Here is a 144,179-nt window from a genome sequence, read left to right on the forward strand (position 1 = left end):
TTTTTCCTCTCTCGTCATTTTTTTGGTGATGTGCCCATTGTGGCCGAGTTGGGTCATTATGGGAGAATAGACAGTGTTTGATATGTTATGACATGAACACTCAATTAGATCACCGAGTTCAAATACTCCAGTCAGCCGTTCGATGCCAAGCAGCTCTCAGAGGGTCCAGCTCGGGGTCACAGCTAGTGACACATCACATCAAAATCACAGGAGAGAGTGAGGCGTTTTTCCTATCAAACCAGCTCACACTGCAAGAAATGGCTGCACGGACGAGCAAAACAAATTTACAATTACCCCAACAAAGTCTCTCTCTTTTTTTGTTTTTTTCTGTCTTAAAAAGAACACGAGCGTGAGAGAACCGCTTTTATTTTCATTGCGCATTCTTGGTTGCTTTCTATGAACTTGAAATACATCTATTTAAAAATCAATTTTCTTGACAAGCGAAGAAAAACATTTGATTATTAGTTAAATCATTTCAATTGCGCATCATTGGGGCTGATATGCTTCCACGGAACAGCTCAGGATGGACATTTTTTGCAGCGCGCAGTCTGCGTCCTGGAGCCGAGGCTCGGAGTGTTTCAGACAGGAGGGGACGCAAACAAAGATAGCTTTTATTTCTCCCTCAAAGATTAACTCGGCGTATGTCCCCTTGTGTGTGTTGGATGTGTTAGTGTTTATCAGATTGTGTTTGTTCTCGCGGGCCGGTCAAATCACTTGGTTACACACGTTAACTGAGCCAAACACCTGCTTCTCACACCGACCCGCTTCTTCCCCCGGCCCTCCCAGCCCCTCTTTGTCAGAACAAGTTGGTCAAACTGGGCACCATGAAGGCAACAGATTCCACGCTTTAATATATGTGGGACTGGGGTGCTTGCGTTTGAAACTCGGATAATTATTTAAGGATTCTTGGGTAAAAGAACCGAACACGAAACTCACAGCAAGTGTTTTAAGTTGGGGGGGGGGGAGTTCTCTGTGTTCACGTGGAGGTTGGGAGCGGGGATAGCTTTTGCTACAGCCTGCATTGACAGTGATTTACAGCTTTCATCTAGAGAGCGCCTCAATTAGTGTTTTACTGTCGTGTTGCCCAGAGGTTAATTTAAGTGTAATATAATACTCGAAAGAAAAGTTATATGTTTCAGTCAACCGTGGGGAAAACACATCCAAAAATAAATAAATAAATAACCACGAAAATCAGCGCAGTGTTCAGGAGCAATGAATAAACCTGCAACTTTCAAATCTTTGCTTTTGTTCAGCACATTTTTTAAGAATCTCACTGGATACTGTGTGCGTAAAAGTCCGCCTGCACGGTGCTTTAAAGTGTGCGTAAAAGCAGCTTGTTCTTCACTCGTTATGCGTTACTGTCATTTCTTAGCAACATTTTAACAACCTCTACAAGGAGAATATTAAACCCGTCTGAAGGTGGGTGGGGGAGTGGGGGGGGGGGGGGGGACTGTGCCACAAAATTATGCAAGACTGAGCTGATGGAGACAGCAGCTGAAAGAAACCAACCTGTTCCTCTGTCCACAAAACTTGTTATGGTGTTGGCAGATTTAGAAGAGCGGAAAAAGCTGGCGTTTAGTCCGAGTTTCTCTGCAGCAGAGTATGTCCTGTATATGGAGAGCATGTACTCATGCGGAACAATAGCGTCCTTTAGATCTTCTTTGTGGTGTCCCGCGACAGGATGAGAGGACGCGAAGATGTCTTTTAGGAATTTGGAAGAGCTTTGTCCATCCTGGTGTGGGATCCTGGCACCCCTGTTCCTCCTCGGCGCAGAGGGAGAGATGATAGCAGCAGACTGGAAACACGGTATATTCCCAAGGAAAACAAGGAGGAGGCCCAGATATATCGTAATGACTCGAAATGCGTCCATGGCTGGAACATTCACCGGGAGATGTTAATAAACTCAATTTTTTCCCTCCCCCGCGCAGTGAAGTTAAATTCGAGGAGCTGCGTGAGCCAGAGATGGTGTGCGCTTCAGGGTCTGAGAGCAGCTAACTTTTGCGCTCTCCGGCCGCACCAGAAGAAGTGCGTTTTTCGCTCTGGACTCCACACAAGAGCGGAGACTGTTGGGCCGAAAAGAAACACGCCCACATGGTGGCTCAGTGCAGGGCTTCCCAAACAATTTTATGTCACAGACGTACTATAAAGCGTGCATGCTAGAGGACAGAGTGAAAGGGGGAAATAACAGTGTGGGAAGGTTTGGAATGTTTTTTGATTTATCAGTGAGTAAAATGCGTGCACGTGATAAATCTGATTTACTGTGAATGGCAAAAACTCGAGTTGTAACATTTTTGACATTTCTGTCTGTAGCTTGGAGCTCTTTTAAGGTAGTGGATTCAAAATGTAACGCAAAGTATTTACACGTCTCTGCTATTAAATAGTGCAGCTATTTTCTCTGCAGCACAATTACTCATTGCATGGTATGGTCTCAAACACAGAGAGTGAAATGTTACAATTAACCCCATAGTCTGGGTTAGTTGTAACATATCCTGGGGGTGAAATGTAACGCAATGAAATAAGGGTACTGACAAAATCTTAAAATGTAATCTTTTTTATTCAACACCTGAATGCGCTTAGATCTAGTTATGTAGCTATGTGTGTGTGTGACAGAATGCAGAAATCTAGCGTTTGAACATATACCAACCCCTAAAAAAAAGACAAATTATGGAATTTTCAACAACTGAAAATTTGATTAATTGTGGTTGGTCTTTCTTGAGTTTGGCCTCATTGGCTCAGTGGGCATTGTAACCTACAACTCTTGCACCAACCTTTGAACATAACAATGAAGCTGAATTACCGTTTTCATGGCTTACCTTGGTGTGGTTTGCAAAGTGCTTCAGAGAGATGAAGAAGTCTGTTTCTTGGACCCATCCTGATTTATTTCCACTACCAGTACTTCCTACTGGCCCATCTCTGACAAAGTGTTCTGCATAACGTATGCGTGGGAACACAAACATCGGAGGAATTGTGTTGCCAATGGCATTAACCGCATATACAAAGGTGACCAGTGAACCTCTCTGCTGATGTCATTACCCCAACTTGTTTAATATAAGTTAAAGTAATAGTGTGGTAAGTTGTAAAATCTGCATTATTGTTACAACTAACCCAGACTGTTGCTGTTACAACTGACCCAGACTCCTATAGCCATGAACTAGCTAACATTACAGCCAACGGCTAAAACATTAGCACTAAAGACCTACACAGAATATATCCCCATAGACATACAAATAACACAATTTAAGTTTGATGAGTTTAACTGAAAAGCAGACAATGCTATTAGAAATTGAAATAAACTTGCTTTTTGGCATACAAATTACTTTTTTTCTTCTTAAATTGTCCGTGTTTGCCAAAATGTGCTAATTTTTCACATGTGATAGAAGAACTGAATTGGGCATGTACAGGATGAGTCACATCATTTGAAACTTAGCCCTGACTGGAGAAATTGAAAGTGTTACAACTGACCGACGTTACAACTATCCCCGGTCTCCCCTATCTAATTTTGTGGATGAAATTATATGAGACATTTCACTGTTTCCTCTTATTAGCCTGTGTTTTTTCACTGGCAAGTTTGAAAAATTAAGCGTAGGCCTTGTCAAATTTGAGAAACACTGGAAGGGACTAACAGCCCTCCTTATCGGTAAGTCTGACAGTGTGAAAGCTTCCAAGGACGATGACGTTAGATTAGAGTTTAAGCGCAGATACGCTGAAGACACAAACGAAGTGATCGTAAAGTTGCGACATTTTTTAAAGAAATCTTTAAAGATTATTCATATTTTACAAAAAATATACCAAATGTAGGGAAAACTAACTTTCAGGATAAATATCATTTGATGATTTCTTTCTTTTTCCGTTTTTACTTTAATGACTGAGTAGGCGTAGGTTTTCAGAGGCAGAAATGTCATTAAATAACCAGAGCCGAAAAGGTTCCTGGGTTTAAATGTAACTCAGTGGTGTGAACATTGTAAAGTTAAAACGCTCAGCCTCGGCGTAGAGCCCTTCAAATGATTTCGTCGAGACTCTGCTGACCTCCAATGGCCTCTAGCGTACATTACAAGAGGGAGGGAAGACGTTTCCCACGTCCGCGAACAGAACAGAGACCAACGTGGGAGCAGCTAAGGGTTAAAATGTAATTGGTGTTGAAACTTTTATTCGTGATTAGCTTTCACTCAAACCTAGCCACTTGTTTTAAAGCAGAGCAGACTGTGAGACAGAGTTTGGTGATGGAGGGGATTTTTTTTCCTACTCTGGTCAGTAAGAGTAGATATCCTTACTGTGGTCATCTCGGGTGCGCAGTTCTTGTCATGAGCAGCTGCTTTTCAAGATTTTTGTTGGCAAGAGGCAACTATCAGAAAAAAGCAGTTGTCCTCAAAGGAACTTTTAGCAGACAGTGAGAGGACTGCATCGTGGTCCAGTTAAAATAAACAAGGATTATTTTGAACTGTGAATCATGCAAAGCTACTCTAGTAGAGTCTGGGAACAAAAATATGTCAGTGGAGATGAGCACAATTGCCCCCCTTTAAAGAGATCATTCCAGATATTTGTGTAAATGTATTTACAACACATAAGGTCAGAAGCATCATAGTTTTGATTCAGATTTTGCATTGAGTTTCCCAGGCCTTATCTTGTCTGTCTCTTTGCATTAGTAGCAAACAGAAGAAAATTATCATAATGGCGAAAGACTCCAGTGTTATCCCAAACATCAGAATCAGACAGCTAATGATGATCAGAACAAATAAACTTATCAACAAAGGAAGGAGATGTGTGTTTGGTTAATGATTTCTCTGTTGTAACAATGCTTCTTAGCAAACAGTTCTACATGTTGTAAAACCTGTTTATTTCCTTAAATGGTGCCACATTTGTAAGTACAATGAATTTGTGGGTTTTGTCCGTTAAAAACTTGACAAATCTTCTCTGTCATTGCTAAACAGCTTATTCTGTTGTTGACGACAATCAGGTGATTAGCATCTGATTAGCAACACCTGTGAGTATGGATCCTGCCACAGTATCAGTTGGTGTTTGTTCTGATAAGTGTTGGTTCTGAGCATATTATGTTTGATATGGTCTACACCATGGGGCAACTTCAAGCCAGTGTTTCACAAAACCAAGTTTCAGCATTTTCTGGTACCATCTTGAGACTGAAGGCCACGTTCCATTTAACAGGAGATGTCAGAGACAGACGGACCAGACGATCTGGAACAGACTGCACACAGTCAATCTCCAGGCTCATAGGCCTGCCAGGAGACCTGCCATGACTGTCCTTCACTGTTAGGTCCATTTGTGGTGGACCTTGTGAAACTTGAGCTTGTGGAGGAATGTTATGTTCAGTGATGAGTCCTAATTCTGTTTACAGCGGTTGGATAATCAGGTAGTATGGAGAAGATCCGGAGAACGCTATGCTGATTGCTGCACTGATAGGGTAACAGCTTTTCGTTAGGCAGCGTGATGATGTGGAGCAGCATCTCCCTCACTAAAAAAAAAACAAGGCTTATCATCACTGGAGATGATCTCAATGCCGCGAGATGAGATTCTACAATCAGTGTCAGTCCCATATCTCCACAGTCTGTAAACAAACTCTGTCCTCCAGGATGACAATGCTTACCCCCACAGATTGGGGTTTATCAGAGACTACCTCCAGAATTTTGGAGTGCCCGCCTGCAGTCCTGACCTCAACCTTATTGAACACTTTTGACCAAACACAAATTCCTTTGTTTTGTGCTTAGTTTGTTTAGTCTCGGCTGTCTGGCTTCCATATACATTGATAAACTATGCTAATGGTAGTTACTGTTCTGAAAATACTGAATATTGCCCCCTTAGTCTTGTTGATTTAATGATTTATTGATAGTAACTATTGCAATGGCAGGTCTCTGTAAGGTCACAAGTGTTGTTCGCAGGATCCTATATGCTTCAGTTCAAAATAGATCCTAATAAAAACCTGCCCATATCTGTGCTCCCTTTAAATCATTAAAAAAAAAATTCTTTTTTTTAATTTAGAATTTACCACAAACAAAAATATACATTTTTTTTTGATAAGGAACATAAAGTAAGACACAACCTATAAAAACACAAGTAAACAAACAGGTGTACCATCTAGTTAACACACACACACACACATACATACATATATATCTATCTATCTAGCTATATAGCAGTTCAAAAATATGACATACAGGATTACAGAGGTTCAAACAAATTCGGGTCGCCTTGACAAAATGTAATGTTTCCATTTGTCCCAAATCTCAACAAACGTGTCATACTGAAATCTGTGAGAGAAGGTAATTTTTTTACATTTTAAACAACCCATAGACCGTCTCGTGCCAGTCATTTAGTGATGGAATTTTCACACTTAGCCATTTCTGAGTGATAGTCTTTCGGGCAGCCAGACTCAAAATGCCATATAACAGCTTGGTCACTTTATCCACATTTACTGAGTATAAAAATCCGTATTGCTTAACTGGTATTGATCTTTTACTGATTGGAAGTCCCTAAGAGTTCCCTTATCATAAAACATACAGTATGCCGTTAAGCCTTGTCCTACCCAGTTTTTATATCTCGCATCTATTTTATTGGGTAAAAAATCAAGATCATAAGAGCACCATCTTAAGATCCTGGTCTCTTCATTCCAATCATTCTTGTTAAGAAATTGTAACCAAAGCTTTAAAGGCAAGTTAATCCATTGGTTTCCTTGATTAATTTGTTTTTTAATAAGTGTCACATCCCCTAAGTTTGCCTGAATTGGAAAATCTCTTGAGGCAACTATTTCTATTTCTTTCCATCTTGCTTGGTAGTCTACATTGCACCAACACACTAGGGTCCTCAGTTGAGCTGAAACATAGTAATCTTTCAAACATGGGAACCCCAACCCCCCTTTATCTTTATAGCCAGCTAGTTTGGTACTTGATTCATGATCTTTTCCCCTGTCATATGAACCTGGAAATAATTTTGTCCCACTCCTGAAATTGTTAAGTTCCATCTTTTAGTAGCCTCATTTATTTTATAGCACAAAGGTTTCAAATTTGCATGATATATTTTTGAGAGATCTTTAGGGATACTTACTCCAAGATACTTAATTTGCTCCAAATCCCAATTCAAGTTAGCTTTGGACTTAATTTCCTGATTTGACTTATAATTAAAAGTTAAAATCTGAGTCTTCGATATATTAAGTTTATAACCTGATATTGAGCTAAAGGTCTCCAGAAGTGATAACAGCTTGGGGAAGGTAACATTTGACCCTTTAAATCATTTTAAATCACATTTATAGCAGGACGGTGAACAAAACGTTAGGACACTGAAACTGCTTCAGCTACATTAAAGTGCTACTATTACTTTCCCTCCTGTTTCATGTCGAGCTGCTCTTTGTGGAGTAGGCCTGTGAGGGCAAAAATGGTAGTTGATTTTAAACGCGCATACGCTCAGCTGTTCTGTTTACCATCTTTAAATAAAGCATCACTGCCCACCGAGCTTCAGTGTCTTCTTGTTCCAGCAGAGGTCCTCCGTGATACAAGACAAACTCCTGCTTAGAGGTGGCACGCTGGCATCTTAGTCACTGTGCTGTGTTTCCATTTAGAATCCACTTTAAAACGACTGGAATTAGCTGATGAAAATCCAAATAAATGAGGTAAGACAAAAACATTAACAGTCGAGTTATTTCACCGCGCTCAAAGTTTTATTTTTATGTCTGTCACTCTGATTTCAGCACATTTGCCAGTCAGCGGCGTGACAAAAACCACTGTTTTATGTATGTGTGTGTTTGCAGAATCTGTAAACGTTACGGCATGAATGGCATTTAAAGCGCCAGCGTCGTATTTCAATCGGCCTCAGTTTCAGCACCATGGAGAGCCAACAGGCCCCGACAGCAAGTCAGCAGACAGTGTTTACCTTCATGTACATATTCGAGAAAGAAAAAAAAACAACCTTCTGTATGTGTACAGCAGATGACATTTTTATATCTGGTATTTAAACGGTTCTAACTTGTATCCGTTGGGATGGTTTTAAGGAATGCCGCAAATCCGTGCAGGGAATGTAAAATCTTAGATGATATGGTTTCGATCAATGTTAAATCCTGTTAAATCTAGTTTTGCAGTGTCGGGGGGACGTGGTATTATAATATAGCATACTATTGCATCATGTGCATTTCTAAGAATAATGTATAGACTAAAGTGTATGTAAAATTGAAACGTGGACAGCACGCAGTGTACTGCTGTACAAAGTCCATATCGCTACACGGTGGGGGGGCTTCGGTGGTTAAGTAACGCCCCGCTCGTTATGTAACACACTTGGGATGGCGGGCACTTTATTGCGCGCGCACAGTCAGTGGTCTCACTTCTTGCCCAATCGCGTGCGTCGTCAGTCTGCACTCAGCTCTCATCCGCACAACATCCACACAGCAGCGCGCAGGCTGGCACCACCAGCAGAGGAACGACCCTTTGTGCTTCACCCAAACTGACGCGCATCCTTCTGAGAGACATCACCGTTTAACGTCACCGTCCACCATCCAGGCAGGTGTTGTTGTGTTTTGATCCTCTTATTGAAAACCATGTCGCATCAAATGCGTGTTAGCCTCTAAAAATCTTCCCTTAAAACTATTTTAGGAATGGCAGCAGGTGGGGAGGGGTGGAGCTGTTTACAAGTTCAGGAGCGAGTCTTCTTTAGATTTTTTTCTCCAATCATGATATTTTTGCCTATGCGCATAAATATGACATGTTGGATGAAATCTGTCCACCCCATGCTTGAAGTTGTTTACAGCCAGAGACGTCCTGTAGCTGACTCCGCACATCGTTATCATGGAGACATGTCAGCGCCTAAGGTAAACATTCCCAGAAACTGCGGGGGCGCCACATGAAACAAAACAAAAATCCCACGGCTGGATGCGATAGGATAAAAATGTAAATCGAGCAACTATTAAATGGTTATATGAAAAGAACCGCTTTATTTGTTGGTACGATATTATCTAAATAGGCTTTATAGTACTCGGTTTAAAAAAAGAAAAGGAAAAATGGATTTTGAAGGGAGCTGTGGTAAACAAAGGGAGGCATGTAAACACATGGTGCGCTGTCCGAGGGTTTATTAATGATGGTTTAAATGGCTGCTCAAATTCTCTTTTATTTTGGGTGTGTTGACAGCACTGGAAAGACATGCAAACGAAAATGATCGCCACTATATGGAGAATAATTCTGTTGACTGTGGTTTTCTTTTGCATAAACACATCTTCTGTACTGGCTGGAAGCTATTTTACCAAAAGTCACTTTTAGTTTCAGAATGCTTCATGCTGAAAGTGAAAGTCACTTCCAAGCACTGACATCATGCATTTATGATGCAGTCTGTTTAAGGGTTGGTGGGCTTAAAATAAAAGTGGCAGGTATGACATGTGACTCAGCAGAGAGATTGAAATCATTCAATTGAATCTTTCCTTTTTTTTATTTCAGCAAAGGGAGGGGGAACAAGAGTCAACACCAGCTGGTTTTCACAGAAATCAAGCAATTTTAATGCCTCAGTAATAAACACAGCAAATGTACCGACTGCATTATGACGTTAATGTCAAAGTGGAATGAGAAGCTTCGCATTAGTTCATGTGTGTCACCACCATTATGAAAAAACACATACTCTGGGATGGATTAAGGGAATTATTATTGACGCCCACTCCATGCTGTTTTAAAACAACACCATCTGGATGAGGGGAGTAGCTCCAGTGGAGGCTTAAAGACTTGTTTACTTGTATCCCACTGACAGTTCTTATAAAACATCCTTTCCCAGTTCATCTTCTTACTAAATCAGCAACCTCCCATGAAGTTTGTTTGGAATACAGTTTTTTAAATTATTATTTATTTATTTTTGGATTGATTATTGTTCATATATGCAGGCAATTTGGCTGTTTGTTGCTTAAAGGGAGTCTTTGCACCTTAGGCAGTTCTTAGCCTCTTACTCAGCAGGTAGCCAATCAACTTTGTCTAGAGACAAGCAAAGGATCGAATGTATGGGTGCGAGTGGAAAGACTTGGCCGCAGTCAAATCATCAAATATGGGTATACCACAGATGGATGGGCAGGAATCAGTGTCAACACAATGTAACACAATACTACAAAACCAAGGTGCGTACAGTTCAAATAAAAACAACCTCAAGCAAAGCTAAGTAGAAAAAAGGAACCAGCAAATCTCTTTAGTTCATTTAACCAGGTAGTTTCAGTGCATAGGCTTATTCTGACTGAGACGTTTGACAGGAGCTATATATTTACAATGAAAGTCCTTATAGCCAATCGTAAAGCTAAAACACCCAGCATCATCAGCAGACTGTCAGAATCCACTGAGACCACTCTTTTTCCAGCCAATTGTTATTAAGACACTACATTCAAAACTGAAAACCTCAGCCTCTGAGAGATACTAGAAAGGAAGTCAAAAGATCAATAAAGTCATGTCGAGTCAGGGAACCATGGATGCCTTTGCTTTGCATAACGTCAGTCCATTCGGTGGCATCACCTCCAAAATTTGTCATCCTGGTAGCGGTGCTTCCTAATAGTTGTTTAGACACCACATTTCAGTCAGCACCAAAACTGTCAGACAGGCTGACACCACCATCCACATTTCCTCTTGACCACACCCTTTTTGATTGAAAAATCACACATCTCATCTTCTCTGCTCAGCTCTTGTTTCAGTTTATCCACATCCAGGTTTGTCTTTTAGTTGTTTGTTTTACCTTTAAAACCCATTAATGAGAGCCACAGTTAAAAGAAAATCCATTAAAAATATAAAAATATAAATATTCATTGATCTCATCAAATCAGTGGCACGATGCTCCGTAAACACGCTGGCTAGAGTACACAATGTTCATTCAGTCTGAGGAAAGCATCGAGCAGCTGAATGGTACCTCCCCTTCAACACTTCCAGATATTTCATCAGCGAAGGGCTGAGTAGGATGAGCAGCAGAAGCCTTCACTCTGTGCACATTCATACATAACTGGTTCCTTCTAGCTCGACTCTTTCGCACAGCTTATCCCCTTCAGTTGCTATGACTGTTGCTAGGGCACGGCAGCAGTCGCCCGGCCCTGCTTGGTGCCTATAATCTGATTCTGCCATGCTATTGCACCGGGCTTTTGTGTATTACTACAGCGAAGGATGAAATTGTGGATGCCTGAAAACCAAAAGAATAAAAGTGTAAGATAAAGTGGTGCAGTACAATTCAGAACACGTCAGTCTATTTTTGAAGAAGATGAAAGTGGAGTTTGAGTCCTGAGACTCTGTGTTCTAATTTTGCAGTTCAGTTTGGTCCTTTGTGGGTTGGAAAGGAGGATTTTGCACACTTCTGGGCTACTCATTAATGGATAATAGGTCGTATTGGGTCCTTAGTTTTGCAAAGGCAGGTGATCGAAGTACTTTTCTTTTTAATGTAGGAGGGGGGAAGGTGAGATCAGAGCCAAAGGATGCGACAGCAGCACACAGGCCCTGGGGTCAATGACATAATTCCCAATGCCACCCCCAAAAAAGAATCTGTATGTACTTATGCAACTGACCCCCTTACTCGAGGGTGCTGAGAGGCAATCAACAGGCAAGAGGAACTAAAGTAATTTTGTAAAGTTTATTCAAGCGTGAGAGAAGATCTGCATTATTTAGCTATGGAGCATCAATAAAAAATGCTTCTCTCTTGTTTAAATGTGCATGTACAAAAAAAAGTTCAGCGTTAGACCAGAGTTCCCTCTGCTTTGGCTTCTATTTCAAACCCTTTTATAGAAAAAGAAGCTACAGCATCGCTACAGCATCCATTAGATTTCATTGATTGAAGCACTTTGTGGCATTTGGCAGGCAGCCCTTCACTTTTTGCACAGACAGCTGATAAGCAGAGTTAGCATGGCCTCATCTACTGTATTACTGTGCTTTATATCTATCATTTTAATCTGGGATAACTTTGATGAATAAGCTGAACATGAAGAGATTGCTCTTTGTATCTGCATCTGCACAAAGACCGAACTGTTCCAAAACCACAAGCAAACTGAGTTAAAGGTCCAGTGTGTAGAATTTAGAGGTATTATCACGTCCAACTACAGATGTAAGTACGTTTAGAACGAGCCCTTTATAGGCAGCACATCTTATAATAATTCTGCCATGCTGCTGAGCAGAACAAGCAAACCGAATATGGTTTCTAGAAAGGACATTTCACATTTAGACTGAATCAACACGCTTAAGAGCTCTCCATCATGCTTGGAAATGAAAGGATTAATTTTGTTCCATTTTACAATGTGATGCCATTAAATCTCACACAGTGTTCCTTTAATTGATTTAAAATTCATTTCTGCCATATGTTTTTTGTTTGTTTTTTTGTCCAGGGTTAGGGTTAAAACTTAGATTTTCTGAACTTTTGATTAGCATCATTATGTAATAGTTTTCCTGCAAAGGTAAAGACATTTCAGCCCATGCTCTTCATGTCTTTATTGCTCATTGGCAAACTTCAGCATGCTAAGACAGTAAAGAGAAATGCCAAACCTCTGTACGTTAACATCAGCATGCTTGTACAATGAAGCTCTGCAACTATTAAGAGTCTTACATAGATGTAGACTCATAATTATTTTTACATAATCTCCTTTCATTTGGATTTTCTCTGTAATTCCTTGGCTTCATTTGATTGTTTATAGGCCGACTGATCCTGATATGAAAAGGTAGCCCACTGTTTATTTTTAGCATTTTTTTTTATTTATTTCCTGTGTTGTGCCAAGTCCGCCTTCAGGCTTCTAGTGCCAGCTGTACCAGACGGCATTTGTCTGTGTGTGTGTGGGGGGGGGGGGGATTCAGTGGTGTAACAGGGTTCAGATAGAGGGCTTTTGTTTATTATGAGTTTGACTTCCACATCAAAATTCTTATCTATATATGGTCCACAGGAATGTGACTTACCTGTTTATCTTTTTTTCTTCTTTCACACTGATCAGAGGAGAAAGCGTGAGGCACGATGGGACCATTCCAAGAATATGAGGTGAGTCTTAACTGAATGCAAAATACTCTTTTTTACCCATAAAAACAAAGATAAAACAAAAATATCTGCAACCTTGCAGTTATTATCATAAGATAATTAATGATAAATATGACCTGAACTAAATCGTTTGGTAATTCAAGAGAAAAAAAAAAAGAAAATCATAGTTATCATACATGCACTACATCAGTGCCTCCTGCTCTGATAAACAGGAAAACAAATCACCACAGAAAGGGAGCCCCCGCAGCCGCATCCCACGTCTGGTCCTCCATCCTTTCCGACCAAAAGACAAGGGATCGCCTCTGTCTGATTCCCCTTTCTCAGAGGAGGAGGGCAGGGAGTGTGACATCAGCTCCGAGCACTCCAAGAGGACCATCAGCACCAACAGTTTTTGTTCTGGTAAGAAGCTCAGCTCCAGGGCAAGGGCAGGACATGCCTAATATGAAATGAACGTGACTGGTGGTCAGCTGAAAAATCTTATGACAATACTACAATGCAAACATTTTTAAAAATTTAAGCAAAGGTTATGCACGCTCAAAAAGAAAAAGCATCTTTATTTGGTTTTCTCCCAAACTAGCCTCTATTAAGAAACAGAGCAAAAAATGCAAAGAGTGAATGTGTGTGACCACAGAAACTACTTGACAGCTACTTTCTGGTGGTGATGAGCCATTGTAAAAGCTGTTGTGCTATCTGCCAGAGAGCAAACTTAGGTTGCGATTGACTGCCTGCCCTGCGCTGCCCATTCTTGGCTATTACTGTCTGTGTGCCTGTCTACAATAGATGACACCGGCTGCCCCACTAGTCAGTCTGTGTCCCCCTCCAAAACCCCGTCAGGCTCAGAGCAGAGTGCCCACGGATCGCCGATACTCCCAGAGCGCAAGACCAAAGTGAAGAGGGTGAGGGTGATGGCCGAGTGGAGCGGTGAAGCACGGAGCGCGCCGAGGCACAAGAGGGAGCTGAGGTCGGCCATGAAAGCCAGAGGTACAAAAAAAGAGTACTGAGAAAAATACAAAAACAAAATTTCAGATAAAGCAAGAAATCTCAAAATCTTCAGCTTAGCCCTGCTGTATTATCATCTGATCCTAAGGTTTGATTCTGTTACCACTCATGAGTTTTGTTTTGTTTCTACTCACAGACTTCTGTAGTGCAGCATGGTTATCACATAACAATTTCCCACTCTGGGATGCAGCTGCTTACTAAAAAGAAAATTGTGAATGGGAGAAGAGCCATTTGTGTATCTGTGCATTTTTTTTAATCAGAAAATTAATTTTTTTCTCTTATAATCTGAGGCAAAGGGGGGAAATGCTTGATTAATAATCAGACTGAACAAGGGGCACTGATTGGTGGGGAGAAATGTTTGGGAGCTTAACCAATTAGGCTGATTAGCAGGAGGTCAGCTCACTGAAGGTGCACAGACTCTTAGTTGACTCACAAAGTGGTGGAGGATCACTGAGATTTGAGCAGTTTTAATTGCTGTTGTCACTGGAAACAGTAATATGGTTTTGTTTAATGGAAAAAGACACTACTCAGGTATGACTCTGATTTCAGTTTTGAATCACTGAAACTCTAAAATGATGACCTGCTTTTGTTCTGCTTACATCTCTGTGCCCAGGCCTCAAGCCTTTGTCCTGCTGCAACAGGACAACAGCAGAGAGAGATTGCATAAGGCTGGATAGCATTGGCTAATTGTGATGTTCCAGTGATATTTATGATGATATGGTTCATTTTTGGCTAAGCATTAGTATAGATTGCTCATAAATCTTATTGGAAATCCTGTTTAGAGATATAAACACCATAATCCTGCAGTGGTTGCTGAATGAAGGATTGTTTGTGATTTTTTTTAAAAAAGAAAATGGTTTTCTAATGCACAACAAAACTCAATCTAAAGTGGTTTTGGTTTCTAATGTGGCACGTTGGGAAAATGAATTGCTCTCATGCATTAAACTCAAATTAACTTGGGCTGTGGTTTAAAGGCAGGAGCTATATGTCTAGCTGGTAACTTTTGGCTTCTTTTAGCAGGAATTTTAAGTAGGATTCTTTTTTTAATTTTTATATTGACCCTCATTAAATTATGTAGAACCCAGAGTGTTGCTGGAGAAGTATAGCGGTGATCAAAAGTTGCACTGCGTCTTTGTGGATCCAGAGGAAGTATATAATGGTGTACCAAGAGAGGAACTGTGTGACTGCATGAGGAAGTCAGGAGTGGCAGAAAAATATGTAAGAAGACAGAGAGACAGTGGTGAGTTGTGTCGTAGGAGTGACAGATGAGTTCAAGGCAAGGATGGGATTGAGTCAGGATTTGGCTCTGAGCCCCTTCTTGTTTGCACTGGTGAGGGATGGGTTGACAGATGAGGTCAGGCAGGAGTCTCCATGGACTCTGATGATTGGAGACAACACTGTGCCACGTAGTGAGAGTAGGGAGCAGGTTTGAAGAGAGTCTGGAGAAAAAAGGAATAAAAGTCAGTAGAAGAAAGACGGACTACATGCGTGTGAATGAGAGGGAGGTGGGTGAAACGGCCAAGATGCAAGGAGCAGAGGGAGTAAAGGTGGATGAAGTTAAATACCTGGGGTCAACGAGCCAAAGCAATGGATGGTGCACAGGAGAGGTGAAGAAGAGTGTGGGTGGAGATGAGTGTTTGGGATAATATGTGACAGAATCATGCAGCAACAGTGAAAGGGAAGGTTTACCAGATTGTAATGAGACTTACTATTATGTATGGATTGCAGAGCTGGACATGTTAAGATTTTCTCAGTGGGGGTGACCAGAATGGATAAGATTAGAAAGGAGTATGTCAGAGGGGCAGCTTGGGTCATGCAGTTTGGAGACAAAGAGAGACAAGGCTGAGATAGTTTGGACATACGTAGAGGGGGGATAGTGGATATATTGGACAGAGGGTGTCGAAGATGCAGCAGCCCGGTGGACATGGAGAGGGTTGGTGTGACAGGAAGATGCAAGGGATAAGCTGAGATGGAAGCGGATGATCTGCTGTGCTGACCTCTACAGGGAGCGGCCAAAAAAAGGAGACGTAATTTTGTAGAACCCACATTTTTACACTTGCAGGAATCAGTCAGTGTTTCTGCATCACTAAAGATGACTGTTCAACAGTTTGTTTTATCCTGTTGGGACATTGTGCTTTTTTTCCTTCCTTCAGGTAGTGAGGCAGACTTCAGCTCTTCCAGCAGCACAGGCAGCCTAAAGACCAGGGAGGTTCTCAGTTCCAATTCAGTTGGAAAGAAAGCTCCTTCACGCAGGTATGAGGTTTAATATGTGCATCATAAATCACTAACAGATTTGAACTTAAGTTTTCAAGACATGCATTATCCAGCAAGACTGCAGTGTGCATATACACACTTAAAAAAAAAAATTATTAATGAACACCCATATTTATTTGTTCTCATTAATTTTTATTTTTTTCTTTCATCTTAAGTCGCAGCACTCACATCAGGCCACTTCCGGTGTTCAAACCAGCCGGGAACCCAGCAGCCAACAGAGATGCAGAACTCTACGCTCCCTACCGAACTCCTCCAAGAGCTGCCTCCTCAACCAACAGCAGCAGCTGCACCTCCAGCCCCACTTCTAGGTAATAAATATAGATTTCATGCTTATTTGCCGTTTTCTCTTTATTTCCTGTTAAATGTGTTTGAAGTGTAACCTTTTTTGTAAGAGAAGCAGGTACATTTTGGAGACTGTAGAGGTTTAGGCTGTGGCTCGGGCCATGTGCAGTGACCACTAGTGAGTGGGTGGCTGGATTAGGCTCAGACAGTTATCATTTCCTCTCTTGCAGCTGGCTAGGATTATATTGGTCATGATGTGGCTGTAGCTGGGATTAATGGGGATTTAATATAGCAAATGTCTGAATATGGTACCCAGACAGTGACCTTTCTGACTGGGTCTCATCTGCAACTAGAGCGAAAGCAGTTTGCTTTGGCAAAGAGAACAGGGTCATAAAATTTTTCATACAACAGAATACAGTTGCCTGAGTCTTAAATATTGCTAAAACTGAATTTCTAACATGGTGCTTAAGGCAGCAGATTATTTGAAAGGCTCCGCTAGTTTGCATCTCAGCCCTGCATAAGCCTTCACTTTAAAAATCCACTCTCAGGAGCAGTCCAAACGATAGACACTCAACCCTTTTAGTTTCTGTGCAGACACAGAATCTGCCCTGTTTTCCATGCTCACAGCTTCCATAAGTGCATCATAATCCTCCAGTCCTGTCACTCCAAGACGTGCGGTTTGTCAGCATTCCTCTGCCTGGCTAAGTGTCATGTGACATTGCTTCCCCCTCACATGCTGCTTTCTCCAGGGCTGTATCTATTTCTGGCAGGGATGCAGCATATTTGCATCAAAGCCTAGAGTAACCCAGGTTGCTAGGATATCGTGCTGGTGAAAGAGAGCGTCTTAAATGCTGCTTTGCATATCATCCAAATCCGCTAGCTTTTTTTGGGGGGTGACAGGAATCCTTTTATTAGTTTTCTCTGAGCATGATGACACACCTATTTGAGGACATGTAGGGGACATTTGCCAAGGCTTTTTCCACTAAGGTGATTTCTTTGCTAGCTAACGCTGCTTGTATTCAGCATTTTAGGATTTTAAGTCTGTTGCCTGCATGTCAGTAATCCTGTGTCAGACAGTAATTCCAGGCTTCAGGGAGCATCTGCCCTGACAGCACTCTGAATCCGACTAATTACATTCTGTGGGGAGAATTTAGCTGAAGTTTTAAATTGGTTTGTTTTCTGCAGCTGTTTAAAAATGTCTGCTTGATGAATGACAGATAATCACTTTCCGAGGTGTAAACATCCACCGGCAACCTCATTTCCCTTTCTCCCTCTCTTTGTCTGCCCAACAGAAGGGCAGGTCTGGGCTGCTACCATTCATGTGGTGACAACCACGGAATCAGGCCTCCGAACCCTGAGCAGTACCTCACCCCTCTGCAGCAGAAGGAAGTGGCCATCAGACACCTGAAGACCAAACTGCTGGAGTCTGAGAACAGAGTCCATGACAGGTTGGCAGCCTCATGTCCAGCTGTTCAGTTTTAAGACAGGATGACAGCAAAAATGTACTGCTGTGCTGATGTAATGCTTGCATGCTGCAGTTCTGCTCCTCAGTAACATCTTGTGAAGTCTAAACCCCCTGGAAAAGGAGTGTTGCATGAGACTGCGCATAGCAAAGCATATTTTTAAAGTGTTTCTTTATTCGTATGCTGCGCTTAACAGTGATGGATTAAATAATGTCCTTGTCATTCATTAAATATGGGACTGTGGTTTAGCATGAAGACTCAAAAAGGAGCATCTGGGCAAATGGCAAAATATGCCATTTTTATTTTGGATGAAAATTTGAGTTATTTATTTTACTTTACTACAATTTCTTTGAATGTGTACTAAGACAAAAAGGAGGCATAGTGAGAAATCAATAGGAATGGCATTGCTGGGGCTAGATGGATTAATAGATGGGGCGACCGTGGCTCAGGGGGTTGGGAAGCTCATCTGTAACCGAAAGGTTGCCGGTTCGATCGTTGTGTCCTTGGGCAAGACACTTGTCTCCTCTGGCCTACTGGTGTTGGCCAGTGGGGCCGATGGCGCCTCGCTTCGATATGGCAGCCTCGCTTCTGTCAGTCTGCCCCAGGGCAGCTGTGGCTACAACTGTAGCTTGCCTCCACCAGTGTGTGAATGTGAGAGTGAATGAATAGTGGAATTGTAAAGCGCTTTGGGTGCCTTGAAAAGCGCTATATAAATGCAATCCATTATTAAAAGTGTGGTAGCTAGGTTACACCAGCCATTCGTAGGTGGCCCACTTAAAAACCCGGGAATCCCATGGTGCCCACTCAATTTTAAATTTTCACTCTAATCAAAATACAAGACAAAAGTTTCTTAAATTTTATTCAAAAACCATAAACAACACAGGTTGTTGGCTTTAAATTGATAATGCTACCCAGTCATATGTCAAGTGTTAAGGCCCATGTGTGGCCCACCTGCCACTTCGACACAAAATTCAAGACATGAGCAGTAATTTTAGGTCAGAGTAATATTGCAAACTAATGACCTCCTATTTGATTAAGTTTTTTTTACATAAATGTGTAACTGTACATACTTTCATACATTTCAAACTGAATAGTTATTCACTCCCCCCTTTGAATTCAGGCCATGAACCTTCACAGACATTTGTATTAAAGTGGCAGAAAACACAAAGTTACAAACTCAATAAGTGCAGTGTTTTTGTTTTGTTTAAAAAAAAAAAAAAACTCCCGGCATTTGTAAGTGGCCTAGGACTTCTGTCCATATGGTGTATTTCTCTCTTCTAACAGTAAATGTCTAGCCACCTAAACCCACACACAGTGGGTTGTCACAGCCATCCCCCAGAACATCCAGTCTTTAGCTAAACTATGTATAGCTTCAGACTTGGCATATAAGTGGCTTTTTTTTTTTTTCCAAACTTTACAAATTACATGGTAAAGTTCACAAGTGTGTATTCAAAAACTGTTCCTTTAAGTTACTTGGATGTTTTCCTCCCTCTTTATTAGAGAGACAGAGATTGAGGAGCTTAAAGCCCAGCTTAGCAGAATGAGGGAGGACTGGATTGAAGAGGAGTGCCACCGGGTGGAGGCTCAGCTGTCCCTCAAAGAAGCACGCAAAGAGATCAAGCAGCTGCGTCAGGTGGTGGAAACCATGAAGAGCAGTCTGATGGAAAAAGATAAAGGAATTCAGAAATACTTCATTGACATCAACATCCAAAACAGGAAGTTGGAGTCCCTGCTGCAAAGCATGGAGCTCGCCCAGAGTGGTGCCAACCTCCAAGATGAAAACACCCTGGACTTTATGTACGACAGCTCTGATGGCAGCGGGAAGAAGATGGTGGTGGATGAGGAAGGTGCAATGGAGCTGGGATACCAAGGAGCAGAGGCAATGGCAGACAGCGGGCTGCTGGCAAATGATGAGATGGCGAACAGAGCGGACATTTTGGAGAAGGTCTTCATGTCCACTGCAATGGACTTCAGTCAGGACTGTAGCAGCAAGCTGAGGGCCAGTGCAGAGTCTGGGCCCAGAGTGTCTGCGCTGTCAGGAGAGAGACAGTCAACCGATTCATCCACTGGAACCCAGCCCACTCTACCAGATATGGTTGCCACCTCAGGCACACTTCCACATGAGGACAAAGAAGTCCAGGCCGACATCATGCCCATGCCTCCAGACCTGCAGGCTCTGCTCTTTCAGCTTCTAAAGTTCCATGGGGTTGCAGCAGGAGATGCAGCTCTATCAGCCCCAGTTAGTCTTCTAGGGTTCCCAAACCTACCTGGCTCCATTTGCACCACCACCAAACAGCCTGACTCAACACCTTCCCAACCCAGCACATTTACAGAGAGCCCCGACACCTCCGCCGATTCCGGCACATGTTGCTCAGAGCCTTCCGAGAACAGACGATTCATGGAGGAGCTGGACTTTACTGTCGGCGAGGAGGATTCTCATCTGTCATCAGGACTGGATGTGGTCGGCAAGCGTTACTGGAGCAACAGCTTCCTCGTGGATCTGGTGGCAGTAGCGGCACCAGTATTGCCTACAGTGGCTTGGCTGTACTCACGGCATGGCTTGGACGGAAGCACTCCGGTGTACAACATTGCTGCCCTGATTAGGGGCTGCTGCATCATGGGATTGCACTCTCTTCGTCACATCACTCATAGGCCTGATGCGTAATGGCTTCCAATCCGCATGCAAAACCCCTGACCTTGAACTAAAGCACTTAAGCATCTTTCCAAGAGTATTTGTGACATCGTTGAACACTTGATATCAATGCAGTCATTTTGGTTTGAGCACTGTTATTTTTTTGCACTGTAGTTACCAAGAGGTGACATGGAAGGGATTATTTATAACAAAGTTTATTTATGTATTTATTTATGATTTACATGTATAAGCAGATCATCTGGGTAGATGGTTGTGTGTTATCATAGTCCTGTGGTGTCCCTAGCTGTTTAAAGCAAAAGTTCTTTGTGTTAAGAGATTTTCAGGAGGTGAAAGACTGACTGCTGCTTTCTGTTTGATGGGTGGTGGGTTCTGGAATGTTTCCTTTCTTCATAAAGTAACCTTAAACCTTCAGCCAAAGCTTTAATGTAAGTTCACCGTTTTGTGAATTTTTTTTTTTTATTTTATTTTTTTTCCTCCCCTCATTCTGGGTGTAGAGCTTTACTTGGTACTGCCTGTGTATTGTTCATAGAAGCTAATGCTTCAAAGCAACTGACACTTGTAATGTGCCTGAGCAATGTGCAATACTGGTAGTAACATCAATGTCCTTGCATCTTTATTATTAAAGCATGATAATTCTGGCTATGTTGTAGTGTTTTGTTTATTTGTTTTTTGTTTTTTACATTTGCTTTTGGGTTTATTAAAATTCATGGAAATCTTTTTCCAAGTTTGACTTGTGTAAGGGTCCTGTTTGAGACAAAAACAATGGGAGTTTTTTTTTTTCTTCCCATAAATAAACGGGGGTGGGGTATCTCATCAGAACCCAAGTTCCAGCAAGCAACATGCTCTCGTGATGGTTCATCTTACGTAAAAGCTTTCTCGACCTGTCTACAGATGTCCCCTGGGTTGTGGTTCTGACTGTGGAGTGCATTAGATCCACTTTACTGGGATCTCTCAGAAGCTGTTAAACCTGCCCTTACACCAGTAAAAACTGGGTCAGTGCAGCTCTGAGTCTGCTCACATAAGCCTTTAGTGATTGCATAATACCCATCACATTCAGTGAAAATTAAAGCAAAAAGCTGATTAAATCTACATGAGCTAACACTTACATCTTTGCTACAATGGGTCCATTTCCGCTCCAGCTGTAAGGAGAAATGCTATGTTGACATTGCATAACCATGACTCCTCGGTTCATAAGGCATCTGAATCATCAGATGCTGTAATCCTCATATCAGTGTAGGGATGCTAGATTAAATGAGTGGGCAAGCATTGGTTTGAGCATGAGTGCACGCCAGTTTTTTTTTTGTTGTTTTTTTTATAAAAGAACACTGGATGTGACTGCACCCACTTAGCTTATCCCCTTTCTGAAGACTGATGACTGCACTTTCCCTTTCTGAAAGTGGGTCAGTCTCTGAGAGGTTTGGCAGGCAGGCCGGCAGAGTCCCCAGGTAGATGGGACTGACATCATTATGATGGAGGTCAGATGTGTGATGACAATAGTCCGTCAGTACCTTCTACAGGCCAGTTTAGCATCAGACAGTTTTGATACTGGAATCTTCATGCATGCTGACGCTTGACTCTAATGCGTAAATGATTGATCATGAAAAGAAATGCTTTACAACATGGTAACCATCCTACATTAGCCTATTAGCCACATTGCTAACATTTATGGACTTGAGAAAGTATTATGATACAATAAATTCTCCACTTCTTTATTTCAATAGCTGGGCCCATGTCCTCATTTTAGGTTTGACAGCGTTTTAGTAGGTAAAAATGAATGCTTTGACATGAATTGAGCTGCGGTTTGGGGAAGGCCTCGAAGGGGACTAGCAACGGCTCCCGGGCCTGGCAGATCTCCATGCACTAAATAGAAGTGAAGAAGTTAAAGAATTGAGAACAAGGAGGGTGGGGCACGTAAACGAGAATGAACAGCTTGCAGAACTGGGGGAACCTATATAGATGACAACCAGAACGAGTGTTTGGAGGCGTGGTCCTGCTCCTGAAATTCCGATACATAATCTCCAACTAAGTGCAATCGTTAACACAATCTTTAAGTTTGTGTCACTCCATCAAGGTTTTGTCGCATTTTCTCCCCTTATTCACTTCTGTAGTTTGCAGCATTTTTCATGAGGCTGGTTTGCAGGTAGGAGATTAAAAAATAGAAAGTTCTAGGTCAATTTTATTTTAACATGATGATGTCAAGGGAAGAGTCTATACATATTTCTGTTTTGCGGGAATGTAATGGCAATTCCACCAATAGCTTGACAAATTTCAATAAAAACCAGAGTGAGATATTGGTAAGGTTCATCCTCTGGGGACCATCACTGATGGTAACATTTTACAGAGCTCTTTCCAATAGTTTTATTTCACTGTAGAAACAAGATGTTTGCCAAGTGGCCGACACCTAAAAAACACTCACAGACAGTGAAAAAGCCTGAACATAAAGGTTGTATTCATGAAAAATTATTACCTTTCCCACAATGGTTGTTGGAGTTATTTTACTATTTACATATCAGGCGTAGCCAGATTGTCTTCAGTCGAAGATATGAATCAAAATTTATTAAAAACCCGTGTAGGTCTAATACAGCAGAGATACAATTTGTCAACTCTGGACTCATTACTTTATATTAGTCCTATGTTGTGCTCAACCACTGCTATTTTTACCATTAAGCATGTGTGAAAACAGGATTTTAATGATTAATTTCTGAAAAAAAGAAATCACGACGTGCAAAATTTAAAAAGGAAAACATGACATGCAGCCTTTCTCAGTGAAAATAACGGGGAAAGGGCATTTCCAAAGAAAATAAATCCACACCTGCTTTTAATTTCATTCTTGAATCTATTCATGCTCTAATTATTTTCATATTCATTTTATCATTGAAATTTTAACAGAAAATTTGTCAGTAAATCATTGAATAATATTAACCCAGATATGTCTTCTTTGACTTGCTTTGCACCATTTATCACAAGTCATGGATGAACACATGCTGTATCTGCACTTGCCAATGTTTCCATGACAACACTGACTGGGAATTTCATTACAATGATGCATAACAAGATGCTCAGTCAGAAGCACTTACTTAAAATGATGTGCTAGGAAACGTTTATCCATCAGCCTATTATTTGCCAAGATTACTGTATGAGTGTCCATTGTGATGATGACCCATGTATTTTAAGTACTGGGTCTCTGCAGACAATTCATCAACTATTTAACAGCAGAGTAAGATTTCCTCCCCCAAGATAAAAGGGGAAAAAAAAGACGCATCGATCACTGGAAATTCTCCTTCAATATTAAGGGCTGACAAAAATGAGTGAATGGCAGAGAGATGCAGTGAGATTACCATGGGAACCCACAGCTAACATCTGCATTGGCTACGTTCTAGTCTACCATCATGTATCCACACGCACTTTGAAAATTTCCAGCCTTCATTTTAATGCAGATTTCCAGCGAAATAAGGGCCATACAGCACAGGGAGATAATGTGAAATATAAAAGCATCATTCATTTAAAAAACAAAAAACAAAAGAAAAGAAACAGCGAACAGATCAGTTGTCAGACAAAGACATAAATATTTAAAAAAAAAAAAATCAAGCAAACCAAGGGATTTCACTGGTATTCAATGATGCATAAAATAAATTAGACGTCCTTGCCTTTTGAGGTTGTAAAAATTACAAAAAAAGAGAGAAATGTACTCCCTGTGTATGTTTCAACAGGTAGCACAAGTACCGGTTTATTTACAAATGTTCCTGGAAAATCCAAAATGGAAGATTTTCCAACAGATTTAATCATTATCTCAGAAAGCCACTTCTGACCTTTAACCTAAAATGATCTGGATGGTATTAACAAAATCTCCCTTAAATCTCCCTTAAAGACCAAAATGACCCTGCCACATGAAGAGTGAGAATACCCGCTGCCCTCAACATTGCCATGTTTTATGCCGCTGCAGATGGAAAACACACTAAAATGCTGCTGGTGGAAAAAAGGAGGAGGACAATCTGCTAACATGTGAGTAGTGTACAGTAAGAATCCTGGTAGGTTTGGTGACTTTAAAGACAGAGCTAGCATCTTTGCCCCTCCCCCACCCCCAATTGCTCAAAAGTGAGCCTCTTTAAAATGTTATGAGAGCTTGACGGCAATTTTCTGCTCCTTCTTCATCATTCTCTGGGCTTCTTTCTCCATCTTTTTCCTCTGCTGCTCCATGAAGCGCTTCTCTCTCTCAGCCATCTTCTGTTGTCTGTTTAAAAAACAAAAGCAAAACACAAAATTATAGTATAAAAAAAATAATAAAAATAATAGGTGACAGGAAGTGATGTCACACCAAAGCATGTCACCAAAAGCTAGGTCAGCTGAGAATGGGGGAAAACAAAACCCTGCTTTTTGTGCCACTGCTGACAAAGTATTATCAAACACTGCCATCTGGTGGCCATGAAATGAACATACACATTTAGAAAAGTGATGACTGCAAGAAGAAATATAATGGGCCCATTATTCTCGCTGTATTGATGTTGTGTGCAAACAGTGATGTCGCCACAGTTCGGTATCATTTTATACCAGCACTGAGGGTGCGAGTACCGGCTGGCGTATTCTACTCAATGATAGGTCATCACTCAGACAAATCTTCCACATCAGTGCAAGCATAGGAAGAGAAGTCAAAACCAGAAGCAAAGAAATAGTTTTTTTTTGTTTGGGGTTTCCCACAAAGTCATCTGTATCTGTATAATCTGTGAATACCTGAACATCTGTAGTGATCATCAAATAGCAGTACAAAAACAAAAAACTAACTAACAACAATAACCCCCTGCCCCTCCCAAAAGAACAAAACAAAAAAACCCAACATTGTACACTCGTGTTCTAACTACAAAGACGTGAGGTGCACAAACAACCGAAATGCCAAAGTGCAGCTTTCGGCAGCGGATGCGAGACCACTGTTGACGTGCAGTGCCGTTCACGAGGACAAGAGACGGCGAGCATAATGGGCTCACGAGACTTCTTTGAGTTGTGTGAGATAAAAACAAATGAAAAATTAAAATACTTTTATAGAGCTATGTTGTTGTTTGTTTTTTTAATCTGAACAAATAACACCATCTATTAGAGCAGGGGTGTCAAACTTATATGAGCTGTGGGCCACTGCTGGCACTGTCATCTCATTGGCAATCCACTTTAGTGTTCAAGTAGTACAAAAAACCCCAAACAAACAAGAAAACACCCAAAAATATTTCTGAAAATACAGTGGTTTTTTTTTTTTTCCTTTTAATATATTGTATAACAAGACAAAATTGCAAACGTGAACGCAATTCTTTTTCCTCACTCTTAACTAACTGAAGCCATTCATTGAACTACCACATAATGGTACTCTGGTACTCTCTTTCTGGCCACACGCGTGAAAGGTCTTCTGCTATAATTTTATTCATATTTAACAAAATAAAAATGCAGGCATAAGTGTACACATTAGTTTTTGACTGCTAGCGAAAATTTTTCTCTTTACAAATAACTCTCTTACTGAACTAACATATGTTTGTACTCTCTGCCCATATTGCCTTCATATTAGATAATTTTCTGCTTATAAAAGAACTTATTTTAACATTGCACTCAGCAACAAATAAATACTCCCCAACAAAAAAAGTAACTTCAAGGACCAAACTGTATTATATTTCTAAGTCAATATAAGGGCCGCAAACACCGGTGACGTGTGCCGCAAGTGGTGCCCGGGCCGCGAGTTTGAGACCCCTGTAATAGAGGATAAGCTAAAGGAAACTAGAGGAACTAAATATGAATTAACTGCTAATAACCAGCTATGTTAACAATCTATGTTTTTTACACCAAGATTAAGAAATTCTGTTGTAAGACTGGAAGCAAAGATTTCTTATTTTTCAGTTTAGACACCTCTGTCCTCACTGGTAGGAGGTGTGAGGAAGAGATGCAAGGGACCCATGTGTTTGCATAATAAAAGGTTTGATCACTCTTTTGTTTAACATAATTTCCCCCTAGTCTGCAAAAAATTACAATTAAAAATAAAATAAAAAATAAAAAACAGCATTTCACAGGAGGCATCTACTTGGGGTCATTTAGATGACAGCTAAGAAATCCAACTATAACCTGGTGTGCATTAACACAAGGATTGTGAATAATAATCTTTTACAACTGTGTTGTGTTGTAAAAAATGTTTTTCTGTGTAAATACAGACAGATTGTTGTATGTGGCCATGAAACCTGTTGTTGTGCATTCCTCAGTCTTTACTGCAATCAAATCTGGGTTCAATGACAGTGTGTTGGAATTGTATATTAACATGGTTAATAACATAAAAAACACTCCTTGTTCCTGTTGTTGTGTCATAACTGGTTAGTTAAGGTAGCAAACTGGTATTTGCTGTATATAGAAGCAGATGAACTCTTGACCCATTTACCTGAGCACCTCCTCTGCCTCCCAGGCAGCATCAGACTCATCCTCCCAGGCATTTGTGTCCTCCTGCCAGGTGTCCATTTCACCCAGTTCAGCCTGTGGAAATTGACAGTTTGCAGTCTTATATACAGAGATAACACTATGATAACATTTTAGTCGGGAGCCTTTGATGTCTAATACATCATAAACGTCAGTTCACACAAGAGTGTTGCAAACTGCATCAAAATTTACTGAATCAGTGGAATAAGAGAAGGGGATTGGTGCATTCTTTTGAAGGCTTACTGAGTCATTCTGACATTTGGGTTTTCTAAGATTCAAGTCCTGCAGCTTTAATAATTTTTTTCACAAGCCTATTTACTGATAAAACAAGTTTTGCTTTCCTTTGATGGCCAACAACTTCTCCTGCATAATTATACAATTATTAGCATACAGAGTGTAAAACATAAACAGTCTTCCAACAATAGTGTAACTTACTGAGGGGGGAATGAAAGTCATCATATCCTGAGAGGCTGCCAACCTGCTGGAGAAGCCTGCTGAGCCATCAGGCACCAGATAGTTCAAAGGTTCCCTTTTCTTCAACACAATCTTCAATATGAAAACCAGAAAAAAAGAAGAGGAGCTTAGAGTCAAAGTAAAAGGAGTTAATGTTGAATCGCTGCTCAACTATTAATAGGAAGGACAAGCTGAGAATGGGAGATTTTCAAGCAATCACACTGTTACACTACAAAAATTGTATGTCTAGAAATGACAAACCCAACATTTTAAAAGCACTTTACTTCTGCACTCAAACAACTTCTAATCAGTGGCTGCAGGAATTATCAGGCTATGTATCAAAAGAAGACGTTTCAATCAAAAGCCATGGGTTTGGATCACAAGAAACATTTGATCGCATTCAAAGCATTAATAGCAAAACCTTTACTCTTTACTGTATCTGGATGCCTACAGAATATTTATGTCATGCTTCTTGGTTTAGACAACAGTTAAGAATTTGCTAAAAATAAACAAATAGATTTGCTAAAAACAAACAAATAGAGTTATATATTAGATGCCATTTCTTGTTATTACAGGAAATCAAAGCTAAAGTTTTAATATTGCAATGGAATACATAATTGAAACTCTGCACTGCGTGTCTCTTGTTTTACATCTGCCCATTTCTAAACTGAGTAAAAAACAAAGACTAAGATCGACACTGTTTGTGCAAATTACTTCTAGATGCTACTCTTAAGTTTCTAATAGAATATACATTTTATTAACAGCCCCTCGTAAGTAGCCTGACACCAGCTACAGTTATAATATTATTCTTAGAATTTTCTGTGGCATGGATCCATTTAAAACAGTTGGAAAACAAATAGTAGCCTTTCCCTTTGAAGCGGCAACTTTTTTCCGCATCTTCATTGTATTTTGTATCATGTTTGCTTAAGTCAAACACAATAGTCACGGCTTCTTTTTTTTTTGCTATTACAGTTTTTCCTCATTTACAAAAATAACCGCTTTTCCATCTCTGACATTGTAATGACACCTACGACTCTTCAGTTAAAAAAAGCCAACCACATAAACAAACTATAAATTCCATGACATAGAGTGGCCCTATTACACTTCACCTTATTTTCTGTCATATTTACACTGGTATAATTGTGTATACTCAGCAAACATTGTCAAAGTTCACCACAATTAAGGAGCTGAGCCTCACAGGTGAAATTTACTTAATAAAAGACAAATTTAAAGGGGTTATACACTTTCATAGACACGGCACAAACTGCTTTGACTTGTTGCAGACATACCTTCTGTGTTTTTCTGATGGTGGGAGCCATGTCTTTGAAGTAGTCCGGCTCTTCATCTACATCGTTGGGTGGAGGGGAGACATTGCCGTTGCCACCTTCAATCTTAATACTTGTAGGAGCCTCTTCATCCCAAGAGCTCCATTCCTCAATCTCTGGCTGTGCAGACAAAAATAAACTAATAAAAACACAATAGTGCCTGAAAGTTATTTGTTTATGAAAACAAGAAAATTGTGTCTCCTGTATGGCAGCCTCTTCTCAAAGCAGTTGCTGATGACTGCTGCAGTACATGCCTGTTTTGGTACAGATGATGAAAAATCCACTGTTGTTGGGAGAGTTATTTGATCACCACTGAGTTTGCGGCCCCTTCCAGTCCTGTATTACACAATGAAATTAAACTCTCCATTATTATAAAAAGCAGAAACTGCACATTACAGAACACCACAATCAAATCTCTTTACTGTGCATTGTGACAACCTTGCATCCAGCACATGCACAAAAAAGGATCTCTAGTTGTGGTGCTGATGCATGCAAAAATCGTGGTAAATGCTGTGAGTTGCTGTGAGTTTCATAAAGCTAGAACAATATTTTTTAAATCCATATCTCCTATTTTATTTTCAAAAATATCGTAGTAGTGTAAAGATAAAGGTCTCATACATGCTGTAATGGACAATGCATTTGTGCTTACCTGCATATTAACCTTTTAAAGAAAGAAAGAAAGCTGGCTAGGCATGTGCAGATCTTAAAAAGACGGAACTGAGAGATGGCCATGATGAAATTGAGCTGGTGGGAAAGAAAAGGAAAGATTTCTGCATCTGATTTTGCAAGTACGGACATGACTTGTATGCTCCACTTGCAGCAAAGCAGACGAATATTTACACAGGACTGCGCGAAAACAAAATCTGTAAGCGTTTATAAACGCTTAATCTCGAGAGCCGTGCCACGAGCACCTCACTGAAATACGAACCCGTATTTATTCACCATAGAATAAGACCGAGCTTAAGGCTAACGTTAACAATGCAAGTTCTTTACTCGTGAAAACAACCGAGCTGTACCTACTAATAAAATATGCGTCTCTACAATCATAAAAAAGATACAAACTCACCTTATAAGATGCCAATAGACTGTATGAAAGGCAACTGCTTCCTTCTTGTGTGGCAGAAGAGACAAGTTCATTTATTTGCTAACCTCTGCTTGCTAGCTTAGCCCACAGGAAAACATATTTCTGAACCCTTTTAAACTATTCCTACGACGACACATTGGCGGTGACAGTTTAATTCACTGTTATGTCAAAACAATAGCGGTATCAGCTCCGCAACCCAGTTTTGTTTCATGACAAAAGTCCTAAATTTGTGTCGTCTCTCGTCTCTGTCCCATGGCTGCCATCTTTGAACTGGGAGGAGCAGAAACACAGGAAGCGTGATTGTGCCGTATTCAAGTGCTGTTGGAAAAAAAAGGGAGAGTATGTAATACAGGAGAGAATGGAGAAGACATGCACTGTATGGCTTTATGGCGAAGAACCTGCACTACAGATTTTATGCTGGCTTTGAGAGAGTTGATGGTCACATATAGAGAAGGTCAGTGTCTTTGTGGAGCTACAGAAAGCATATACAGCATCATAGGGTGCCAAGAAAGGAACTGTGGTATTGCATGAGGAAGTCAAAAGTGGTAGACAAGTATTTGAGGGTGATACAGGACACGTATGAGGACAGCGAGATTACATCAGACATCGGCTCTGAGCCCCTTCTTGAAAAATATTTGCATATTTCAATTTATACACGTTCAAAATACAAACTAGAAGTATTTATAAAAATTACAACGCGCTGGTAAATATCTATAGATACTTCTCAAAAAACGTTTAGAGAGACACGCGTCTCCCTTATATTTATCCTTTATTATTGTCGTCTTGCTTGTTTGTAAACTGAACGCATCGTGACGTCATCACAAAGACCCAATCAATACACAACGCCAACGGAAGCGGCATATTTGAAATCTGGCAGTTGAAGTCGAGCCTTTTTCCCTGTGTATTGTGCTGTAATTCCCGTCGCAAGAGACTTTTTTGTGGCAGGCCTAAACACGGTGAGATGGTTTTCGCTTTACTGCACTTTAACGTCATGTTTTTAAAAGTGTTCTAATGCGTGTTTAACTTCACTTGAGTGCGCGAGTCTTCGGCACAGTGGGGAGATTTGATGAGCAAGTTATCTTGAGCAAAATTGCTACATGCTACCTAGCCGGAAAATGAGCTAGCCCCGATTGTAAACACGAAGCTATCCAGGTTTATAAGGAAAGCATTTGTTCAGTAACTAGTCTTCAACTTGTTATCTAGGTTATTTCTTGCTGCTCACCAAGTCAGCATATAGTACCTTCTAGGTATTCCTCACCTTAGAATGAGAAATCACACAAAACTGGTAACTTAATGTTAATTAAATACTGAGAATTGTCTCAGTGTTGGTTACTCCTTTAACAACAGCTCTGGATTTCTTTTTAAATGTCTGCAGTCCTAGCTCCCCATTATTAATAACTGTTAATAAACGCGTCATATTAACATTAAATTGCATTTTCTGTGCTGGATTTTGTGTTCTTGTTATTCAAGCAAAATGCTTATATTCATTTGGGCTCATTTGTTATTTGTGTTGACTGAACTCATCATTTCAGATGGAGGAAGAGGAGCACACAGACAGAAAGCAGAAACTTGCCATGCTTTATCAAAAGCTTAACAAAATTAAAAAGTATCTCAATGAAGGTAACAAAGGATTAACAAGTAGTCATGTATGCCAGATGTCTACATTGCCGTGCATAACTGTGACACTTTGTGCTTGTTACAGATGACACAGACAATATTAACCAGGTCATTGGCTCAAACTCACCCGAATCATGTCTTTCATATTTGATGGACTTGGAGAAAAAAGGAGACCCTCACTTGGATAGTAATCACCTCACCAGGCTCATTGACTTTTATACCAGGGTGTTCTCCAATATGCCACTGGGAAAACACTGTCATAATGAGAGCTACGCAAGGATGTTGGTCAGATTTGCAGAGCTGAAAGCGTGAGTAGAAATGCTGTTCTTGGTTTAATTATATTTTCATCTGTGCATTCACTGGGTCATTTATTTTTTTTTTTTCTATTAGAATTCAAGATGTCAGTGAGGCAGAGCCTAACTTCAACGTGGCAAGGTCCCACAGCCAGAATTTTGCATTTGTCCACATTGCACATGCACAGTTTGAGATTTCTCAAGGTAGACATGTGATGTTTGTCCTTCAAAACATGTGCCAGTTCTCAAGAAATGCTATGTAGAATATTTAATTTAATCTCTAACACTTTACCAGGCAACGCAAAGAGAGGCATCTACATATTGCAGAATGCTGTTCAGGTGGGTGCCCAACCGAAAGAACAGCTGGAGGCTGCTTTGCGAAGAATTCAGAATGGAAAAGCACAACTATGGAGTTCAGAGGATAAGGAAAATTTACCAGGTGAGCATTCATGTTTATCTTGTGTCATTATATACATGTTGCTGTTTGACTTGACTGTCCAGCAGTAGAAAGTCACAATAGAGCTCAAATGTAATAATGCCCTTTTCCCAATCATGCTTTTCTCTTCTAAATATTTTGTGTTTTCTTTCTGTCAGTACCAAACAGTGATGCACAGGACTCTGTCAAAAAAGGCTCAGAGTTACAAAAAGTAAGCAGAACGTCAGATGGGACAGGTGACTTGCAGCTCTCAAGTATTTTTAGTTCGGGGTAAGAATAAAGTGGTTCTCAACCTCCCAGAAGGCTTTTTCTAAGGGGGAACATCTGACATTTTTTGTTCTCTGTCCTTCAGGAGGGACTCCCTTGGTGGAGCACCAGATGACCAACTACCAGGCTGGAGGACAGGATCTCAGCGCAAGAGAGCAGTTGGAATGGTCTGTGGGGTTTGTTTGTTTGTTTTTTCACTTGAAACTGTTCCGTGTTACCCATTACCAAAAGGTCTTTGAGGATCCCAAGTTCTGCTCTTACATTTTTGCTTTGTAGCCAGCAAGAGTTCCCATAGTCCCTTTCTCTATCCCAGAAAAGGATGATGATGATGACTACAATAATAGCAGGGTCTCCAAAGGAAGCGATGCATCAATCCCCACAAGTTTGTCCAGGTATGTTTATGTTTATTTATTTTGGTTAAAATGTAGTGAATGTAGGCAGGGGGTGGGATGATCTGAGAAATACAATTGAAATATATGTAATTAAGTGAATTTACTTTGCGTGTAATGTCCTGCAGTGTCAATGAAACCTATATCAGGTTTGTTCATGCTTAATTTGTGTCACTGTCTTAGGCAAACATCTGGTTCAAATATGAACCCAATATTTGGGCTATCCTCCTCAAAGAACAGTGCTGTGGATCGGGATATAGTGTGTGTTCAAGTGAGTACAAATAAACGTATTTGTACCTCTCAAATTCCACACTTGGTGGCTTTAGTTTCTAATGATCTGTTGTGTGAAGAACCTTAGCTTGAGCCAAAGAAAGAAATGTTGAATCCTTTTGTGCGTGTGTGTGTGTGTGTGTGTGTGTGTGTGTTCTCAGCAACCAGCTCTTAGTCCAGAGAAATCCACCTGGGAGGACCAGGCAGCCATAGACTCAACCACAACTCTCCTTCACACATGTTACACAAAGAACGCCTCAAGAATGGAAGGTACTACATTACATATTTCCATGTGGAATCTTATTTTCTATAGTTGTGTGAATGAAAGACACTGTGTCCCCTTCTCTGTTTTCATGACTGTTTTCCTTTCTAGCAGATGTAACTTACAATTTCGATCAGGTCGTCAATTCCAACTCTCCCGAGTCATGTTGGGCATACCTGACTAACCTGGAGAAGAGAGGGAACCCTCACACAGACATCAACCTTCTGAATAAGCTCAAGGACTGTTACTCTAAAGTCTTCTTCAAGCTGCCAGTCAGACAATACAGCAAAAATGCCACCTACGCCAGAATACTAGTCCGATATGCAGAACTAAAAGGGTGAGTGCCCCATCATATCATTCACAATAATACCAATATAAATTGTTATAAAAGTGTTAAATCATGATATCAATGATTCGTTGGAGCCATGCGTTTATGTTTCTCAGTGGGCAAAACAATGAGACAAAGCCAAGCATGTCTCTGCTAAATTTCTGCTAAAGGTGGGAACAAGATTTTTAGATTTGAATCTTATTATGTGGCTCCTAAAGAGTTGCAAGGTTGTTATTTATTTTTTTTATGTTAAATTAAAAATTGTTAAGTTATACTTTTACTTGGAGTTACAAGGAATACACTACCTGGGCTGCTTTTGCACTTACATTTGACTTATCCTCTGGATATAATGCTGTCGTTATGGTTGCATTGGTACTGCTAGCACCTTGTGGCAATAAATTCACACTTTGAATTAGGTTGTCACTGGAAAAACAAAGATGGAAAAGGCAATGCATTTTGTTTTAACTAATAAATCTTCTGCCTGCAAGCTGCAATCACTGATAAAACATAATATAATTTATATCTTTATTGCAAATTTCCTTGAAATGTTGTGAAATGATCGGTAGTCACCTGAAATGGTTTTCCAACAGTCTTGAAGGAGTTCCCAGAGATGCTGAACATGTGTGGGCCCTTTTGCCTTCAGTCTGCGGTCCATTTCATCCCAAACCATCTTAATTGGTAGCTGGTCCTACCAAATGTAAACCAGATGGGATGGAATGTCGCTGCAGGATGCTGTGGTGGCCAAGTTGGTTCAGTGTGCCTTCATTTTGGAGTAAATCCCCAACAGTGTCACCAGCAAAGCACCCACACACCATCACACCACCTCCTCCGTACTTCACGATGGAAACCATGCATGTGGAGATGATCTGTTCACCTTTTCTGCGTCACCCAAAGGTGGAACCAAAGATCTTGAATTTGGATCTCAAATTTGGACTCACCAGACCAAGCACAGATTTCCACTAGTCTAATGTCCATTCCCTATGTTTCTTGGCCCAAACGAATCTCTTCTGCTTGTTGTTTTTCTTAGTAGCTGTTTGACCCTAAAGACCTGATTGAGTCTTGCCTGAACAGTTGACGTAGAAATGTGTCTAGTAGAACTCTATGTGGCATTTATCTGCTCTAATCTGTTGTGCTGTTAACTTGTGGTTTCTGAGGCTAGTGACTCGAATGACTTTATCCTCAGCAGCAGAGGTGAATCTTGGTCTTCCTTTCCTGGGGCGGTCCTTGTGTGAGCCAGTTTCATCATAGCGCTTGATAATTTTTGCGACTGTACTTGAGGACACAGTCAAAGTTTAAGCAATTTTCCAGACTGACTGACCTTCAGTTCTTAAAGTAATGATGGACTGTCATTTCTCTTTACTTAGCTGATTTGTCCTTGCCATAATATGAATTCTAACAGTTGTCAAATAGAGCTGTCAGCTGTGTACCGACCTGACTTCTGCACAGCACAACAGATGGTCCCAACCCCATTAAGAGGGAAAGAAATTACACAGTGAAACGCTGACAAGGCACAACTGTGAAGTGAAAACCATTTCAGGTGACTACATCATGAAACCCACTGACAGAAGACCAAGGTTTTGCAGTGCTGTCAACTGTCCACATAGCCTTTCAGTCCCACCAAAAAAAGCATTGGCACAACCAAATGATAGCTATCAGTACTGCTCTTTAAGTGTATCATTGTTTCCTTTTTCTTCTGGAGGATCGAGGATCCAGATGAAGCACAGGACCACTTCATAGTTGCAAGATCCAACTGCAAAGCCTTTGCCTTTGTCCACATAGCACATGCCCAGTTTGAGGTCTCTCAAGGTATGTAATTTTCTGGAACCACATTCTCAAAACAAAAAGCTGAAAATAAGGAGCAACTCGTACAAATAAGGACATTGTTTTGCACAACTTCAAGACTCCTCCTTGAAGAATTTAAATTTAAAGGTGGCACCACTTTGGAAAAATAATAGGTAGTCCAGAGCGGCAATGTACTGCTGTAAAAGCAACTAATTAAGTCGGTGCTTTAGAAAAACAGTATTGCCATAACTGAAGCCAGTTGCTGTAGTGTAACTTTATTACAGAAAGATCATTGTAATCAGTAATCACAATGTCTTTAATAAATGTCTATCTCAGTGTAATCTGTTACAATAAGGTCCCATATACACCTGGAAGGAACATGTTTTTTGTCTAGATCTGATCGATGGATCACTATGTCTGCATAGTTTATTCAAAATGCATGCCAAACATTTGCTAGCGAGTGAAAAGTTTTGTCTGTATTTTGTGTTGTTTAGCCATAAGAATGTCTACTAATCAATCAATCGTTCATTAAAACATAATTGAAGTGCCATTTATTTATGCCCCTACTATCCTCTTTTTAGGTAACGTCAACAAAGCAACTTCAATTCTGCACAAAGCCCACACTTTAAATGCGAAGCCAGCCGAGCTCCTGGACATGGCCATACATAACCTTAAAGCTGGAGAGAAACGGCTACTGCCCACCAGTGAGGAGGACCCTCCCACAGGTAGAGATCTAAGTCAGTTCATTGTATGGGTCAAAACTTGAACATGCTTTTAAATTTAAATTAAATTTAAATACATTGTTATTTTTTAAATGCATTATATATTTTCCAAATTTCTTTTAGATTTGCAAGCAAGTGCTCCCGTAATGTCTGCATGTGGTGGAATCCAGGAAGTACAGCTTCCTGCTCGGGTCCCTGTCAGACGTTCGGTAGAGCAGCCTAAACCTGCGAGCAGGGAGCCTTTATCGGAGTGGAAGATCCCAACTTCCATCAACCGGCATGTTTCTCCTGAGGTCTGATGGCCCTTTTTAAATCTACTGCTAAATTTTTAGATACACTGATTTTAGTTTGTTTTTTTTCTACATGCAAGCTGGTGTTAGCTTATGTCTTCCCTGTGAAATATCCAAAGACTTGGTGGGTGTTTATTATCTTCACTTAGAACATGTATGTAAACATTTATTTTGATTATGTCTCAAAACCTTAAACGTTTTTTTTGTTGTTGTTTTTTTTTCCCCTTATAAGGTTAAACAGACAACACCCCCTGAACCTAGACCCATTCCTCGTCTGGCAGAATCTTTCCTTACACCATCCCTCCAACTTCCATCCAAAGCTAACTCACAAACAGTCTGCGAAACGCCTAACAGCAATAGATATCCAGCTGCTAACAGGTAATACTCTGACTTGGGTATTTGTGAAATCTCTCTTTAAATATGCAGCATAAGCAAAAGTGTTTTTTCATATCTGTAATTCTGCTCTTTAGTTTCCATTGGGAACGGTATTTAAATATATGCTTTATTGTAGGGTGCTAAAAAGTTGCGCTAAAAGTCAATTCTACTTCAAATCAATAAGCTAATACTTTTGTATTCTAGAATATTTCTATTGAAATAAAATGTCACACTCTGCATGCCTGTATTTGTCCCCTCTCAGCTTCATTACTCCTGTTGTAAAGAGAGGCCCTGAAGTGTCTTCCTCTGCAGCAGCGGCACACAGAGCTGGGCCTGCTCAGCAGCCATGCACACCTCTAAATCAAACGTTGTGTGCCCAGACACCACAGGTATATGTTCATGCCCTCCTTTTGGTTTTGTCTTATACATTAAAAAAAACCAACAACATACTGTGGAGTTTTTTGTTGCTGTTTTGTTTTGTTTGTTTTTAATTAAAGATTTTAGATGTGTGTGGGGAAAAGCACTTGATAGTATAAACATTTTTTTTCCCCAGCTTGACTGAACAGTAAACAGTTACTTGAATGCCAAGTAGACAAGAGTTCAGTCAGTTGGAAATATCAGCAGTAATTTAAATACTACTCTCAACTTTAATGGGAAACTGTATCTTTGTTTGGATCTCATTTTAGGCTTCCCTCAGTGCGTTGTCCAATGAATCCATTACGATTAAGGGGAAGCAGTTCTTCATTCTGAAGATGATTGGACGCGGGGGATCGAGTAAGGTAACAACAGTGTTAAGGAGTTCCCATAATGCCAAAAACATTTCACCACAGTCTGACAGTCCAGTCGGCCTCTAATCTTGTATTTTAAACAACTGCTTGTTTTCCCCCTCCAGGTTTACCAGGTGCTCGATCATAAAAAGCAGCTGTATGCAGTGAAATATGTGAACCTCGAGGAGGCCGACGCCCAGACTATAGAGAGTTACAAAAATGAAATTGAACATCTGAACCACCTGCAGCAGTACAGCGACCAGATTATAAAGCTCTATGACTAGTGAGTGCACAGCCTATCCAGAAATTATTTTTTAAATTAGGCAGCCTTTTTTCTATTGTTTACCTGAAGTATACATCTCTGCCTCAATAAATGTCCTGATGGTTGTGTTTTTTGTGGGTTGTGTTTGTTTCTTTCAGTGAAATAACCAACAGCTACATCTACATGTTGATGGAGTGTGGAAACTTGGATCTGAACACTTGGTTGCGAAAGCGCAAAACTGTGAACCCTCTAGAGAGGAAGTTCTACTGGAAGAACATGCTGGAGGCCGTCCACACCATCCACAAACACGGTTCATTTCTCTTGTGCCTCCCACTATCAGTTGACTACCACTTTCAGTGTTGTTCAAATGTCATAAATGTCATAGTAACTGATGGTCACTTCTAACCACTGCATGTGTGTTCTGTATAGGAATTATCCACAGCGACTTGAAACCAGCTAACTTCGTCATAGTGAATGCTTCGCTGAAACTGATCGATTTTGGCATCGCAAACAGAATCCAACCAGATGTAACGAGCATCATGAAGGATTCACAAGTAAGTCATACTAATTAATACACTGAACCTCTCGTGTGTCATGTCAGCTTGGGTCCCAAGCAATCAAACTACAAAGGAATGAAATTGCTGGAAAACAATCTGGTGGACTCTAGAGGGGTGATGATATCTGTGCTAGACTGTCCAGTATAGCCTGATAGTCAGACATTTTCTGGTTAGCATGGTCAATGTCTGCATACTTCCAGTCCCAGGCTACAAATGGTATCTGTTCCAGAGTCTTTCAGATAAGATAGATGGAGGGCCACGGTCATTTCTTCCAATAGACCAGCAGATGTTTTGACATTGCAGGAAAAAGCACATTGAATTAATAACACTGATGTATGAATGAGTGCATTCCACTAAGGTGCGGCCCAGATGCTTGTCGGCCTGTGATCATGGCCTACTGGGAAAGTTACAGCAACAGAGCCATTGTTAAAGAAATTTATTTCACCTGTGTGGGTTTTTTTTTTTTTTTTTTTTTTTTTGAGGATTTTTTTCTTCTTCTTCTTTTGCTTTAATAAATCAAAATCTCTGCAGGGGTGGTGTCCTAAGTATATTGTAGCATCTTTGAAACGACCTGCTGAAGTTCAAAAAACAGAATGGTCTTTAAAGGAAAGAGAGAGAGAATATCTAGTGAGCGGCTTTTCACTGGGTAAAAATGCTAATCAGAGGAAGGCTGAAGCAGAGCTAAAACGGCAACTCTTCAGACACTGGATGAAGTCAGGGATTGCACCAAGATACAGAAGAATGATTTTGAACTTCAAACCATGCAAAGCAACTCTAAATGAGCATACTGTGAGGGACAACAGAAAATGACAGTTTTCTAATTTAAGTTCTGTTAAATAAGTTGAAGCTGCAGCTCAGCTTAAGGATGTCAATCAGTTGGGAAAAATGGCTTAACATGTGTAACACGTAATCATTTGTCAACACAGGTAGGAACTCTGAACTATATGCCCCCTGAAGCCATCAAAGACACGTCATCCCAGACAGGAAAAGCACGCTCAAAGGTGTGTTACTTTCGTTTTTACTGATTTGACAGAGTCACTAACCAAACCGAGAATGCAACAGTAGGTAAGACACCTTCTGCTAATTTTGTTCAACAGATCAGCCCCAAAGGTGATGTGTGGTCCCTCGGATGTATTCTGTACTGTATGACTTACGGGAAGACTCCGTTCCAAAGCATCACCAACCAGATCAGCAAGCTGCACGCCATCATCGATCCCTCCCATAAAATAGAGTTTCCTGACATCTCGGAGAAGGATTTGCTCGATGTGTTGAAGGTGAAACGATGCCATAGATGGGACTTCTGTGTTACAGTTTTACACACATTAAAATGAGAATCTGTCCAATCAATTGTTGATGAGTCTTTATTAGAAGTGTTACTGAGGTCATGTAAAATAAAAATATTCAGCTTTTGTTTTGTTTGTTTTTTGTTTTTTTTCCTTTTACCAGAGATGCTTGGTACGAAACCCCAGAGAGAGAATTGCCATTGCAGAACTGCTGGAGCATCCGTATCTGCAGCTCAAACCACAAGCATCACCTGAACACGGTACATGTACATCAATCAGTAACAAGTTTGTGTACTAAGAAGATGCCAGGTTAACGTTAGAAATTCACCTGTACTCTGTTCCAGAATATCCTTCTAACAACGATCTTAAGAAGATCCTGACAGACCTCGCAGCCCTCCAGTCTCCAAACAGCATCATTCGAGCTGCTAATGTAAGAATAACTTCCCAAAATTTCTTCTCAGACTTCTTAAACAAGTTTCTGAAGCGCTAACTTTGCTCTCTCATCGTCACAGAATTTGGCAAGAATGTGCAGCAGTGGCAGGAAGCTGGATGTTGCAGAGTGTGCAAAGTCATCATCTTAACTGCCGTGGAAAATGTGTTGTGGCTGATTTGGTTCTTTTAAACCACTCATAACCACTAAAGTTTCCCTTTTTTGTGAGATAAACAAAGCAATATCTTTGTTTTTCTTGAAACAAAATAGCACATTGTTTCATTTTTACTCATTAGTAAATATAAGCACAAGCCATTTAGCCATCATTAAAACTACTTGTTTAGTATTGTGTTGTTTAAATCACCAAAAGAACCCCCCAAAAGCTCTGACCTGTAGTCAGAGATGCCAGACATCTGGCAGTGGCTCATTTGGATCCTGTCGGTTGCAGGATGGACTTTCAGTCCCATGGGAATTGACTGGCTTGTTTCAGTGCATCCTGTGAATGCTGTTTCAGATTCTGAGGAGATCAGGAAAAAACTTTGTGTCTGTGTGTTTTTGAACCCTTCCTGAGCAGTTTCAGGGAGTGCTGTTGCCATTACAGGATGTGCTTGGTCTGCAACAGAATTTATGTGGGTAGTACCTTTCAGAAATCCACACGAATGGTAGAATCTCTAAGTGTTACTCACTTAAGTTTGTTTTAATGTTTTGGCTTATCAGTTTGTGCAGTATAGTATAATACAATAAACATACTATATTGTACCATAAGAGTTTGTGCTTTGTTTTTTTCCATTGACATGTAGAAACTTTTTTTTCTTGAACCTGAAGCTTCTTCCTGTGAGGGCAGTAATACTATCGAGTTGTAATACAAATGCTTTACACACAAATGTAGAAATTTTCATATACTATTGTAAAAAATACTTATACATTTGTACCGTGAGTTGATAAATAAAATAATATATGAAATACATATGAATATATATAAATGAATTACATCACAGGGAACTGTACGGAAGAGGATTAGGGCCACTGGGGAAAAAAGATCTGAGAAAAAAGTAAGAATTAAATTCTGAGATCAAAGTCAGAATTCTGACTTTTTTCTCAGAATTCAGGAAAAGAAGAAAAAAAAAAAAGACGTGCCCACTTTTTTTTTTTCCCAGTGGCCCTAATCCTCTTCCGTAGAACTGAAACTACGTCTAGTGAACGATTTTAGACACCTGTACGTACTGCGCACACCACCCTCCTTTTTGACCAATCACGGCCTCACTCGCTGAGGCTGAGGCAGGAAGAAAAGGGCTCTCACTCCGCCACCATTCCCAGAAATCACAAAGAGTGGGGTCTCTCCTACTCGTATTCTAATGAGTATAGCAATATTTGTTTTAAACAAGCTAGCATGAAATCTCTCAGCGTCGTTTACTGAAGCTTTTGGGAAAGTCCCGGAAGTTGATCGGGAGCGAAACAATTCCCTCCGCTAGAATTGGGAGCTTGCTCTAATAGACGATCTTTAGTCGTAGGTTCATCTTGCCCTCCCTGTTCACTTATAACAACAGTGATGGCGGCTGCTGCTCGGCTCTTCCTTCGAGGTGCAAACTCGAAACTTTCCATCGCTCCCGGCTCCCTGGGGACCACGCTGCTAAAACTGTCGCCGAACTGCAGCTCCCGCACAAAAACACAACGAAGGCATGCGGCACACTTTACCTTTCAGCCTGACCCCGTCCCGTCTCAGTACGGTGAGTGTTTGGCTAACCGGCTAACATGGGGGAGCGGGTCGTGTTGATACCGCTGGAATGTCCTCAGTTCAACCGAGAAATGAGCTGTCACCGTGAATTACACCGTGTATGGTTAAAGGGCGTGAAACAGCTGCACGTGGGGTCTTCTGTTTACTTGTTAAGTCAGAGCAAAAACATTTCTGGCACAACTTCACCTACTTCCAAGGTGCATGGAGAGAATGAAAGAATTCACAATGCAGGAACTCCGGCAACACTTAAGGGAAGACTTTAAGTCTTTTGGCCTTCATCAGGGTCTTGTGACATACTGTCATGTTGTTCATCTTCCCGTAAGTGTTGCTGGAGTTCCACCTTCATCGTCCTTTTGTGAAGCTGTTGTGAAGCTGTCCTCATCATGGAAAGGATCCTACAGTATTATCCTCAACTCTTGACGGCAAGGCTCACCAGTGTGTTGTTGGTGGTGTTTTTTAAAATTATTATTATTATTATTATCATTATTTTATTCTAGAATAAACCAAAATGGGGATTTGGACATTTTATGTTTAACCTCCTAAGACCCGAACTCTTCCACAACATACATTTTAATTTCTCTTTGATATTTGGGCATATTGGGGCCCGATGAATGTAAAAACAAAGAATTACCAGATTTTCTTTTTTTTTTACCTTATTTTTGTTTTTAAGGAAAATAAGAGCCACGTATGAGGATATTCGTTTAAATTTTTTGATAGAACAGTAGCAGTATAATGTCCTCGTAAGTGGATATCAGGCCCTTGTAGAGCAAAATTGAGTATTTTGGTCTAAATAACCCAAAATGTGATGTCCACATATGTGGACGCCAGGTCCAAGGAGGTTAATGCAGTGTCTTTGTTTAGGCCCCCCAAAGGATGCTCTGTTTCACTTACATGAAAAGCTCGTGCATCTTGTGGGTTCATAGCCACAGCGTTCATACGACTTCTTGTAAATGGGTCCAGTCTTTTTACCTGGTTAATGAATGCTGAAATAACAAAGCAATAGCACACACCATTGCAGAAAACAGCCCTCGACTTACTTGTTGCCAGACAAGTGAAAGATTTCTGGTTTGATGCTGGGAGGAGACACTGTCTCTTGGCTCAGGAAGGGCACCTGGTGTAAAACTGAGAAAATAAAACATTCAAAGCTACCTGCTGCTACTAAGGAAGTAACTAAAAATGTATTTAATTTTTCCTTGTAGTGTGATCTAGTCCCAGGCTCTAAGCCGATTGCTTATTCTATAATATACTTTTACTTGATCCAGAATCACAACATGGTACTGAAAATTGTAGGTGGGAATCACCTGACACCCCACAATACAATATTATCACAATACTTTAATCCAAATTTTTAACATTTTGCAATAAGCTGAGTATTTCAAAACATAAAGTTCAATTTCAAATTGTTTCAACTGCAAATTATGTACTCAGAGTTAAACTTTTTCAATATCTGTCTTATCCAATAAAATAATGTTATCAGATTTTAGTTATTTTGTTTTTTGTTGTTGGAAAAAAAAAAGATGGTGTCAGTCTACTATCAGTCTGCAATTCAGTGAAGTCAAGTTGCCAACTCTTGAACATGTTTTTAAAAATACAGCAATTAACTGCTATAAATCCTCATAAATCACATATCTGTTGTTGTCTGTATGGACAGAAAGTCACATTTCACTACTCCATTTGTGCTCATCAGCCTTCCTGTTCTGTAGGAATATAACCAGAATACAACCAGCTGGTAGCCAGTTGGCTCAGGTCCTATCGAGTTGTGCTCATTGATAAATATTCATCCAGATTGCCACCATGTTGCCATCAATCTGTATGCGTTTATAAATTAAACAGCAGTTATTTGCAAACCTTCGACAACCTGTCTGAGAATGATTGCAGAAAGGTTGCCTTCTTTCAAGCGAGTTGAGCCCTCTTTTTTTGTTGTGCTTTAATTTATTTATTAAAATATCCATATTTGGCATGCCTGCGTCAATACAATATCGCAATGTTGTAATATAAAATATACAATAAATTGCAAAAATATATTGTAATCAAATATTGTAAAACCATGCTGTATCATTTTTTCTTTGCTTTTTTTCCTTTCCTGCCCTTGTTGAAAACATGCTATTCTTTTGTGTTCTTTAATTTGTAACACAGTGTGTACTCCATTGAAAACAGGAAATCAAATCACAGTTGTGTTTTTCCTGCAGTACCTGTTCAGTTGAGGCCTAGTTGTGTAAAACCATTAAGACACGTATTTTTTTATGTGTGAAGTTCTTCATTTTTTTTAAATTAAGTGTTTCACCTTAAGGTCCTACCCAGAAGATGAACTTGTTCCAGTCCATTACGAGTGCCTTGGACAACACTCTGGCCAGCGATCCTACCGCAGGTAAAAGGCACGCAGACACACTCTGTAAACCTCCAGGCTGCCTAACAATCATGAAAGTATGAATCAAGCTGTCCAAGTTATTGAAATCTAAAACATTCAAAGTGGCTTAATCTAAGGAGTTTTCAGTATTTTTCACTCTTGCGTACTTGAGCACTAACGGTGCTGACTGTATTGTACTCTTGTTTCTCTGCAGTCATCTTTGGGGAAGATGTCGCCTTCGGTGGAGTGTTCCGATGCACAGTGGGGCTGAGGGACAAATATGGTAAGATGCTGCTTTCTATTTTAACGCTGACCTTAAAACAAACGAGGTTTACCTGATTTCAGCGATGCGTACCAATGCACGGCATCACAAAAAAATCATAAAAAATTTTCCCTCCTAATTTAAGTTGTTCTTGGTTGGTATATTGGTGGTAAGGAACATAATTTTGAGCTGTCTTAAGTCAGCCTTTTTCCTCATTGACGTTTGCTTGTTTTGGCTCATGGAAGGTGAAGTTCAGGCAGCTGAACAATGGGTGCTCTGTCAGCATTGTGAAGTATTGGGTAACCATTCTGTTTCCCTCTGTTTCTTTTCCATTGTTTAAAGGTTTTTCACCTTGACTATTACAATTACGAGCATCATGGAAAATAATCTCAAAAAGAGCCCCGTTGTAGTCTTGGAAATAGTGCAAAGTCCGCTAAATCTTACACTGTGACCAAAGACTGACTTGTCTTTAGGTTCTTCAAATGCACGGTAGACATTAAGAATCCCTCTCAAAAGTGACACCTGAATAGTTGAAAGGAAAAAAAATGTTAGTAACCTGTTGTCGGTGTGATTTTTTTTTTTTTTGCCACTAGATGGCAGCAAAACACTGCTGAGAATCTCACCACCCACTGCTCTGGGAAGGGCCAGGTACTGCCTAGCCTTCACCCAGAGGACCAGCATGAGCTACTGGCACACGTGTCAGTCGTTGTAGGGGAAGCCTTACAATGAGCTGATATAGTATGAAGCTCACTGTTATAAGTTTTGTTTTTGGGGCTCATTATTTTCTCTGAAGTTTTCTGATATTCTTAAATAGCACACTCAGAATCCTGCAGGTCGTTCAGACAGATCCTGGTGAAGAGGATCTGGCCTGTATGCAGTCTCAGTGACAGCCGGAGAAGCACAGGTGTAATGTATAATGCAGTCAGTGGACAAGATATACTGAAACTTTTGGCACTGAAATGCAGAGCTCCACAGACATAAATACTGTTTTGTGACATCCACTATTATATTTGTTTAAGCAGTTAAAAAATCGTTTTTATCACAACTATTGAATTCATTAACAGTATATTGTTAAAGTTTTGAAAATTGTAATTTTAATCTTGCCTGATCATTGAGATCCAAATCCTTAAAGAGTGTAATGCTGCAGCTGCTGCTCTACAGCTCTGACAGTCAACATTTTAACTTGTAATAGTCAGAAAATATCGGGTGTCAATAATAATGTTAATGATGCCTCTGTTCCATTTCTAATCAAGTGTCCATATAACCTGTGACAGACTGCCAGGCAATGTGAGGACTGGGTTTTTTCTGTTTTTGTTTCCACACTTGTTGTCTGTTCAGCTTTAATCCTGCAACCTCTCTGGTAACAGTGTACTCACACTGGACTTTTGTCATGACCTGACTCCTCACTTTGAATAGGATCGGCTCACCTTTATATTGGACAGACTATGAGCTGTGGCTTTTATATCAGCTCAGCGTATTAGGGACCTGATAGGGACCTTATTGATGTCATAGAAAGCCAAGAGTAGGAAACAAAAATACTAAAATAGAGCATTTACAGCAGAGCTAAGCCTAAGCTTCCAGCAGTCAAGGGTTGCTTGCACAGATGCTGACCTCTTGATTTGAAATTTTGGCCATATTTACAAACACCACTGCAACATAATATACAGTATGTGACGGAAAATGAGCAATAGCTTAATAAGTCTGCTATAATACCCATAATTCATAGATGCCTTGTGGCACATTGCTGTCTAAAACGAGGGTCAGAACAGGTCCGTTCATTGAGATCAATCTGATTCACAAGAATTTACATCAGTAACTGTCTCAAAGTACTGTATTAAAGAGACAGCCAGGTTCCTCTGGTTCTGCCGGAGGTCTCTTCCTTGAAAAAGAAGAGACCTCCGGCGGAACCACTCTTAGGGACGGTGAGTATAACCTTGACGCATCCCATTGATGTTATTACAGCTCATTAGGGTTAATTAATGCTGAATTGTGGGAAAACTGAGATAGGGAGCCCCCTGCAGACTGTGTTGAATGACAAATCGAATTTGAGCCTGCAGAGTCTAAGTTCTGTGACTAATTCGTGGTTAAAATGAGGCAATGTCTGCCTGGTCTTAAACTGAAGAAGCTGCTGAGCTTGTTTTTTGTTTTGTTTTGTTTTTTATTCTTGTGCTTTTCAGGCTGTGGTCAAGTTTCCAACCAAAAGCAGTACATATTTTAATTAAATATCAAGAAAATCTTCAAAGGCCAACACTAATTAATATGTCTTCCCTGAATTTGAGTTGAATGACTATTAAGAGTTGGCCACACAGAGAAACAGTTGGTGGAGCTAATTCTCCACACAGATGCTGTTCGTGGGCCACCGCAGAACAAGACATGACTTAATTAAAAGAGTGCCAATCAAACCTCAAGCGAATAAATTGAAGCAATGTGGGAAACTTGGCGTTTCTGTTTTGTTTAAAGCACTGATTTTAGGAAGGTTAGAATCACCTCGCAGGCCCCCTTTGACTCTTTTTTTTTTTTTCCCTCCCCCCTGCCATTACGTTTTGCGACTCCACTGGAGCAGTTCGAGTTTCAGTGGACAGTTAGGCCACATGCTTCGTGACTTAGCATGTTTGCATTTGTTTCTGGTTTTGATGACAGATGGAATTTACATTAAAGCCAAGTATTAAAATTATTTACTTGTGTTCTAGAATAAAAGGCACATTAATAAAAAACAGCTTGGTGGAAATGCTCTGCATTTGGCTGTCCTGCATGGTAAAGTTTAATTTTTTTTTTTCAGTTTCAACCTGTGGAGAAAAATGTAGTTTGGCATTTAAAAAGGAGGAAAAAAAGTTTTTTTTTTTTTTTTGTCTCCACAGTGTCATTCAGTTATGACGTATTATTTAAAAGAAGATGACCACTTTGGTTTGGTTGTATCATTGACCACCATAGTAGTAAATCTGTTTGGGTACACAAATGTCTAATGACATGGCAACAGCACCCAAATAGCAACTCACACTGTCTTCCATTAAACTCTGCCACTCCATAACACAAGCGTGGAGACTGACTGTGTGTGTGCAGCAACAGAATTTAATTGTTTTCCTCGTTTCTCACAAGGCTGATTGGCTAATTGGATGTCAATAGATTTCCTTTCTTGTTTACATTTTCGGTGGATATTTGTATGCAGCCTGGAAATGGCGAGAAGTCTCAAACGCACCCTACAGTAGCGGGCACTGCCTTTTTGTTTTCATTGACGTCAGAAGTGTTGACCTTTTGGAAAGGGATCATTATTTTCCATCTCATCCTTGTGTACAGTGACGAGAGCAAAGCTGTTTTTATTCCTCTCTGTACTGAAAAGGATGGCACACACCTCTGCCCCGCTGCCATTACACACAACAGAGGGGTAATGCAGGGCGGACTCCATATGAATGGCTTTTTACGAGACCGATGCATTCACCTCAGTGATCACTCCTTCCACCTCTGGCTGCCTGTGCTTGATTGCTGTGAGAGCTACAGCGCACTAGCTCTCCTCTCACTCCCGTTTAGCCCATTGCACTGAATGCAGTGTGGGTGTCAGACAGCTGACTATAAAAGTTCCATGTCGTCTATTTAAAATTGCATTCTAGACTCACGAAGCACAAACAGCAACACAACAGAGTTATTTTGGCATCACTTGATGTGTGTTTGTGTGTGTGTGTGTGGAGGCTTTTTTGTGTTATTACTTACTACTGATTGCTTTGATGACACAGAAGCTCACACACGTTATTTACTGTCACTTTCACATGAGGCTGCTTTTTTTTTTTTTTCATTTTTGAGGTCGGCCTCAGTCTGAGCAGCGAGGCACTAAATTTTGATCACTTAATTGTGTGTTCCTCCGAGGGGTGGGGGTTTGGTTGTGGTGCCGCGGTTGCTAATTGAACTTTGTGAGTCCAGAGGGCACATAAGGGCAGAGTTTCGCTGCTGAGAAGCACACTTCCCAGAGAAACAGAAAAAGCACTGGGCTGGCAAATACACAAAGATGAGAGCAAAAAATAACATTCTCAGCCCAAATTTAGTGCAACACTCTTGCGGTTCTTTCTCAGATTATAGGGTGGAGATTGCAAAATAGTATTTTTTTTTTTCTTTCCTGTTTTTACTCCATGGGGGTTGTGTGTTTGTTGCAGGTTTGGTTAGTTACAGCTCAGGAGAAGTCATCAGCTTCTCAGTTCATTTATTTTAGGACCACATGGCATTGTAACGGTGGGTTTCTCTGGGATCTCCTCAGTCAGGTGTGAAAAGTCTCAGAAATTTCTCTGAATCAATGCATTATCCAGCAATCCTGAAACCTTAAAAGCTCAGTGAGAACTTATTTTTTTTCTGTGTATGTGTGTGTGTGTGTGTGTGTTACCTTCCTAATTTTTTCTTGTCACCAGGTAAGGACCGAGTCTTCAACACTCCTCTTTGTGAGCAGGGGATTGTGGGATTTGGCATTGGTGTAGCTGTCGCTGGTGCCACAGCCATCGCTGAGATCCAGTTTGCTGACTACATCTTTCCTGCTTTTGACCAGGTATGGCGCTGCCTTGCTCTGTGACAAAGTAATGTGAGTATTCGTACAGGTCCAGAAATATCAACATGTCCATGAAGGAACTGTCTGTTTTTTAAAAATCTGCTGTATTTATTTTTTTTTTTTTTTCAGTATTTTTTAAGCTCTCGTGATTTCATACGTACTGGGGGAAAAAAGCACATGAAATTTTCAGACTGCTACCAAAATAATTTTAAACCCATTCCAATGGTTACAGTCTGAAGCCTGAGTTGTTTTTGGCTTAGCATGAATTTTTAAAAAGTGTAAGTGATGTCTGTGATGCTGAGCAGAAATCTCACATTCATTTTACATTGTGGCCTGCATGCAGTCTGTAGTGTGAAAAAAAGAGTTTACATTTAAATTAAAAAAGTTTTTGCTAAATCATGAAAAATGGACCCACTGTAAATAAATAAATATATAGATTATATAGAAATTAGACCTTTTTTAGAGTAGATGGTGGAAAATAAGAACTTTTCTGTCATTTCCATGTACAGTATTGGATTGTTTGCAATTCTGTAAGTAACCAAAATAAGTTTTCTGTATTTTATTTACTGCCATAACAGTCAAGACAATGTTTGTATATGTATTCCTGTTGTTTGCATATAGGTGTTTTTTTTTTTAATGACTTTTTTGTAGTTGTTTTTATTACTGTTTTTTTTTTTTTTTAACTACATTAATCCACCAACAAATGTCATTAAATCTTTCTACAAGGACAAATAAAGAATCTTAATTGTTAATTTATAACTTAATTAGTATTTAGTATGAATGGCAGTGAGGAGCTCTTTATCTGTCGGAAAAGCTGTGAAACTTCAATATCAAAAAGTTGAAAAACTATGCACTTCTTCACAATTTCCCAAGCCATCCAGTGGGCCGGATTGGAGTCTTTACCAGACCGATTCTGGCCCCCGTGCCTTATGTTTGACACCCGTGATGTAGAGTAACAGAAACAAGTACCTGCTTGCTTGATCTGTTTTCTGGTGTTCAGATGTTCTGTATAGTAGTTTGGATGTACAATAGATCCTGAAGAAGCTTTTTTTTTTTTTTTTTTTTAAATCCTTGTAACACAAGAGAAACCTGGGTTACAGGAGGTCTCTGAATCAAGCCTGTAACTTGTTCAGGTTAGAAAACCTGTTAATGGGTAAATATCCATGTGCTGAATTTGATGTGAGGTTTAAATTTTTATCTATCTTGGCAGCTAAAATTTGAAATTAGAAGACTGTTTACAGATAAGCAGTTGATATACCTTCTTGTGGTACGGGTACATGCTGTGTTTACCTTTTGCAGGTCTCAGCTCTGCTGTTGTCACAGACAAAGTGTTGCTGAATCTTCAAATTGATGCCTAAAAGTCTTGGATGTGATCATGTTTGCGTTTGCATTTGCATTCCTAGTGGTATTCTCAGTGTTCCTAGTGACACCCATATTTCTCCCATATTAACTTCCCTTCATTAGCTCTGAATCCAGAACATAATTTAAAGTCCTTCTCATCACATGTAAGGTCTTGGATAACGAGGCCTCATCTTAACTTAAAGAATTCATATAAATCAAATAGAGTACCTTACTTACTTTACTTTCTTTGTTTTACTTTACTTTACAATATAAAACACCTCGAAGTAACTGTTGTTGTGATTGACAGTCAGCATCCTCGCATACGTCTCTCACTCAATATCTTTAGAAGCTTCAAGCAAAGACAGACAGAATGGGGGAAAATGAACCTTTTACTCGTTGCTTTTCATATTTAGCTTCTATCTCCTTTGTTCTGCATATTTCTTGCAGCAGACCTTGAATGTCTGTTATTTAATATTTCTACAGCCTTGTACAGAAACATCAGCAGAACAAAAGAAGCCCTTTAAACAACCCCCTGCTTCAAAGCTTTGCTACAGAAGATTAATGTGACGTTAACACACTTAGCAGCACGTTGGGCAGTGCTGCTGTTTAACCATGCATATATGTTGACACCAGTGTCATCCTGTGTATTCTTGCCCTCCACAAGATAAATGCGAGTCTCGCTGCTATGTCAAGGCGACATGAAACAAAATATGCGATTGTGGAGCCAGTTTTTAAGACCCTCCTATTGTGACGCAGACAAACAGTAGATTAAATCTGGTGTCGGGCCTTGACTGGGATCCCTCTCGCCTTCTGCGCTCTCACTTAACACGATGGAGTCCAAACTGACCTTAGAGAGTAGTAAAAGGCGAATTAACAGTCCACCTGAGCTTCGGGGAGGGAAAATTTGGGACACCTTTTTGGTGGAAGCCCAGTGTCTGAAACTGTAGATGTAAAAGAAACCAAAGACACTTGAGGTGATGGCGCTCGTTAAAAATTAAGTGACGTTTTAATATCTTTAAGGGGAATAGCAGAGAGAATGCCTCCACACATGAAGCCAGGTCTTTATTCACAGAAACCAAAGAAAGTGCTCTGTTTTTGTTGGGATGTTTTTGCAAAGTAGTTTCCCTTATGTTTACATGACTATGTTCTGGACTAATTTGCTGGTGCATTAATCTAAATTATTATTATCACTTTCCAGATAGTCAACGAAGCAGCCAAGTACCGCTACCGTTCAGGGAACATGTTCGATTGCGGCAACCTCACTATTCGGGCTCCGTGGGGGTGCGTCGGCCATGGATCCCTTTACCACTCTCAAAGTCCCGAAGCCTTCTTTGCTCACTGCCCGGGCCTCAAGGTCAGTCCACTGCTTCACTGTATATGCATTTCCTTTAGACATTTGTGGGCGTTTAATCTGAATTTCATCTCTCACCTGAAAGCAGAATTTGAAAGTCTACTAGCAAAACCATATAGAAGTTGTAAATAGGCTGATCATTACTCTTTGTATTTTTAGTTATTTCATTATTTTTATAACTTTTCCTGCACCATCATCAGTGGTGATGCAATTAAAAATTATTTCCAAATTTTTCACAACAGTCAAAACAGTGTCCAGTTTAGATTACTTACACTAGAAGTGCTGAGATGGAGGGGGATATGAACTGGCCTGAGGAAAACCAACAATAAGGTTGTGATCCTGCCTCAAGTGCAGTCGAAGAGTTACGGTGTTCCAAAGAAATGGTGCTCAGAACAGAGCACCCACATTTTTGCTTTGAATTGCACCTCTTCTTTACCCTCTCTACTAATGTTTTTGAGTTTCTGCTGCCATTTTTGAACTGTTTGAATTTGGCATATCTGATGCAGGTAGTGATGCAGTTTTCAGTAGAACCTCTAGTTCATCTCAGCTCTGCCACCTCCTAACTCCACTTGAAAACATTTGCACACATCACTTTTTTGGGTTTCTTTCTTCTTCAGTCAGCTAAATGAAAGTAAGCAGCATAAGAGGCAAGGCTCATCACTGAGGCTAGCATCTCTGCCATTCAGAATTATATGACTGGCAGCTATGGGCATTTAAAGAAAGCAAAAACTATAGAAACAGATCACTACAACAGTGGAGGAGTAGAATAAAGGGGATGTCTTACAGTGGATCCGGAAAGTATTCACAATGCTGCATTTGTTCCACGTTTTGTCATGTTAAAGCCTTATTCCAAAATGGATTAAATTCATTTTTCACCTCAAACTATAACACGCCATAATGACAAAGGGAAACAAGTTTACTTGAAATTCTTGTGTGTTCTTGTAGAGAACAAAGCATCTGTATGTGTGTGTGAAAAGGGCCTGAGGAATGAAATTATTCATCAGTCCTGTGATACTGTCAGTGCAACTACTTTTAATCCAGGAGTTTTCTCATATACTTCCATCTGAGGTCTGTAAAGTTTACAGCTGCAGTTCATCCCCTGTGAGTAATAAATGGGTCTTCCAGTATAAGGTCACAAACTGATAAATCCTTGTGCATAATCAGCCCGGTTCCCTCCCTCTGAGGGTCGGTCTCAATACACAGAAATGATTTAGCTCTGGTAAATACACAGTGCTGCAGTTAAACCTGGATTTTGCCTTAAGTACAGCAGAACCACTGTAGTGTGCAGTAGCATGCATTGGGCGGCATGGCTCGGTTGTGGGATGCAACTACACTTTCAAGCACACGTGTAGAATGCATACAGTGGGTTGAGCATACTTGCCTGTGAGCCAGAGGCAGCAAGAACAGCAAGACCCAACCCAAAACAAAACAAAGCAGATGTCAATATCAGCAGATGTGATACTGATTAAATCAGATCCAGAATGAAAAAGAGGAGTAGGTGAGTTGCAAAGTGGCTTGTCGATACAGGGCGTCAGTAGGCAGGCTAAAGCAGCACGCCTGAAATAAAAGTGAGACAATTGGATCTTTTAGTATAAAACATCTGGAACCTTACAATTCTCGATTAGAGAATGTGCAAAACACCGCAATTCATTTGAAACCACTTTTTGTATGCGTTTAAGTTTGTATAGTTGGGTATCAGTTTAAAGCATGTTGGACTATATGATGATATTCTCTACAGTCGAAATGTGAAACCGATTTAAACGTTTAAATATTCCATTCTGTTTAATAGGGAACATTAAGGTCAGTTCATTATATTCTTTGGCCTAACAGATGTCATTTATTTCTCAGGTTGTAATACCTCGTAGTCCAATTCAGGCCAAAGGGCTGCTCCTCTCCTGCATTGCTGACAAGAACCCATGCATTTTCTTTGAGCCGAAGATTCTGTACAGAGCAGCAGGTAAGCTGGTTTGTGTGTAAATGTTACTGTAAAATCAACACACGACTGAAGCTTTGTTGATGTTTGTTCAGTTGTCCTCTCAGCTTTTTTTTTTTTTTTTTTCCCCCCTCAACCTTCTGCTTGGATTCTTTATGAAAAGCAAATGTTCTCCCTCTTTAGAGGTGCGAAGCTAGACAAACAAACAATGTGCCTGACTACAAACAATGTGACTGAGATCAGCTGGGCCACAAGTGTGAAGCAGGCCGTCTAAATGGTCTGTGAAGTGTTGACAATGGCGAGCTGAACTCGCTCCCCCCTCCACTCCTTGGGTGCAGTGTTTAGGGGTAGCATGAAAAAGCCCCAAGGCCAGCGTGGCCTTGGGAACACTGCCGGGGTAAACAGTGTCCAGCATTACCAGCAATACCATAATAAACTGTTAACAGTTGTTGAAAGCTGCTGTAAAACAGCACTGCCTCGTCCACATGTTGGTCATTTGATTTCCAAGAATTAAGACAGATGAATTTTTAAAGACTTGACTTGTACTGACAGACTTTAAGAAAATGTTTTTATTTTTTTTAAGTGTTTTCTGCTTTGACATGAATCAGGTCATATTATTAAAAAAGGTATGCTTTTTTCTTCTTCTGAGTAGTTCATACTGTAACGAAGGGCATTAGTAAAAACGGCTGTCGCAACACAGATAAGGCATTTTAATAGCTTCCATTCTATTTGATCTATGTTTGCTTACACAGCCTGACATGTACTTCTCCAAAAATGTAAGTTCATGAGGCGGTAACGCAGACCACAACAGTTGTGATTGGTCCATATGGTAGCAATCACACATACACAATTTGGACAAGGATTTCCTACACGATTTTAAAATGGAATATTTAATGGACTATCATTTTATTTAGCTTCGTTATTAGGCTAACACAATGGCCAATATATTTCTTTCGTTTCTCTGTCCATGTATAAACTCAATCAGTTCTAAAGTTTTCTCTCATAATATTCTCTCATAAAATCTGCTGAGCTCAGTCATCACTGTTTAGAGTATACAAAGCATCTCAGCAGAGTGGTGTAGAACCACCGATACCAACTAGTGCAGAACCAGCCTGCCGAAGAGTCCAGTTGGGGCTTGATGGCTTTGTTAAGTGTGGCGGTGGGAGAAATTGAATGGCTCACTGGTTGTCTAAAGGGTTTGTTTCATTCGACGTACAGACCAGAATTATTGTTAGTCTCACAGCCTTCTTAATGACAAAGACATCACCCACAGCTGCCATACCACACTGAAGTAAGGAGTCATGTCGTTGAGTTACGACAGCAGTGTTTCTTTGTAATGAGCGTAAACCGAGTGAATGTGGAAAAACTGAAACATACTGTTGAAACTGCACTCTTTCTCTTCAAGGAAAAAAAGGGGGTGAATTAGTTACTAGATCTTCAATAACATGTGATTTATTTCAACAATGTGCTTGTATGGGCAGTTTTATTGGCCTTGTCCACTTGTGATAGAGCTGATTGTTGTCTGAGCGTCAGCTGTGGTGGCATGTCAATTTTTTCATAAATTAGGATTTACTGTTACTAGTTTAAGTTGTGTTTAAAAGTATACATACATTTTCTTTAAAGCAGTGCAGTTTTTTATTACAAAGTCAGTGGCCTATTATGACCATGAGATAGATTATCAGTCTGTCTATTTGTAACTGCTTATCCAGTTCAGGGTCATGGGGAGCTGAAGCTCGTCCCAGCTATTACAGAGAATAAAGCAGGATACACCCTGGACAGGTCGCTAGTCCATCACAGAGTTAACACAGACTGAAAGATAACAACTAACACGTTTATTCAAACATACAGACAATTTAAAATAATCAGTTAATCTAAGGAGAACAAATGATAAGAACTTACAACATGATTATGCCCTTAAAGTAAAATACAGAGTTGTGGTGGACTTGAAATCTTTTGCCCTAGTAAACTCTGTTTCTTAATTTATGTTTATCCTTGATTTTATACGAAATGCACAAAACAAAATGTATAAAAGCAGATTCAAGCTTACTTTCATCATTATTGATGGCTTTAATACCTCAGAGCTATAGCTACTTACTGACAAATGACTGATAAGGGATATAAGAGTGTAATACATGTGTCATGTTTCAGATTTATGTAGTTAATAAAATCAGTTATCATCAATAACTGTAGCCAGGAAGAAGGCAGGTGTTTTTGTTTGCATTATTTCACTGTTGATGCTGTCTGCCTCTTGTGGGATTGACGAAATAGTAGATCGGTGAGATAGTGTATGGAAAAAGAGAGATATTGCCGAGCCTTCCGCAGATCATTTTTACAAGAGCGATTTATTTATTTATGTGCCCATGAGTAATTTTGCTAATGATGTTGGTTGAAGCTAAGAGAAGCGTTGTGTTAAGGGCACCCTCTTCCAACTGCGAGCAAATGGACCCTCCTCAGACTGTGCCCAAATGAAGCCATTCATTTACTCAAACTCATAACAGAAACAAAGACAGTAGCTCCCCCCCCCCCCCCCCCCAAAAAAAACCCCACCCCATTTTGTTTAAATATAAAAAAAAACATAATGGGTGGGGCAGAAAACAAAGAGAAACTGGCTTCTTTTTTCCATTATACCCATGTTTAAAGGCCTGTCCAGTGTTTATCTGTCTTATACATTCGACCAAACAACAAATACAAAATTAAACAAAAAGTAAGTTAAAAATCAAAATGTCTCTTCCAGCCAACATTTAAAAAAATTGCAGATATAAAGTTAAGTCTTTGTGCGATTTGGCGCATCTCAAATAAATAAATAAATTAATAATCCAAACAGTAGCTATTTTAATACTGAAACAAACAAGAAAAGAAGGTAAAATATTCCCTCCAAACAAAACGTATAAATTCTAAATGCGCAAATCAGTCCAAGCATAATCACATTGCTCCGCCCATCAAAAAGTCTGCGCCTGTGCGAATAATATCGCCTATCATTGGTTATTGGACTGTAGTGATGGGATTTCCGGCTCTTTTTAGAGAACCGGCTCTTTCGGTTCGGCTCACTAAAAAGAGCCGGCTGTTTTGGCTCCGAACCGGCTCTTCAGGTTGTTTTGTTGCTTTAATTAATTTATTATTAACAATAATATAAAATTATGCACAAAAGGAATTACCAATGTAAAAAAAATTTGCGGTTTTATTTATATATGTTTATATATAAATAAATATATGCGGTGGCCCCTAGAGACAAAACACGTACAAATTCCAAAAAGCACATACAAACTCCAAAACACATTTCTAGCATGAACTGAACTTCCAAAATAGAGCTACCTAGATCACTTAAATTACACAATTGAAAGCATGAAAGCATATGTGTATTGTTTGTGTATTTATACACAAGCATTCGTATCTAGTCAAATAATTAAAAAAAAAAATAAAAAATTTACCTGTTATTACCACACACCAAATCTGGTCGTTGGTACTTGCTGGCTAGCACTTCTGTTGTCTTTTGTACGTGTTTTGGAGTTTGTACGTGCTTCGGAGTTTGTACGTGTTTTTACGTGTTTTGGAGTTTGTACGTGCTTCAGGGTTTGTACGTGCTTCAGAGTTCGTACGTGATTTGAAGTTTGTATGTGCTTTGTCTGTAGGGGCCATCGTAAATATACTTTTATTTATTCACTCCACATAAAATGTAATAAATAAATCATATAATACAAAAAATCAACTATTCACATTTCAACTAACTATTTAAATTTTCAGCTTTTTCCTTTTACAAATTTAAAGTGAAACAACACAAAACACTGGAAACCACAACACAATTAAATATAAATTATAATATGAAAACAAAAAGAACATGCATATTCTCTGTCATATGGGCCTGCATGAATAAACTTCCTGAATCCTTTATCATCTGCATGTAAGAGGCACTTAAAAATCAGCTGTACCATCATTTAGGGCTGGGCGATATATCAAGTTTTAAAAAAAAATATCCATATGTTTTTATACGCGATATAAGATGTGGCAATAGCCTTTATATCGATATAGTCTATGTTACGTTATAATTATAGTTGTGGGGCCACAAGTTTGCCCCTCTTTCGTCCACTTTTGTCTTTACGCAACGTTACTCGACCTCGCCTCTCTCCTTAACTGAACACAACTCCCCCATCGCTTCACCTGCAGCCACAAGATGGACACGGCAAATCTCCGTTAACGAGTTACTGTGCATCGCCCCGTGCGTGGGGCTGGACGGCGTCAACGTGCTAACGAGCTAACCACGCTAACGCCATGCACGGCTTAAAATCCTTTCATTTTCTCAAAAGTTGACAGCGCGCCTTTTGTATGAATTCTGGTTGTGATTGATGACCGCGAACCAATTTAATGTGGTACACGGCGCTCAGCAATCTGTCAAAAAATGTTTTAGTACGACTTTGGCAAGCTACGGAGCTGCACCGCTTGATGGATTGTCGGAGCATTACGGGTACCGAGGAGCCTCGCGTAGTAATACGTACTGTGCTTCAACGTAATATTACCGTATTGTGTGTGTGTATAAGGACCATAAATGGCACCTGTTAAGAGACATGGTTACGAAGCGGATTTCAAACTCCAGGCTGTCAGTCACGCAGTAGAAGTTGGGAACAGTATGCACAATTGTGAGCTCTTTGTTATGCACAAAAACAACATAGTTTTCTTTTATTTATGGAGCATTATTATTTAATAAATGCTCATAATTTATTTTTGAGTATTTTTTTTTTTCATGTACGTCTATGCTGTATGTTAATAGAAGTGCCTGTGTGACATCTGGGACACAGATTTGACTAAGAACTCTCTTTTTGTTCTTACTTTATGGCTTTAAAAAAATATCGAGATATATATCTTATATCGCCATCCAGCTAAAAAATATCGAGATATGAATTTTGGGTCAAATCGCCCAGCCCTACCATCATTGCATGCACCATAGTTTTAGCTAATAGTTTTCTACCCCTTCTCTGTCCTGAATGCAGGACATTGCTGCTGTCAAAGTGATCTTAAAGTAAAGTGGCCTTTACTTTAATATTATTTACAGCTGTTTTCAGACATGCCTAGGCCATTACACATGAAGCCATAGTGCATGTGGGTATTTGGAATTCATCGTGCATAGCAAATCAGACCTTTTTTTTTACATTCACATTGAGATGCCTGGTTATTGCATCCCAGAGTTAGGGTTAAACATGCAGGAAAAACTCTGGGGTGTTGCACTGGGAGTGACCTAGTAAGGCCGCCGTTGTGACTGACACATCAAACCGCCTCATGTTACATTGTGACAAATCCATTGTCGGCTTCACACTGAGGGGTATTTTAGCTGTAGCATGTGCAGGGTTATTTTCATTTCCTACAGGAGCAGAGCAAACCAGCTTCTCGTGCAACATGCCTCTAATGATCTCTGCTCGATTATGAAGTCATGTTTTTTGATTGCTGGGGCCTCTAATTTTTTGCTTCCAATAGGACAAAAACCACTCATTTGCCCCATTGAGGTTATACTGGTTTGCAAGGACCTAAGATTCCACTTGTTAAACCGTAACCCAGTTTTCATAATTCAGGTTTAACTTTCTGAAAAAGGCTATTTTTCCACTCAATTGGCCAATTTTCTGTCTCGTCTGGAAGCCTAAACAGGAGAGTCGCACATAATTCATCAAAGTCGTTGGGATGGGCAGCCTTTCTTTCCTTTAACAACTTGTAGGCTCTAAAGGATCATGGAAGCCGTTCAAGGTTTCCAGAAAGGTCTCAAACTCAGCATCTCCTTAGAGCACAATTACTCCGCCTAATTGCAATTTTAACTTTTTGTGTTGCCTTTGAGGAACGCTTTTTAGTAGTTCACGTTCTCCAAGATCCACTCACACTTTAAGATCCTGTACGCTGTGCAAACTTTGGAGCCAAAACCAAGATGGTGAATGAGATTCAAAGACAGTAAATGCTACATTTAGAGGTTCAATGTTTGCATCTGTGCAGTATAAATACTGCTAATAAGCCGCTTGTTTGAAAGTGATGGCAGTTCTGAGTTTATGATAAGTTTTTGCGTTATAATAAATTCCATGACTGTGCTAATGTTTTCCACGACTTTAATAGCTTTTATTCAAACCATATACTTACATGCACTTTGTCTTGGACTTGAGTTCAAAGAGGGCCTGGCTGCGAGGCTCCCTCTTTTGGGCTGATATTCCGTTTGTGGCCCCTTTTCTGATTGATACCCCATCCCAATGTGTTGTTGTCAAGATTAATCAGAGTTACAAGCCCATAGCTGGCAGAGGATCTCATTAGCTCATGCATTAGATTGTGCTGATAAAAGCACACTGGCTGTGGTGAGAGATGAGGTTCTGGAAAAAGCCTAAAGAAGCATTTGAAGTGAGCCAGATAAAATGTTCAAGAGCAGGGATCTTTTTTTTGTTTTGTTTTTGAAGGTCTGTTATTTGATCAGTTTGTCATCTGGTCTGTCATTTAGAGGCACGCTTAGTTCGAGTTGGAGTATTTTAGCTAAAAATCTCAGACTTCATAGTGAAATGATGAATTAATGTTTTTTTTGTTGTTGTTGCTCATTTTACATTTTGTAGAGGTTTTGAAAGTGTATGTTTTGTTTTTTCTCAGTGGAGCAGGTTCCCGAGGACCCTTACACCATCCCACTCTCACAGGCTGAGGTCCTACAGGAAGGAAGTGATGTCACTCTGGTTGCCTGGGGAACGCAGGTAGGCAATCACACTCATCATTGACACACTCTCAGCAGGTTACCCGAGCAGTTTCAATGTTATAGTCTATCTTTGACTCATTTTCCATGGCCACAGGAATATAGGAGGGTCCAAGTTTCATTTTTACTAAATAACATTTAAACCCGGGGAGGGTAGCAGTGGATTAACTCTAAGTCTCTCCCTAGCCCCCCTTTGTGTCCCAGCAAGGTCTCTCAGCAGGCAGCCTGAGAGACCATATCTGCCCAGACTTCTCCAAGACATCAAGGCTGTCGATGATTCTCTATTAACACTACATGTCTGCTGCACACTTTCCATTGTGGCCTTTTTCTTTTCACGTGTGAGATTTTATGTTCCTCAGCTTGATATAAAGATGCCTGTAACTCAACAGGAGTCATCCCTGACTTCGATTGTACCCAGCCACTTTAACAGGCTTATCCAGGGCATCATGTACTTTCAAGCGTGGCAGGGGGAGGGTCGGACAGTGCTGAAGGAAACTGTCTAACTATTAATACTGAAGGGTGGATAGGGAGGAAAGAGGATCTAGTAAAGTAGAGGAAAACATGATTCTCCTTTCTCTAAACAGCATCCTTTACCACCCTCATTCATCCGTCTCGCTTATTTAAATGATAATAAGCAAACAATGTAACTTTTTATTCTTTAGAATTGCATTATTGAGTATTATGCTTGTTTATAAGTTTGAAGTTGTGTTTTTGTTTTTGTTTTTTCAAACTGGCACATCTGCTGACAACTATTGTAGTTGCGATCATTCAGATTTATCACAGCAATTCTTGTTTGGAAGCAATCGGGGAAAAAAATGGCTGCCAGTAAACACAGACTCAGTGAACCCAGACACTACAGTGATGAATTGATGAGGCAGGACGATTTCTACGCCTATTTTTCTTTTTCTTGTGACTTTTCACATTCAGCTTTCTTTTTGTTAGTCTGTTCTGAATCGGGTGCAATATTGGTTTAGCTGAAAGTAAAATAAAAGGCAATTCTTAAATTATTGTCATTATTATGAAATTGCATTTTTACTACCTGTAAACCAGCATAGTAGCACTTACAAAGATGTGAATATGAATGTTAAGTTACAAACTATTAGTCAAGCGCTGGCTTTTAGTTGGGATGGGTCAAAAGAGCGGTAAACAAGTTCCTAAACATTCCGAATTGTGGTGGGAAAGGAACAAGCTTTTGTTTTTCCATTCAGAAACCAACAGTGTTTTCAGCATCTGGAGATAATATAAAAATATGCCTTTTTATTGTCACATTATTTTAAGTGTAAGACTTAGTGTTACCAAATTTAAGGCAGACTGAAAAGTCTTTTTCATTTCCTGTTTAGATTCATGTGCTGAAGGAGGTGGCGTCCATGGCTCAAGAAAAACTGGGAGTATCCTGCGAGGTCATTGATCTACAGACCATCCTACCCTGGGATATCGAAACCGTTTGCAAGGTAACAGAGATGCATGCACACAGCACAAACAGAGCAAACTGAAAAAAAGTACCACAAACATTTATTTTGGTGCCACTTGTTTTTTGTAAGTAAGTGAATAAATGCATTATATATAATAGTGGAGCAATAGATGTAAAACACAGTCCACAGTCCTGCACAAAGAATGCCAGTTAAATGAAAGCTGTAATGATTAAAGTTGTTGAATAACAGGAAATAATCAGATTTGAAGAATCATATCGTTTGAGTTTCAAGCTGAATACTTTGACATCTGTTATTCATTTAGATGGTCATTTGCCATAAATACTGCTGGTCAGAGGAACCGTCTTCCTACTGGATCTTTGTTTATTGTGGTACAAAGTTGGGCAACGTTCATCTGGGCAGTGTGGTTCTCTTTGGTTCCTGATAAACAGGATCCCTTCTACCGCTGGAAAGACGCGACTGCTAGTTTATGTTGCCTCAGCCTTACACAGGCTATGGCACTCACTAAAATAAAATATTTAATTTGGGCGGGCTTTGAGAAGGGAGCTTTCTTTCCAGTGGGTATTCCATCCTTATTTACTTTTAAATACAGGAAGGAGCATGACACAAGACAGTTTGGAGAATTGTGGCCTAGAAAGATTCTTTCCTGCTCACCAAGGGCAAAGCGCCTGTAGACTAAACCACCAGGAGACCAGCTGGGGAGGGTCTGATGTTATGAAGAGACAAAAAGGCATGTCTGTCAAGTCAAACCTTAAGGAGCCTTGCAGTGAGACACGACTCATAATCATGCATCCTCTTGACACTCGGATTGCTGCCTTTTGCAATGGTCCTTGAATACATCACAAACCATCTTTGTTTGTCACCAGCTGTTTAATTTCGCATGTTTATTATCCAAGTTTCATGCTCCTCTGCTGAAAGATACACCTTCATCAGCAAGCACCAGGCTGCGCCTGCTGCCAAGCATATCTTATAACCAGCATTTAAAAGGCAGGAAGAAACTGTGGTAGGAGGGTAGTAATTTAATAGGGAGTCAATTTGAACTGATGGCAGAGACTGCAGCATTGTGTTGGCACGGAAATACTCGGAGTGAGCCGCAGTCAGTTACAGTTTGTTCAAGGGGGCTTCTCAAGTCCATGCAATCTTTCTTTCATTTTTCTTTTTTTCCTTTTTTTTTGTTGTTGTAATTTGTGCCCCATTAAAACAACTGCCATGAAATTGAATAGTGTGTTTATGTGCTGCTTAACAGGCCTGATGCCAAGCCTGCCACCTCGAGCTTGTCAACAACATCTCTGCTTGTCATTTCCTCCAACCCAATATTCCTTAAACATCTGTCAAACCCATAAACCAATTTCCCCAAACACACACACACACACACACACACACACACACACACACACACACACACACACACACACACACACAGGGCCTGTTCCTTCTTTCATATTTGGCAGTAAAGTCACTGTTGCATTAAACTAATCACTCTAGGGATACAAGTCTCTTTTTCAAGCCTCTTCTGCTGGATGAGCAGTGAAACAGCCTTTTAATCAGGCTATTATCAAATTTCAGCGAAGGCACAGAATTAATTTCAGTGCAAATCACGATTATTATCACCCAGACTAATGCACAGGAATACGCATTAACGGCTTTTATTTTATCTTTTAATTAATCAGAAACAAGCAAGCAAATAGCCAGATGTACATTATTCACAACTAAAACAAATGGAAGTAGCTTACGCAACACCTGCCATCACAAATAAAAGGTGGCAGATGCAACGCTGCGGAGACATCCAAATGCTACGGCTTGTTTATTTCAAGCATAAAAGGAGCCAAAGGCACAATGCTGAGATGACCTTTGGTTATCCAGAGGTAGACATGTCTGCCATTATTTTCATTTGGAATGGGAGACGTGTTAACAGATAGATTTTAGCATTTAAATTAAAGCTGTGTTTGTCTGCCTTTTGTGCATATATTTAAAATGCTTTACATTTCATTGGACTGGCTAGAGCTGAAACAATTAGCCGACTCATTAGTGCGCTAACGGAACAAATGATCTTTTGATATTACAAAAGATTACTTAGCTTTATTTTAAAGCCTTTAGCTTTCAATCAACTTTTAAAGGCAAAGTATCTTTAGCATTAAAATTAAGCTAAAGTTACTTTCAGCATCTGCTTTACCACAAGGGGTCACCACAGCTGGTAGTTCTGCATGTTTGATTTGGCAGATTTCCTGATACCAACCTCAGAGGGAATTTGGATGCAAACCAGTGACTTTTTTTACTCACCAAGCAAATGTGTAAAAGAGCTTATGTGGAAAATAATTAGCATTATATACAGAATAATGAAATTTTCAGCTTTCTTAAAACTATGTTTTATGAAAAATCAACTAACTTCAGCAGTCTTGAGACAATACTACAAAGCAGAGTGACACTATAGATAGAAATCTTCAAAGTTTCATACACTTTGTTGCTTATTTATGTTATAAAATGCACAAAAAGAAACACACCCCACAGTTGAAAGCTTTCACTGTTGTGGCAGTGACAGCAGGCAGTAGTACAGTGCCCTGAGTGTCCTCAGTAACCCCTCACAAGTGGTGCCCTAAAAACTGGGCGCTGTGCAGCTGCTCTGGGCTGGCAGGAGTTTAAATGCCTGAGAATCAGCAGAGCTGCAATCCACACAACCATCTAAGTTTCGTCACACTGCAACCCACCCATGCAGAACTAGTTTAAGTATAATATCTATAAATGGCTCTTTGATGCTGAATCTTTGATCAGTCCATTTGTTGTTGACTCCAAATTTTTTTTTAAAGAAAGTCACATTGGTTAAAAACCTGTTTTGTCTATGTGAGTTTAAATCCCAGAAATGCACTATATGGACAAAAGTAGTGGGCCTATATATGACACCTACAGTAGCTACTTAGCCATGGAAACATGTCCTATGAAGCTGCTGGTGCACAGTTTCTGTGCTGATGTTAATACTGAGCAGGTTTGAAACTGTGTAGTTATTGAGTCGGTAGAGCATCGAAGACATTTGTGCACTCTACAACCCTGCTGTGGTTCCTAAATGCTTCCACTTTGCAGTAATATAACTTGCAGTCAATCGTGAAATATCTTGGAGGAAAGAAATTTGACCAACTGACAGCATTATGCTGTTGCTGTTACAGCACTATGCTCAAATTCAATGACAATTTTAGAATATCCTATTCTTTCATTATTATTTTTAAAGGCAAACTCCATGGATAGGTGCTTGGTTTTATACATACAGTGGCTTGCAAAAGTATTCGGCCCCCTTGAACTTTTCCACATTTTGTCACATTACAGCCACAAACATGAATCAATTTTATTGTAATTCCACGTGAAAGACAAATACAAAGTTGTGTACACGTGAGAAGTGGAATGAAAATTATACATGATTCCAAACATTTTTTACAAATAAATAACTGAAAAGTGGGATGTGCGTAATTATTCAGCCCCCTGAGTCAATACTTTGTAGAACCACCTTTTGCTGCAATTACAGCTGCCAGTCTTTTAGGGTATGTGTCTACTAGCTTTGCACATCTAGAGACTGAAATCTTTGCCCATTCTTCTTTGCAAAACAGCTCCAGCTCAGTCAGATTAGATGGACAGCATTTGTGAACAGCAGTTTTCAGATCTTGCCACAGATTCTCGAGTGGATTTAGATCTGGACTTTGACTGGGCCATTCTAACACATGGATATGTTTTGTTTAAACCATCCCATTGTTGCCCTGGCTTTATGTTTAGGGTCGTTGTCCTGCTGGAAGGTGAACCTCCGCCCCAGTCTCACGTCTTTTGCAGACTCCAAGAGGTTTTCTTCCAAGATTGCCCTGTATTTGGCTCCATCCATCTTCCCATCAACTCTGACCAGCTTCCCTGTCCCTGCTGAAGAGAAGCACCCCCAGAGCATGATGCTGCCACCACCATATTTGACAGTGGGGATGGTGTGTTCAGAGTGATGAGCAGTGTTAGTTTTTCCGCCACACATACCGTTTTGCATTTTGGCCAAAAAGTTCCATTTTGGTCTCATCTGACCAGAGCACCTTCTTCCACATGTTTGCTGTGTCCCCCGCATGGCTTGTGGCAAACTGCAAACGGGACTTCTTATGGTTTTCTGTTAACAATGGCTTTCTTCTTGCCACTCTTCCATAAAGGCCAACTTTGTGCAGTGCACGACTAATAGTTGTCCTATGGACAGATTCCCCCACCTGAGCTGTAGATCTCTGCAGCCATGTCACCATGGGCCTCTTGGCTGCATTTCTGATCAGCGCTCTCCTTGTTCGGCCTGTGAGTTTAGGTGGACAGCCTTGTCTTGGTAGGTTTGGTAGGTAACTTGAAACGGTCTCCTCCTGACTTAGCTTGGCTGGCCATCAGTGACCCAGGTGGGAAGCCTTTGACTGACCTCCCCTGCACCCTCTCAGTAAAAGCATAAAAAAACTGATTGAGCCACACACTAGACAGCACTCCTATAAGAACTCTATTGTCTGCGTAGCTTTTTTGGAAAAGGTGAGTTACACAAAAGTAATACAAAAAGAGATACCCCCACAATAATTTGCACTCAATAAAGGACATCATTTGGGCTGAGTAGCTATCATATATGCTACCCATTAGAGGTTTCTCTCCCTAATTATGTAGAGTTGTAAGTTGAAAAAGTAATATATACGATATACGTTAAATAGTAAAGCATGGAGAACAGTGTGTTCTGTATATGATATGCAACTAGGCTTTTAGTTGTTATTTCTTACGAGATTCACATTTCTCAACACATTTGAGAAACCCCCACGGGTAAATCACACTAACAAAACATGACTCTAAAAGATAAACTCTACTACACAAGGGATGTCTTAAAATACATTTTTATCATTTCATTGACCGAGGCACTGTGAGATGGAACCGTTTTCAGTTCAGTAAATAAACAGTTAAGATTCGTTGGAGCCTTTTGAAACGGGTGTTCTCTTCTGATAAATAAATTTTCAGGACAAGTTGTGTTCTTCAGTTTAGAGAGGAAGTAGCCAAGACATTGTTAATTCAAAAGATTGTACACCTGGTGTCCAGCTTTTCCGGCAGCCTCGCGTCTCCGTAAAGCCAGCCCTTTTGTGCTGCTTATTAACTGGACGTGAGAAGCGGCGAATGTGCAGGCAGTGAGATAGGCTGCAGACACACATCCAGCTGTTGGCAGCCAATTAAAATTTCTCATGTCCGATGAGTCACATTTCCCCCCCTGTATCCTTTGAGTGGAGGATTTGTGCATGCATGTGCAGTCTGTGGTTAGCTGGTTTATTTATATATATATATATATATATATATATATAGCCCGTGAGTCGTTTTTTGAGTGTGCACGTATATAGTGAAGCACGATGTGTCTTCAAAGTAGAAATTTTTAAAGCTATACTATAAGAGAAACATTCCTTTTTCTTCCCGAGGGATCTGTTGAGGCAGCCACCAGCTACACTCAGATATAAATATATTCACGCCTCTTGTTGACAAAAGGAATCATGGGTAGAAATTACTATGAAAATACAGAAAAAGTGAGTGTATTTAATTTTGTCCCAGTGTCTCAAGCGTTCCAGTAAATGTAATAGTCGTTCTTTAAGGGATAAACAAAATGGCTGGTTTATGTCTGCCAGACCCACGGCTCAGATGATACTCTGTGGAAAGTCTTCCTGCCGTGCTTGGGCAGCGCACGTGTGGAGTTGTGTAAAGATGCTACATAAGAGCTTGCTGATTCCTTGCTAAGTGGACCGCTTTACTCCCTACTGATTAACAGCTTTTCTTGTTGAGCTGATGAGCATTTTGCCAACATTTTCATCTGTTCTTACACGGGCCTACATTTGTTTGAATTGGCCACTTGGGAGGCTTACAAAATATCTCTGCTACTCCCATTATTCTTTTGGTCCGCCGTTGGTGATTCAGCCTCATTCTCAGGTTTTCCAGACTCCGAATCCGGCCAGTGAAGAACTGACCGAAGCCAGTTTATAATTCAGTCTTCGGTTCACGCACAGGTCCTTATAGGAAGCAGCCTGTACACCTAGGATGCCCCAAGGACCTCCACAAGGGTTTTTTTCCCCCTCTCTCTTCTGTTTTCCAGTGGCTCTTCCTTAACTTCCCAATCTTTAGTACTGCCAGAATGTCAGAGTTTTAAGACATGATTATGGCGAAAAGAATTCAGAATAGCAATAATCGATAGAGGTTCAGGAAATGCTTTTTGTTAAAATCATAGTTAACCTGTGATGTGAACAAATCTCGACACGGTGGATGCAGGGTGAGAGTGAAAGAAGAATTTGGGTGGGGAAAAAACAACAAAAAAGAAAACAGTACCAACTATATTGTCCCCAGTGAGGCAAAAAGGAAAACTAAAATGCACAGTACCCAGTTTGCACAGGTAATGAAGAGCATCAAACTACAAAGACTATCAGGCTATCCACAAACTGCAAATGCATCAGTGAGGCAAGATGCTGGGGACAATAGCACCTTTTACAGAGCGCCTAGCTTTAGCTTCAAGTTGGAAAAGCAGAGAGGAGCAAGGGCAAGTGCAGACAACGAAACGGTAATTAAAGAAAGAATTCAGTCCTTATTAGTTCACCCCCATCTCCAGTGCTGCCGTCAACATGTACCGTAGCCTGAGGATAACACCAAGTAACTCTGTTGCCTTGTGAGAACCCAGTCTCTCCTGGTTTGTGAGAGGAGTATCTGCAGCAACAGCCAGTCAGCCATAAAATGTGTAGACAAACTGAGGCTGCGGTGCAGTAGTTACTTATTAATAGTCTACTACTAAAATGGAAGCGAGCTATGAACTGGAAAGTGGGTCTCTAACTGTGATTGTATTGGTGCTGGGTTGTTTGCAATACTATCTATGCTATTCATTTTTTATTTTTTATTTATTTATTTTTTGGCCTGTCCCGTTTGGCTCTTTTGCCATCAGAATTGTTGTCTAAAGGCAAAGAAAGATGCCCAACGGATTTACTTTACCAAATTGACCATCCCAGCTTTGCCGTAATGGTCCATTTGATTCACCTTTTATTGCTTGTTTTATTTTCACTTGCTGAATACGGGACAGACTTGACTGGGGGAAAGAAGGGGAGAAAGAAAGAGGGAAAGAGAAACAGCTGAGAAGAGGGACGGGGGAGAAGGGCAAAAGACAAAAACCAACAGAACGGGCAGAGAAAAAAAATGCATATATCGATCACCTGGATCACCTGCTGAGAAAGAAAAAAAGAAAACAAGCAGAAGAGAACAAGAGTAATAGAATAAACAACATCACAATGATATATGGGAATATGACAGTAAATACTAAATATTAAACATTATTGTGCAGCACATAAGATCAACAGAACACAGTGTGCTTTGAGGTAGGAGCCAAAAAGGGTGTAGTTTGTTGCTGTGATCACCCGCGTGTACACCTGTGAGCATGGACGCGCTTGTTTTGTTTTTTTTGTTTTTTTTAAAGGTTCTTTCATGTAATGATCTGCTAGAGGGTGTGGGGGGGGGGCACAGCCCCGTCCTCCAGGGTATGAAGCAGGTATGGAGGAGATCAAAACTCCAGACATCCAGAGGCCCCCAGAACACAAGAGACCAAGGAAGACCAACAGAGGGGCAGCTGCGCCACTGTCCCAGAAAGAGCTCAGGAGAGTCCCAGATGAGGGCTCACTCAGCAGCCGCGGAGCAGAAGCCAGGGGGAGTTGCAGTGACGCGCCCGTGAGCTCCGCCGGCAGCCAGCCGTGCCTGAGTGAACGAGCCCCAGGCCGAGAGGCCGGGGGCACCCCACCTCCGAAGTGGCCCGAGCGAGCCCCAGGCTCCAGGCCCCGATAAGCGGCCGCCAAGGAGTGAGCCGGTGTGTAACTGGACGCCCATCCCCAGACACAAAGAACCACCAACGCACCGATGTCTGAGGGAGTCCGCCACTGGCAGGGGAAGTGGTGGTAGGGGGAGATAGGCCTCCAAACCTTGGAGGGCCTAAGATGTCCCCAGAGAGGTGGCGCCTGACACCCAACCTGACATATAGACACAGACATACAGGCACACACATATACAAACATCCATTCCCACCCTCATGCTCTCATATGCACTTACTCCACACTCAACCAACGTGGAGACAGACATAAAGAGACGCTGTACACACGATCACACTCCCCAAGCGTACTCTACAAACCGGGTCTAGGTACCCTTGCCCCTGGAGGGGGGAACTGCACCCAGACCCAGGTGGTGTTACCCTTTTCCCTGCGGTGGGGGGAGGCAGACCGCCCCGACTCCGCAGCAGCAGGGAGTCCCCACACTCCAGACCGCAGTCGGACGGCCAACTCCTCCTCCTAGCCCCCCCGCTCCAGCAGGTCGCAGAGAATGGGGGTGAGAGAAGACTCCAAACCTCCCTCCACCCGCTCATTGTAGTGTTGATGCATGTGTGTTCTAAGGTGCATTTAAAACCCAGGAGGGCATGGAGCTACCTGCCAGAGAGCAGCAGGTAAGCGCATGGTCCCTCCTGCTGGCCCTCAATGTCTACGTGTATTTAACATTGAGAGGTGGGCAACGACGCCAGGGGTGAGGTGTACACCCTGATGGTACTTTGGACTCCGTGTATCGTGCCCACCCCCAAGATCCTATATGTATGTGTAATGAGAGTGTGAGTAATGTGAATGTCTAAGTTGTGGGATAAAATTGAGGCAGAGGCAGCCAGAAGGGGACGGGGGGGGGGGGGGGGGGTAGCCTCCTCTGCACCCTGGTGACATACCCCTACTCCAAGGTCCTGCATGTGTGGGTGGTTGTGGTGGAGCGGGAAGAGGGAGGCAGCTGGAGATGGGGAGGGAAGGAAGGGAGGGGCACGTGACCCCTCCCTGGGGCCAGCTCCCCCGCTGACCCCAGTAGGCACCCCCATACTCCGCGACCCGCCAGGGAAAGGGGGCCCAGGCCCATCCAGACCGGGGCCCAGCGCAGCAGCGCCTCCCGGCCCCACAGAGCCCGGGACAGTCCACCCAACCCCACCACAGAGAAAACTGCACCCACCCCACCATCCACTCTTCTTCCAGACTACATAAGACAATAAACACCCAGGCTGAGATCTTCCTCCACCTCTCCTGTATCTCCCCCTCCTGTAGAGAGAGCCCCTGAGGAGAGGAAAGCTCCTGCAAGATGTGACAATCTTCCCCACCAGTTGAAGAGCCCCCCAGGTGGCTCGACGCACCGGCGGCACCCTGCTCCAGGGCTGGGCCCCCATGCACCCACCCGCCCACAACCCCGGCAACACACCAACCAGGACCCAAGCCCCCGAGGCCCGGCCCGGGCCCCAGCCCAGAGACGGAGCGCCCCCAGAACCTCACGTCCATCCCGGACCCACCCAGGGGCAGCCAGGCTACCAGGTCAGTAACCCACGTCCGTCAGCACAGACCCTCCCCTAGCCCCGCTGCACGCAGCCGCGAGGAAACAGTCACCTGAGAGCCAACAGAGCCCCTAACCGGACATGACCGCTACCCCGGGTTGAGCCCCCCAAGGAAGATGCCTCCGGGGAACCCCCCGACGCCCTAAGCCTGTCCCTACCCCCACACCAATCACAACAGTGAAGGCGGGACCAAACTATGACCCCCCACCCCCACTAGGTGATGGAGCTGATCAAAGGAGCCCAGAGCAATTGATCTGATGTGGTGGCAGAGGCTGTATCAAGACTAATGTAATCTAATAGATAATTTCTATATTGGTTAGAATTAAGATTATTTTTATTTTTCCAGTTCATGAGGACTGTTTTCTTGGCTATGCATAGGGCAGTGAAAACCATATGGGCGATATTCTTTTCTGAAGTGACATTATCTAAGCTGCCCAACAAACACACTAAGGGGGAAGTTGGAATGTTACATTTCAGATACTTCGATAAGTCTATTTTTTATTTTTTAAAGTTTTGTAGTTATCGGCGCAGCATGTATAAAATGCTTAGATTTAGCACCAGCAAAAACACAAAATCCACTGATATTAATGTCCTGCTTTTAGCCAAAATGAAGTTTCGTTTCATAGGAAACCCACACAGAAGAGTTCTACACTTGTCATCAATAAAACTCCTAAGTCATGTGAAAGTATGCTTCTTCTGTTTAAATGGGCTCTTGAGAAGAGAGAGCTTTCTTTCCCCTTTTATTCCTCCCGATCAGTGTTTAACAACGCTGAAAGCAAGCTGTAAATGCTAAACTTGTGCATTATCATACATAAAACTATCAGCAGACAGTCGGAGTGCTTGTTGCATTTCTTCATAACTTTTACATCACTTCTTAACAAAATTAACATTTTGCAAATGGCAAACTGCAGAAATACAGTGGGCCAAAAAGCTGTCTGTGCAATATCACCTCGGGAAGAAAGTTGTTTATAGCCTGTGTTGTGTTGGTATCTCTTTGTGTTATGCACTGCAAGTAACTATCTTTCATCTTCCTGTCTTTATCTCTTGTATGTCGTAGTGTTATTAGATTGACCCTTTGTTCTTTTTTTTCTTTTTCTTTTTTGTCTTTTTCCGCATTGTGCCAGTAAACAATTGCAGTTTGGCAGTCACAGTTTCAGTCATTTCCACTGAGTGCTCATCATCATATGCTTCAAAGTGTTGTAGTTGAAACACTGTACTGTCTTCTATATCCTGTTTACACGAAAAACCATACACACAGAAGAAACATGCAAAGCCAAAGACTTGATCTGTGTGACACTTCCAGAAAATACCACGCTGGTAGCGGTCCTTTAAGGGGGTCTTCTCAGATGTAGGGAGAATATATCAGGTATAATTTTTTTTTTTAATGTTGAGAATCCCAAACCTTTTATGATCACGGTTTGATTTTCATTGGCAACGTGTTTTTACAGCTGGTTAAAATATCAAACAACTTTGTGTGCGGCCTTGTTTATGCAGCGTGGATCTATCTGGCCGGTGAAGGAGGTCAGCATTTAGTTTTGTGATTTAGAGACCATTGAGGAAGAATTGGATGGGCTGTGGTAAAACTGTCTTACAATTGGGTCTATCTTCAATGACATGGCATTAAAGACAACAGTGAGGAGTCGTAAGCGGTGAGCAGGGTGAAAGCGCAGCCTGACTCTATGTTAGGAACTGTAGGACTACGTGACTTCAAGCGAGTGTCCCTACACCACAGTACAGCTATAAACATGTGGTCTGCAAACCTAAGCCTCCGCTTGTGTTAAGTGAAGAATTTGAATCCTCTACTACAGACAACAGAGGGATATTATAATAGCTTAGCACAGCCTATTAAAGAACTTAACAGGCACTGTTCTGCATCGTGTGTTGCTCAAACCTGTCGCGGCTGTGACTTGTCTTTTGACATAAAACCTGCTTTGACAAGTTATTTAAAGTAATTCACATTTTCTGGCATGAAACCTTTGATAAAAGACATGTTAAGTTGCTGGACTGACTGCAGTTTGTGTATGTCTGGCAGCCGTGCTGCCTGTGTTGCTTTTCTTTTGGGACGTGAGATAACTTGTAGGTCTCTGGCGTACCTGGTAACTGCTTTCTCCAGCTCACGATCCTCTCTATAATGTGCATAGCTTTCTTCCTTAATAGATGTCTCTTGGCCTGCTCTCCAGTTGAAGTCTCTGTGACTGTAGCGCTGCCTGGATCTCAACCCTTGTAGTGATGCAACCAGTTTGGCTGAACCTGTTAAACCCTCTCTAACACATGCAGGAGGAGTCACTTAGGGATACACAGTGCACGAATGCACCAATATCTCAGGTCTTATAAAATATAAATAACATTATGTCAGAGTCCCAAACAAAGGCAGAATTTACTGGATGCTTAATAGAGGAGGAAGATTTGCAGCGAGCCGTACTTGGGGAGCGATGTGCATCAGCATCTGTTCTGATTCTTGGAACTGATGCGGGTTATGATGAGTGCTCTGAGTGCGCTGGAGTCTGTTGACTCACTGTAGCAGATAAGACCTTCTTATCACATCTACGCTCAACTTGCACTCTCTCTTAATGGCTTCAGGCTGTAAATGTATGTCCTAAGGCAAAGACTGCAGGTAAACACAGTGTGTGTGTGGAAGCAGCCGGGGAGCCAGCCGGTACGCTGACATCAGTTTGTTTGCCATTCACTCAAGTGGAAAGAGATGCAAGCAAATAGAAGCCACCACCAAGCTCTGCTTGGCTTCAAGTTCAGCGTGTTGTCCCCATCTCTGCAGCTGCGGTTGCTATTGTTTTTAATACTACCTACCATAATTACAAAGGGGGAAAATGTGTCATTTGAGGTCGACTTCAACCAAGCAGAACACAATTGGACCGATGGAAAATTTTCAAAAATTTTGACCACATATTAAAGACATGTTGCTTCAAAAAATATTTTAATGTCCGGCCGTGGAAAAGTGATCACGGCTTTCTCAGATGGAAACAGTTTTCTGATAATGAATAAAAACACGATTAAGGACATGAAACCAAAACTTTTAGAACATTTATGGTAAATAAAGGAGCGTGATGTGTATTTCCAGTGGGGGGTGGGGGTGAGAGTCAATATCAGTGCATTGATTTTTTTTTTTTTTTTCCCGCCATACTCCTCAACCTCTTCTAAACATGTTTTGGAAAACCTGATTGAAATGCGTGAGTGCTAGAACTGTTGTGGTTAAGTGAGCTTTTGATTGAATGATTATTTTTCCTCATGGAGCAAAACCTTTAAATTGAGGCTCTCCATGTTTGAGTCAGTTGGTCTGCCACATCTGGCTGCAGCTTTTTTTTAATAACTCCATGACAAACATCAAGAGTTGTTCTCCATTCACCCTGATCTCAGTTACGGAGGTAAATAAATAAATAAATGATGATGATGTCAGTTTATAAATGATTCCACATTGCCAAGCATTGATTTGAGGTCAGGTGGTCAGTTTAAAGAAAGGCCTCGAGTCTGTCAGCAAAAGCTTATTCAGAGCATTCGTACTTGGTTTTAATTTTCCTGTTGCATGTGTTTGATTTTAGTTTGTCACTCCAGATTAATGCAGATGAAACCCAACCTTAAATCATGTTCACGGCCCTCCAGTTATTCCCAGCTAAGTCTCTTCTTCTTGGTGTAGATATGGAAACGGCTCACTTCTAACAAACTGAAGAAAGTCCCCATCTAAGCCAGAGACATCTCTTTTCATTTGAAGTAATTTGACGTGGCCTTGTTCCAGCCGCACCCACTGCCACCTACGCGCTTTGAATTTCAATGAAACTTCCAGTAGAAGTGACCCATCCATGCTTAATTTTAAAATATGATCATACTTGGCTAAAGACTCATTATGATAATCATGTGGACAGACAACTGTGGATAGAAACAGTTGGCCTCCAGATACAGAGATGGAGAGCCAGGATGAGTATGTTCAGTGCGTGCGTGTATGTGTGTGTGTGTGTGTGTGTGTGTGTACGGGTTCTTACTATCTTGGTGGGGACCAAAATCTGAAATTTACTATACTGGTGGGGACCAACAGCCCCCGCGGGGACCAAAATCCAGGTCCCTATGAGGTTGAATGCATTTATCACACTCAAAATGTGGTTTTGGTATCAGGGTTGCAATTAGTTTATGGTTAGGTTTAGTGTTGGGCATTCATTTTTGAGGGTTAGGGTAAGCAGCATTATGTCAATGGCAAGTCCCCACGAGGATAGATGGATGGATAGATTGGAGAGCTGGACAGGGCCATAGAAAGTCCTGAACCCATCAGCAGGACTGGTATCAGCTCCTTTGTCCAAGGAGGAACAGGGTAAGTATTGCCAGAGCTGCAAAATGACCTCCAGCAGGACACTGGTATGAATGTTTCTGACTAGAAAATCAGAAACAGATATCATAATTGTGGCCTGATGTCCCAACATCCTTTTGTGGACCCTGTGCTCACCCTGCAGCCCGATTGGCATTTGCCATAAAATACCAGAATTGACAGCTCCACCACTGGCAGCCTGTGCTTTTCACACAGTGCTGCCTGTAACATCGTTCAGCATGACAGGGTTGATGGTGGGTCAATCCTTGGACCCATTGTCAGACCCTATGCTGGTGCAGTGGGTCCTCTGTTCCACCTGGTGCACAACAATGGCCAGCCTCAATTGGCAAGAGGATGTATGCAGTTCCTGGAGGATGAAGGACTTGATACCAATGACTGTCCTTCATGCTCTCCTGACTGCTAAATACAGTAGAACACCACTGGGACATTGTTTCAGTCTGTTCGACACTGCTAGGTTGCACCTCAGATTGTCCAGGACCTCACTGATACTGTTATCCAGATCTGGTAGAATATTCCTCCGGACACCATCCGTAGTCTCATTAGGAGCATGCTATGTAGTTTAAGTATTTTCCTTAGGCTGCAGCTAAAATCTGTCTTGAGTGCACCAACAATTTTTATATGCAGGAAAAATATAGCTGCCAGCTAATTTGAATCTTGAATATATGAGGTAAAATCACCATATCAATAATGTGTTTTTAATAACGCGTGTAAATGGAGAGGCCCATTGGTTTAGTCATTAATCAGATACATTAAATTCATTCATATATTACGCTACATTACATGAGATTCATGTCAATCTGGTTCTTTTAATATACCATCCTTTTTTCTTTTTTTTCTTTTTTAAATTGAAAATAATTGTAAGCCCCAATTTTCTGTCAAAGGAAAAAACCTTTCAGCTGGCTGTGTATTCAGCCACTATTGTATAATCCAAGATACATTTTGACTTTAAAGAAGTTCAAATCTAGATATATTTGGATTCACGTCTGGATCTGTTGTAGTGTCTTGGTGCCCACTTTCAGCACTCATCTCAGTGAGCAAGCAGAGCCTGCTTTTATCTGACTGTGGTCTGGAGCTGGGCCAGAGAAGGGGCAAGCAGCCTGCTGACGATTAGCTCACAGACAAGCCGGGGCTCATGCCTCTGTTTCCCTTTCAGGCGAGGGGTTTTCTGCCAGTATCTGCTTACTGGCCCACCACAGCATCCCTAATGTCTTTGGCCCGCTGTCACACATGCACTGGAATCAATCAAACGAGAAGAAAAATGGCGCATGAAGAAAGTGGACAGAAGTTTGGGCCCCACGTTCTTATTATTGTACCCTGTGTCTATAATTACAATGTTAACACTGAGCTCTGTAGACCCAAGCAAGCAGGACTGCTACACCAGTGTTTCGGTGGTTATATCAGTGGAAAACTACTCATGCTAGTTTTTCGGTGATGGATCCAGCTCCTTCCTCGTTTTCTCCACCGACGGTGATGCTCAAAATATTGCGTAATGCAGTGGAACAGAAGAAACCAGCACTTGACTTCATAGCAGTTGTCTAATCCAGATAAAATTATCCGTGTAAATCATAAAATTTGTGATTAATTTGTGGTTTACCAGACTATTCAAGGTATAGTAATCTCCCCTGGTTGTCTCCTCCAATGTCTCCCCCCCTCCACTTTCGTCTGTCTGCTACTGACCACTTTTCCAGCCTTCCTCCTGGCAGTACCGAGCATTCACATTCCACAGCTAGGCACTGGAGATTTCTCAAATTCTTCCCAGTGTCACTCACTGGAGAAATGTGGCCTTTAAATTTGGCAAATGCACATCAAGGCACATTGAAAAGTCATATACACTCACAGTCCTGAAAATTGAAAACCTTGAAAATTAGTCATAGTTGTTCTGTAGCCAGTGATTACGACAATTCAGCCCCACACACCCTCCTCCAAATTGTATTGTAACAGGTTAATTGCCTTATTGTGTTGACGGCAGATGCAAATATCCAAATCGGGTATGGGAATCGGCTGCTGAAGGAAAATGATAAATGAAGTGGCCCTTTTCATTACGAAATAAGTCCTCTAAAATCAGTCTGCACTATAAATTGGACTGCCTGTTGCTTCTTTGGGCCAGGTTGTAGGCTTTCCACTGGAGAGGACGGTTCAGTTAAGTAGCTTTGGCCTGAGGTGTGGGCAGATTGAGATCATCGAGGTCAGCCTGCAGGCCGATAACAAGACCGAGCGGAAAACGCAGAACGTCTGAAGTCACAAGGACAGAAAGACATCCAAGAGGTCTGCTCAGATACAACACACACTACTATATTGTCCTTTGCCGAGTGATTTTCCAGCTCCTTTTAAAAGTCAGCTGTAAATCATCAAGTCAGTTACATAAACCGAAACCAAAAAGTAATAATAATTTGTCATTAATCTTAACTGTTTTTATGTTTTGCTTTTCACATCAGCTCTCTTCTAACTATTAAATATGTTCATGTTTTTCTTTTCTTTTTTACTTTTATCTTTTCAGAACTTTTATCGGCTTTGTTAACTTTTGAAGTGTTGGCAACTTTTTTTTGACTGCACGTCATGGAGTTCAGTCAGAATTGTTATGTCCTCCTTCGTACTGAAGCTAGAATTTTTTTTTTATTTTTAATTATTTATTTATTTGTTTTTCATAGTCTGACGGCAACTTGGATTCTCAGAACGTTTTGTGGCAGGAAGCAAACTCCAAAGATAGATTTGTTTGGTTGAAACGCACGTTTTTGAGATGTGCTATTAGCCTCTTGTGCAGACAAATATACAAATCTTTGCTCCTTTTTAAAGCATTGTTACCATTTAAGCCATCCAAAGACAGAAGGATAGTTCCTTTTTGCTGAGCTATTATTGGCTGTAGACACTGTGGTGCTTGTCTTGCATTATGCTGACAGCTCATGACCCAAACTTTGAATCTCAAAGGAAAAGGAAGCTCTATAACCTGTTTTGTGTATAAATAATATTAAGCGTAACTTTTTTTTCAAGGCTCTCGGCCAGTAGGTGGTTTTAAGCATTTTGTGTAAATTTCCACGGTTGATCTCGGTGGATTTAGCCTGTCTCTTTGTGTTGTGTGTTTTAATATAATCCCAGACTCTGACTACTTGTTGCTGCTAAAGATGATTCTTTTTGACTGTGGCTGGATGCTTGGACTTGGTGTTAGGCTATAAAACAAAGAGAGTACATTTAAGACTAATCAGCTGCCTCTTCAGTGGTATTGTGTATCTCATATAAAAGATGTCAGAACATATTAGAACATGCCTGTTCTGTGGCATGTAGTGAAGCATTGTTATATGATAACAAGATTATTTTTAAAAGAAAAAGCTGCTAAAGTTAAAAAAAGATGAAACCATTGCTGTCATGTAAATGCTACACATCTTTGAGGAAGGCTGCACATTTGAAAAACATCTTCAGACCATTTCTGCAGTTTTTATGTCCAGTAGCAGTTGACAAAAAATTAATTCTTTCAAGAAATTGATGATGAGGCTCACATTGTCTACAACACAACAAAAAGAGAGAATAGATTTAGGGCAGATTTTTTTTTTCTTTGTGTGTAGAGTGTTGATGTGAGCCAGATGTCATGGCCACTGAGATGCTCTTGTGCTCCTGTAGGAATGTCACTGGGACACATTAAGCCAACATCCTTTTGTGGAAGTGTGTGAAGCACTGAAGCAGGAGTTCTTCTTTTTGTTGATTAATCCTGTTTTATTTTTGCCTTGTAGCAGCTTTCAAGATTTCTGCCATCACCAGGTTTGCAGAGTATTTTTTTAATTGCTTTTTATTGTTGTCTATGTATCTGTTCAATTTTATGGAAAAAAATGGAATGAGGCATCTTTCCCTCCATTATTCAGTGATGTGTCTGGAAGTTTCTTTGGTCACATTATTTGTTAAGAAGGTCTGACTCTTGATAACATTATACTCATTTAGTCCTGAAGGTATTTTGTTGTAGTAGTAGTACCAGTAGTAATTGTAGTAGTAAGTCACAAGCTAAAAGTGGCAGTTTTTATTTAGAGCACAATAAAAGTTGAATGTCTCTACTGGGCTGTTTCCTTGGCAAACTATAGTCTAACACAAACTTGCACTGCAGCATATCCTATACTGCCCCAATGAAAAAAGAAAGATTGAAACTATGATTTTTTTTTTTTAAACTGCTTAAAGCACATTAGTGTATGGGATACATGACAGTCTGCTTTTTAGTTGGACTTTTGGTATAAACTGTTTTGATTTAGCAGGTTTTTTTATGCTTTGATAAGAACTGGGGTGTGAAATCAAAATAATACAATTTGTTAATCATCTTATTAGCATTATTTCTCTGAAATGAGTCTCCCTCAGTACTCGGCTATTGCCATTACAAACTTTGCAGCACTGATGTCTCACAGCAAGACGGTTGTGGGTTTGAACCTTGTTGTCTGTGAAGGTTCTCAGTCATCCAGGTCATCGTAGTCAAAGGAGCTTGCAAAGAAAAGCGTCTGGACTTCTTTAAGTTACTTGAAGACGTCTCACCTCTCATCCGAGAAGCTTCTTCAGTTCTGAGGTCAAATGGTGGAGAGTCCCAGATATAAACCTAGTGGGAGTAACCCCCCACAGAGGGACAAAAGGACCCCCTGATGATCCTCTAATCGCCTGAGCCAAGGTGTGAAACTGGGTGTGGGTCCCAATCAGCCAGAGTTTCGGGTGCGTTCATTGTGAAACCTGGCCCCACCTTATCATGCGAATTCCTGAGATCAGATGGCCCAGGATGTGAGTGGGCGTTAAGGCGTCTGGGAAGGGATCTCAAAACTGGATTATAGATGGCAGAGAGTTGGTGTCGTAAACCCCCGCCTCTGTTCAAAGATGGTCGCTCACAGTGGACATAGATGGCTTCTTTCACTCCTCTTTCAAACCATCTGTCCTCTCTGTCCAAAATGTGAACATTGGCATCCTCGAAAGAGTGACCTTTATCCTTAAGATGCAGATGGACAGCTGTGGAGGTGGCTCTTCTGTGTTGTGCCATGCGCTTGTGAAGTGGCTGTTTGGTCTCTCCAATGTAGAGGTCTGGGTATTCCAACAACAACCTTGTTGTTGGCTTTGATGTTTTTCTGTGGACTTTTCTCCTTGTGCATTTATGTCCGTACACTTGCATATTAGGTTCATCAGTGATTCTAAATTTACCCTATCTGTGGTTGTAAGTGTGAATGGTTCTCTGTCTTTGTGTTAACCACCATGATGGTGGTATACCAGCATATCATCTTGGATATGCTCCAGCACACGATTTAACCCTCCACACTACTATAAACGGGATAAAATGGACGGATGCTTTAAACTGCTTTAAAGGAAACCCATTTTAAAGGACAACATGCACAACACCTCTACTTACTGCAGTTAGCAGACTTTCATTTATAGTTTTTAACCCTCATCCTACCAACATATTTAACATAAATGGATTATCAAGAATAATTTCCTTAAAGAAGCAATCATAAAATTTGCACGTTTTGTAAAATTAAAATCTGTACTTTTCTGTGATACAGCTTGCAGCTATTATTGACAGTACAATCCATATTATAATTATTATTACTTTCTTCTCGGCTTGGGGCCTGCAGCGTAGGAGCATCAGTTCTCCTTCTTATGAATGACATGACTCGGGCATGCCCCAGCTGCCTCGGATAGATCTGGTGACATCAGTCCAAAGTTCTGATAACTTTAATTCTGGGAAGCTCCCCTTATAGAAGATGAATGCAGCAATTGAATCGTTCTCATTTAAAATTAATGATATGACATTTTAATTTAGAACCCATGGCAAACATTAACTGGATAAACAGCTCCATTTAGTAGTAAAATTGCATATTGGGAAATTCCCCTCGGAACCCCAAAACATTTGTATTTTTAAGAGTAGAAATGGAAAACAACAATGTGACATCATTTGGAACAAATTCTTTGACAAAGAAAAAATATTGGAATGAAAAAGGAAAAAAATCCCTCTGAGGTATGACTAAAAATATATCTCCTGGGTATAATCTGTAACTAATCATCCAATAGTCTTCAGTGTCACCACATCAGTTGTTTGGTTTATAATTTTTTTTTTTTACTGATTTATTTTCCTTTTTTAAGCCTTTATTTGACAGCGCAGCGCAGAAAGTAGACAGGAAAGCAGGAAGAGAGTGGCGTGCACATCCAGGGCCAACTCAAACCCGGGTCCCTGCAGTGGCCTTTGATACATGGGTTGCCCGCTCAACAAGGAGATGTGTAGCAGTGCCCCTGGTCTACTACACAGCACAGAAGATTTGCATTAAAACATTATAGAGCCCAAAGTTATGCTTTCAAAGTGCTTGTTTTGTCCCAACATTTCCATCCCAATTTGTAATATTGTAAAAACAGAGAAGTGTACTACATCCTTGTGTTGGAGAAGCTCCAATCTGAGAGCATTTGTGGTCTTGGCTCGAAACAGATTGGTTCCCTTTCCAGGTTACTTTTCTTTCAAAAGATTCTTGACTAATCACTTTTAATAAAATAGCTGTTGTATGAGCCTTGACAGACCCAAGCATTGTGAGCTTTGAACTGGTAGTGTTTATATCCTTTGGGGCCACATTATGCTTCACTGTTTGGTACCATTGTTCTGTCCACCACCTGCAGTATCGGTTGTAGTCTTAATGCCGAACAAGCTGACTTGTGTAGTGTTGTCACTGCAGACTACAGCGTTGTCCTGGCTCTGACTTTGTGTTAAACATGCTTTCCTGCCCAAGTCAAAAATTCCAGCCAGTTTGTCTCAAACTCTATATAATTTCAGTTTATACAGGTTATCCTGCTGAGAAAGAACCCTACTTACAAGACGTTGTTGAGATGTTACATCCACAGAAAACCACCCCTGTGTTATGTTATACATTACTTTATAGGGCTCTTAAAAATGGTTGATTGATTTTTTTACTACCATACTGTCTGCTTATACACGCGTCAGCCTGTGGGATGCTCACAGAGAGCTGTCATCAAGTTGAAGTGTGCGCAGTCATGTGAGTGTGTGTGTGTGTGAACACTGACACACACAGTCAGCGGTACAGCGTGGTTACAGGGCAGAAAGGTAGAGTGAGTATGTGTGTCTGTGTGTGCACGTCAGGGAGTAATTGAGTTGAATTGGTTTTAATGGGTCTTTATGGGATGTTTGGAGTTATTTCTGTCTGAGGTCTCCTCTGGCGTCCTGGCTCCTCTGAAGGATGGCTTGGCCCTCTGCCCAGCATCGAGGCAGTTCTACACGTTCTCCTCTGTTGTTTCGTTGTTGCGCTCCCTCGCCCTCTCTCTTTCTTCCTCTCTTCTTCTCCCCTGGTGCTCACTTTCCCTCTCTCGGTCATGACAGAGAGCAAGTGATTTTGCGGCACCAGAAAGCGAACGAGTGTTTGTGTTTTCCTCCCGCCCTGCCTCCCCCTCAGAGTTGCGATTTTTAACGGTGGCCCCCTTTTCGCCGAGCACTCACCCCTCTCCGCTAATCGCTGAGCGCCACTTTAAAGGCCCCAGCGAGCAGTCGAGCCTCGTCCCGACTCTCATTTGTCACAGAGATCACATGGTGGCGCATGAGTTAGGACCCTGTGGTGGCGGCGCAATTACAGGGTCGGCGGAAGGGAGCAAAGCCAGCGGATCCAGTGGCAAGGACGACTCCTCGGTGGCGGCACTGAGCTAAACTTTCTGTTCCTGTCTTTTTGATGGACGGCCTGAGGAAAGAGGAGGCACATTATATGGGAAGACGGGGAGTTACTTATAGTGTGTGTGTGTGTGTGTGTGTGTGTGTGTGTGTGTGTGTGTGTGTGTGTGTAGGCATACAGTGAAAGCACAGCACATTTTGTTTTTGTCATCGCCACTCTTTTTAAATTATTCTCAGCCAATTTAGTGGCGCAAAAAAAAATAAAGATCCAACAAATAAGTGTTGGCAACGACTTCTGGAAACATTCTCACATGTGTTTTGAGAACTTTGAAGGCACATTATGTGATTCTGCACCAGTCAAACCACATCCCAGTTTAGCTCCAAGTATGGACTGTTTTTATTCACTTCTGCCTGAACACTCTCCTTTTAGAATGAGTTACTGCTCTGTGATAACTACATACTGTATAAATATGCTACTGTCTTTTTAGATGTCTTCTTTCTGCTTAATGTAAATGTAAATGAATCAAATCTGATTAAGTAGTGTGTGGTACATAATTTATAATTATGTGTGTGTATTTGTTCACGTCTTTGTGGCCCCCACCGTGTGTGTGTGTGTGTGTATGTATGTCTCTGTGTGTGTTTGAGTTTATGTGCCATGGGAGAGTGACAGTTCTGACCTTAGCCTCTGAGGCCATGCCAGGTCATTGGCCGCCAGCCTCAGAGTGGTGAGGCCACATACTGGGGTGAGCGCTGCGACTGAGAAAACAGGCTTCATGAAAACAGAGTAGGATAAATAGATGGTTTGAAGGCTGGATCGTGGGAGGAATGAAGAAAAAAAAAAGATGGGTGACGAGAATGAGACAGACCGACCACAGCACAGAGGAGCAAGAGTCAGGAAGGAGCCTGGTGGAGGAAAAGGCAAATCCTTGTAGCGAGGATGGAGAAAATGCTGAAGATGGGCTCCATGCTGCTCATTAGGTTTGGGTGTGTATGGGAATGGCAGCAAACATGACATTTCCTCTGCAGCCAGCGGAACGACTCCGGCATCAAATAACAGCCCTGCTGCACAATGAGTAGTAAAGCTGTAGCCACCAGAGCTGTCGCCCAGCCCAACTACCACCAGCCACCATGAGCCAGGAGCCTTCACTTTGACTCAGGGCCAGGGCAGGGAGCAGGATGTAACAAACAAGCTTCATACAGATTTGAGACTCTGGCTTGGTAGCTGCATCAAGCATCCAGTTAACTAGACAGGGATACCTGAGCACTGCATTTATTTATTTATTTAATTATTTTATTTTTTATTTTATTTTTTCCAAATTGAGTCTTTAACCTAAAGGGAAACTACTGTCAGTGACCAAGCTGGCACTTAAATCAAGCATGGCCCTGGGTGTGTATCCTTGTTTGGACGTGTAATTATTGTCTGGGAAAATTCTCATAGTAAATGACAAGTTTACTGATTTATAGCACAACTTAAAGTTTGTTGGTTTTTCTCAGAAGCCAGACTGTTTAAGGACAGATTCAGAGTTTAATCAGTCCGAGAATGTTGTGCAATAGAACAAATTAAAGATGAAGCAGATCAACATTTTTAAAAAGACTAATACATTAAAACCACTGCACATAATCATTTGAATGTATTCCATTTGTTGTTGTTTTTTCATCATTCACCACCCTATAAAATAGATTTTCACAATTAAGTTTTGTTTTGAATGCACTCTTCTTCACCAGAACAAGATCTCCTCTAAACACAAATGTGCTTAAAACAACAGGTTTAAGAACATTTTCGGTCTCCGTTCCGAACTCGTGTTTTCAACTTGCCTTTTCTCACTTCCACTCTCATCCTCCCAATTAATATTGCTGCAGTCTTCTGTTCTTCTGCTTTTATTTTGGTAAGTAAAGGCTCTTTGATTCAGTAGATATGAGCCGCAGAGTAATAAACCCATCAGGCACGTGTCCATGATGTAATCATAACAAAGGGATCCCCCTGCCAGAATGTCTTCCTGAGGTTATATTGAAAGATTCATGACATGTTTAACAGTCTTTTGCACACTGAAGACATATAATTTCTTGCATTGGACACATCTAACTGGTCATCTTCTTACAGTGTCTGATGTATTTCCCCTGGCTCCACAGCTGTCTTGAAAGTAGCAGCTTTGCTCCCAGTTTTACCGACATGGAAGGTGGCTGTTATGGGCAAATAAGAGGACAGGACGAGTTTAGAGAAAAGGGTCAAACCGCATGATGAGAGTGCATGGTTCTGTCTCCTGAAAGCCCTTCCAGCAACCGGAAGCAACCAAGTTAAAGGCCACAGCCACAATTACTGTGTTGGTGCGCTGCAACAGGGTCCTGTCAGAGATGTAAAAAAAACAACTGAGTTTGTGTGTGTGTCCTCCTTTTTTTATTTTATTTTAAATGTAATGTAATTGAACCTCTGGTGGTGAGGTGAGGTGAATGACTCTGACAGCTGAGGTGTAAATCCAGCCATGGATAGGCTGGAATAAGACTACCAAACCAATTACATTTGGCCTTCTGTAGATGCTGAATAGAGTATATTGAAAGACAGAGGGGAAAATTTGTTAATAGTAGGTCCTTATAGACATGAATAAAATGGTTCTTGTGTTTTATTTTTCCTTCTTTAACAGACGTTGGTGGATGACTGGTTGGGCTATCTTTGTCCCAGATTGAAATGTATATAATGGATTATCTTAAAATCTTGTCCATGGTCCCCCGAGGATAAATCCTGAGGACTGGAAACTAAGTTTGAATTTGACTATGTTTTAGTCACTAACAGGGTGGCTCAAGGGATGTTGTCAGTCTAAAAGACACGTCTGTGTCCAGACTGGAAAAAAAACATAAAGGGAGCAGGTCACTGTTAAATTTCGTACGGATGATGTGATCGTCTGTTTTTTTTCTCCACTGACACAGTGAAGCTGGTTTAGATTCAAATCTATAGACTGTTATTAAATGGAGTAATTCCTAAAAGACTTTGGTGATTCCCTTTCTTTTTCTGTAGCAAAATTATCCATTTTGTTTGACCTGGAATTGGTTTACTACCAAAGTACTTGTAAAACTAATGACATTCCCAGCATGGGCTGCTTGTGTTTTCTCCTACACGTTTCTTTTGCCAGTACAGTAAAATGCAAGAGTAAGACAACAGGAAGCCTTTTACTGCCACCCTTGCTCTGCACCAAATGAAACAACTTAAATACAGCAAATGCAAAGCCAAGTCTCATATTCAGGAACTAACCCAAGGCAAGGTTGCAGTTTGAACAAGATATAGCCTGATCATATCCAGCATAGGCATGTATCAATTCAAACTCATACATCAGTCAGTCAATGCAGTCAGCAACAGGGTACCAAAACGTTTCTTGGTTTTAATCTGTCGGTGCAGCTTTGACTGTTTCTCTTAAATGCAGTAACTTCAACCCATCTTATAAATTGCATTAACTACTGTAGCAGCACACCGGCTGCCACTTAGCTGCCCCAGACATTACTGCATTTTGCCATTTTCCAAACATATTGTCATATTGTGCGCTGGCATCCAGCACAGCTTCTAAAGTAGCTCTAACTAACTTAGCTTATGCCAGCTAGCTGACACACTGCCAGTAACTGTCTCTGTGCATTTAAGCTGCATGGGTTTTGCACAAGTCTATTAAATAGGTCACAAGTTTTTTTGTTTTTTTTTCCCTGAGCCTCTAGTGTCTGAAATTCTATCCCACGATATTGTATAAACAGTGGCAGGCTCCTTTTGTGTCATAAGCATCTGAAGAATGCACTGGTGCAGCGAGTACTATGAGGGGTGTTCCCTCGGGGACATGGCCCACAAGAGGGGATCGATCAAGGCGATGCTGGCGTCACAGTGTAAATTGGAACTTATGTTAGCATTGTCTTCGTGGGTGTGTGTTTGCATAAGCTGAGCAATGGGTTCACCATCGGGGCGGGGAAAAAGATTGGACAGCGGCTCTGTTTATTCACCAGACCTGGATGAGTCATTTCGCCAAGGCAATGCTGACAGCAACATGTCACATCAAGACATCGCCCAGCTCTCAGCTCCTCGCTTGATTCCTCCTTCTAGTGTAGATCGCCAACTGTTGTTATTGTCTTCCAGTGCTGTTATTAACTTCCACATTCCTGAGCATAGTGTCATATCATCAGTGAATTTTGCACACTGAACTCATTTACCTCAGCTGGTTATGGATTGCTAAAAACTGCACTCAGCCTCAGTGAATTGACTTGAAATTAGGTTTCTACTGTGTTAAGTTTAACTTCTATAAGCCCAGCCTGCAACACAATATTTCCAGTGTACCCTGTGGCATGTTGACATTAGTGACACAGCCCTGACTCATTTAGCCTCCAATAAGTGAGTGATAGTGGCACAAGTTTGCCACGGTTATTTAGTCCTTCACAGCCAAAACCCCGGACCTCAGCAATGTAAACATTGCCTCTGTGCGCGTATGTGAATCCCAGGCTTAACTTACAGTGCCGTATGGACATGTGATGCTTATTTTCAGCAGGTTATTTGGTTACAACGGCTGTTTGGTTTGTGGTTTTTAAGGATGGAAAAGTATGTGATGTTCTCCCAGCCATGCCTAAATGAAGAGCGTATTGTGCGGTACAGTTATTTCAGTGGAAAACAAATGCACAGAGCCCATGAGTGGAAACGCTGGTCATATACACTGCTCAAAAGCACTAAAGGAACACTTTGAAAAAACATCAGATCTTAGTGTTGGGAGCAAAAAATCATGCTAAATATCTATACTGATACGGACTGGGTAATGTGTTAAGAATGAAAGCTTGCCACATCATTGGTTGATCAATTACATTTCTATCAATCAACAGTGCTAAATTCAACGACACCCCAAAAATCAAAGTGAAAAGATGACACAGGAGGTCAGTCTTTTTTGCCAAAATTTAATTGCAGGATCTCCAAATGGTACTCAGAAGTTTGTAAGGCCCCCCACATGCTTGTATGCATGCCTGACAATGTCGTAGGTGCAACCTAGCAGCGAAACATAATGTTCCAGAGGTGTGCCGTTAGATTTAGTTCAGTGGAGTTCAGGGGCCAGTCAATGGTATCAGTTCCTTCATCCTTCAGGAACTGCCTGCATACTCCTAACATGAGGCCGGGCATTGTGGTGCACTAGTGAGAAATCGGGACCCATGGCACCAGAGTAGGGTGTGACAATAAGTTCAAATATTTCATCTCAACACCTAATGATTGTCAGGGTGCAGTTTTCTGTGCATTGCTCTATGGATATGCCTCCCCAGATCATCACTGACCCAGCACCAAATCAGTCTTGCTGAATGGTCTTACAGGCAGTACATCTGTCACATGTGCTCAGAGTGAACCTGCTTTTATATGTGAGAGCATGGGGCACCAGTGGTGGCGCTGCCAGTTCTGGTATTTTATTGCAAATGCCAATCGAGCTGCACAGTAAGGACAGGGCCCACATTGACACCACTGTCCTGCTATAGATCATTTTGTATTTCTGGCAGTGCTCATCCTGTACCTCCTTGCAGAAAGGAGCAGATACCGCTCCTGCTGATGGGTTCAGGACCTTCCTCGGCCCTGTCCAGCTCTCCTAGAGTAACTGCCCGTCTCCTGGAATCTCCTCCATGCTCTTGAGATTGTGTGTCTTAACACCAAAGCAGCTGAAACTGAATAATAGCCCCCTCTGCTACTTCACTGACCAGATCAATATCCCACAAGTTGAATTGACTTGATAATATACTATTATTAAAAAGTGTTCTAATTTTTTTGATTACTCTTCTTGTAACTCCATGAAAGTTGCACATCTTAAAACAATGCTGGCAAAAAATATGCTCAACACTGGTATCAGAGGTGTTTTTCTTAACTTTATTGATGGAAACAAACTGGTGAGGGTAAAAGAAAAGGCTTGCTGAAGTTGCAGAGAACAGACATAGCTTTGGTCTGGACAAGTGGCAAGTGGATAAGATTATAGTATAGTACTGGTTTTATGTTGTGGTAGATAACGGGTGGAGCAGAGGCATCCTTGTGCAGTAATGTCAGGTTTCAGAAAACCCAAATGCAAATGCCTGGGAGGCTGAGACCTCTAATGTCCATGATTGTCCCATTGGCCCAGTGTACCAGCCTAAATCAGCCCTCCAGCTCGTACGGTTGTGTCATATCCATTTTATAAATGCACTCACACACATGCACAGTGAGGGAAGGAAGCAGATATAGCTGACCACAGCAGGCCGCATGTGAATCGTTCTGACTCTGTAACACCAGTCTCCCTGCCCACATACAGCTGAAGGAGTAGCACCTCCAGTAGTTAAGCTTTCACCTCTACACAGTGTCTCACACATCCAAAAATCACACAGTTATTAAACTGCCTGCATGAGTTTAACTCTTCATTTAGTGTTGTAGATTTTCGATGGAACTTTTCATTTTGGAAGTGTTCTCAGTCATAATCCTACATATCTGCCATCTATAAGGCTTGTTCAAGTTTAGAGATGGCTCACTGATTTATTTATGTGTTTTTTGTTTTTCAGTCGGTGGTCAAAACAGGACGCTTGCTTATCAGTCATGAGGCACCGGTAACAGGAGGCTTTGCTTCTGAAATCAGCTCTACAGTACAGGTGAGTGGAGGCCATGAGTGTATGCATTCATGCATGTCACTGATTGTGTGTCCATGCTGATAGTGTGCTATAGTTGACTTTTATTTGACAATCTGTCTCCCAGGGGTAGATATAAAACTCCTAAAAACTTCTAACTGATTTCCCCAGAGCTGTGGTTTTGAAAACTGAGAGGCCTGCCTCCGAGCTGGGTTTACAGTAGAGCTGAGAAGAGGCACCGATCTTTGCACCATGAAGCAAAGATTATGAGTAAGGTCAAAGGAGAGGTGCTTGCCAGCTAATCTGGCTGCTAACCAGCACGCTCAGCAGCTGGAGCTGCAGCAGTGGCTTTGACACACAGCTCACAGAGGCAATCAATTAAGGCACTTTAGAAACCTCTAGTGCTTCACCACTGCAGTTTGCATCAGAAATGATATTCCTTCTATGAGTCAACAGAAACTCAGACATATTCTCTAGCCCGAGTGAAAATTATTCTCCATAAAATAGCTTAGAATGGATAAAGAGACATTTCCTATGTCAAAGAGATTCACTGATAAATGTGGACTGCTAATAGTTGACTCTGTATTTCTAGAGGAACTATGCTGCCAGTCATTGTGCGGTAAAATATAATCATGGTTGGCTTGAATGTTGAATGTGCAGTTGTGTTGATGTGATTTCCCGAAAAATGAGCATATATAGAATTAATTCAAAATCAATTTTGTCAGATGTGCATAAATATATCTTATACTTTATAGTGCCAATGGCAGTATGATTTTTTTTTTTTTAACTTATAAACCACTATAACATACACCAGAAAAATTGCTCCACCAACCTGGCTAGGAGAGATTCGTGAACTACACACCCAGGCATGGTTTCAAGAGAGGTACACTCTTGGCTCAATCTTCAAACTGATCAATCACACACTCTGTGTTTATATATCACTTTTTATTTGATTATTAGTTATTCATCTCTGGCACTCTTCCACAGTGTGTCTTTGTCCTGTCTTCCTCCCCTCACCTAAAGATTGTGCCATTGTATTAACACACCTGAATGTTCCAGACTACCAAAACGTTATAGAGGTGGTCACACTTGCTGATCTTCACTTAGTCAAATTAATTTGGTCAGCTATTTGCATTCGTAATTCTTATAAAACACTTTAAATGCTAACTAGTGTTAGTGTTTGTCCTCTCTTCCTACCCAGCCATGTGCCACATGGCCACCCCTCCCTGAGCCTAGTTCTGCCAGAGGTTTCTTCCTGTTAAAAGGGAGGTTTTCCTTCCCACTGTCACCAAATCTTGCTCATCGGGGAGTAGTTTGATTGTTGGGGTTTTCTCTCTAGTATTGTTGGGTCTTTACCTGATAATATAAAGCTATAGTTCTTGTAATTTGGTACTATATAAATAACTTTCAACTGATTTCACTGAAGCTTGATTCATATATCCACCCCTACTCCAAAAAAGTTCCAGACTCTTAAAGATATCCTCAGGGATCCCATGTGGATCCTCCAGCAAACAGAGCTAACTGATTACTTAAAATTCCTGATATTGTGGGATTTCACAAAATAATAAAGCAAACTTCCAGCTCTGGCATATAGTCAGCTCATTTGGAACTTTCTTCTGTCAGTGTCACAAGTGATTCAGTTGCTTCAGTAACATTTAATGCGTCTTTTAAAATCTAGCCCACAGCTAACTCACAGACTGAGCGGCATGATTATATTTCTTGCTGGCATCCACTTTAGTACTATATCAACTACAGTTCCCAAACTTGGAGCATTATCAGCTTAGATAGCAGTAGAAACGTAGGAGTAACATGGGCAGAATCTATTAATATTAACTTTTTGTTTGACATTGTTTGGTTCTCCTTAAGTATATTGGAATTTCCATTTTTTTGCTTGGAACCTGTGGGCATACAGGCCAAGACATCAAACCGTTCAATCAAATTTTAATAAACACTGTTCACTGAACATATAAATTAACCACTGATATGACATGATAGCATATACAACATTTTTAACCTGATTTCTAATTTGGCCCATCTCCCATTTCATGTTCTCAGGTATGCCCAGACAGCTTCCAGCACAGCTGCTGTTCTAACTACTTGCACTGGTGCCCTTTGTGGGCTGTTTCCTGGAACATTATCTCGCCTCCTATTAGGGCTGCACGATTTTGCATAAAATGAGAATCACGATTTTTTTGGCTTAGAATTGAGATCACGATTCTCTCACGATTTTCTTTTCCAGTATAAATATTTATTGCACTTATTAACTGCACATCAACTTCGTAACAGTTGAGACTGAACATAAAAACAATAAATAAACATCAAAACAACAAATGTCTCACGTTTTGTTGTTGCCGCAAAATGTTGTACTGCTTGAAATTCCGTCTCCACCGTTGCTCGACGCTGCGTGTATAGAGCAGGTGGTGCAACAATACAAAAATAGTTGCGGGACGGCACTGTGTAGCGTTTGTCTAGGGTGTTGATCATTTTCCTAAATCCCTCGTTTTGCACAGTGTTGATGGGAGCCATATCTTTGGTCAGGTGATAAGTGATAGCCTCCGTAATTTCTTTGTGCCTGCGGGAGTTTGACGGGTATAGGGAAGCGCTGTATAAGGTTCCCGTTATTGATGTTTGGGTGGTTGACCGGGACGGATTTTCTCCTGTCACTTTCTCGTCATCCCTGACGTGCTCTCTGTTGTTTTTTCCCTGATAATTTTAGCATCACACGGCACAGCTTCTGTATCACGTGGTATAAGGCTCCGCCCTTGTCATTTGTTGAGCAGGAAGAGTGAGCACTTATTTTCATGCAGATTACGTCCCGGATCAAAATGCGGTACAATCGTCGTCGTCTTTTTTTTTTTCTCTTTTTTTTTTTTTAAAATCGTTGTCATTTGGAAATGAGATCGCACATAAGTATATATCGAGATCGCAATTTTCTAACGATTAATCGTGCAGCCCTACCTCCTATACAGTAATAACAATTTTGGCACAAGAGTGTAAACAAAATAGACTAAAACTCAGCAAAAATACTGTTAGCTGCACAGATAATACGATGCTACTCATCTAAGGGTTGTGAATCCAGCTGAGCTGTCTGCTCGTATTGGATTTCTGAAATATTGCTTGCTGCTGGTAATGCAAAAGGTCTGCACACCGTAACCACAACATGCCAGAGACAGTCGATGCCAAATTCTGAGCTAAGTACGATGCATGACTAAATGAAAAGCCCTCCCTTTCCCTTCATCCTAATTGCATCTACTCTTGTGTTCTGGGGTAATTATCTTCAGTGTGTGGGGTGTTTTCTCTCTCTGAGACACTCACTGTAGCAGCGACTAGCACTCCCATCTAGATGAGCAATTAGTGTCTTAACAAATGACACATCTCCCCTTTTATGACCACCTCCTCAAAAGTCATCAGCCTAATTGTATGCATGACACACTATGCATTACCTGGAGCAGTTTCCTTGTTAATGCTCGTGAGTTGGAGCTGTCAAATGAAAAAATCGATCCCATGCTCATTTACTGTCAGTCAGATGTTGCCTTCTCCCCCTCCCCTGTTTGCTAGGGCTTAAATGGCCAGTGAGTCATCCACCTCATTCCCATGTTTTCACATTGTGTACAGATGATGTAAACTGTTGGTGTATTCACTGATTGCATCGATCTGCAGTTTTTGCCTGGCCTCGGGAGATTTGGATGCTCTTGTCGGAAAATAAATCTTTACGGTTGCTGATTGTTGTACTTCAACAGGATGCAACTTGACCGACTGGCATCTGTTGCACTCTTAAAACCATGAATTATATCAAAGATATCCCTTCATCAGAGAGAACGTAATGGGCTCGTTGAAGATCTTCTAAAAGGCAGTCTCACTAAAAAAAAAAAAGTGTGATGGCTTTACAACAAGCCATTCCGCTTAAAAATAAATGAGCACAGCGCCATTGACACTTTAAAGACTGCAGCCAGTTACAAGCCCGTGGCATGACAGTATAATAAACGATCGGCATTACCTAGCGCAGCATGTCAAACTTTGCCTTGTGCCGGAGTGATCCAGATGTACTTGCCTGGCTACATGACAGCACCTTTCTCAGCTCTGCTTGACAGTTTTGACCAAAAACATGCTTGTATGTTGCCTAAAAGGGCTGTGAGTCATGATTCGAGCTGAACTCATGTGTTCAGCAGATTTGTAAAGGAAAAGGTGACACACTTTCAGATTTAGCTTGGTCAGGTAGAAGAATCAAACCTGCAATTATATCAGACTAGTCACTAGTTGTAGGGATGTTGTGCCACGTTAAGCATGGTCCTTTTTTTTGCCAGAACATTGAGTTTGTTTTCCTTCCACTCGCTCACCACTGAGGTTTCCTCAGTTCTAATGTGTTTTTACTAGAAATATTTGTTCTTCGCACACAGTGTTAATCCGTCTTTGTTTGACGCAGCTTGAAAAGTCACAAAGCGATTGGTTTGTTGTAACTTTTGTTGCTCACTTGAATGCAGAGTAAATGCTGTCATGTGTGTTCCCTTTGAGTTGTAAAATAAAATGGCCATTTAAATGTGATTGTGCAGTCCCACTCAGCTTTGATAATAATAAGAATAATAAATAAAGCTTCTAAAAATACAGCTTTTAGGGAGATTGTGAGTCAGAGGTCCCCGTCAACAACAATAACATCCTGGAGAGTTTCTGAATATTGGAGACAGATTAGTGGTATTGTGGAAAATCGAGGTCCTAACATATACCACAGTTCTTTGTTTACTTGTGTGGTCTCGCAACTGTGAAATCAAGTGAAGAAAAAGATACGCTGGTTGTCAGTAAAGCTTGTATAGTCTGGACTTAGTTGCCTGGGAGCACTGTTTAAACTAAAGTCTGTTATTTTGAAGACAGCGTGGATTCAACTACTATCTACTTCAGACTTTTGGGCTCTTACAGAAAGATCCTCAGATGGAGTCGATCTTCTGTTTTGTGTTATGAACAGAAGAGTGTTTGGTAGGACTTGGCAAGTTTCCTTTATCAGGCTTTGGATCTCACCGCCATGATTTAATGATGTGTCATGTTGGCCCTTTTCGAAGTGTTTTACTGATGTCTGGATCAGACGCAGTAGGGCAGAAAGATGAGGCTCAGGACAATGCTTTTGTGGACCTCAGGGATGCACAGAGAGAAATGGTGAATCATCCTACAAAAGCGTTGCAGACATGACTAAAGTAGCTTCAGGTTCCAAAAAAGTACTTGCTTTGGCTGATCATTTGAAAATAATAAAATGCTGCATAATTGTGACCACGCTGGACGACAATAGCTCTTGGCAGCTTCAAGCAATTAGACTGGAGTGTACTTAACATAACCTATGTAGGGTATCAAATATGGTAGTTTTCTAACTTATGCTTGGTGTTCTCCAGTTTCTGCTTCACTCTCTAACCACAAATGACATTGCACTGAGTCATGTGGCACTGTCACGGTGGGGGTTTAACAGTTATTCACTGGCCCCTTTGATTCCCTGCTTATTGTTCCACTGCTAGTGGTTTCGATTATTCTTGTGTAATTAAACCTAACAGAATCAAACATCCAGCTTAGGATGTCCTGTTGAGTTGTGGTCCTCTGCTATGATACAATTCAAAAGCTGGCGTCTCCACTCTGGCCCACTTGTTATTAGCCGAGGATGAAGGCCTTGCCATCTCCTGCCATAAATGCCTTCTAAATCAGAATCAGGTTCCTGGTTGCCGGTCAGACGCATCTGAATGAGAAGCAGCCCAAGGCCCTGGGCGCTGTTCTCCACAGTGGTAGGCCCCCCGCCTCCAACTTGTCGTTCTCCATCAGGGGATACACTAAACTGCCTTTAAAGTTCAATGTGTAAACAAGAAAGCTCCTTCAGGAGATTTGATTGGATACATGTAGTGCACTGGCTAAGAAGGTCTCCTTCCGCTCATTATCATCACTTGCTTAACAGCAGGAAGCCCACACCAGGCCAGTAATGTAAGTTAATGGCTTACCTATATGAAATAAAACCAGAAGTCTAAAGCAACAGCAGCCGCAACAATTCTCAGATAAAGAAGCTGACTGATGACAGATGAAATCTTTTTTTTTTCTTTTTAAAAAAAATGTTATTTATAGTTGGCATTTTTCATGATCCAATCTATTTATTTTCTCTAGCGGCCTCACTGTATAGTTGTTCTTATTGTTAGAAGAACTGCAATTCCCACACATATTGTTCTCACACCCACTAACTTTAGAAAGAGGCCTCCGTTTTTTTTCTTTACAGTGGATCCTTTCTGAGCTCAATGGTTTTTCCACAGGTCTAATATCAACAGTACAACAACAAAACAATGTCACATTCACAGCTCTGACACGAAAGCCTTTCTGTTGTATTTCTTAGTTTTATTTCATTTCTTCTTTGCTGCACATCCGATAAGTAGCAACTTGCCTTATCATTAACTCAGCATAACACGATGAACTATCTGTGCTTTACTTTGCAAACTTATTCAAAACATTAAATTGACTTTGCATAGCATCAGCTTACAATTACTATGCGAGTAAAGATCAGAACAGAGATGTTGCATACATGCTGTATCTGTCCTTCCATCTCATTATCATTGGGAGAGCTTTAAAAACACGTTTAGAAGTCATGAACTTAACACTAACTGAAATCTAGCCGGTTTGGCTTGGGACTTTCTTAACTGATATAGCATGTGATATTGGCTCTTTTCTACCCCTGTCTGACTGCAACCTCCAATCTGCGGGTGTTTCTGACAATCTAAATATCATCATTTTGATTCTAAGCCCCCGCTGTGTAGTATTTTTAAATCCTGCACCACTGCAGGACTCGAGCTTTTTTGCAACTGCCCTGTTGACATATTTTTATTCTGACATTTAAGTATATTACATATAATGATGCACCTCTCATAAGATAAACACAGATTTAAATGAAATCTGAGATGCATGGCCGTCCCCCATCCAGCTGGGATGGCAGGCAGTCAAACTGCTGTACTTTTCTCCCACTTCCAGTAGATGTATTTAAAGGAGATTACAGCTCTGATCCAGACAAAAAGACCAAACTCCCTGGTACCGTCTGACTAGTTTTCTGTAGTCGGACAGGGAATAGATCTCAATGTTGTAATCTCAGTGGACAAGGGTCATCACATTGTTGCTTCCACTAATACCCTGAGATGAAGAGAAAGCATCATGTGGTGTGGTATTTTTCCCCTCTTCAGTCTTCAACAGAAATTCATCATTTTCACCTTGGACAAAAGCTCATTCACTACATATCCTGCTGTCAAATGAATACTGTAAAAAAGCAGGGCTTTGCAGTCAAGGCTGCACAGGAGCAAAAAGACTGATCCAGATCCAACAAAATACAATCTTATTATGAGTGCCAGAGCTTTGCTCCAGGCTGTCTATTCAAGCACACTCCTGTTCAACGCTGAGATTTGACATTACAAAGTTTACAGGTTTTTCAGTAAATGAGTATGAGAGCCACAGTTATCTGCTAATAAAAGCCATTAATGGTGTTTAAATTCTATGTGCAAGGCTAAAGAACTAGTCTTTTAATTCATCTGCATCTCCAAAGAAACAGCCCAGATTCCAAGAAGCTGGTATATTTTGTAAAATGTAGATTGAAACTAGAACAAAAAATGAACAAATCACTGAAACTATTCATTTATTTATTTATTTTAAAAAGTAACAGCACAAAAAGAACATATCAGATGCCATCCTTGCAAAATTTTACACACCTTGAAAGCATTTTGGAACTGAGGAGACCAGCTGCTGAACTTTGAAAAGCCAATGTCTGCCCTTTTTTGTCTGATATACAATTTCAGCTGCTCAGCAATTCAAGATCTCTTTTGTTAACCAAATTTTTTAAATTGGTGATAAGTCAGTGCCCGTTGACAGTCTTGGATTGCATACAGAATGTGGATTGGCACTGTCCTGCTTAAATAAGACATTGTCTGTTTAACAGCACATGTTGCTCTAAAAGTTGTAGTCGTCTTCAAGCATCAGTGATGCCTTCACAGATACGGACATTGCATTTCAACGTCATGTCAACAAAATCTAGTTTTTAAATGGTTTACAAATCATCTCATTCTGTGTTAGCAGAGGTAAAACATGTCTGCCGTCTGCAGCAGTTGTACAGTAGCACCACTGTTCAGTGAAAGCTTCAGACTTTACAAAACGGTTCAGAACAAGTGTGTTTTTTCTTCTTTTGTTCCCTCCTACTTCTCACGTTCTCTTTTCAATCTCCTTCATAGACCCTAAGGCCATGGACATTTGTCAGCACATGAAAGTAGCGCGCTCAAGCAAACTTGTAAAGAAATGGAAAAATATCTGCCACAGCCTGTTGGAGCAAATCAGTCACAGGTTATTCTGGAGTTCACAAGAAAAGGAGGAAACAGAACAGTGAAGTGGAAAGGAAGGTTTGTTGAACTAGTTGTCTCCATTCACTGTACATTCATTAAAGCTAATCACAGTAAATTAGCTGGGTGGAGCAGATTGCCAGTTGTAGAGCACTGTGTCCAGCTGTTGGACAAATAATGGTGCCAGCAGCAGGGAAAGAAAATACTTTATGGTAAATCAGGTGGAGCTCCCTGTGGGGTTTAGGTTTTAATTTTTACTGTAACCAAAATGAGAGGCCACAATGACCACTAAACAGGTCTTCATTTGCCGATCCGGTCTTCTGATTTTAGGTCTCAGAATAAATGGTCCTTTCTAAACCTATTTCCATGCAAATAGTGATGTTAGAACAAATTTCCAGTAGTTGCATAACTTGTTTGAAGTACAAAAATAAGCTCATATACACTTTTGCAGTCTGTTGGTTTAAAATTTGAAGCCCCAGTTTAAATGGTGAATAAATAAGGTGATAGTCCCCATTCTTTACATTGACCAAGACTGCATGACCCTGCAGTTAAATGAGACTTCTCTGTTGTGATGTACCGCTTCTCTAAATGGAAATAGTTTTAGTAGCTTTGAGAAAGCTTCATGAGTACTTTAGTGGTTTTTTGAGGTTTCTAAAAAGTGTGGTGAAGTTGCAGAGCACAGTAGTGCAGAGCAGCAGTTGGCCTTCACTTGCAGCTCTTGTCTTGTCAAATTAGGAGGAGGAGGAGGGAGAAATACATACATGTATGTATTTCTCCTGGAATGGGGGCCGTTGAATATGACGGGAAAATTAGTTTGTTGGTGTAAATATCATATGATTGGATATTTCTTAGTATTTCATGGTTTATGTGAATCCAGACCATTTGAATAATGTGAAACAGCAATCATCCATCACCACCACAGTCACACTGCTTTTCTGTATGTTCATTAAGAAGTGATGAGAGTACACTCCTCTTTTTTAACTCTTTAAAGTTTGCTGAAACATGACAATTTGTTTTATTAATAAATATTAATTTGCCTATATTTTACTTTGTATCATATCTGCCACATCCAGTTTAAAAAAATATGGCTTAAAAAAGCATTGTGCAATTTAATGGTAATGTGGAAGTGTCAAACTCACAAAAACATATACAAATACACTATATTTTCAAAAGGGTTCACTCGTCTGCCTTCACATTCATATGAACTTGACATCCCATTCCATTTTGATGTCAGCCCTATGCAGTTTTAATAGCTTACACTCTTTTGAGAAGGCCTTCCACAAGGTTTAGGAGTACCAGTCCAGACTTGTTCATTGGATTGCCTAATGGAGAAGCTTGATACATGTCCACTGCGGTGTTGCTATCAGTGTGTGAAGAGTGGGAGAATTGTTGCATTGACAATCCAGCACAATGGGCAGCACATTGAACACATTTTATAAATGGTCAGAAACTTGTAAATAACTCATGAAAGAATAAAGTTACGTTGAAACCAAGCACACCATTGTTTTTCTTGTGGCATTACCAATAAGTTTGATGTGTCACATGGCCCTCTTCCTATTAAAAAAACAAAGGTTGTATCTAAGATGGCCGACTTCTAAATGGCCACCATGGTCACCACCCATCTAGAGGAGTTTGCCCCCTCACATATACTAATGTGCCACAAACAGGACTTTAATATCACCAACCATTCCCATGTTATTGCGGTGTATCCATATAAATGGCCCACCCTGTAGTAATTAAGGGGACTTTTGACACCCCTGGTATCAAAGTCCTATTTGACGGTCGCAGACGTGGATTGGAAACCTCCACTGTACTAACAGGGTGTTCGTGGCTCAAGAGTTGGGAGTTCGCCTTGTAATCAGAAGGTTGCCGGTTCGAGCCCCAGCTTGGACAGTCTCGGTTGTTGTGTCCTTGGGCAAAACACTTCACCCATTGCCTACTGGTGGTGGTGGTGGTCAGAGGTCCAGCAGCCTCGCCTCTGTCAGTGCGCCCCAGGGTGGCTGTGGCTACAATGTAGCTTGCCATCACCAGTGTGTGAATGTGTGTGTGAATGGGGTGATGACTGGATGTGTAAAGCGCTTTGGGGTCCTTAGGGACTAGTAAAGCGCTATACAAATACAGGCCATTTACCATTTAACATCAGCTCCACACACATCAGCAATCTACTGCTGCTGGAGTCGTCTTTCTTTTGTCTTAGTTTCTCTTGTTGCACTTTTACAGGCTGCAAAATCACTGTAGCATAAAAGATCTCCTCATCAAGTCTGACATTCCTCATTCCATAAGAAATGAAGAACATAGTGTGAAACATTCAAGTCCTGCCTTGCCGACTATCAGAGTGCTCCAATGGCAGCCAGTTGATGGGTTCATAATGCAGAATTACATGCATGGCTAGGTTACTGATGGTGTTGGTGACATAAGACAAACAGCAAAGACAACGGCATTCATTCGGTATCAGACTGTAACTTCAGATAATGTTTTGTTGTTGTTTTGTTTTTTTCTTTGAGTTGTTCGCAGCTCAGTTTAATCTGAAAGGTTAATCGGAAAGAGTGCACTTCAGGTCTGTTTCTGCAAATCTGCGCACAGGCTTCCTAGTGTGTTCGTGTAACTCATCAGGGGGTTTGTCCCATTCAGTGTGTTTTGGTCAGCTTCATTCTGCTTTGTCTCCACAGGAAGAGGTCAAAAGCCACTATGGAGACACGAGTCATGGCTTGTTTTGTACTCTGTCCAAATTGTCCCAGTAATACTTTGCTCTGAGCAGTCTGAATGAGCCACGTTAGATCATATTATACATATTAATCAAAGTAAAGTTTGTTTAACTCTCAAATACCATTTTGCTGTTGCCCTAAATTTATCTTTATTACAACGTGTAGTTTGTTTCTCTGCTGTCAGTAGTTCTGTGAATATAAATTTGAAGGCGAGAACAAATCACCAAGGTCAAAGTGCTGAGTTGAGGAAGTACCAGTGATGATGATCTTGCTTTGGTGGAAAAGTCTGAAAGAGATTCATGCCCTCTCAACTGTCAAAAAACCCTTCAAATCAAATACACGCTGTCCATTTCTGAATTTTAGAAATAGTGTTTCTGTCAAATAAAATCATTTTTATTTTACCCACATCTGTTTTATCTGTACTACATGATCAGGAGGAGCACACAATTCATAGCAAAAGTTTTGACGCTATTGCACAGTTAGCTAAAAATGTGCATGTCATGCTCTAGCCTTGATAACAAACTGTGGGTCTGCAAAGAAGATTTGTCGATGTTTTGGTCATTTATCTATACAGCTCATTAAGAAAAGCTGGGATCTTTGCCTTACTGAACATTTTCATTTACGCCATTTAATCTCTTTATATTTGAATCAATAACAGGTTGGCCTCAGTCACATTGCACATCATTTATAAGACTACTGGATTATCGTGGCTTTAAGGTTTCTGCTGGCCTAACCTTTGTCAATCCGTAATTTGACTCAGTGTATGTGTGACACGCAGGAGTAAGACTGTTTTCCATAGTTGTTGCAGTCTGAACATGTTAGCGTTCCTGTCTGAATGAATGATGAATTGCAATAAGAACTAGAAAAATTTGCATTTCCTGCGAAAATGCTGTGTGGATGCCTTAACGCTAAAGATGTCTGCTGAAAAAAGCTGAAAAAGTTGAAAAGCAATAATTAGCAGAAAGAGCAGAATTTTTCAAAGTTATTAATTATCTGCTGAAAAGAGGTGTAGAAGCAGAAGTGCTTACTGAAGATGGCTGTATGTGTAATGATACACTGGAGAGTGTCAAGAAAGCAGAGTGCATGCAAGCAGGGAACATGTGTAGCAACTGTCACAGGTAGGATTCGAACCTCTGCCAACCTCTGAGTTCTGGTCACAAACAAAGATATGATCAAAATGTGCACTGTGGAGCAGAAGCTCAAATTAGCAGAAAAGAGGTGAAGAGGAAGAACTTTGTTGTGAAATGAGGTAAAGAAACTGAAATGTGTGCTTAAAACAAGTGAAAAAGCTGAACTCTGAAATCCTGCTAAAACAGCAGAAGAGGCTGATATTTTTCAGCTACTCATTGAGCCAAACTGGTTCTCACGTAACTGACAAAAGGTGAAAAAGCTAATGAAAACAGCAGAAGAGGCTGAGATTTGTGCTGATAAGAGGTGAAAATGCTGAACCAATCAGAGGTACTGCTTCTGTCTGCTTCATCAGGCTGTGTACTTGTATGCATTTCTGCCATGGACTGTTAACAAGAATCTGAGGTCCATATTAGAAAAGCTGGTAAAATCATAAAAGTTTGCAGAATTGAAATAAATGATGAATATGAATTACTGGTCTGTGATAGTGTATTAATTTGTAGTGGAAGAAAACATGTGGACAAGGTGGAATTGAACCCATGACCTTTGGGCTTCAGACCCGTATCATTACCAACTGCGCCACTGAGAAGAGAGCGAGCACCTGTAAAACAGGGTGATGAGCAGTCAGAATTAGATCGCGGTAAGAGGCGAAAAACGCCGTTTTTTGGAGTTACAAAACGTTGTGTAACTCAAAAACTAGGTTGGATAGAAGCACAAGTACTGGGTGAATCAGCGGACTTTGGTTTACTTTGACTGCGATTTTCATAGCTCTTTGTAATTCTGTCGCGGAGATATGACGAGAGAAGAAACTGCTTCATTTTCAGAGTTTGAAAACTGAGAGGAGGACAGATTTCCACCCCTCAAACAAACATAATTTATGGCTCAACAGTAAGATGACTGTAAAAACTGCTCCGACTGTGAGTGTCAGCAGTGTCTGAAGATGAATTGACACAAGCCTCATGTCTTAACTTTGCTTTGTTACGGAGATATGACGATTTGAAAATGCCTCTCATTAGAGAAATCCAGCGCTGGTTTTGAACAAACTCTCCATTGACTTTCTATGGAGAGTTTTAAAACTTTGTGTTGCTCTGAGGCGATTTGATAAAAATCTGTAGCTTCCACAACAGTGACATTTTCTGAAAGCCAGCAAAAATACTTACGTTTTGATGTATAATTTGAGGAGGTTGAGTGAAAATTGAGTGAGTAGCAAGAAGTTGTTCAGACATGAAGAGAAAACTGAAAAAGGACCAGCACACACTCTGAGTTAATTGCAGAAGTTTCCCATTCATTTCAATGGGACAAATTAAGCTTAATATTTTAAAAAGTATAATAGTGAAAAATACCAAAAGACAGAGCACACATTAGTAGAAATAGCAGAATAGTTTAAAATTTGAACGGTGAAAATCGGCTGAAAATTGTGGAAGTAGTTAAGTGCCAAAAAGTGTACGGAAGTCCCAAGAGGAACTCAATAGTGTGGATGCTTAAAGCATCCACACAAATAACGATGGTGGCTTTTGTTCTAATCATGCAGGAGGAGTGCTTTCTTAACCTGGAGGCTCCAATCAGCAGGGTCTGCGGTTACGACACCCCCTTCCCGCACATCTTTGAGCCCTTCTACATCCCAGACAAGTGGAAGTGCTTTGAAGCAATCAAGAAGATGATCAACTACTGAACCACCCCCAATCAGGTAGGAGAGAGCTGACAGCTTCTTTTTGAAGCAAATTTATGATGGGACATTATGTAATTTTCTAACTCTTATTCTATATTAAAGCCTGCCAACAGCTACCCTGTAATATGTATTATTTATATCAGTAATGCAAACATGAGAAGGTGACTTAACTACGACCTGCCTTCAGGAGCAAGAAGCATCATTATAGGAAATCTGATTGCCTCTTCTCTTAAACACTCAGATTGTGTTTCATATAAGCCGTCACTGCACATGTAGAGGATTTTTATCAAGACTTACAAATGTTGTTGCCATGCAAAACTGCATTTTATTTATCTGTTGGTAGTTGCCACTGTTGGATATATTGTGCATTTGAACGGTTTTGTGCAAATTTTGGTAATTACAAACATTACAGGTTGCTAGTTGTAACTACAATGACTAATACAGTCTTAGTTTCTGGGAGTCATACAACATACAGTATTGTTTTTAAACCAACACCAAATTTTTCAATTTATTTAAGAGGGAACAATTTAACAGTGTTTTATAAGTAAGAAAAAAAATGAAGGCATCTGGTTTTCATGTAACTGTGTAATACAGCGCTCCAACTATTAAATAGTGTTCGCCCATAAAGTTACTGGAGTTGAGATGAGAAAAATAAAGTTGACCTCTTGCATGGGTAAGCTTCAGTAGAGCTAGAGTGTTCATGGTCCATCTTTGTTGTATCTGTTTTTAGAGCTTAGCTGAGTGTGCGTGATCGTATCTAGTCCTAATTGTTACTGTGTATCTAATATTGTCTAGTAACATTTAACAGGTTCTCCAAATGTTCTGCATGGTACAGAATACAGATGTTTGAAGTCATCTTATGTGAGGTATTGGGATGATGACATCATCTTATTACTTCCAGTGAAGACAGGGTTTTTCCTGGCTCATGCAGGGCGGTTAGGGGGTAATTGCACATGTGTCTGCATACAGTAAGGACGATCATTCTCTATAGCTTAGTTTGTGAGAAATACGTTTCTTTTTCTTTTTTCAACCATTTCTTAACAGAAACCATCCTTTAGTAAGAAAAACAAAACATTTAAAAACTAGAAAAATTTGCATTTCCTGCGAAAATGCAGTGTGGATGCCTTAACGCTGAAGATGTCTGTTGAAAAAAGCTGAAAAAATTGAAAGTTGAAAGGGAAAAAAAATGCTGCCCTGAGCAGGAATTGAACCTGGCCCTCCTGGTTTGAGGGCGGCTATTTAGCTCACTGAGCCAAACTCATACTCAAAAAGAAGAGGTGGAGAGATTGACAATTGTGCTGAAATGAGCCAGAAGCTGCTGAGAATTGTGCTGATATGAGGTGGAAAGGCTGAAAATTTTTCAGAAGAGCTGAATAAGCAGAATTTTGGCAAAAAAAGAGGTGAAAATTCTGAAAATTCTGCTGAAAAGAGTTCAATCAGCAGAATTTCTGCTGAAAAGAGTTGGATCAGCAGAATTTCTGCTGAAAAGAGTTCAATTAGCAGAATTTCTGTTGAAAACAGCTGAAAAAACTGAAGATTTTGCTGAAAAGTGGTGAAAAAACTGAAAGTTCTGCTGAAAAGGGGTGAAAAAGCTGAAATTTGTGTTGAAAAGAGTTAAAAAAGTTTAACTGTTAACTGAAAGAAACGTTGCCATAAGTGGGATTTGAACCCGGACCTCCCAGTCCGAGAACGGATGCTCATCTCACTGAGCTAAAACACAGGTCAACCCGGCAAGGAAAATCAGTGAGGCCACTGATAATATTCAGAAATGGGCAAAAAACATTGCAAAAAAAAAAAAATTCAATATCTGAAAAACTATAGAAGTTATGAGCACCAAAAGTCATAGCCAGAAAGAGCAGAATTTTTTTAAGATTTGAACGGTGAAAATAGCACAAAAACTGAGGGAGTAGTTGAGTGCCAAAAAGTGTACAGAAGCAACTAGTAAATAGTGGAATAAAGAATAAAGAGAAACAGGAACTCAACAGTGTGGATGCCTTTTGGCATCCACACAATAAATCGCTTTTTTAATGATACGTCTGATTTTCTTGTGACTTTGTATTTTTTAGAGGGTTTTGTAAGATTCAGTATGGGTGGTATGGTAGTGTAGTGCTTCTGAGCACTGTTTTCTCACCCGCCCCTGAATTTAATAAGCAATTAAGAAAATGGCTGGACAGGAGATCCAGTATGTAACTTGGGGGGGAGGGGGGTGTTACGGATTCAAATATTGAGGATGGATACAAGAGGAAAACCACAATAACAACACTGGTCCGGCCGGGTTGAGTCAAACGATGATTTTAATGATCACGCGCGTGGGAGATGGACACCGTACGCAGACAGCATCAGATCTCAAAATGGTGGAGCATTGATCAAACTCTTATAGCCTCTAGTGGCCCCCACCTAATCATAAAAGCCTAAACATTCACATGCTTTCTCTCACACAGCGCCTAAGCTACGACCTTGGCTCCCTGTTTATCTGCTCCTGCTGAGATGGGGCAGAAAACTCCAGTATGTTCTGTTCTCTTCTAATCAGACAAATAAGGCGATGACTTTCTGCGAACAGTATTTCTTATAACTCAGCAGTATAATGCATCATAAAACAATATCATTCATTCACAATAAATCAGCAGTCTAACGTAATGCAAATCAGTTTAACAAATGTAATAGTTATCACCTTCTTCTAATCCAGGAGAATAATGCAAACTAAAACTACATAATAATTCACAATCTTTAATTAGGGGTCTAACATGGCATAAAATAATATTATAATCCATCATTCCCCCTGATGAGCTCTTTAGAATAAAGAGCTCACCTACACCCTGTAATCCAGTGTGGCCAGGTTCATTTCTTCTCACTCCTGAGGTCCTTTGTCCCCCTGTTGATGACATATGTGAGATGACCTCTGTATTTGCGCAGTTTAGATGCAAGAAAACTATTATTACAACAATAGCAGGAACTTGAAGGTCTTCACAGTTGACACAGGGCTGTCTGATATGGTGAGGGGGAGCAGAGTTGAGGGATGTCTCCTGAAGTCCACTGTCATCTCTACAGTCTTAAGAGTGTTCAGCTCCAGATTGTGCTGTCTGCACCAGGGTACCAGCCGCTCAACTTCTTGCCGGTATGCAGATTCATCACCATCTTGAATGAGGCCAATGACAGTGGTGTCATCTGCAAACTTTAGGAGTTTGAATGTTGTCTAATCAACTGCCACTACTTAAAACTTAGCAAAAGATATAACTGAATAAAAGATCACAAAGAAAAGCATGACATCGGTGTTATGTAAGCGCGTGCGGCCTTCTATGCTCGAAGTCACTCCAGTCCATAGATCAGCCAAACATCGCGTTGACTGTAGCTTTTAACCCTTATTAACTCGAGCACAACTCTATAATGAGCAACAAACTGGAATATGTATAAAAATGATCATGGTTACACCTGCAATGAAAGATCATATGATTACCCCGACACCTGTATATAGGAGATTAACCTGAGGTTATAACCATCAATGGAACACAAATGTTAGTACAATGTCAAAAGCTTCAATAAATGATTAATCAGGGCTCTAGACTAACTTTTTGCCATGGGCGTACCGGCACAAAAGTTAGGTGCACACAAATTTTATAATAATTTATATAATAAAATGTGTTTTTCTGGATACACTGTGCTTTTTCAGCATTCAAAGATTGATGACACTGTGTCAGAGCACTGCATATGAATTTCAGAAGGATCAGGCCTTAACTTAACAGAAAAGTTAGCAATAGTTCTTTTCCTATTACAGCTACATCCACTTCTGTCGTGCCTAGGCTGCTCACTAGAGCTGGGTATCATCACTGATTTCTATAATCCATTCGATTCCGGTTTTCAAAGTCCCGATTCGATTCAACATAGCCAGAAGAGTCAGAAATATTATAATTCTGATCATTTATCAGTACTGACTTCATCAGAATTGTGAACATCACAGCAGATGCCTTTGTGTGAAAGTAACTAAGAATAAAACACAGAAAAACATGAAAGATTTTCCTGGTCTGGCTTTTTATAGCAGATAACCTTAAAAATATTCTACAATGTTCTGCATATAATGTTTAAATTTCTTCAGTGTTGAACAACAGAAAAAAATAGGCTTTTTTTTCCGAGGTCATTTAAGTGAAAAAAAGAAAAAAAGACAGCAGCCGACAGCGCTGTAAACAACGGTAGACTGGTGGGTAATAAGCGAATGAATAATACAGAAAACAGAGATTGGAGACGGGAAACTGTTCTTGAAGTACAGAGAGAGATAGAGAGAGAGCTAGCTGTGCATGAAGTGTGATTTTAATAGTCGTGGAAGCAAAACAGCAAAATTAATGACGACATTGATCAAAGTGAAGCGCAGTTTGCTGCTTCTTTTGCTGCTGGCTCGGTGAATTTTGGTTGGAGAGAGACAAAACCTGCAGCTCAGAATCAGCACAAAAAGACGTAAACACAGCGCGGACCGGACGCATCAGGATCGCTAAGCTCCGACAGCGTGTCCGTCTACGAGCCGTCGGGTGAGAAAGCCGAGAATGAAAAAGTTGATTCTGATGCGTCGGTCCGCTCTGTGTTTACGTCTTTGTGTGGAATCCGTGTACCTGCTCTCATTTGCTGTTTGGTTGTTGTTGAAATGGTTTTGTGAGCTTTAATCTGAGAATCTGGCGTTTCTGGCAAAACACAGTTATATTTAAAAGTCGATTCAGGATTTAATGAATTGATATCGCTTCATTCAAGCTACTCACCTCCCTCTTCCACCTGCACTTTCAACTGGACCACGGCCAATCAGAGAGGTCCCGCCCCTTACTATCTCTGATTGGTTTATTCCACGATAGGGGCAAAATGTGTGTCTGTTGTTGACCACAGGGAAGGTTGCAGATTTTTTTTATTTTTTTTATTTTTTTTATTTTTTGCTACCCGAACATTTGGTCGCACAGGTGCAACCAAATATTTTTCTTTTAGTCGCACCACTGAAAAATTTGGTCGCATTTGCGACCAAATTGGTCGCACTCTAGAGCCCTGTTAATGCAATGCTTGTTATATGATTCTGATGCAATAATAATGCTGATGTTAAAATAACAGTAAAACACCCCCTTTATCCCGTTTATAAACTTCACACATAAACATTTATCCATGCCTCTTCTAATTTTATTTCCCCCTGTTTTCCCCTTACTGACCACAGCAGGGGAATCTATGTTTTGATTCAGCCATGAATCCGGCTCACCTGATTAATCACTGAGCCCCACCGTCACTGGCATCTGACAGGGTGGCGCTGCATACTCTTCCTCTAATGTCACTATTTTCAATCTGTTAATTAGAGTGCTTAAACATGAAGTAGACTGCGTCCACAACAAGTCAATACAGCTGTAAATGTGGCCAATCATCAATCTATTACCAATCAATAATGAAAAATAGCTTTTATTTTATGTATGCTTTTAGTCAACCACTCACCCAGAGGATCTCCAATCCCAGAAAATTCCTTCTCCTCATTTAATGAGTCTGTCCTCCTTCCATGCCCTGGTAACTGGTCCATCCAGAGCCATATCATCTCGAAATATATATACAACAAGCCAAACCACACCTTGGTCACACCAACCCTTTTCCGCCCTGAAGATGTCCAACGCCATCTCAGTCTGGACCAGGGTTTTAACAGTTTTGCAATTTTCATTAGTTTTTATTTTTATTTAGTTTTGACTTCAGATTTTCAATTTTATATCAGTTTTAATTAGTTTTTACCAATTGTTTGCTAGTTTAGTCTAGTTTTTTTTTTTTTCTGAAAATCCTTCGTTTCAGTTTAGTTTTGTTTTGATTAGTTTCAGTTATAGTTTTAGTTGTGTTTGCAAAAATTAAGTGTAACAAAATCCCAGTTTCATCATATCAGTCATGCTCTTCTGCTTATCCTTGGGTGTTGAGACTATTAACTATTAACTCTTGCAGCACCGTGTGTTCGTAATTTTGGTTCAAGTGAATTGATAAACTTTTTGAAGGCAATTGACTCACACAGTTATGTAGATGTCCCAGTCCTGTTGTCTCGGGATGCATCACGCTGCCTTGCATGGGGTTAGCTTCTGTTTTCTGGGGATGAGGGTTGAGTGTGCTCCCTTACCTTCTCAAGGTAAGCTAGGTTAGCCTTCTGGTGTGAGCTTTTCAAGTGCACTTTAAGGTTTGTGGGTGGGATTTTTTCCCTTTAGAAATGTCCCTCCTAATTTGTCTCTTTCCACTACAAGACACTTGCTTTATCCAAAACACAGTCATATTCAAAGTAATCCCAAATTGGACTCTGGCGCTTTCTCCCGACTTTTCCTGACATGATTCTGCGCGTGGACAGAGCAGCAACACAGACGACTCGACTAACGTACTTGCCACCTGCTGGCATAATGAGACAGCAAGAAAAAATCTGGAAACTAAACTTCATTTTCACCCTTGACTATTGTAGGACACGCACACATCAATGAAAACTAAACACATTTTTGCTATAAATTCAGTTAATTTTAGTTAGTTTTGTGAACACTCATTACAGTTTTAGTTGGTTTTCCTTTTTTTAAAATTTTATTTCCGTTAACAAAAATGTTTTTTCACTTCTAGTTTTCATTATTTCGTTAGTTTTCGTTAATGATACTAACCTTGCTCTGCACACTGGAATAAACATAATCAATATGATCAACATTTTACTGCGTGTTGTTTCACCATCTTATCGAGTCCAACTCTCCATCCGCATGTGGTTTGGCACATTATATTTATCTAGAACTCCACTCTGTTTCTAAATGTTTGAAGAATTTTTCATGTTTGGGGTCAAATTTTGAGAATTTGACCATAAGTGAAATTTATGGTGTCATCACCCCCTTCGGGGCTTACCTTTCCCAGTGTTGATGATATTCCTCCCTATTCTTTGCAAGTACCCCCTTTTGGTGGCGAGAAACTGTTGGTGTGGTCAAGTGGGTGCTGTAAAAACGAAAGCTCAGGACAGAACAGTTATCAGTCATGTACTTCATACAAAATTAGCATATATTTGATTTCATATTGATCCTCTGAGTGTAATGGTACATTTTAATTTGAATGTATCAAAGCTAAACACAATAATTTTTCTTTGTTTCGCTCTTGTTCTTGTGCAGCACCACTTCTCAGCACATGCCCCTGTCGGTTCTATCCTACTTTTAAATTGCTGACCATTTCAAGAAAGCACCTAAAAGACGGACCAGTGTTTATTATTACATATATCCATTTTGAATGTGACAAGCCTATCATTCCCCTGTTATTCATAGACCTCAATAGAGGGTTTTGGGTTTTTTTGGCTTTTTTTTTTTTTTTTTTTACCTCTGTAAAGGTTAATTGACAATTTACAGTGGCCTGCTATGGTTAATAATAACATGCTCAGTCATGAGTGAAATCAAACCTTTTCTTTACTTTAGCATTTAACCTTCCCAACAATATAATGTGATACATTAATCGAAACACGGCTACTAAAACACAATTTTCTTAATGCAAACATCAATAACTCAAAATTAGCAACCAAAGGGTTAAGTCTGCAGTTCACACTCATGTGAAGCTACAGCCTCCCCCTTTAGTCTCTGTCATCCTTCTGTTCCTGCAAAAACAAAACAAAGCAAGACAAAACATCCACCCTTCTTTTACAGGCTGGGTGAATTGTTTGTGGACATTTACTAATCCTAAAGTCGGTACCGTTTTTGTCTCAGTATCAAGTCAATTAAAACTTTTAGTCGTCAGTCCATCACAGTCCAGTCACATGCATACATCCACACACATTCATACCCGATATTGCTGATAATGGAGTCTCACGCGCAACCTATTCGAGCCTCCATCACCAGCAAGATGACATCATCATTTTAAAGGAAAACAGTTCCTTGTTTTTTTGGACTGGATTGACTCGCTGCAATCCTTTTAGGCTCAGGACTTCTCATGTGATCAATGTCCCATATAAGTGAATTTCTCCAGAGCCCATTACAATCATGGAGGAAGATACGTTGCGACTGTTTCTAGTAAGAATATTTTATAGCGTTTTAAAGTTCAATCTCTCAGGCCTGGATTAAAGAGCTGATTTGTTAAATCAGGAACTCACAAAATACCAAAACATCACCACCGGTGGATCACACCTCTCAGATGTTCTTATTTCAGTGCACTGTAACAAAGGCAAAAACAAACGTAACCAATAAAATACTCATATAATAACAAATACTGGGGCCCATTGCAAACATGTCCAAGCATAAAACCATCTTTCTCTCTCTTAGAGAAAGAAAACAATCCAAACCTCACTAATAAAATAAACCTAGTGTCAAGCAAAACCCAAAAATCAACCAAAACTTCACCAGAAAGTTTTTCTCCCTCCCGGGACAATATTGTGTAGGAATACAGGTACCGTAACTCCTTTTTGCACTGGAAAAAAAAAAAAAAACATGTTGGATTTACTTGATTCAATAGTGGACACTGGTTGCACACAAATGTTTTGCTTTGGCAGAAACTTAAACAACTGAGTTAAATCAACACAACCTTTTCATATTTAGTAAACCTGTGCATTTTGTGTTCATAAAACACGATTGAAACATGTTCAGATGGAGAAAGTTGAGCTCCTGGAATATTTTAATCCTTCAATTCTGTCAGTTTATTTCAACACTATTCAATAACTTTTATCCAAATACGACTTGGTCACTTAAATACTACATGTTGTCTTCATATTGCATGCGGTTCAACAAAGTCTAGATCCTGGTTACCATAAAAATTGAATGGGTCTACAACAACTACCATCCTCCTATCTTTATCCTGGTTACAGCAGGGCCGGGAAATAACCCTGAAGTGATAGGTTCCCAGGCAGGGTACACCCCGGACAGCCGACCAGTCTATCAGATAGAAACAAACAGCCGTTTACACTTACATTCATGGATAATTTAGAATCATCAATTAACCTAGCTCTAATAACTGCATGACTTTTCACTGTGGCAGGAAACCAGAATACCCAGAGAGAAACCACTGCAAACTAGCCAGACTGTGGACCCGCACCCAGGAGCTTCTTACTGTCAAGCAACAGCACTAACCAGCATGCCAACAATGTAGGAAATACAGGAAAGCTATGATTTCCTGTATTTGATGCAGAATTCTTTTGTTCTTGCCCTTGACAGGTTAATCCACAATAAATAGCAATAGCATGCATGGGGTGTGTGTGTCGTTGTCTGCCCCTTTTTTTTTTTTTTTTTTTTTCAGTGTGTTCCTCCTTCAATTAAATCTCAATCACAAAAATGTGGCGCTCCGAAATAAGGCTCACACCGTTAATTCATCATTTTCACTCTGTGCCCCTGCTCCTTATCAAGCTCCTTATCAATTCAGTCGAGGCCTTGAGCCATAAACAGACATCACGCACAGACATTGTTTTCATAACCAAACTGCTTTAGACCCCGTCCCCTAAATCTACACAAATGCCCTCTGGGTGAGATGAAATGCATTTAACCAATAAACAATCAATGGCTTCTTGTTGTTGTAACAGATTCTGAATTTGGATGTTTGTGTGCAGCATTTTGCGTGTCAGCATAAGCATTTGTTAGTAAAGCATTCTTCATTGCATCAGCGTGTGTGTGTGTATCACTCTTCATTGCACAAGCGTGTGCATGTGTGTGTGTGTATCACTTCTCAGTGAATTGAATCAGCATTTCGATTTGTGTGCGTGTGTGTATGTCATTTCTCAGTGAATTGACTCAGCGCGCGCGCATGTGTGTGTGTCAGTTCTCACTCAATCAACGAGTGCATATGTGCTCATATGTGTGTTTCTCTTCATTCTGAGTCAGTGCATGTAGATGTGTGTGTTTGTGTTCATCACTTTCCTGTTCTGGTGTTCTGGGTAAACCACGGCCTGAAGCGTGCCCTGGGGTCCTGCCCTCCTCCATTTCAGTCTGTTTGCATCCATTGATGCTGCTGCTCAAAGTTCTGTCCATACTGGTTCTGGCCCCAATTGAGGCAGTCCTTTTCTCCAGTGTCCTGCATCTTCTCCTTGTTCCGCTCCTCCTTAACTTGACCCTTTTGCTTCTGTAGCTCCTTCAGGGTTTGCTCCTGCTGTTGAAGCTTCTGGTCAGGTTTGGCGACCTCCTGCTCCAGCAAGCTCCGGCCTGATTTCAAGTCCTGTGTCTGGGACTCCAAGCCTGACTGATGGGTTCGATTAGCAGCCAGCTCCTCCTGAGCCATGCTCAGCTTCTGCTCTGATGCCTTGAGCTCTTACTGAGGGCAGAAACCTCAGTCTTTTCCGTACACGTCAGATTGAAGTTTATTGATGTTTTCCTTGCTTTGCTCCACGGCCTTCTGCGGCTCTGCTGTTCGGCTCTTCTCAGAGGTCAGCTCCTGGCCGAGCCCCGACACCTGTGCCTTCAGCTTATTTTCTTCTTGTGCTTTTGTCCATTCTGAGGTGCCTCCTGACCTCAGTTACTCCTCTTGTCTCTTACACGCCCTTTTTGCTGCCCGATCATCCGTGTTGGTCTGTCACTGTCCTGCACAGTTTTAATGCAGAGTTGTTAAGGTCAGCATTCTTTTGCTCGGCCTCACTTTTCATCCGGGCTTAATGGGCATCTCGTCACAGCTCTTTCAGCTGAAGCTGTCTGGAAATCTCCCCCGTGTAGTGAAACGGGCCTTGGGTTTAACGCTCTCTGTCTCCGCTGCATGAGATTGTTTTCCTGCAGCACTGTTGACATTTGCAGGTTGTTGTTGTGGGTCCAGCTGCTGTAGCATTTGGTCAGGGTCACATCAAAGATGGTAGAGGAGTGAGCAAAGATGGTAGAGGGGAGAGCAGGAGTCCAGGTCAGCCTCAGCTTTCCAGGCCGACAAAGCAGCCTGTAATCAAACATAAAGAGAAAAAACAAAACACAAACAAAACAAAAACAGACGAACAGGAAAATGATGTTGTGTTGGCTGTGTTATTCAGAGAGGGGAGAAACAACGGGGCCAGGCTCTGTGTCATTCTTCTCTCCCCCTTTTTTTGTTTTTTCTCACCATATAACCAACTCATAACCCACCAAGCTTACAGAACAACACAGGTACATGTTACAATTCTTAAGATCATGTTTAAAAGCCCAAAAAAGGAATTTTCTTTCATTCAGTAATCACTTGTATTAATCAATCAGCAGAAAACATGTCACAATGTGAATCTTTTTACCACTAAACTTGTCGTGTCATCACTGGTTGGTCAGACCAGTGTCTTTTTTTTGAAACACTTGAGCCTCTAACTCAATTTCTTAGCAGCCTCTAACTGCTTTAACTCATGAGATTTTTTCATCAAAATCAAAACAGACATCTACCAGTAATTTCAGTGAGTAGACTTTAATTTTATCGTGTCCAATTTGGCACACTTTGGAAATAATTCAACAGGTAGTGCCTTACCTTTTGTATAAGCCGGCTTATGCCCACTCACGTCAGACCACTGGCTTGTGCCTGTCCATTCGACAACCTCGGACCGTCCAAACCTCCAACTTCCACCCCCATACCACAGGACGAGCCCCCAAACTGTTACGGATTCAAATATTGGGGATGGATACAAGAGGAAAACCACAATAACAACACTGGTCCGGCCGGGTTGAGTCAAACGATGATTTTAATGATCACACGCGTGGGAGATGGACACCGTACGCAGACAGCATCAGATCTCAAAATGGTGGAGCATTGATCAAACTCTTATAGCCTCTAGTGGCCCCCACCTAATCATAAAAGCCTAAACATTCACATGCTTTCTCTCACACAGCGCCTAAGCTATGACCTTGGCTCCCTGTTTATCTGCTCCTGCTGAGATGGGGCAGAAAACTCCAGTATGTTCTGTTCTCTTCTAATCAGACAAATAAGGCGATGACTTTCTGCGAACAGTATTTCTTATAACTCAGCAGTATAATGCATCATAAAACAATATCATTCATTCACAATAAATCAGCAGTCTAACGTAATGCAAATCAGTTTAACAAATGTAATAGTTATCACCTTCTTCTAATCCAGGAGAATAATGCAAACTAAAACTACATAATAATTCACAATCTTTAATTAGGGGTATAACATGGCATAAAATAATATTATAATCCAACAGGGGGAAGAGTACTTACTGTCAAATACAGTCAGCCTCATTTTACTTTTATTTCTTGCAAAGTTTCATATCCATAAATGTAATTTTTCCCATGTTAAACTTCATGTTATTGCTTTCAAAAAGGGAAGTGGCACTAAAGATCAGGCACATATTTTCCTGTATCTTTGTTGTTACCAATAATGTGATTACCAATATCTCTAACTGTAACATTTACTGTTCTATTTGCACTTGTATCTTTTGCTGTGCTCCAACATAAAAATTACATTTGACAAACTGTAAACGTTGTAACCCTGATTGGAAGCAAATACCAAAACTGTTTATGTACAAATTTCTCAGTAAAAAAATTTGTAAATGTTGTAGTAACACCTGTCTGGATTTTCTAATCTAACTGTAAATTAATCAAAATAAATTGCCATAGATTTGTCATTGTAGTTGAGGACGTGCATGTGGTCACTCTGCATAAAGTGTATGTACCTGATGTGAAGCTGGAGAGTTCTGAAAATGCCATAGCATTTATTATGTGTGTTTAAATACCTACCACCTTGTAATCAGACCACCCAAGGCTCATTTTAATGCCAAGCGTTAACAGGACATAGATGACAGGGGTATGCCCCTGGATTTGTGGAACTTCATCCTGGGAATCTAATACTAACAGTTTGATTCTGGTCCTTTGATTGTTTCCAGAAATGTTGAATAATGTATTGAGAGCTCTTTTGCAATTCCTTTTTAATTATTACTGTCACCTTGAGTTATAGCCTTTTAAATGTTGGCCTGTAAGTCTGAAGGAGGCATTTATTACATCTCTAATCGCATCCAACACATGTCACCTCTCATCCTCACTCTTCACTATCTCCATCCAGATCTGTTTTCCTCCTCATCTGCCATCTACAGCACACTGCCAAGTTCTTCACTCATTGAATCTTTCTCCTTTTCCAGAGCCAACTCCTGGTAGCCCTGAACTTGATCGCCTCTCCTTCTTCCTCTTCTTTCATCCAGACAGTGGAGAGCAGCCAGGAAAAGACACTTTGTTGACCATCCAATCAGAAAGCGGTAACCAGATGGGTTCCATGTTGTTCTGTGTCCTCAAACTAAAAGACTGTTACCATATCTCTGAATTAGAGAGCCTTGTTCTTCTGCAAGACATAAGTGACTTCATTTGCTCGATGAAACTCCATGTAAAACTAATGTGATTTAGTTATCTCTTAGGTCAAAGTTGGATACTGTGGGGAAAAGTGTATTTGGTTTCATTTGTGACTGTCTGCCTCTGTGTTGTTACTTTTGATTTGAATGTGTCCAACTGTGCTCTAATCTTAATTTAGTTTGACATGAACTGAACCTTGTTGTACTAATAAAGGTGGATCTGTGGATTTTAAGGAAAATAAAAGATGCTGATTTGGTGAAAGCATTTGGTTTTGGTGTTTTGGATTTGTAGGGATTTACTTTGTCATGTTAGAAACAGAAAACAATTTCTGCTCAAGAGGTCTGGTAAAATATTTTACAGCTATATTTTATTGCTCATTCAATATATTTTGTTGTATTTATTTTACTTTTGATTTTTCAGCCATCTGCTCATCTTGTTCAGCCTGCGAGGAGTCTAAAGATGATGGGTTTTCTGTTATCGCAGCTTTGATTTAAAGATGTAAAATTGTGAAACGATGGAAAAAGTTGTAGAATTTTATCACATGGCCATTACTGGGATGTTTTAAGGCTTTTCCATCTTATCAGCGCTTCCATAAGGGAATCAGTTTTCTTGTTAAACCTCTTGTCCATGTTTGCCATTTTAGATTTCAACATGGAATCAATCATGATCGTGGTTGGGAGCCTTTGCCCATTTACTGCATGTTTCTGTCCATTGAGTTATGGTTTCTCAATGGACAATAAAAGCAGTAGTTGAAAACCTGCCCTCAATTCCATTAATAAACACTGACAAGAAGCAATCGTGCCCTCAACTAGTGCTTAATGTGCCACATATATGTGCTGATCATTTAAGTATCTGGGTATGACTGTAAAGTTTTGGTCAGGTAATCATTAGGTCAAAAAAAACAAATCGTTCAAAAGTGCTCGGCAAATATCTTTGCATGTCCGTTAGACACTTCAAACCCTGTATACAAGTGGAAATGGGTACAGTTTCTCTTTAGGATTATATAGTAGACTGTAAATCATTCAGTATTGTGCAAAAGTCACCCCTCCTGTCTTGACATTTCATCATCATCATCACCATCGTTTATTTACATAGCACTTTGGCAAGCCTGGTGTGTTTTGTTTTTTGTTTTGTTTTGTTTTTTTGCCTGTCCCGTTTGGTTCTTTTGCCATCAGAATTATTGTCTAAAGGCGAGGAAAGATGCCCAACGGATTTACTTTACCAAATTGACCATCCCAGCCTTGCCGAAATGGTCTATTTGATTCACCTTTTATTGTTTATTTTATTTATTTATTTTATTTTCACTTGCTAGATACGGGACAGACTTAAATGAGGAAAAGAAAAGGGAGAAAGGAAGAGGGGGGAAAACAGCGGAGAAGAGGGACGGGGATAAAGGGCAAAAAAACAAAAACCAACTAAATAAGCAGACACACAAAAAATGCATATATCAATCACCTGGATCACCTGTTGAGAAAGAAAAAAGAAAACAAGCAGAAGAAAACGAGAGCAATACAATAAACAACATCACAATGATATATGGGAATATAACAGTAAATAGTAAATACTAAACATTATTGTGCAGCACGTAAAATCGACAGCGCACAGTGTGCTTTGAGGTAGGAGCCAAAAATGGTGTAGTTTGTGTGTGTGAGCACCCGTGTGTACACCTGTGAGCATGGACGCGCTTGTATTTAAAAGGTTCCTTCATGTAATGATCTGCTAGAGGGTGTGGGGGAGCCACTGCCCCGTCCACCAGGGCATGAAGCAGGTATGGAGGAGATCAAGACTCCAGACATCCAGAGGCCCCCAGAACACAAGAGACCACGGAAGACCAACAGAGGGGCAGCTGTGCCACTATCCCAGAAGGAGCTGAGGAGAGCCCCAGATGAGGGGTCATCCAGCAGCCGCGGAGCAGAAGCCAGGGGGGGTTGCAGTGACGTGCCCGTGAACTCCGCCGGCAGCCAGCTGTGCCAGAGTGAGCGAGCCCCAGGCAGAGAGGCCGAGGGCACCCCACCCCCGAAGTGGCCCGAGCGAGCCCCAGGCTCCAGGCCCCGATAAGCAGCCACCAAGGAGTGAGCCGGTGTGTACCTGGGCGCCCACCCCCGGACACAAAGAACCACCAACGCACCGATGTCTGAGGGGGTCCGCCACTGGCAGGGGAAGTGGTGGGGGGAGATAGGCCTCCATACCTTAGAGCAGCGGTCCCCAACCTTTTTTGCGCCACGGACCGGTTTATGCCCGACAATATTTTCATGGACTGGCCTTTAAGGTGTCGTGGATAAATACAACAAAATAAAACTAGTACCGGTACTGAAAAAAAGAAAATTTATTCATAACACACGTGAAAAGACCCAGGAAAACCGAGTAAACGATAAAAATGATAACAAAATAACGCTGAAAACCGATAAAAACTCTGAAAACTATACATTTCACAACTGAGCCTCAACTCTCGCAGCCCGGTACCAAACGACTCACGGACTGGTACCGGTCCAAGGCCCGGGGATGGGGGACCGCTGCCTTAGAGGGCCTGAGATGTTCTCAGAGAGGTGGCGTCTGATACCCAACCTGACATATAGACACAGACATACAGGCACACACCGATACAAGCATCCATTCCCACCCTCATGCTCTCGTATGCAATTACTCAACCAACGTGGAGACAGACATAGAGAGGCACTGTACACACAATCACACTCCCCAAGCGTACTCTGGAGGGGGAAACTGCACCCAGACCCAGGTGGTGTTACCCTTTTTCCCTGCGGTGGGGAGGAGCAGACTCCGCAGCAGCAGGGAGGCCCCACACTCCAGACCCCAGTTGGACGGCCAACTCCTCCTCCCGGCCCCCCGCTCCAGCAGGTCGCAGAGAACGGGGGTGTGAGAAGACTCCAAAACCTCCCTCCGCCCTGGTGTGTTTTTAAAGTGCTGAACAACACAAAAACAAAGAGAAACAAAATATAGTATAAAATAATAGGAGGGATGTCAGTTTCCCAACAACATTTTGCTAAGAAAATGGGAAATAAGTGCATCGATTTACTGAAACTTGCAAACATAAATAGAAATGTAGTATATACTGTAAGGCAAAAACTATTCTGACTAGCATGAAAGTCGATATCGAGTGTGTGAACAGTCTTGGGTAAGCTTTGCTTTAAGTAGTCTTCGTGAATAGTTCTAGCCGGAACCCTGCTTCCCAGTTTGTTCATTCTTGTAAATATAACTGAATGATTTGACCACTCAGTGGGCTCAGCAGACTCAGCTGCTGTTCATATGATGATATTTCCTAGTAAAAAAAGCAGCAGGCCAACAATATATCCTTAGATCTGCTGAGTAATGCAATTCAAAAGATAAATGCCAGACTCCTTCAGTCCTCACCCTTTCGTTCCTCCTCACTTGCCAGAGGCTTCAGTAAGTGTGATCCCTCCCACTCAGGCTTTTCCAATTCCTGATATCTTTGAAGACAGGCAAACCTCTGTCAAAGCTTTCTTCTCCAGTGTTCTTTAGCCTTTAGTCATACTCCTTATTAATTTACTTCAGTCTAAGATTTCGTACATTTTCAGTTTACTCAAGAGCAGAATTTAAGAAAGTGTTAGACCATATTCTGCCACCACGACAAACTGCATATTAGATATGCTAGAGGAATTACTAATCAGATTAACGAATTCTGCATCCCAGTTGCTGAAACCAGTTGGAATGATGGAGCTCATAAGGGATTATTCTTTAACATTCTTCACATGAGCTGTGACAAAATGAGCTGCTCTCTTGTGAGGACTCCACAATTGGCTCGAAAGAAGTGCAAACCCATCATAGTAGTAGTCTGCTCAGCACCATCTTCCATTTTCCGTACCCCTGCTCCGAATACTTCCAACATACCTGGAATGGTATCAGGACCTGTGAAAATTCACCAGAACTTTCACGCCAGATACACCTTGGGATTTCCAGTCCTCCTTGGCAGGGTCAGGGCCTATGATCCTGAGGGGCGGTCTTTGGTTCATTGGGCTTACATCCTGGTTCCCCTTCTAATCTCTGACTTTTACAAGACAAACCCTGACCAAGCTTGCAGGCCACCTAGAAGCTTTTGTTTCTATCTTGTTCTCAGGTAGAGTGTACCCTGGGTCACTGTTCGGCCCTACTTTCTGGTCCACTGCACACCTGCTTCGCATTTCCTCAACACTCCTCTGGAACAAATGCCTAGCTGAAACCTCCACTCTTGGCCAGACCATTGCTTCAAACATTGTGATTTACCTAGTTTCCTGACCTTGTTTTGTCATCTCTGTTCCTAACTCCTACTGCTGTGTATTTTGGCTGGCCCCTGCAACCCGATGGAATGGCTTGATGTGTCCTTGGCTCCAGTTGAACTTGCAAACCAAGATCTGGCAATTCCTCAACAATACTCACCCTAGAATATTTATCTGCTTTCTCACCCTCTACCACTTCTTACCTCTAGAGCTGTCATCTGCCTTCCCCACCTGCAACTCAGAAAAGAGACCCAAGTTAGGTGTCCATTCACAGTTCATTCCTTAGATTCATTGGAAACACTTCTAACCTGTTCTTTCTTCTCTAGCAATCATCTGGCACAACAGTGTTTGGACCCTTCAAGCAAAACTTTTACCTGAAAGTATTGACCTGAATCCTGAGTGCATCTTTGCTTGTCTAAATGAATGTGTAATGTATGCACTGGTCTCTTTGGGTCATGCTTATTCTTGAAATAATAACACTCATTAACAGCCACCCATCCACCCTTGGTAGAAAAACTGGATTTAAAATCGATCGAGCCATTGTCCAACAATGAAAGCCTGGCTCCTTGGAAGTAAGATAAAAAGACATGTAACAAAACCGGACTATTACCAAACCCTTTATCTTCAAGAAAGCATGACAATGAATAATAATAATACTCATTTTTAACCTTCCCAATAAGCTTTTGGCTAAACTGTGAAAAATGTGTAAGCAGATAGTCTCTACATTTTTGTCTTATGAGGTCTACAAATACCCAAGAAAAAAAAGCTGCTAAAATGCTTCATAGAGCTTAGGGCACCTGCAATTGCGTGGCTTCCTGTGACCTTTTCAATACAAGTGACTCACATTCACATTACACTTCGTGTTACACTAAATCATTTGATGCAATAACGCTGTAAAAATATAACTGGGTGCAGCTTATACAGATCTAAATTGACATCAAATGATAACTAAATTTGCTAGATTCTCATCCTATGATTTGTTTTAAGAATACAGGTGCTTTCATTGTTTACAGATCATCATTTCAGAGGCATGTCTGAATTACATCAACACAAATGGAATTTATAGTGTTGATGTATAAATTTAAATTTTTATGGTATTGTATAAATGGGTGAAAGACACTATGAAAGCAATTTTGGCACTTACATACACTTTACTTTATTCCAAAGCAAATTAAAAAAAACACAAAAAAACCCCATTTTGCCTTTGTAGTATGTTAAAACATAGCACTTTGATCTTCAAATCATTCTTTCATCTTCTCATTCCTTGCAGTTGCATGTGAAAACTGCAATTTAGTCAGATTCTTCCCCATATGCTCAGTTTAGAAACAGTCATGCTAAGTGATGTAAAAATGTCTTACTGCCTCTTGCCCTCAGTACGTACTGTTTCACCGAGTCTCATGCTGTGGGGAAAGAAAAATCAGCCTGCTAATGAAATGTACAGCCGAGGCATACGAAGGACCAGATGGCCCCATGCCTCAAGGCCTTTGCTTTTAATTTGTGCCTTAAATGCTGAGCTGAGTGGAGTTTAGGAGAAAGGTGAGAAGGACTTCAAAGTGTGAATAATAACTTAATAGAGTGATGTTTTCCCTGTGGCGCTGCCTGCCTGGGACTTTTAAAGGAAGGGCTATAAGGCCCAGAATTCTCAACAGGATGGCTTAAATTCAAATCTACACCCCCAGCGAAAGTCCCAACGCTTTAATGTAAAACAGCCATCTGGAAAATCTTCTGAATGTTACTCACTTTGCAGATTTGGCTATTTCTTTCAGTTGTTTTTAATTTTAATTTTTTCTTGTTAGGAGCATAGAAATCAAGATGTGTGTCACAGTGTGCGCCACTTGCCCATTTTCTTTTAATATTTTGGGAGCAAATGTACTCAATGTGTCACTTTGTAAACGATTTGTAAAACTAACATGAACAGCCTTGTGAACTGTACAAGAAACTCCATCAGTGATGTTTGCTGAGCTTCCAAGAAATCGACTCTGTTGCAAACAAAAAGAAAAGAAAAACATTTCAAAGCATGTAGCTCTGATCCTGGCTTGCAAAAACCATAAATTTAGGACAGCTGTATTAGAAGTGTACTGGTAGATTTCAGGGTTTTGTGTTTTTGTTTGCCCCCTGGCAGGGTCTCCCATGGCAAATTGGTCTTGGGTGAGGGACTAGACAAAAAGTGATTCAAAAACCCCTATGAGTGGAAGATCTAGGAAACGGTTCACCCTACCTGGCATAGGGTTACTGAGGCCCTGCCCTGGAGCCAAGCCCAGAAAAGGTGCCCACGGGCGAGTGCCTGGTGGCCAGGCCTTAGTCCATGAGGCCCAACCGAGCCTGAAAGGGATATGGGCCCACCTTCCGGTAAGCCCGCCAACCACAGGAGGAGTCGTAGGGGTCATGTACAGTGTGAGCTGGGTGGTGGCCAGGGACGTAGACCCTGGCTGATCTATTCTTGGTACTGAGATTACCAACTGGGACATCTGAACATCACTTATCGGGTGGGGAAGGAGCCTGAGCTAGTGCGTTAGGGTTAACAGGTGCCGGCTAGGTATAGTCAGGCTCACCTCAATGCACAGCTTTTGCTTCTGGAACCCGTCTCCTGGTTCCAGGCTGGACTCTGTCTCAGTCTGGGGATGCTCTTGGTGAAAGGCGGAAGGCCGGGGTGGGTATCTTAGTATCCCCTCGACTTGCTGCCTGCACGTTGAGTTTTTTCCCAGTAGATGAGAGGGTTTGTTCCCTGGGCCTTCGGGTCGGGAATGTTGTCTGCGCCATGACAGTTCAGAGTTACCAGCCTTCCTGGAGTCCCTGGGTGGGGTTTTTGAAGGAGGGTAGTCTTACTGGGAGACTTCTACGTTCATGAGAGATCTGCAAAAGAGAGATCTGCAAGGGGGTGTGATTTGGAGGAATGGGCTGCCAGATCTGAACCCAAGCAGTGCTCTATTACTAAACTTCTGTGCAAATCAAAGTTTGTCCATAACAAACATCATGTTTGAACATAAGGATGTCCCTAAGAGCATGTGGCACCAGGACACCCCAGGCCGCGGCCCAATGATCAATTTTGTTATTGTATCATCAGATCTATATGTCCATATGTTCTAGATGAACCCAGGTGAAGAGTGGTGCTGAGCTGTCAACTGATCACCATCTGGTATTGAGTTGGATCAGGTGGCAGGGAAGGATGCTTGACTGACCTGGGGTGCCTAAATGAATAGTGAGGGTGCGCTGAGAACGCGCCCCCTGTCCGTAAGACCTTCAACTCCCACCTCTGGCAGAGCTTCGACAGCAGCAGAGACTGGGGGCATTGAGTCCAAATGGACCATGTTCAGCACTATTATTGACGCTGCTGCTGCACTGAGCTGCAGCCACAAAGTGGTTGATAACCACTGAACCAGATGTCGAACACCAGAGGTGAAGGGAGCCATCAGGCTGAAGGAGGAGTGCTATTGGGCTTGGCTAGCCTGTGAGACTTTGGAGGCAGTCGATAGGTACTGACAGGCCAAGCAGAAAGCAGCTCGGGCAGTGGCTGAAGCAAAAACTCGGGTGTTGGAGGACTTTGAAGAGCCCATGGAAAACCCTCATAGTGTTCTGTGGGAGGTGCTTCAGGAGTATGGGGTGTGGCCTGTTGCTATAAGCCATTTGATCCTTATACAATTAGACAGTTACTGCCCCAAGTGGAGGAGTTTAAGTATCTTGGGGTCTTGTTCACAAGTGAGGGGAGTGAGCGATTGACAGATGGATTGGTGCTTCGGTTGCAGTCATGCAGACACTATACCAGTCCATTATTTTGAAGAGACAGCTAAGCGTAAAGCTGAGTTCTTAATTTACCACTTGATCTATGTTCACAAGCTTTGGATAGTGACCAAAAGAACAAGATCGTGGACACAAGCGGTAAAAATTAGCTTTCTTCGTGGGGTGGATAGCATGTCCCTTAGAGATAAGGTGAGTAGTTCAGCCATCCGGGAAGGGCTCAGAGTAGAGCCGCTCCACATCTCCATACTCCACATCGAAAGTGGAGTATGGAGGTAGTGCAGACATCTGACAAGGATGCCTCCTGGGCGCCTCATGGGTGAGGTGTTCCGGGCATGTCACACCAGGAGAAGGCCCCGGCCGTAGACCCAGGACATGCTGGAGAGGTTTTACCTCTCAACTGGCCTGGGAACACCTTGGTCTTCCCCTGGACACGCTGGAGGAGATGACTGGGCACCAGGACACCCCAGGTGTACTTAGGCTGCTGCACCCAGTCCTGGATAAACAGAAGAAAATGGATGGATGGATGGATGGACTTGTCTGCATGCCAAATGCTCTCTTCCCTGTTTCTCATAATCTTAGAGACTTGGCTGGAGTACCTCCTACGTTTCCACTGTCCCAACCAAGAAACTGACCTCACAGCCGTTGTTCGTAAGTGGTGCTAGTTTCAGTCATTATGCTGTTTATAAGGTTGAGGAAAAGTGCATTTAGCTGAGCCTGAAAAATCACTTGAATGAGTGACAAAATGTTTCTCCCATTGTCCCATACGTCCAGATGAAGAGAATAAACTTTTGGGGGGGCACTTGTAATAGTGTTTCCCCAGTTTAAAGTCTCTTGACTCTAAATTAATCAAAAGAGAACAAAGAAATCTAAATTTTAGCACATATAAAAACCTGTAAAGAAAACTTCACTTAAGTATCTGTTTGGCCTGTACAGTTTCAGATAGGATTCTCAGCACTCTGCACCACAAACTCTTGCCAATATATAGATAAAATCATATGTCATTTTGGTCTGGGTGAAAGCAGGGCCTTTAACCATGTTGGCGCAGCGATCCCTCCTTTGGGTGGGGTGGCAAAAGATGACCTCTGCTTGGTAGGGATACCATAATAGCATCTGTGCGCTTGACAGTGTGTCATTACACACTAAATTTACATGAAACTCAAAAACCCAGGGTGGCAGGTCACGACGCAAAGCAACGGGGGGTGAAGATCCTCCGGTGCATGTCCAACTGTACAACCACAGATGAGTGGAGATTATAGAACTGCTCAGCCTGTAATGTGGCCCTTTGTACATTTCAGCGGTCGTAGAGGCATGTTTTACAACATTGGTACAAATTCACGAGATTGCTTTGTATTTATTCAACGTGATATTTAATTATAACACAAACAGCCTGGGATAGTTTTCTGTGATTAACGCAGACAAAAAATGAAGATAGTGATAAAGTAAATGATCTGTTGTGGACAGAAAAAAGTACCAAATAACTTCATTTGTCGTTAACTTCATTGTTTCTTGCAGTGCTACATAAACTCTATAAATCGAAATAGAAACTAATTTCTGAGAAGCACGTTAATTTTTACTGATAAGAAAAACACTGCTGGTTTTATTAAAAACGTCAAATGAGCAGTACAGCATGTCATGACCGCTCACATCTGTGCAACAGAGATGTATTGAACATGCCTTCAGTAATGAGTGGTGGCAAGGCCTCTGTCAGTCAAATTAAAAGCCTCCAAGTGTTACCTTTGCATGAAAGTCCTTTAAAACATTATGGTCAGCAAAAAAGTAAATCTTAGCTGAGTTGTAACATTCTTGTTGGGAAAACTGTGATTTATGCATCACATAAAGGTCATAGATTGGAATAAAAGATTTACACAAAATATGCAAGCCCAGCTGACCCAAACCAGTTCAGTTCAGTTTCATTTATACAGAGCCAGTTCACAACAGCTGTTGTCTCAAGTCGCTTCATAAAGATCCTACAATGTTAAAGAGAGAACCAAAGGATTTGGCAAGCAAAGAGAAACTGTTTAAACTGGCGACTGTCAGTTAATACCGGTGGTGTCAAGCATAAGGCCCAAGGTCCAGAATTGGCCTGGCAAAGACTCCAATCCACCCCACAGGACAGCTTTGGAAAGTGTGACGAAGTGCATGGAGCATGTCGTTTTCAGGGTTAGCTTTTGCTATTCATACTGCACCAAAGTAATTAAGCAATAGATAAACAAGAAAATGACAGAAAAGCCATTTTCCACTGTCTGCTATAGAAATGTCGTTCCACATTTAAAATGATTTTTTTTTTAAATTGGCATTTTCTGTAAATTGAAACAAAAGGGATTGTTTGCAAAGAGATATATTTTGCTGCACTTGTGATTGATTTGCACACAATCATTAGTTGTTATTAAAATTCAGCTCTATTCCACAGTATGTCTTGTGTCCTGTCTTCCTCCCCTTATCCCCCAACCAACTGCAGCACATGTCTGCCCCAAACTTACTGCCTGGTTCTGCCAAAGGTTTCTTCCTGTTAAAAAGGAGTTTTTCCTTCCCCACTGTCACTAAGTACTTGCTCATAGGGTGTTGTCTGTTTCTTGAGGTTTTCTCTGTATTATTGTAAAGTCTTTACCTTACAAATAGCAACTAGTTGTGATTTGGCACTATATAAATAAAATTGAGTTGAAGCTTGGTAATGGGTTTACTAACAGCTGCACAGCACAATAACTACACAGCGCAACCTTTTTGACACTGTAATTATGCCATCTGTCTGTTCTCAAGCTAAAAGTAAGCTATTGTGTTTTTGTTTTATAGTCTGTTTTATTTATAGAACAGGCTGTGTTATCTATCTTTGCCGGGATACTTTCCAATTGCTCTTTAGATCTGAAAGGATCCCTGACTTCAGAGGTTCATGGAGTTAGGGCACACTAATGCAGAACAGGATACAGCCTACATTTTATTACCTGTTGGTAATGGAGAGATAAAAAGCTAAGCCTTTGCTGAACTTTGACAGAGAGGCACGTGAACGCTGTTCCTTATAGGTCAGTCCTTCATATAGTGTTTGACAGGAAAGAAAATAACGAAGTGTTAAAAATTCTACCCTTTAAGGCAGAACTGAAATCTCTCTCAACTCTGTGGATTATATTATGTTCGATAATCACTCGGAGGATAAAATTACTGCCTATAAACTACTGTCCTTATGAGATAAGTGTATTTGCCTGTAAAAACCCAGACCATAGTGTTTACCTCCTAGAATAACACGGGACTGATGGAGAACACCAGCTGTTTTTGTTCCATTTATTCAAAGCTTCATTACCTAGTCAAACATTTACCTGCAAGCAGTGTGCTGTCACAAGTGCACACACAGACACAAAGCATGCACTGTACATTAGTTCACTAGTGCCATAAGACCTAAGAATTGACTCCACAGCAAATACTGTTCGCGTTTTCAAGTGTTGTCCACATGTCTCTTTAAAACCAAACAGGGCACTCTGAACGACTCTAAAACACAAAACACATGCACATTTGCCTGTCTTACGATCAGAGCTTCCCCTCTCATGCAGAACTGCTGGATATCATGAATGAGTCTTTCTTCATCATCACAGAGTTACAAAAGTTCTGGCCATTTTGTCTGACAGTTGGTTGCAATGGAGTTATTGGAAAGTGGTGGGGGGGATACTAAACACTCTTGGTTGAATGGATGTAATTTTGCCTGGCTGTTGGCTTGACAGTGTGTTTTAATGTGCCAGTGACGTCCTGTTAGAGACAGAGGGCAGTTCAGTGTCACCTGACGTAAGGGGCTCTAATTTGTTTAGCAATGAAATAATTTCCAGCCTAACTGCAGGAGTGTTGCATGTAAGGCTCTCTGTGGAAAGTTCTGTTTCTATGTGTTGCCCATTCGAGAAGGGCAGCGTTTTTGCACTTCACCTTGGTGGTAACAACACATTATTATGTCTGAAAACTGATACTGTACAAATGCATCCCATCTGCGCGAGTGGGGGAGCATGATGTTTGCAAAGAGAGAAGGTGAATTTAACAGACCCGAAAGGCTTTTGGTTAAGGTAACATCCTGATTATTGGTGAGATTATGTCATTGTTGTTGTCTTCACAGTGGAAACAGAACAGGTCTCTATTTGGACTGGGTTATTTGGGACAGAAAATTGAAATCCCAATTGGTGAATTAGCATAAACTGTTTGTACTGTGCCTACAAATGGAAACTCCAAGGGCCTTGGCATACTTCTCGAAAGTTATGTTTTCAGACAAAGTCAGCTTCCACCTCAATAGAGTTTCAGTCATTTTACTTGAAATTTTGTTAGAGCAGCCTTTGAGGTTTGTGCATTAGAAACAGAGAAGGAAAATGCTTGTCTAATATTTGTTCTAGGAAAAGTCATTATAAGAAAGTTGAAAAATTCTTCAACGGGAAGGCTGTTCTTGCCTATCAGTCTTCACATTGTGAAGAGGAATAATGAATAAAGCCTTGGTCTGGAGTTTAAAGAAGATTCTTTAAAACTGAACTCCCATTATTATTTTTTCTTAGCTTAACCATTTGACAAGCTTTTACACTTAAAGTGCTTAGAAAAAATTAAAAGAGCCACATGAGAAATTATCCAAACCTTACATACTATTTCATCTCTCACATGGCCTTTCTGCATTGTTATCCTTACTGAAAATGTTGTGTAAGCAGCATATTTAGCAGCAGCCTTGAATACTCTCAATGCAGTTACACAGAAGAGAAGTAAGAGTGTAGGTGATACCTGCATTTTGAAAGTGCCTAACATATAACAGTGATACAAGTATCAGCGTTACACAGTATGTTAGGCAGATGGATTAGAGTCGACACTGTTACAGTGCGCCACATGTAGACAATCTGTTTGATTAGAGATGAGGCAGACATCTAGAAAAACATCTTTTTTTGTAGTCACAGCATTCTTCTTCTTTTTGTGTCTGCAAAGAACACACATGATAGCCACTTTTCCACCACACTCCTTTGCCTCCATGACATGTGTTTAGCAAATTCTGACCTCAACTCAGGACATGGTCTGTCATTTTTTTCGACTGTGTGGCATAGTTTTTACCACCTATGGAAGTATGAGTGTAACATGAAATCGACTGGACTGGCCATGTGTGTGTGTGTGTGTGTGTGTGTGTGTGTGTGTGTGTGTGTGTGTGTGTGTGTGTGTGCGTGTGGCTAACAGTTTTCACTTAACAGGTTCAGCAACCAGTTTGTCACAATTTAGAAAACTCCATCATACCCCTTTGAATTTGAATAAAAATTCATTTGGTTACCACTAAAAAGCATTTCCACCACTTATTTGCAAATGTTGCAAATGAAATAAAAATATACTTGATTAGGTGTGAGTAAGTGTTCTCATAAGCATACACCAAATTGTGATATAAAAAATGCCATCAACCTGTGACTCTAAGGAAGTATTTCTAATATGCTGCCTGAGCAACTCTGGTTTCTGCTTTTATCAGAATATACTGATTGATTTCTGTTGACACAAAGATGTGATAATGCATCTCGAGTGTGTACCCCGTCTCTCATCCTATGATAGCTGGGACAGGATCCAGCCCCCTCCCCTGACCCTAAGTTGGATGAGCGGTTAAGAGAATGGATGGATGAATTTCAGCGTTGTTTTATTTTTTTAATACTGCCTCTGAACTCATCCAGAGGGGGATTTCTTTCCAAATTCTCCGAATGGTGGCTTTAAATCTAGAAACTGTCACAAGAGTTTTTACTTTTCCATTGTGCTGGCGACATCCTCAGTTTTTCATGGCTACATAACTGCACCAGACTATAAAGTGCAGACGTTCATTGCATTTCAGTTCTAAGCGATTGATGAGCTAAACTGCTAGAGAAGCGATATCTCCACATTATAGCCGATTATTGTTAAATTTTGGGTTTGTGGCATCTGAGGTAAATGTTGCCTGTTTTTAAGTATGCTATCTCACATTCTGTGAATATGCTTACATCCAGTATCCTTTCAGCTGTATGTGGTCAGATAGGGTCTGCTCAGCAGCTGGTCAGCAGGAATGTTAAAAATAGGTAAAAATGTCTGGGCACGCTTCATCAACAGCATCTGCCATGCAGCATTTCTGTCCAACACTTTGATGTCCCTCTGTACTTAAGCTCCCATCGAGAAGAACGAGTGTAAACCACTTGTATTGCTTATCACAAAATTATCTATTGATATCAGCTGCTTGTCCAAGAGTTGTATAAAGGCTGCATCTTCCTGCATTCCATGAGATAAATAGCTTCCTCTGGGATGTTTATAAGTATGCAGTTAATCAGCTCATACGATATCTACAAATGGGAAAGGCACCAAAGAAAAGTCCAGTTAACATTCGCATCAAGCCATTTGTGTTATCTTACACTGTCTCATATATATTGTGTGTGCAGTTGTAGCAGTTTCAGACAGCAGTGGTCTGGAAATTGAGCTTTTCTTCCATGAAGAGTTTTTATGAGAGAATTTATTACAGTAACAGTTTGCTATGATATTAGCCAGTCAGTAGCTAGAAACTGCAGCTTTACCAAACCATTAGCACAGCATGATATCGGCACGACTCTCCGTCGATCTTTGCATCAAGACCATCTGCTAGACACATATTTCCACAGTTTGAACATGCCAGCCTTCGTGCAGAGCTTGAAAATACACTATCGTGCCTTAAAATGTAATGTTTTCACAGACTGAACATACCAGTCAGGGCTTGTGGCATGACTTCTATTGTTCCACTCTTTAAGGAACTCGCACTTTTCAGAGAAACAGAGCGCTTCACTCCTCTCTCGGTTCCCAGCTGTGTCAGATGTGCCGTTGAGCAGCGGTGCTGAAGGATCTCAAGGAACAGTTATTTTGCAGGGAGGGAGAAGAGGAGTCATTTGAGGTCAGCAAAAGGGAAATGTGCGAGCAGTAAAACATTTCACCTTCCTGGAAGCTGAGTCAGAGCACATCTATCTGAGCTGGGAGTGAGTCAGGGGTGGGGGGGTTGGGGTGAGGGTTGGGGGGGCAGTGATGAGAACTGACTGACCTGCGACCCCCCTGAGACTGGAAAAGAGGGATAAATGTGATTATTACCGTTCCTATTACTCAAAGCAAAAGTAATCTGAACAAGATTTTGGTGAAGAAAAACACTACAGGCTATCTGAGCGTCTGGACTCTCACACAATTTCACTGACTCCAATTATTACTGGTCTATCTCACACATCTTTTATGTATATTTATGCATGTATGTACATGTATGTACTTAAATATTTTTAAACAGATATTTTTAAACACCTCATTGCTATTCGGGTAAAAAGACAAATATTTGCAGGGATATTGTAGAGGTTTGAAGCACAGCCAGAACTTTGCGTTTCTACATAATATGCTCAGACTTTGGTATGCTCCTGCTAAGAATGTCTTTATCAGGCAGCGCCAACTTTCCTCAGATGGATGTCATATGAACTTGAACCTAGAGCTGGTTTGCAAGGATACATCCAATATGAGGGAATTTAACAAAATAAACAACAGTTACAGAACCTCCTAAAGTTGATTCTGTTCATCTGGACGTAGCGTTTTCAGTGGAAGAAACGTTTCGTTCCTCAATCTTATAAACAGAACATTTGGATAATGACTGAAACCAGCCCACTGAAGGAACAATAGGCTGGGAGGTCAGTTCCTTCATCATGGCCATTGATCAACAACCACTGTGAGAACACAACAGTGACAGAAATGTGAGAAAATGATAAGTTTACCTACTACAATCTTTAATAGTTTAAACTGGCACAAACTTTTATGCGTAATGTGAACAACACCCAACACTCCCTACACCTGGTTCTTCAAGCATTTTCTTCCTGTTAAAACAGAGTTTTTCATTCCCACTGTCACCAAGTGCTTGCTCGAAGGGGCGCGTTTGATTGTTGGGGTTTTCTCTGTATTACTGAATTGAGCTGAAGTATGGAAACAATAAGAGTGTACTTAGTTTTTCACACAGTCCTGTAAAAGCTTTCTTTTTCACATGACTGAATACTCGTCAAATTACATAAAAATAAAACTAGATAACTGTTTGCTGTTTTTTTCATTGTAGCAAACGTGGCTACAACGTTTTTAAAGTTGCCCAAAGAATCTAAAGATAATCACCATTATGTATATGATAATATCTGATATTTTTTCCTGCTAAAGTCACACTTTATTACACTAGTGGAATCACAGAACACTTTTTGCAGCAGCTCATCTAAATTGAACCACTTTAAAATAGAAGGAAGAACATTTTCTGTCTGAAATTTCTGCAAACTGCCTCAGTGACACTGTGACCCTTCCTGCCTTTTTAAAATCTCTCAGAGCTCCTGCTTCATAGTCACAGTCTCAAAACTTGTGACCAAACCACAGACTTCTGTTGCTGCTGCACTTCTCCTTCAGTTAAGCAAATACACACTTATATTTTTCAATTTTGACCTTGATTTTTCTGTCTAAATGTTTATAATTTTCCATTTGGAAGCTTTGTTTTTGTTTTGGTATATTTAGCCATCCCTCATCCTGGGCTCAGTGCCCGCTTGACAGACAGTCTCTAATTAGCACAGCAGAAATACATATTTAGAGCGGTGTGGCTTTGGAGACTCTCTTTATTTAAGTCGCTACGGAGAACAATGGAGGAAACAATAGCTGCCTGCTGCATGCAAGGTCTTCAGAGCACTGACTCGGAGTAGATCTTTTCAGTATGAAGGTTCTGCTCAAATTTGAATGCTGTCATACCCACTCACTGCAGAAGCTGAAAGCTAGTTTATTTTCTGCAGTGACATGGAGTTGATTGTTGTGTAGCATGTTTTTACACACAGTGTGAATAGCTGCGGTACCATGTCTGGTAAAGATTTAGTTGCAAATGTTTTTGGCTGATTTTTTTTCATGAATAATAATGAATCATCGCTTAAAAGATGGATATTGTGGCTGCTTGTAATTAAGACAAGTGTTTGTTCGCCCTATTCATGGGTGACACGGGTGATTTAAGACATAATAGACATTTTGGAAACAAACTGTGTAAATCTCCCTGTGGCAGAGCTGATAAGAGGAAGCTGTGTCTTAATACTGATAGCTGTTTTGGGTTTTTGTCCTCTATGGAGGCAGGCTTTGAACAGGAAGTGTGGGTGAGGCAGGAAGACATTTCCCTCGACTCCCCTGCTGAGACTCTTTTAAAAGTGAAACGCGAATCAGAGTCTCTCGCTTGTCTGCGGTTCACAAATGAGTAAGCAGCTAGGGATTGCTCTTCTAGTGTGCTATAATTTTGGAAATTATTTCACATTAATTTTAATTTTCTTGAAAACTGTAAGGCAGCCGCACAGTAAATGATACCCTCGGAGGGAGCTTAGATTTCACTGTGAAATAGAAGGGTGTCAAAATAATGGTTCAGTGTGTAGGTAGCAAAACCATTCTTCATTGAGACCATGAGTTTCTGCCAACGTTGGCTTCAGATACAAAAGACGTCTCACCATATATCACTGCTCTTTTTAGTTTTTCTCCTGGAGTTTGATGAAAATGGACTTGACTGCCAAGCTGTATTAATTCTCTCTATAGAGAGTGTCTAGTTTTAGTTAGTAGTTAGTCTCTTTTGGCTGGCATAATGTTTGCCTTTTTTAGAGTTCTGGACAACAATGCTAAGAAAAGACTAAATCTGGAAAGGACTTAGGTCAATCAAGATATTTTCATAACAAAAGCTGTGGCATTTCCTTGTTGAATTCAATAACAGTACTCCCCCCCAGCCAACTGTTTAGTTTTCTCAGTTTCTTTTAGTCACTCAGCAGATTCTGCCATGGCTTACATGTCTAGGTGAAAACATGTTAGTAATTAGACAAAAACTTGCTCTGATCCCCTTTCAAAGGCACCGACTGGCTCGAGGCACACCCTCCCTCCTCTCTTCATGGGTCTCCCAACTCCCAGCCACTGACCAGTCCTACACCAAAGGCAAATATTTGGCTAAATGGCATGCACGTAGCGCGCACACACACACACACACACACACACACACACACACACACACACACACACACACACACACACACACACACACACACACACACACACACACACACATTTGTATAACTACAGTTTAGTTTGTGTGTGTGTTTAGTAGGTGTGACTAAATGGTTGCAAAGAGAGACTGAAGGGGTGTAGGCGCCCAGAAGGGAGAATAGCAGATATACAAGACAGCTACAAGTACCTGGGTATCCCACAGGCCATCATGAAGATGCATGAAGGTCAGCCAGGGCCAAATACTGCCAGAAGGTAAAACAGGTGCTGACAAGCCAACTCAGTGGTAGAATGAGATCTAAGCCATCAATACATGCTCCCCTACTGGCCATCAGATACCCAGCTAGAATAATAAGTTGCAATAAGTTGGCCATAGGAGGAAATAGATGACACTAATGTTAATACACAAAAACTTCTCGCTCGAAGTCTAGTACACTAAGGCTCTATGAACAAGCGAAAGAGAGAAGGCAAAGATTACTGAGTGTGAACCCCAGAATCCGGTATGAAAAATGGAGCATCTTCAAATGTATTAGGAAGATGGCATCCCAAGATGAGCTGCTCCAAGAATGCTGCAGGCACCTGAAGACTGTGATGAGGATGGAGATCTACGATGGAAAACCAGGCCCCTCATGTGATATACCATCAACAGATGGAAGAAGTGGCTGACATCAAGAAATCCTACCAGTGGATGGAAAAAAATGGCTTAAAGGACTGCACAGAGGCTCTGATCATGGGAGCTCAAGAACAAGCCCAAAGTACCAGCTGGCAGAGCCCAATTTGCAGCCTGTGCCCCAGAGACTATTCAACATATAGTAATAGGGTGTAGGAAGCAAGTTGGGACAGAATAAACTTAAAGGCACAACCAAGTGGCTGTGATCGTGTACAGGAACATCTGTGCTGCATATGGATTAGAAGTCCCCAAGTCCTCAACCACAAAAGGTGGTTGAGAACAACAGGAGTAAGGTCCTTTGGGACTTCCACTTCCAGACAGACAAACATCTGCTGGCCAACCAACCAGACATAATGTAGTGGTTGTTGACAAGGAACAGAAGACCACAGTTGTGATAGATGTGGCAATCCTAGCGGACAGCAACATTGGGAAGAAGGAGCTCAAGAAAATGTAGAAGAACCAGGTGCTGAACAAACATCTGGAGCAGATATGAAAGGTAAAGTCCAAAGTAGTCCTAGTGGTAATAGAAGCATTAGGAGCTGGACCCCAAAACTGGAAAATTAGCTTGAGCAGATTTGAGGCACAACATTAAAGGTCTCTGTTTTTTTAATTAATATTTTGCATTATCTCTCTGTGACTGAGAATAGCAAATATACTAGCCCAACACTTAGCCAAGTGTGGACAGAGGTAGAGCAACTCATACTGCACATTCAAGCATCTTCCTGTGACCATCTCCTAACCATGAGAAATATTCATGGATTTCAGATATGCCTCGGGGCATTTTCCATAACTAGCATGCCATAGACGTCTACAGTCAACTGTCTGGACTGATGAACTTAAAACAACTTGTTTGGAAGATGAAGAATTGGCTCTGTCAGAAAAACTGGAATTTGCCTGTTCAAATCCTCAGCTGCTGAAGGATTGAGAGAAGGAGCAGAGAATCTCTTCATGCGAGCTCATGAACCTAATCCAGGATAGGGCTCTGAAAGTTTCCTGGCCCCTATTTATTTATTTATAACATTAACAAAGTGGTTATAATGGGCTTATAGTAACTTAAAAAGCCTTCTAAGTCCTGCTGGCACCGGTTCCCCCAGAGCAACAAAGCCAACCCTCATCATTAGGTTATCAATTGAGCAATAATCTGGCATGGACATACACATTTGTAATCATAAAATTTCAAACATGTAGCAGTTATTTTTATTGACAGTGACAGCCCAGATTTGAAGTTCTCAGGTTTCCTGCATTTGGACAGTGACAGCTTTGACAAATATTGGCTGGATGGAATAAGATGATTTGAATTGCATTACATTAATTCTATCGAGGGGACGTTCATCTTGGACTCCTCGCACATGTGATGGGTGATATTTTTATGCAAACAAAAATCTTTTATTTTTCTGTTGCCTGATAAAAGATCCTGACAAAGATCCTTAAATTTTAAAGTCAGTATACACATAAGTAGTTGGAAAATAGGTAATAAAAACGTTTAATTTATGGTGAACAGTTTTTAAAAGATGTTTTGAAATTTAACGCACATTTTTTGGTTATTTCATGCATGTCACACTGTAGAGATTACACAAATGCACAATCTAAATCTAAAAACATGGTTTTTTTTAGAACTGTTATTAAGCAGATGCTTATCACTCCAGTATATCTACAGTTTCCCTTCAGCCTTTCATTTATGATACCTGCTTGAAAAAGAAGGTAGAAAAAATATTGTCAATGTAACAAATTACCAGTGTGATTCAGCATGAACTTACAGTGCTTCTGGAAACTATTCATGGTGCTTCACTTGTTCCACATTTATCATGTTACGGGATTACTCAAAAACAAATTACATTTATTTTCACCACCAAATAGCTGCATAGAATACCTCAGGTGAAAAAAATGTTTGCTTGAACTTTATTAAACATCAAAAACAAAAATACAACATGTATTCACGGCCTTTGCAGTGACACTCTACTTGTGTTTCTACAACTTGACAGGAGTCCACTTGTTGTAAACTCACTTGAATGGAAAGGCACACATCTACCAACAGGACAACAGCCCTAAGGACACAGACAAGATAACAAAATGGAACAAGTGAAGTGGTGTGAATACTTTCTGCATGCACTGTACTATACTAGACTAGGAGACATGTGATCCATATTCTGTCCAAATGCCTGGAAGTGGCCAGAGCTTCAGTTCAGTGACTTTCATATGTATCTTGTAGAGAATCGCTCACCTTACACTGCTGCCAGGATGAAAGATTTCAAATGCAGCTGATTCATCCAGAGGGATTTTCGAGATTGATGAAAACGTCCAGGTTTTTCTATAGGCCTACAGGGGACCCATATGCATGACGTCATCCCAAGCTGCTGCTTCGTGAGTGGTTGTTCTGCGCTCACAGACGGGACAGAGCGCACTGCAGTGTGCCTGATGATGTTTAAAAGATGCCAAACCTTGTACTGTCCCGGTACGGGTAATTTTTTTATATATATACAGATGAGGCCTTATTTCTGTACCATTATTTAATTCCAGAGGTTTTTAAGTTATTTTTTTGCCCTTGTTGACTTGTAAAAGCCTGTATGACATTTTTTATTTCACCATTCATTAACCGCACAGAGAAGGCATGATTTAAATATGTTAAATTTTTCTTTAAGCAAACAGTATCATTAAAGTTCTTCATGACTGGGCCAAGTGTCCTCCTTTTTGGAAATCAAAATATGGTCACCCGTTTTGTTGACTTGTATTTTTACAATGTAGGACCAGAAAAGTTCAGGTAGCATTAATTTGTCAATAAACAATAAGTACTCTACACTCTTTTGGCAGCTGTAAATGAACAGACTGATTAATGGATCCGATAGCACAGCAACTATCAGGCATTTTGGCTAAATTCGAGTTAAATAGATCATCAAAGGATGGCTGGAGGGCAAAGCACTGCTTTTGCTCACCAGATAGGCATGTCCCCGTAGCTCTGACATCACATGAAAACTGGATAGGTCCACACAAAATAAAGGCAATGTTTAGCTGTTTAGAACATTTTAAATGAGAACAATACCAGCTTAATTGATTTTCTTTAATCTTCTTAGATGCTGAAACATCAACAACCCACATGAAAGAAAGTTGAAGACATACATCTGCTCTCTGCAACATTAAAAACACCTGCTTAATACTTTATATGAACTTCTTGTTCTGCCAAAGCAAGACTTAGCCTTCAAGGCATACATTCAGCAATACCTCTGAAGGTGTTCCTTGTATCAGCCATTAAGACATAAACAGCATATCTCCCAAGCCCTCCAAGCTGCAAGGTGGTGCCTCAGTGGCTCAGACTTTCACATCCTAGACATGCTTGTTTGGATTGAGTGAATTTGGAGCTTAAGTAAATATCTTGAACATTTTTTTCATGTTCCTCGAATTATTCCCAAATAATTTCTGCAGTGCAACAGGGTGCATTAATCTGTCAGAAGGCATCTCTGCGATCGGGGAATACTTTTGCCATGAAGTGATGTATGTGATCTGCAAAAATGTTTTGATAGGTGGTACATGTCATTGTAACATAACATAAAGCTTTTTCAGCAGAAAATCTTTCCCCTAGCCCCATACTGCCTCAGGCAGCTTGTCTTCTTCCCATAAATAACCCTGCTGCCATCGCTTCACCAGGTAGCAGGCATGCATCTGTCTTTGATGTGAAAGAAAACATCACAGCTGAGGATTTCTAACTGCAGAATGACACTGGTCAGCGATGTGGACCAAATAAAACTTTCTCTCATGTGTACACACACCTGTGTCATGATGGCACTGCTTGGTCAGAAGTCAGCCATATCATTTGATCAACATCCCAGGTGTAATATATGTAATATATATACGAAGTATAGAAATAAATATATTATTCCTTTTTTGCCCCTTCCCATTCTCCTCGTACCCAACTGATTAAGGCAGATGGCTGCAATTCCCAAGCCTGGTTCTGCTGGAGGTCTTTTCTCTCTCACACTGAAGCATTTTTATCCTACAATATTGCAGTGATTTGGTGTTATATGAAGAAAGCGGAATTGAATTAAAAGTTAATTAAACATTGAATTATTTTCAATTATTTTCAGTTGTTTGTTTTAAGCTTAATGTTTATTTTAGGCTAGAATGGTCAACTGGCTGAAATCCTAAAAACTCTAAATGGTTAAAATGACAGATCATTTTAGACATGTTCAAATGTCTTGTGTCTGGCTCAAAACCTAGACTTGCTTTGTTGTCATGTGTGGCAATGAAAAGTATCACATACTGTGTTGTAGGGATAATTATACTAAAATAAATCGATTTTATACTATTATGTGCATTTATTGTTTCTTTATAAAATAAAAAAGCAAAGAAAAAAGGAAAAACAAAACGAAAATATTTTCTCGTTTTATTTTTATTTTTAATTACTGTAGGTCTTAAAAAGCGTTGTTTCTGATTTTTAAAGTGGTGCCGAAACCCTGTATGTAAAAATTTACAGAGGAAATGCAAACCATCTGTAGGGGGCACAGGGTGAAAAAAACTCAGTGCCCCTCTTAAACACTTTATGGAAAACATCAGTTTGCCTAGAAGAGTTTAGGAGGAAAAAAAAAATCCTAGTACTATCAGTGAGGTTGGATCACTGAATGACTTTATACATTAATATAATTTGCATAGTATTTGTGAGTATGTGAGTTATGTTGCTTTTGTAGTGTAGTCTCCAGTTACAGGATTTGCAAGCTGGCTAGCTCTGTTCATCACTTCCTTTGTGTGTCAGTCAATAAAGTTCCCCTTTGCTTGATGGTTTCTAATAGTTTCTGAAGTGATTTTGTAATGTTTACTTGTTGTAATTAACACCCCTTCAAACACAGTACTTTCAATGTACCCCTCTATTATTCTGTGTAAAATTTGTCTTCATATTCACGTGTTTACCCTGCCTCTCATCAGAGTTACACCAATGGCTGCTTCTCATCTCTACACACATCCTGTTTGACACATTGTTAAATACAGCTGCATTTTTAACACTGTTCTCCTATCAGACCTCATTTGCTTACTTTAGGGGTGTATTTGATCCTACAGGACTGACATGATCAAAGGGAGATCGGATTAAAGGAAATTGAAATTTTTAAAATTTTCATTTCAGATTGTTGTGTGTGACACACTGTACATACTGTGCTGTATAGTCTGAAACCTCATATACAAATATGAGGTTTCAAAGGCACTTTGCATGACCTCATATCCCAAAACACTTCATTCTTTAACACAGATAAAGAAAAATAAAGCTCATATATTCTCATAATGTCTTTTGCACTGAGGGGATAATGTGAAAATGTGTTTTAAGATACTGTATGATTTAGTTTTATAGCCTATTCCCATTTGAAGTCCCCATATATATGAGTGTGTGTATCTCCTTTGCTGAAACCTCTCCAAGTGTCACTTAATTGATTCTCGCTACGATTCAGTGAACTGCAGGCGACCTGATTAAAACGGGTAGAAGCCAGGAAATAATCCATCACTGCAGGTGCTGAGATTTGGCCCAGGATACTGATTCTTCCAGCTGGAGCTGCAGCCGAGCATGTCACCTCAAGAAAACGTCACCTATAACATAGTTTAACTTAAAATCTTGGCAAGACGATCGAGCTGCAAAGTCGTAAATTACAAACAGAGGTAAATGAAAGGGGAAGGAAAATGTTACACTGCAGGTGCTAATTTACTGATTTATGTATTGTCTCTCATTGGCATGTTTGTTTTCGAACTATCAAAGCTGCTTTCATAGATTGGTAGCAACTTGTATTTGATTTCTCTCGTCTGCAGTATTTTATGAAAGTGGAAGCATTTTTATGACCCCGATCAATTGGGTTTTTTTGGAATTAGCACAACATAAAAAGAAGTGAACACAACAGCATCTAACCGATGCTTCTGATGCTCTGCCATTTCAGTTGGCCTGTGACGCAGGGTATCACTTTCTACTTTCCCACAGGAGCTTACTTTTTGCCCCGAGATCATTTGAAGGAAGATATGAAAACGGTATTTTATGTTTCTCTGATTTTACTGAATGCTGCGCTGTAGCTCATGGTTGTTAATTCACAGATGTTGGGAGATGAATAGCAGTCATTATCTCCCCATTGTTTTTCCTGTGGGCTCTGTCAATTGATAAATTGTGTTTTTCTGTTAGAAAGCTCTCAATAGTTGTGCACCATACTGTTCTTTTATGACTTCAGCTTTACCTGACCACGGCACTAGTGTAATTATACATCTTTCATCATTAATTCCCATTTTTACCATATAAAATATTTACTCAGGTCAGTCATAATCACAGCGTCACTTGATGTGGACACTCGCGCACACACATCTTATCACACCCACAAACTCTTGTGTAATGTATTTACCACATTGAAGAGCAAAGCTACACAGAAGTATTCACTCGTCTGTCTTCACACGCATATGAACTTGAGTGACAACCTATTCTTAATCCATGGGGAAAGGATAATATGATGTCAGCCCAGCCTTTGGCATTACATTGACCTCCAGTAACACTGTGAGGAATGTTAGAGTCATTTCTCACCAGTATATATTCAGTGCACATATTAAACAAATATGTTGTGCAATATCTCTAAAATTAGAAACACCCTGTCTCAGAGTAAGACTGAAAAACTAGTTCATGCATTTATTACATCTATGCTGCACTACTGTAATTCATCATTATCAGGATGTCTTAAAAACTCCCTGAAAAGCTTCAGTTGCTCCAAAATGCTGCAGCAAGAGTACTGACAGGGGCTAGAAAGAGAGAACATATTTCTCCTTTTCTTCACTGCTTCCTATTCAATATAGACTCAAATTTAAAATCCTGATCCTCACATACAAGGTCTTGAATATTCAGGCACCATCTTATCTTAAAGACCTCATGGTACCATATCACCCCATTAGAGTACTTCTCTCTCAGACCGCAGGCTTACTTGTTGTTCCTACAGTATTTAAAAGTAGAATGGAGGGAGAGCCTTCAGCTTTCTGTGGAATCGGCTCCCAGGTTGAATTCAGGAGACAGACACCCTCTCTGCTTTTAAGATTAGGCTTAAAACTTTCCTGTTTGATAAAGCATATAGTTAGGGCTGGATCAGATGACCCCGAATCCTCACTTAGTTATGCTGCAATGGACTTAGACTGCTGGGGGCTTCCCATGATGCTCTGAGTGTTTCTCCTTCTCTCATCCCTTTTCACTCACTTTGTCTTTATACAACACTTTGCATTTAATTATGAGATATTGTTCATCTCTGGCTCTGTTCGACAGCATCTATTGTCCTGTCTCCCTCCCCTCTCCCCCAAATGGTTGTGGCACATGGCTGTCTCTCCTTGAGCCTGGTTCTGCCGGCGGTTTCGTCCTAGCTGAGTTTTTCTTTCCCACTGTCACCAAAGTGCTTGCTCATAGGGTTTTGTCTGATTGCTGAGGTTCTCTATATTATGATAGGGTCTTTACCTTACAATATTAAGTGCATTAAGGGAATAAAACTGAATTTAATAACAACTTCAGCTCTTCTAGGAAGGCTTTTAACAAGGTTTAGGAGTGTGTTTAAGTGACCATTCGTGAGATCAGTCTCTGATGTTCGACGGGAAGGCCTGGCTCACAGTCTCCACTCTAATTCATCCCAAAGGTGTTCTTTAAAGTTGAAATCAGGACTCTGTGTAGGCCAGTCAAGTTCTTCCACACCAAACTCACTCATCCATGTCTTTATGCACCTTGCTTTGTGCACTGGTGTGCAGTCATATTGGAACAGGAAGGGGCCATCACCTTACTTGCTGATTATATACACATGTGAGCATGAAAGTGATTGGGACACCTGTATTCAATAATTTGGATGGGGATACTTTTGACAATATGATGTACAATGAAGTGTTGCATTTGGCTCACCGCTTTAAGATAGTTGGTTGAAGCATACTCGGTAGCAAAGTGCACCCTGTCATTTAACCCCATTCCAAAGATCCCAAAGATTATATCATGTGAATCCCTATATAGCTTTCTTTCCTGTTTTGCATTTTACTATATGTAACAACTACATGCTGCATCCTTTGTATATTATGCTTGTGCTATGAAGCATGTAGGACTCAGAAAGTGTAAAGCCCCTGTTTGAGATAATAACCTGTCCTGAACTGACATCAACACGGCCTTCAGCTCCACACATGGTTCAAGGTGGACCTCAAACTGCCGGCCCTTGGCATTGGTCAGCACTCTGGGATCACGCTATAGCAAAACCTCATGTGCCGTTACCATCCTGTGTGTTCCTTGCTCTACCCATGTCATTCCAACTAACCGAGACTGACAGCTGTTCTCTTACTTTCTCTGTAATTTCAACCTCAGAATTTGACCATAAATTGGGCTTCCATGTGAGCAGGAAAAAATATCTCCCCTGTGCTGAAGTAAACCCTAATTACAATTGATGTTCTTCCATGGACACTGACCAAAAAGCTGCCTTCAGACTGTATGGATGGACAGCGTGTGGAAGGTTGTGTCAGTTTCATCACCATAAAAGTAAATTAATCTTCTGATGGTATTTTCACCCTAAATGCAGTGCATGGTTGGTTATAATTTGTGTCATGTTCTGTTTAAATTTTCATTTTTCATTTTTAGCACGTGTCCTCGGTGCATTCGTTTTATTTGATTTTGTTTTCCTCGGCTTTTACCTTATATTCATAGTTTAAGTATTTCTATATAATTTGGAAACTTATCAAAAGTGTATGTACACTATGTATCAAACAGCTACAACGTGAAGGATAAAAGCTGTCACTCATTGGCTGACTATGTCATTACTGTCAGATCTACATGGT

The 144,179-nt window shown here is 40.8% G+C and overlaps 5 protein-coding genes and 1 long non-coding RNA gene across 13 annotated transcripts in view; 4 read left to right on the forward strand and 2 right to left on the reverse strand.

Moving 5' to 3' along the window:
- The window catches only part of gdf6a (growth differentiation factor 6a), a 7,051-nt gene extending 5,017 nt beyond the window's left edge, over nt 1-2,034 (reverse strand). Inside the window, exon 1 of the mRNA XM_026184998.2 lies at nt 1,510-2,034. Within this exon, the coding sequence (XP_026040783.1) occupies nt 1,510-1,870 (361 nt within the window). The 5' untranslated portion in view covers nt 1,871-2,034. The remainder of the gene's footprint in view (nt 1-1,509) is intronic.
- A 5,514-nt stretch (nt 2,035-7,548) lies between these two features.
- On the forward strand, nt 7,549-21,257 carry sybu (syntabulin (syntaxin-interacting)). 6 transcript variants are annotated; one of them, XM_026185197.2, is made up of 8 exons: nt 7,549-7,615; nt 12,908-12,951; nt 13,161-13,347; nt 13,729-13,929; nt 16,101-16,200; nt 16,377-16,529; nt 17,796-17,951; nt 19,467-21,257. In XM_026185197.2, the coding sequence occupies exons 2-8, from the start codon at nt 12,928-12,930 to the stop codon at nt 20,629-20,631; spliced, it is 1,986 nt and encodes a 661-aa protein (XP_026040982.1). In that variant the 5' UTR covers nt 7,549-7,615; nt 12,908-12,927; the 3' UTR covers nt 20,632-21,257. The 6 variants fall into 6 exon arrangements, with proteins under 6 accessions (XP_026040982.1, XP_026040981.1, XP_026040980.1 ...); XM_026185196.2 differs by lacking the exon at nt 7,549-7,615 and adding an exon at nt 8,260-8,499; XM_026185195.2 differs by lacking the exon at nt 7,549-7,615 and adding an exon at nt 8,260-8,495.
- Nucleotides 21,258-24,024: 2,767 nt separating this feature from the next.
- Nucleotides 24,025-30,212, reverse strand: ebag9 (estrogen receptor binding site associated antigen 9). Its single transcript, XM_026184420.2, has 7 exons — nt 29,899-30,212; nt 29,482-29,576; nt 29,087-29,168; nt 28,797-28,952; nt 27,490-27,600; nt 27,020-27,111; nt 24,025-24,850 (listed from the first exon to the last, which is right to left on the reverse strand). The coding sequence occupies exons 2-7, from the start codon at nt 29,562-29,564 to the stop codon at nt 24,733-24,735; spliced, it is 642 nt and encodes a 213-aa protein (XP_026040205.1). The 5' UTR covers nt 29,565-29,576; nt 29,899-30,212; the 3' UTR covers nt 24,025-24,732.
- A 13-nt stretch (nt 30,213-30,225) lies between these two features.
- On the forward strand, nt 30,226-41,011 carry ttk (ttk protein kinase). Of its 3 annotated transcripts, none has more exons than XM_026184417.2 (25): nt 30,226-30,370; nt 31,449-31,536; nt 31,619-31,841; nt 31,924-32,030; nt 32,122-32,265; nt 32,421-32,532; nt 32,615-32,696; nt 32,806-32,921; nt 33,102-33,189; nt 33,350-33,458; nt 33,562-33,787; nt 35,478-35,584; nt 36,142-36,285; nt 36,406-36,575; nt 36,805-36,950; nt 37,210-37,336; nt 37,634-37,726; nt 37,840-37,997; nt 38,135-38,286; nt 38,406-38,530; nt 39,460-39,534; nt 39,631-39,807; nt 39,980-40,076; nt 40,161-40,246; nt 40,329-41,011. In XM_026184417.2, exons 2-25 carry the CDS (start codon nt 31,449-31,451, stop codon nt 40,395-40,397), a joined length of 3,021 nt encoding a protein of 1,006 aa, XP_026040202.1. In that variant the 5' UTR covers nt 30,226-30,370; the 3' UTR covers nt 40,398-41,011. The 3 variants fall into 3 exon arrangements, with proteins under 3 accessions (XP_026040202.1, XP_026040201.1, XP_026040204.1); XM_026184416.2 differs by having other exon boundaries at nt 30,258-30,872; XM_026184419.2 differs by having other exon boundaries at nt 30,258-30,872; nt 33,565-33,787.
- A 495-nt stretch (nt 41,012-41,506) lies between these two features.
- Nucleotides 41,507-117,044, forward strand: bckdhb (branched chain keto acid dehydrogenase E1 subunit beta). Its single transcript, XM_026186036.2, has 11 exons — nt 41,507-41,973; nt 44,272-44,349; nt 44,543-44,611; nt 48,982-49,115; nt 51,655-51,810; nt 53,656-53,764; nt 60,341-60,438; nt 61,778-61,888; nt 89,696-89,782; nt 103,447-103,602; nt 116,576-117,044. The coding sequence occupies exons 1-10, from the start codon at nt 41,796-41,798 to the stop codon at nt 103,585-103,587; spliced, it is 1,161 nt and encodes a 386-aa protein (XP_026041821.1). The 5' UTR covers nt 41,507-41,795; the 3' UTR covers nt 103,588-103,602; nt 116,576-117,044.
- LOC145431774 (uncharacterized) lies at nt 67,196-74,393 on the forward strand. Its single transcript, XR_013912070.1, has 2 exons — nt 67,196-69,617; nt 69,669-74,393. It is a non-coding gene; the product is annotated as an uncharacterized LOC145431774 (long non-coding RNA).
- Nucleotides 117,045-144,179: the final 27,135 nt, after the last annotated feature.

This window comes from Astatotilapia calliptera, chromosome 11, assembly GCF_964374335.1.
Source record: "Astatotilapia calliptera chromosome 11, fAstCal68.1, whole genome shotgun sequence".
Taxonomy (NCBI): domain Eukaryota; kingdom Metazoa; phylum Chordata; class Actinopteri; order Cichliformes; family Cichlidae; genus Astatotilapia; species Astatotilapia calliptera.

Bases quoted from the DNA above. Each gene is read 5' to 3' on its own strand.
- sybu (XM_026185197.2), top strand. From the start codon at position 12,928: ATGGGACCATTCCAAGAATATGAG. The intron at 12,952-13,160 runs GTGAGTCTTAAC...TCTGATAAACAG, and splicing joins GACCATTCCAAGAATATGAG to GAAAACAAATCACCACAGAA. The intron at 16,530-17,795 runs GTAATAAATATA...TCTGCCCAACAG, and splicing joins ACCTCCAGCCCCACTTCTAG to AAGGGCAGGTCTGGGCTGCT.
- ebag9 (XM_026184420.2), bottom strand. From the start codon at position 29,564: ATGGCCATCTCTCAGTTCCGTCTTTTTAAGATCTGCACATGCCTAGCC. The intron at 28,953-29,086 runs GCATGTACTGCA...TTGTCTGCACAG, and splicing joins CATCATCTGTACCAAAACAG to CCAGAGATTGAGGAATGGAG. The intron at 27,112-27,489 runs GTAAGTTACACT...CAATTTCCACAG, and splicing joins TGACTTTCATTCCCCCCTCA to GCTGAACTGGGTGAAATGGA.
- ttk (XM_026184417.2), top strand. From the start codon at position 31,449: ATGGAGGAAGAGGAGCACACAGACAGAAAGCAGAAACTTGCCATGCTT. The intron at 32,266-32,420 runs GTGAGCATTCAT...TCTTTCTGTCAG, and splicing joins GGATAAGGAAAATTTACCAG to TACCAAACAGTGATGCACAG. The intron at 33,459-33,561 runs GTACTACATTAC...TTTCCTTTCTAG, and splicing joins GAACGCCTCAAGAATGGAAG to CAGATGTAACTTACAATTTC.
- bckdhb (XM_026186036.2), top strand. From the start codon at position 41,796: ATGGCGGCTGCTGCTCGGCTCTTCCTTCGAGGTGCAAACTCGAAACTT. The intron at 61,889-89,695 runs GTAACAGAGATG...TTTGTTTTTCAG, and splicing joins ATATCGAAACCGTTTGCAAG to TCGGTGGTCAAAACAGGACG. The intron at 89,783-103,446 runs GTGAGTGGAGGC...CTAATCATGCAG, and splicing joins AAATCAGCTCTACAGTACAG to GAGGAGTGCTTTCTTAACCT.